The sequence below is a fragment of the Lathamus discolor genome, chromosome 13 (genome assembly GCF_037157495.1).
Source record: "Lathamus discolor isolate bLatDis1 chromosome 13, bLatDis1.hap1, whole genome shotgun sequence".
Classification (NCBI taxonomy): Eukaryota; Metazoa; Chordata; class Aves; order Psittaciformes; family Psittacidae; genus Lathamus; species Lathamus discolor.
In genome coordinates this window covers 4998572-5142750 of record NC_088896.1, presented here as the reverse complement: position 1 = coordinate 5142750, position 144179 = coordinate 4998572, and the positions used below count along the sequence as shown (strand labels likewise).

General features: G+C 46.9%; 1 long non-coding RNA gene across 1 annotated transcript; it reads right to left on the bottom strand.

Moving 5' to 3' along the window:
• Nucleotides 1-55850: 55850 nt before the first annotated feature.
• Nucleotides 55851-135219, bottom strand: LOC136021584 (uncharacterized). Its single transcript, XR_010615835.1, has 3 exons — nucleotides 135125-135219; nucleotides 134164-134220; nucleotides 55851-55868 (listed from the first exon to the last, which is right to left on the bottom strand). It is a non-coding gene; the product is annotated as an uncharacterized LOC136021584 (long non-coding RNA).
• Between the last annotated feature and the right edge of the window lie 8960 nt (nucleotides 135220-144179).

Below are 144179 nucleotides of genomic sequence, written 5' to 3'. Positions count from 1 at the left end.
TTGCAGTCAGATTTGTCAGAATTGACAGCAACTGTTGGAAATGTGATGGCTGCAGTGATTGAAAGCAGCTGATTCAGACCAATACAGGACAGCAACTCCTTGGTGAGGAACACCAGCTCCTACCTACTGGGAGGGATAGGACAAGCTGTTACCAGGTAGGTCTTCACCTTTTCTGCTCCTGTTCTTCTAAGTCTCCAGTTCAGCAGCCAGGTCCAGCTACAAACAAACCCAAATCACATACTTTCACAAATACAAGCAGACACTGAGATGATTTAAGCGTGTCCTTTGCAGTCACCTTCATGCAGAGCCAAGAAGATATTTAGGCACCTAATTTTGGAGAAACTAAAGTGGATGTCATCCCCATGGGAAGTTTCCTGCCTAATCCCTCCCTGGATCACATCCCACACCTCCCTGCTGCTTCTCCACTGCAAAATACAGTGGAAAATGCTAACAGGACTTCCGAATCCTATCACTTCCAACTTGGGTTACTCAAGGGCTCAGCTACTCAAATTCAGACAAAGGCAACGAGCTCTTCCCAACCAGCACAGGAGAGCAGCTCTGGATTAAGTGCTCCCATCTCCTGCTCCAGCCTCCCTGGATCATTCCCCCAGGGCTCCAGCCTAAAGGGAACTGGAAGCAGCTGCCCCGGGCTCCCTACGGATGATACTCCCTGCAGGAGTCCCAGTTAATTCGTATCAAGCCAGGAGATGGCACTCCACAACATGCAGAGTAACGCCTGGGCTTTGCATGCCCCCAAACCCTCCCTTTTGTGCCTGCCAAGCAATTCCTTCCACCCATCAGCATCTATGTGAGTGTAGCAGGCTGTACCAGGCCCCGGGGAGGTGATGCGGAGGTGATGCAGCCACCACCACAGTCCTGCTGCTGTAGAGCCCTACACCTGCAGCAGTCCTCAGTGGCTCCCAGCAGCTCTGGTTTGCAACCTCAGGGTCTCTTTAATGCAAACCCCCTTCTTTTTTATGGAATAGGCAAAAAAGTAATAATAACTGATCATAAAAAATCAAAACCGTTTACCTTTCAGGAGGCAACTCAGCGCAGGCTATTACAGGGTAATTCAGTACATCATAAAGTTTTCTATTAGAACAGAAAATAGGGCTGCTTGCATGAGCTGCCAATTGGAAATAAAAGAGTGGTGGGGTCGTGTTCATTAGCACCGCTTTTTCTATTAGCTTTGCTTTCCAACGGGGTGGGGAGAGGAGGGGGATTAAGATGCAGGTGACAGCAGATAAGACAGGAGAGACAGAGGGCAGCTCCTTATGGAGAGTCTCTTCTTGCACCCATTGCACTCACAGAGGAGAGCCCTGCAGGGTGATGATGGGCACAGGATGATCCCCAGCCCACAGCAGGGTGTCCAGCCTCCCAGGGTACACAACACCACAGCAACAGCAGAAGCAAGAGCAGCTGAGGTGAGTGGCAGCTCATTTGTGCTACCCAGGGACACAGCATATGTACTGCAAAGTAAATAAATACATACTGAAATAGGGCTAAAACCAGGCCAGGATGAGAGCAAGCTAACCTGTTACTGCAACAGACCACTTGTGAATAATGGCCCCAAGTGCTGGCATTCACATGCATTGCTCAGCACATTTCCCTTTGCTGTTGGCAATCTCTGACATTGATCCTGTGCCTATTCACTTCTCCAGTTACACCACAATATTGATGCAAAGCATCCAGTGAAGCCCAGTCTCCCACCAGCTGCGTTAGAATTGCCAGAAAGAACTTCCTGGACTCCTCTGTGCATGGCACACCAAAACCACATCACAGCAGTGAAGTGATATGACCAAGGCCACAGGGGAAAGCAGTGGCAGAGGCAGGAATGATGCCTGCACCCTTGAGATTGCCCTCCCTACGATATCCTGAGTTCTCCTGAAGCCATCATCCCTGAAGACGGTGGCACAAACTAAGGCTGAAGCACTTTGGTTCAGAAAAGCAGCAACAGAGCTGAAAGCAGCATAAATGATGTTTTTATTTCTGTGAAGGAGGACAAAAGCCTCATTCCTCTGCTTGGAGTTTCCTTTCACTGATGCTCACACTAATGGTGCGCTTCCCTGGGTGACTGCTTGGTGAGATGGAGGGATCTGCTCACCTCCACGCTGTGGTACAGCAATGGATCCCATCACATAAACCACAGACACCATAACTGGCCCACGGAGACCAGAGGGCATCAGCCTCCTCCATCCCCTGGTACCCAGTAAACTGGCACCTTGCAGGAGCATCCTGATGCTTGTGATTGCTTGGACATGAGAAACACACACAGGCACACACTGTTTCCAGCAAGCAAAGCACCATGAAAATAAGCAAGTTACATGGCAAGATTTTTGGCAGCTTCCTATCAGGATAACACGTAGATTCATTGACAAGGACTTCTGCTGCCCTACAGCTACACTACTCTGACCAAGATGTGAAAACCCACCCCACGCCAACAATCCACACAGCCCAAAGGCTGAAAAGCCCCAGATTCCCATCACATCTGCTCTCCCTTGCCTTTGCAACCCCCATTAGATGACCACAACAGCAATATACTGGGAAGCATCATGTAAAACTGCTCATCTTGCAGCCGGAGAGCTGGGCTGGCCATGCTCCTCCTGCACACACACATTACACAGAGCTCTGCAAGCTGAGAGCGGATCCGCTCCCAAACACCAGCTGGATGTGACACTCAGATGGGCTGATCTGCTGATACCGAAGCCAGAAAGGTCAGCACAGAGGTTGAGCACTGAGGTGAGTGCTTGATTAAACCGGGTGGGTGAGGGGCTTGAAGGGATCTGTTGGGGATGGAAGTGAAAGCTTTATGGAGTGCCGGTGGGTGCTCCTGACAGCGCTGGAGACAACACGGATTTGGCACTGGCTGCAGCAGCCTTCTTCCCTCACCATCTGATTTCCAAGCTCCAAGGGCCTTGAGGTGACTGATGAAACTTTGCTACGCAACATTCTTAGGTTTTATGTTCCATTATAACACAACGAGCCTCAAACCCTGTTCCACGCAAGGGGCTGTTCATATCTATTCTTTATATTATTCTAAGAGATGCTGCTCCCATCAATTCACCCCCACCTTCACAGATCTGACAGCTCATAACTGTTATTAACCAATAGCAGGTACTCCGTGATGCAACCTTCAGTCATAGCTGTCTTTTATGACCAGGACTCTTAAACCTTTTCTTTTCCTTCTATCTTGCTTCGATTTGGGCTTTTCTTATTAATTAAATGGCAAGTTTCAATAGCCCAAGATTGAATTATAAAGGTTGTTTAGAGCGAGCAGAATGATCAGAGCAAAGGGTGGAAGCTATATATGTAATATATACATATACTTAAGATATAGAACTATGCTTCCAAACGTTTGGAACAAATTAAATAGAGGATCAAATTAACTAGTGATTGAATTAAGTGGAAAGCATCTCATTACCTAAAAGACGGAAACATGTGTCATTTTAAAACAGCTAAAAATAAAGCAAGAATGGGTAGAAATGAAAAGCAGGAACCTTGCAAATGTCAGCCAAATCTGGGCTCTGTTGAGCCCTCCACATGTGAAGGCTGTAAATAAGGTGGGTTTTGCTGCATAGAGGGAGCTGCTGGGGAATGATGTGCTTGGAAAACAGATGTTGCAAAAGGGAGCAGCTACACATCACATCTCATACATCTGGGATCAAAGAAACATGTGCAGGGTGAAAAGAGGTCTCATCCATGGACCACAGTTTAGCAGGAAGGGTTGGGATGCCCAGGACATTGTCTTCTCCCACAGGCAGGCACCCTGAGCTTTGGATCTAGTACTTGGTTGAAAATGCAGAGTAACTCCACTTGCTCTGTCAGCTGGATGAACAGCTCACTGTCAGTCAACGACTGCTCAAGGCCCAGAGAGTTACTCAATCACATTGGATTTCAAGTATTTCACAAGGAGGAGCAGACCTCGTAATACAAATCTATCTTTTAAACCCAAGATGAAGACATCTTGTTGCTTTCCTAATTCAGCACCTTTATTCAAGGGCTCACTCTCCTGTTTTCCAGACATTTAATTTCCCTTGAAATAGATGTGAAAACCAGAGCGCGCGTTCACATCCAGCCTTGTGTGAAAGAACTGAGATCATTCCACGTGTTCCTCCCCTCCTGTGATATTGATGCTCATCTTCCTTCCTGCTCACCCGGACCTTACAAATCCCAGTCACTTCTCTTCCTGACACAACATTTCACTTAGTGATGCATCAGATGGCAATTGTACTGAGCTGCCACGGAGGGCAGGAAATCAGTTTTTCACTCCACTAAACTCCAGTCCTAAATTCAGGATGAGGAATAAGGGATAGCCCTTTCTTATCTAATGATGCATTTTTCCTTTTGTTTCTTTTACATATATCACATTTTGACAAACACACGTGGAACTTTTCCAAGATACATAACATTATCTTTGCAGAACCCTACGGCACCCCATGGCAACTCATTATTTTCCAATTAAATTTACTGTTCATTGGCAGTTGCTCTGCTTTCATTTTCTGCCATTTGTTTACTGAAGAACAAAATGCATAACACAAAGCCCCATAAAAGTCAGCCTAAGTTAATTAAATGTGAAACCAGGAAGCCCAACTTTGCCTCCAGAGCAACTTTATCATGAGATCTCCTTAAAAATGTCACTTTTTTGCAGGGATTTATTTCAGATGCATGCAAACGCTATTAATTAAATGTGTGGTCCCTTCACTTAGCAGTATTTTTTAACCACTGACTGGAGAAACACAAGTTCACAACATTCACAAAGCCAGATGAAGGAAGTATTTTTCAATACTTTTAGAGCCCTTAGATGTTTCTGAGTTATTCTGGATGAATGCAGGATACCCAAACACCACTTTGGAAGCGATGCACCATATTCTTCTCCTTTTCTTGTCAAGAAGACCTGATTTCATTCCTTGGTAAGGCCATGGGTTGATTGATTGCAAAGCTGCCGCGTCCATAGGTTTTATCAGCCACTTTACATACTAACAAACATACTGATTAGGGTCTACCACAAGCTGCACACTGCACATCACACAGAGCAAGAAATGACTGCACAATAGATGTCAAATCTTAATCAAGACACAAACCTTGGTTGATGATGTTCCTAGGCAATGTCAGAAACAATTTTTAAGTGCCAGTATTCCATATTTGCATGCCCCTCTCCATCTGAGCCAGGCAGCCCACACAAATCCCATGTTATAAGTACCTATTTCTCTGCATGGGTGATGTAGACCTTGGTGTCTTTCCACATGGATGTCTACACTTTAAATCATTGCAGCTGTTCAGGTGAAGTCCATCCTCACCATCTCTGAGTGAGGTGTCTAGCACAAACCCACCACCCAGACACCTATAACAACCATGGAAACACGCATTTCCATCCAACCCTAACCCTAGAGAGGTACGTAAATCAGGTGAGATGAACTTGGAAGTGCTAATTTCCCATCACTGTTCAAAGCAACAGCCTATGCAATTTCCTTAGGTAAGTCATCAAGTTTTAGGCTGAAAGCTGAAGGCAACTTATTCCAGTATCAGAGTAGAATTTGACATGTTAGAAACAGCTTCCCAGTGCTAAAAGATTCCCAGCTTGGAATCTGAAACTCCAGGTTTATTTCTAAAGCTATCAATTGTCCTGATAAGTAAAAGAGAAGAAAAACCTTTCCTGAGACACACAGATTAGAAACAACACGAATAAGGAACAGAGGACTACGAAACCGGACAAAAGTCTCCACTGAGGTACCCAAAAGCTGGTTTGAATAAAACTGAAGCCAAGCCTTCAGTATTTTGTTGGGACAAATCACTTCGAAAGGGAGATGCACTGACTGCACCTATAAAGGTTGTTACTGCAGGAATTACCCACCCAAACTCCAGCTCAATGGGAGGAAGGTTTGCTCTGGTTGGAGCAGCACACAGAGGTCTGGCCAGAGCACATCGCATAGTGCTTCATCTCTGCTACTGATCTCCTGGGAGGCAAAAAGTGGTGCCTGAGACAGCAGCACCTTGAGTCAGGTGCAAGTGAAAGGCAGTGCGATGGTGTTGAGGTGAGCTTTACATCTTGTGCAAGGTGAGAGAAGCACAGTGTCAGCAGCTAATAAGTTTATAACGGGGTTTCTTCCTCAAGCCAAATTCAGCCCAGATTTATAACTCCCCCCATACCACTCTGAACTTCCCGACACTCCTCCTGAAACATTTCACTAATGCTCAATTACTGTCATGTTCTCTTAAGGACCTGGAGGGGGGAGAAGGTCTCCATTTGGAGACCAGATGCCATTTCCATAGATACTCACAAACCGGTGCAATAAATAACCCATTCACCCTTCAGAAACAGGCTTTGAGGATATGATAAGTTTGAAGAAAGAAAAGAAAGTGAAACCTGTGACATGTTCTATGTGTAATGGAAACTAACCAGAAACTAAGACGTTAAATTGGTGACGGGGCACCTTTGCCTTGTAGCGGGGCCAGACTGTCTGTCTGACTTGGAGGCAATGAAAGCAGAGCTCCTACACAGCCTCAACACAGCACTGATGCTGCTCACACTGAAAGGCACCTCCATTGGGTTTGCATGGCAAGGTTTTGGTAGCTGTGGGGGGTACAGGGGTGGCTTCTGTGAGAAGCTGCCAGGAGCTTCCTCCATGTCTGATGGAGCCAATGCCAGACAGCTCCAAAATGGACTCGCTGCTGGCAAAGTCTGAGCCCATCAGCAACAGTGGCAGCACCTCTGGGATAACGTATTTAAGAAGAGGGGGGAAGTTACTGCGCTACAGCAACAGCAGCCAGAGAGAGGAATAAGAAGATGTGGAAGAAACAGCCCTGCAGACCCCAAGGCCAGTAAGGAAGGAGGTGAAGAGGTGCTCCAGACACGGGAGCAGAGATTCTCCTGCAGCTCATGGTACAGACCATGGTGAGAGGCAGGCTGTGCAGCCATGGAGATCCACAGTGGAGCAGCCTGCTCCTGAAGGACTGCACCCTGTGGAAAGGCCCCATGCTGGGGCATTTAAGAACTGCAGCCCATATGAAGGACTCACATTGGAGATGTCGACGGAGGACTGTCTCCTATGCAAGAGACCCTATGCTGGAGCAGAGGAATAGTGTGAGGAGTCCTCCCCTGAGGAGGAAGGAGCAGCAGAGACAACGTGCGATAAGCTGACCATAACCCCCATTCCCCAGATTTGATGGGGAGAGGAGGTAGAGAAATAGTGAGTGAAGTTGAGATCAGAAGGAAGGGAGGGGTGGGGAAAGGTGTTTGTAAGATTAGCTTTTATTCCTCATTATCCTACTCAGATTTAATTAGTAATCAAATAAATCAGTTTTTCCCAAGTCAAGTCTGTTCTGCCTGTGATGGTAACTGATGAGTCATCTTGCCCTGTCCTGTCTTCACCTAGAAGCATGTCACTATATGCAGAAGGTTAATGGTGAGAGCATGAGCCTGAGCCCACTCTCCAGGACACACCACCCACACAAGCAGGGACTCAGCACCCACCTAAGCTGAGCTCTGGAAATGGAGAAACCAAGTACTTCTTAGATCTACAAGCAGGTCTGACCTCTTGTTCATAAGGTCTGGGCAGACTGGACCTCAAGCATTGCAGCCCATTCCGACACCGGATGTCTTCAGTTCAGTATCCCTAACCAGAAGACACAGTTCACACATCCTACTGGGCTTAAACCCCACCTTTGAGCTAGGTCTCTGCCTTAAGATTTGTGAATCAACCGACAGCCCTCACGCATTCATTGGACAGACACTTCCACAGCACATTATCATCCAAAACCTTTCTGCTTTGATACTTGTAACAAGTGTCTGTTTGTACATATGGAAACCACATTATATATTCCAGATGGAAATTCATACTCTATTTCAGAGAACGAAACGAGAGCTATTTCGTACTAGATGCATAATTTGTTGTGTGAATATGAAATACGTGACTGCCTCACATGTTATGTTGTGAGCTAATCATAAAAAAATATAATGAAAAAGGTCCCATCTGTCTCTAAATCCTATCATCCAACTGTTCGCAGCTAACTCCAGCTCTGCCAGTGCCTGGTATACACAGAGCAAGGGGAGGGTTCTGTGCCAGGGAAATACTGGAAACCAGAAGAGCATGTACAGAGCTGCAGCTAAGGTTTCATCTGAGGCACTGAGAAAATGCCTTGGAGAGAATAGGGACCTTCTGACACCTCTTCAGCTGACTGCAGTCATCCCCCAACTCTTCATATTGTTCTTGACCTGCCTTTCTATCCAGGCTACCCTGTAATTATCTTCTTAACATCATTTCCCTGCAGTTCCCTCAAAAGCCTTAATGGGATCACTGGGAAAGATCCAGCCGTGCATTAGAAAGCGTGGGGGCAAAGTGCTGTCTGCAAAAGACAACGGGGATATCGCCACTCACATCTGGGAGGCTGAGACTGCAAAACAGAGAGGCTGATGGCTGCAGAAGCAGCTCTGCCATGGTCAGTAGATCTGTGGCAGGCAGCAGGAGGTGGGGCTGACATGCTCTGCCTCTTCTATCCCGATCTCTTCTCCTTGGGGATCCATCACCCCATCGCCTTTGTCCAACCTGGATTTTACCTGCACAGCATTTACACCATCTCTTTAGAAGGTCCCAAATTAAGTTACTTCAAGGCTCAACGCAGAGCCTACCACAGTCAATTAACGACTTAGGCACACTCTAGATCTGACCCTTTAGGACCTTTTTTAGTTACAAACCATGTCAATGTTTTAATCAAGGTTATGCACTAATGAATTAAAAATTACCCTGTAAGTGCCCTGGCCAACCAGACCACATGGACGTGTCCGACAGGATCCGTCTTCCATCACAGCAGTGCCTGACACCCAGGAGTTTTGCCATCTCTGTTGAAAGAAAGGCAAATTAACAATGAAGTTAATTTACACCAGTCTCAGCTCCCAGAGGTCTCTCCAAGCCCATTTGCATCATGATTCCTATGGAAAATCACCTGGAAATCTGCCTACATGGGGATGCATCCGCTTACTGCTGACAGCAAAAATGGTGTAAGAAAGCACCCAGACCAACACGTAACATGGAAAGGAAGGGGAAGGGGGTGGTGAAGGTGCAGAACTGGCCTGAGGTGTCACACACCTTTGGGAAGTGGATGAACATTGGTCTTGAGGTTTAGCTCAGTTTTGGAGATCCCCAGAGGCCAACCTGCTGTGTGCTCTCCAAGCCTCCCCCAGCTGCACCAGTGCTCAGGTAGAGCCATCTCACACCAGCAACAGGAGTGTTTGCTCGGGTGGGCTTTACTTCTGCTCTGTCACCTCTTCTCTTGACTTGGTTGGAAATCCCTCCAGGATCCTTTTTAACACAAGAGGCAGGGAGAGGGAAGGATCCCCTAGGTTAACACAAAGCATCAGATTCAAGAGCAGTTCTTTGTCTTTGGAGGCAAACACTGACTTTTACAAACAGCAGACAACATCCTGGGGATTTTAGGGGACTGCTGCAGTGTTTTCTAGCTGGACAGTGAACAGCCAGGTAACCACTGACACTGCCTCCACACAGGGTTTGAGGTTCTTCTCCTTCTCCCTGGGCACTGTAAGCCATGATCCTACTAGAGAAGCAAATAACTCATCGTAGCAGGGGTGCCTCATTTAGATTTATCACAAACCCTTGTGTTAGCCCAGGAAAACTGCTCCCAGGAGTCATCCAGTATACCAGAACTAACAAGACAGCCCCTTAGATGGAACGATGCTATCCAAATCCCCTTTACCTGCAGCCCAGGAACACGGAGACAGCCACAGCAGCTGCCCCACATTAACAGAGATCTGCAACTTCTAGCAAGAATCAGGCACAGAGCTGTTCCAAACCCCAGCTATGAAACTGATGAACTGAGAGGAGTATCACAAAGAGGGAAAACACGGCATCAGACCACAGCTATTTGATTGTGATTTATGCCCCATTCCACCCTGTCTTATCATAGCTTATCCCTCCAGGAGAAAAACACTACACAAACTGTATAGAAATGGCTTTTGGTCCTGGGTGCGCAGCTTTGCTGCCTCATACAACTGCAATGGGGCTGTGGACAGACCTGCCACACAAACCCAACATTTGTTCCATCAAACGTGTGTATACAACTGTTGGATGCACTGACAGCCCCTGCATTGCCACCCAGCACTGCCCACACTCAGAAGCTACAGAGCTTCACTACAGCCTTGAAAAGCATACAGTATAAACCAGGGCATCGATCCCTTGAGAGCATCGCTGCCTTGGCTGCACTGAGGTCTTCATCAGCAGCTATAAGCAGAAGACTGCAACACAGATGGGGGAAAGAGAAGGTGATACCTGGCACAGAGCTGACAAAACAGGTCATTTGGCCAGTTTTCAGAGCCAGACTTTGCACTGTTTTGTTTCACAGTGGTGTTTTTGTTTGCTTGTCTAAAAGCCAGTCATGGTTTAAAGAAAAATGGTTGAACACACAAGTCAGAAATAACCCTGCCCTTGAACACTGCCAGGGATGGGGCAGCCACAGCTTCTCTGGGCAGCCAGTGCCAGTGTCTTACCACCCTCACAGTACACACATATCTGTATTTCCCTCACCGATCCCCATCATGTGGGAGAGAGGCCAAATGTCCCTGCTTACAGCATCAATCTCAAGTGCTTTGAATGGTCCATGTGACAGAAAACCAGCCCTCTCCATTCAAGGAGCACAGACCCAGCCCTCTGCATTGTCATTAAAGTAACTAAAAAGGTGCAGAGCCCAGAGCAGCTCCTGCCTTCCAATGGTGAAATGACTGGTTTTGGGCTCAGGAACACAAGGGAAATCTGCCCAGTGGGTGAGGAGATCCAGGACACCATTCTTCAGTTTGTTTTTCCCATCAGTGTATAACGTTACCCAGCTCACACATGGCTGAACTAGAGCATCCCTTCCATCGAGGTTTAAGGTGAAGCATTCAAGCTAGAATGAATTTCCCCCTTGCACTGGTCAGCTGCTCCACTGGGTAATCACCATGCTGCTCCCCACTTGTCTTATTTCCAACCTAACTTCAACATCCATCCACTGGATCTTCTTATATATATGTTTCACATCAGAAATCTACTCTTGGTGCAGGGAATCACCTACCATGATCACATTGCCTCCAAACTTTCTCTTCAGCAAGAGGAGACCAAGATATAGACCAAGCTCATTGAGACTGCCTCTCATTCCAGAGCTTGGCTCAGCCCATTACAGCTGAGGCATCCTCCAACATGTATCCAAGGAGAGAACAAAAGCCACCATGCCCTTTGTAGGGTCATAAACTTTGTGCTTTGCCATTGAGCATTACCCACTGAAATTGCCCCAGATGCAAACTGACCTGCTAGAAACTGGGTGTTTCATAAGGAAGGAAACCACAGCTCCATTGCTCCTCAAAGGCTTCTACAAGCAGCCAGTGGTGAGCATTTCCTGATGTCAGTCATCCATCAGCTCACAAGTATCCGGCAATCTCTACTCAGTGCACTTTGGAGTCTGTTCTTTGCCATGGTGCTGTGCAACATCCGTGACAGTTGCGTGTGCTGTTTGACATGGTTTCACTCAAAGTGGCACCAGCCCATGGGGAAGACAACAGCTCTCCAAACAAATGGCTCTTTATTTCAGCACTTGCACGGGAGGTTTTCATCAACAGAAATCTCTCTGGGTACCACTGACAGCCAGAGCTTCCAGTCCAGGCATGCTGAGGTGAAAGTCCGAGGAATGCCATTCCTTCTCCGAGCTGATTCCTCGGCTGTCAAATCGCCATCCAAAGAAAACACATTAAAACCAATGCCCTTAGAAATGACAAGCTCTGAAAAAACACACTCTGCAAACAGAGATGGTCGATGCAAAGCTGTTCAGGAGGCAGCCCCCAGCTGCCTCTCACAACATTCACCCACGGTTTTTCCCAAATGAAATACGGCTCACCTTGCTGGAGCCAGCGGGCTGCTGCTGCTTGCTCAGGCAGCGTGGAACAGGATGCACCTCGTATTTGCTCAATCCAGAGAAAGGCAAATGTACCCATTGACTCATACAGTCACTGCAGAAAGCACATCCTGATGCAGGGGGGGTTCAATGTTTCCCTGTGGGCTATGCTGGTGGTCTCCCAAACCATGCCTTGCTGTCTCAGCAGCAGCTGTAGTTATAGAGCCCAAGGAAGCAGATAAACAAGGAGGTGAATGATGCTATGAGTCAGTTCAGGGCTTGTGATAACAAAGACAGAAAAGGGCTGCAGCCAGGCAAGGCAAGGGGGAACACTGTAGTTTCAGATTGAGTTTGACCAAGGCAACCCAGCAGGAACCTGCTGAGTTAGTCTTGATGCTGCGCACAGCTGAAGCAGAGAGCAGAGCTCCAGTAATGCCCCAGGGACCTCATCCAGCTCTGCTGACACCCCTGCAACTCCCCATGACAGCAGCACTGGTTCTGGCCTGAGCCCTCACTGAGCCCCAAACTTAAGGGGTTTATTGGTGGCTCTAAAAGGGAGTTTTGACGAGGGCCTGTAGGGACAGGACAAGGGGAATGGCTTTAACCTGCCCAAGGGGAGACTGAGATGAGCTCTTAGGCAGAAGCTCTTCCCTGTGAGGGTGCTGAGGCGCTGGCACAGGGTGCCCAGAGAAGCTGTGGCTGCCCCATCCCTGGCAGTGCTCAAGACCAGGTTGGACACAGGGGCTTGGAGCAAGCTGCTCCAGTGGAAGGGGTCCCTGCCCGTGGCAGGGGTTGGAGCTGGAAGAGCTTTAAGGTCCCTTCCAACCGAAACCAGTCTGGGGCTCTACGATTCTGCTGCTCAAAACACGGTGATACTGCGGAGACCTGAACCTTACACCTCAGGCTTCCTGCATACCATCCCCTGTACCCAAACCATCTCCCTCCTAACCTACAGCAAGCTTCCAGTTTAGTGCTGACCTTCATGACTCCAGGCTGCAAGCTACAGTGAACCACGGATCAGATCCACGACAGGAGCAGCAGGGATAATTACTGCTTTAAACGGAGAGGCTTCTCTTGCCATCAAAAGAAACTGTTAAGGGAAATGGTGGATTACCCACCACATGGTCTATTCAGGCCAAGAGCAGAAAAGACGTTTTAGCCAGAAATGAACTAGTGGGCTCAGTGGTGAGGTTAATGGACAACATTTTATAGTCTGCTATTCAGCAGGTCAGGCTAGATAAGGCTTTAGATGTTTCCAGGACTCTCATGTCCACACCTCTAAACAAATGGATGAGGGAATAATAAAGAGTCTCTTCCATAAGTTCTCAACTCGTAAGTTCAACTATGGGGAAGTTTGGGAAAGTTCATAAAACTTTAAGGAACCGCATTTACTTACTTGCATTTTCCCTTGTGTGTGACACGGAGGGAAGCCAGCACCGATCTCTATGTCCAACATCCTGTACCACGTTTCAGTTCTCTCTGGATGAGGTTTCCAGCACTGACCTTCCAGTCTCATTCATGCCACTGAAAACTGTCCATCAAGCGCATCCTCACTTGGGAGCAATGGCTTGAGCCCAGGCTGTCCTCAGACAGCCCAGGCTGTCCTCAGAGGTCCCAGCATGACCAAAGGAAACCCTGGCAGTGGAGACGGGTTATGCTGGTGTGAGGAAATAGCTGCTCCTTGAGCCAATGAAGTCCCCTGGGGGCCGTGCTCTGGGCAGGCAGCAGCAGCTCCATCGCCAGCAGCAGTTTCTCCAGCAGTAATAAAAAGTACATGAGGCTTGTGGAGGATCAGCATCTTCCAACACCACCCTCTGGGCACTGAGGGCTCCTGTTTCAGCAGCATTGCTCCAGTACCTATAAAGTAATTAGCAAAACAGCTCTTACCACTGTCCTCTAATGGAAGATGGCCTTATTAATTACATTATACTTAGCTTAGCATGCTCAGAGATAATTTAAACACTGTTAGCCCTTCTTCCAAAATAAGCAGCAAACTTGTATTTTGCAGACACTTAACACAAGATGCCGTGATGAAAACACACCTTGTGTTTGAATGTTTTCCATCATGCTTTAGACTACCTCAATCTCTAAATATTTCCTACAAGGATCAGCTCACCCACTCCTGAACTGCCTGTACCAGACAAAACTGATGGATTTTAGGATATCCATCAGAAACAGCAAAACAGATCTGGTTAAGAGGGTGGAATGAACCTGCTTAAACTTTAATGCAACATTGGTACTAATACATACCTGCATCCCCTTAAAAGCATCAAAAGCCTCAACAGGCTTACCATATTCCACAGTATGACCTCTCTTATCCCCACCCAAGGTCACTGGTACAACACTTGCTCTGTGGAGGAACCTCCTCTGCTGACTCATCAACTTATCTAAATGAATGTGGTTGTTAATATCAACTAATCTACATATTGTTCTTGATGCTAATGCCTTTCACTTATGAACCCCACTGTCACCCGACGCTTCTGCTGTATAACACAATACATTTACGCCCTAAACATGCAAGGAAGCCTGTTTAACACTTTACAATTCAGGCTGCACATTGCAGAGTACATCCACAGGCCCAGGCTCATCTCCTTTGACCTTAAATACATGCCAGAACATCATTCAGAAGAGTTGTCCCTATGGTTATTAGAGAAATGCAGAAGGACTGAACCACCTTCCAGAGGCATCTCTTTTTCTTGTTGAATTTTTAGGGACCCTGCAGTAACGATGGATGGGAACCATCCCATGGTAAACTACAACATGCTAAGAAAGAAGCCATAACTTCCCTAAGGTAGAAAAAATGGGCACATTTGGGAAGAGAAAAAAATGTTTCTACTTCGTGTTTAATTTTTTCCTTCCTAAGTACATTTGTTTCCAAAAATCATCACCATTTCATTTTTAAAGAGGGATTTAAATGGTTTCAGAGCACGCAGCCGAAGCAAAATGAATCAAGCTGAGGGTTTAGGGTCTCCTATCCATTTTGCTGAACAATCTTCCTCTTAGTGTGATCAGAAAGAAACTAAGCAACATTTTTTAGTTTAACAACCAAAAGTAAAACGAAAAAAAAAAAGAATCAATTATTCAGAGTTCGAGTTCTGAGCTGGTTTGCTTGAGATCATTTAAAGATATTAAGAAATACAGCGATGTGCACAGAATTAAAGGGAGCATCAAAATCTTAGATGCAAAATAAAGGCTTTCAAGCAAATCTCCATAAAAATCAGCGAGAACATTTGACAATTATTTATATTTCTAATAAAACAGGTGATTTTTCAAATCAACCGGAGATAAAAATCTTTCTCAAAAGTAATGAAAATGCAAATAGGCAGTACTAGATAAATTAGGCTGGGAAACTGCATGTGGACTGAAAATAGGTCATGTTGCACACAGGAAGAGGCAGGGAAAAGTGGAAAATTAAAGGCAAATTGAACTCAAGTTCTTATTTCTCAACAGCATCCTCTTAAAAAACCCACCCCTTACGTTTCCTTTCCAAACACTGAAGCAACAAGGAAAAGGGCACTGGGGTCTGACTTGCCTTTAATAATACACTGGGAGTTTTTCCTTCGGAGGGAAAAACATTTGGTAAGAGGAAAGACAAATAATCCCAACTAGATTAATAAATTTGTTAACAGAGGGCTGGAAAAGGGGGTCCCACCACGCAGGACACAGCCTCTGCTTTTATTTTAGCACCTTTTTAAAAAGAAGAAATGCATAAAATAATATTTGGAATACCACGGGGTGTCAGGGAAAACAGAGCCTACCCGGAGCTGCCAGGAGGAGCTGACGAATGAAGCACTGAAAAGGCAGAGATGCAATGGAAAGAAACCCCACTCCCCTCCTTTCATTCTTGTTTTCACTCCTGTCTCAGAGATCAGTTAATTTAATTAACCAAGCGGTGACTCCCAGTATTGTGAGGCTGATCCCGCTCTCGGTATCCCACAGGAGAAGGCTCTCAATGACATTTCAATGGTGTTGAAACCATGGTACGTTCATCCAAATCCTGCTTTCTGGCAGGGATGGGAACAAGTTCAAACCAGTTCAAACCAGTTCAAATCAACGTTTCAGGTAACCTGGAAAGTATTAGGGAGGGAAAAGCACAGGTCAAAAGTGGTCCTGGCTGTCTGATATGTTAGATACCCTAAAACGGGGTCCTTCGGGGAAGTGCATGCCAGAACCCTAAGCTATATGCACTGTCTCAGTGTGAACAGGGCACATTATTGCTCTGTACCCTGCAACTGTCAGAACTTCCCTTGAGTGCCTACAACGTTAAAACTTCACACTAACGATAAGGAGCTGGACTGTCCTCCAGCAGCAGATCACTCCTCAGAGAGGGCTTCTGCCCCCAAAGTGCATCCTGAAATAAGCAAAAGCAAGAGAAGAATCAAATCCTCCAAGCCCAAGGAAAAAGATTCAGCCCCTGACATGAAGCACTCTCTTTGAACCAGGCTTCAAGGGACAAAGTTACACGCTGGTCCCAGAATAGCTGATCCTGAAGGCTGGATCATCTTTGCCTTTATATTTCCTTTTCCCTAATCCTCTATTCATTTTGTACATTTGCCCATCTTGTGCTTGAAAACAAAAAAATCCCCAAACAACCAAAATGCAGAAACAATTCTTGCTAAAATTCTGTTCAGGATTATTGTGTAAATAATAATCCAGCTAAAAGAGGGATATCAATCTCCTTCAATAACTCACTCGCCAGATTTCTTCCCTTGCCTTTCAGACCTCAGCATCAGTAGTGTTTCATCTCCTACCCATCAATTGATACTTAAATAATGCATAACACTGTCTCATTAAATGCATGTTGAATATTTATTTGGAAGCTCATCACAAGTTGAAAGATAACCTTCATTTTCAATTCCCTTTGGGATAATCAGTTAATTGGGTATCAGCAGAAGCTCAGCCTCTTCAGTCTGCTGCTACTCAGCCTTAGAGTCCTGTCTAACAGTGGCTTCAACTAACACCAAGAGGCTCAGGTCCTCATGCTGCTTTGTCCACCCCGAGCTAATCCACAAGGTGGACATAAAAAGAAAGACGATAAAAGTGGTTGCAGTCACCCAATTCTTCTTCAGTCTCGTTTGTGCTTTGGATTTGGGCCAGACAGGCAGGAAAGAGCCAACCGCTTCCTTGAGATAACCGCTTAAACCAAGTCCTGGCAGCTGTGGCTTTCACATAAACTCAGGAGCTATATGGGACCTCCTGGCAGCAGTGCAGCAAAACCTCGGGCTTGCTTGTCCCTAATATGCTTTGTATTAAAGCATCTTCCAATAAATTCAGCGATACATACAGTGATACAGCCTGGACCATATCTGCCTCCGACTGGCAGAGCTGTTTCCTGTTCATCACTACCAGGTAGTTAATGAAGTCGGTTAACTAACCATGCCACAAAGGCAGAAACCAGCGCAACTTTAGCTGAAGAATCCTCTTTCCTCTTTTAAGAGCTCACTGGCTCCACTTCAGAAGGCTGCTCCAGGCCCCCAGCATGTAAGAGCTCAACACTGGAAGGCTGTTGGTAAATTGTCATTTATTCTGTGCTGCTGACTGTTTCCCTTATAAAGAAAAACAACTGCACCAATGAATTAGGGGGAGGGAGGTGTATTATATCAATCTGGTAATAAACCACAAAGGACTGGTCAGCCCAGGCCCACCTCGCTTCTCAGAGCACTACATTAAAGCCCACTGATGGCACAGGAGCCACCAAACCCTTCTGAAGATGGGCAGCTGCCAGTATCTGATGTGTTCTGCAGTACAAGACCTGACAAATCAGCGCATGGAAGACATTTACCCATGTCCAGAGCTTTGCAGCAGCCGCCAGAGACCTGACAAGAGCTGCATAGGGAGCAAACAGAAGCACTTGTCTCCCAGTGTCTCCCAGGCTTGTCAAATTCACTTTCAAGAGCAAACTTGGCCAAACAACGTTTATATGGCAAATGCCTACTGATTTCCATACACTCCATTATAATGTTGTTTCCCCTCCTTCTCCCATCACTGTTTACACTGAGAAGTGTTCCACCAGGACACAGCAAAGCATTCCACAGGATACAGGAATTGTGTTACTCAGCACAAACAGCTTCTACCTTTGGGAAGTATTTTCCATCACATCCCAGTTCTCCCTGAAAACCTGCATCAGTTTCAGCTGGATAATTCTTACCTGGGATCAGCAAAGAAATACAGAAAGAGGTCCAGAACCTCCTAATAAATGTAGCCTCAGATTTGCACCTGCTATGGTTTTCCTCCTGCATAGAAAGCAACAGCGTGCATGGAAATCCCAGCATGTGTTCCTCAGGCTTACCAAGTTGTAAAGCACAGCATAGATCTCCTAAGAATCTGAAGTGACAAACTGCTTTGTGATTTAAAACTATTTTGACAGCCAGGTCCTGTAAGAAAGATCTAATCTGTGGTGGTTTTGTCCAAATTAAGTCTAATAATGACAAACGAGAGGGTTTAAGCCCTTCTGGAATGAGACCCGAGCAGTGTGCATAGGGCAGCCAAGGACTCAGCCTACCCCAAAACTGAACCTCGTGGTACAACACATGGAGGAGAAAATCAACACACAGGGCAGCTGCCCACAGACACAGCCTGGGAGGAAAAAGGAGACATGAAACAGAGAAAAAGAGGCACTTTTAGAGCTAATATCTCCTTGCTTCAGGCAATACCTTAGGAGGTGAAGAACCACACGGACGGCTGATCTCTGTCCACAGGGAGCTGAGGCATCCACATTTAGGCAGAAGAGTCTGGCCCCGGTGAGTGAGAAAAGATCCTTTCAGCCCTCATCACTCCACTCTATTCCGCTCTCCACATTTCATTGCACAGCAGGATTCCCCCATCCCAAAGGAACAGGCAGTTTGTTTTGCCAATCCACATGTGCCCATCAAGACGGGCCTGCCCAGTGATGAGGTGAAGGGTCCACGTGTGTCTCGCTGCTGGAACCCAAACCAGAGTGGTTCACATGAAGGGAGAGGAGCTGCCTCCCTCCACACAGCAGCTCTTCCCTCCTCCTCCTCACCCCAAGGACACAGACATCCATTGATACGGATAAATCATGCCACGGAGCTAAAGGTCCCTTCTTGCCTCCCTTTTATTCATCCTTGCAAGGATGAATAAAGGCTCTCCCTGGAACCTTAAATATTTTCACAATCCATCATCTATACATTAACATCCGACACGTGTGGGTGACAGACCAACGATGCTTGTGCTGAGAAAGCTGACACTACATCTGGCTCTCTCCCATGAAAAAGCAAGGAGGAAACACATCTCCAAGGTGCACCCGATACCCAAATGAGGCTCCTCATTGCGTTCATCGGGTCTCTCCACCACATCCACTGCCAGGAAAGCACAAGTTCTTGGGGATTGTTTGGATTCAGACTGGAAAGGCTGCACACAGAGAAGTCCTCAGTTTTCCAGATGTTTTGGATTTTCTGTATATATGGAAAAAATAAAATGACTCTTTAATACTGAGAATAGGTAGAGATGTTGGATTTGGACTGTGAGTATGGGAACCAGCCAAACTGAAACGCATGGTGGATCTTTCACCGGGGTTTTACACGTGCAGAGAGAGAATAAAGAACTGTGGCAATTGTTGGGTTTGTGGGATATTGAATTCCTCCAACTAATTTTGCATGAAACTGGCTCTAGTTTTCATTTCCCCCTCCTTTTCTGTTTTGGTTTGGGTTTTTTCAAGTCTTCCCCATCTTCCCTTCCCTCTTGGAAAAAGGAGGAGAAATGAGAAATGAAAACCTCTCCCTTCCCCATACTTGAACGATTTTAAGCTACTCTCAATCCATAATCAACCTTTTCTCCAGGTAGACCCTGCATTGCCTTTGACATGTTTTAAAACCCTGATGCCTACAGTAAGGTTCCTATTTCCATACTTCCAGCACCAAAAGCGTGAACTGACTTTAAATAATGCTGAGCAGGCAGCAACTCCCAATAAATTTCACACCCCTGCAGAAGTCCTGTTGTCGGGATTGTTTTTATCCTTTCATTTGCAGGTTGCCTTCATTACTTCCTTCCCTTGGGTCAGGAAAAGGCTGCTCATGACATCTCCCATTTACCAGGTGCAGCGGTATAAATTCAGAGTAACTCCACTAAACTTGATGTGCTTAATGTAGATACTCTGGATTTGAGTTGCTGTAAATGAGATCAGAATTTGTCCCAGCCACAGGAGCCAGACAGAGGTCAAATGCTTTACATACATTACCTCTGCTTCAGCATGCTAATGATGTGCAGTTTTCAAATGCTTCTCCCCAGACTGGGTAGTTCCAGGAATGGCACTAAAAGCACTAAAAGGATACAGGGCAGACATCACCACAGGGGCAGGCATACAAGCAGCAAAGCCACCAGCCTGACTGCAGCAAATCTTGGTTTCGTGAGTTGAGAGAGGAAAATATGTGCAGTATCCAAAAGACATCAACAAACCCGCCCCTGCTGATGCTGCTGTCATAGACTCACAGAATGATTTGGCTTAGAAGGGTCCTTTAAAGGTTATCTCATCCAACCCCCTGCAATGAGCAGGGACACAGAGAATCAGAAAACCACAGAATGGTTTGTGTTGGAAGGGACCTCAGTGCTCCTCCAGCTCCAACCCCTGCCACAGGCAGGGACACCTTCCATTGGAGCAGCTTGCTCCAAGCCCCTGTGTCCAACCTGGCCTTGAGCACTGCCAGGGATGGGGCAGCCACAGCTTCTCTGGGCACCCTGTGCCAGCGCCTCAGCACCCTCACAGGGAAGAGCTTCTGCCTAAGAGCTCATCTCAGTCTCCCCTCTGGCAGGTTAAAGCCATTCCCCTTGTCCCGTCACTATGTGCTCTTATAAAAAGCCCCTCTCCAGATGACTTGCCAGCCCCTTTAGGCACTGGAGCTGCTCTACAGTCTTCCATTAAGAAGCCTTCTCTTCAGGCTGAACCAGCTCAGGTCTCTCAGCCTGGCTCCAGAGCAGACCTGCTCCAGCCCTCACAGCATCTCTGTGGCCTCCTCCAGACTTGCTCCAACAGCTCCAAGTACTTCTTACATTGGGGCCCCTAGAGCTGAACACAGTACAGCAGGTGGGGTCTCACATCTTCCATCAGACCAGGTTGCTCAGAGCCCTGTCCAACCTGACCTTTAATGTTTCCAGGGATGGGGCATCCAACACCCCTCTGGGCTATCCCACTTAACGCCTTCTCCCTGCCCAGAAAAATCACTGCCGGCCACTCCAGCAGTCAGAAGCCACACTGGCCATGAGCGCTTCCATCCCCCAGACAAGGAGCTAAGCATGGCGAGAGGTCTATGACCACAGACACCAGTGGGACACACTCGCTTCCCCAGGTCACTGCCATCCCAAGGCACTAGGATACAGCCCATTGAGCAGCCTTAAAATCACAACTGCTGCTCTGGCTTCTGCTTTGCTTAAAGTGGACAAATGCCTCGCCTCACTGCCAGTTCAGCCATCTCCTGCCATCTGTTCATGGTTTTACCTGTGCAGACCCAGCGTTTGAACACGGGCTGAAGCACATGTGGTTTTAAGCTGGATGTAAATTAGAAACATTTAGTGCGTCAAACCTATGATTAATGCAGAGACTTCCAACTGAAACGAACCAGAGTCCCACAGATCCGCTCTCCTTTCCTACTGCAAGACTTTGTGAGGGGAAAGAGCCTTTTTAAAGCAAAACAAGGTCAGAGGCTTGGCCAGTGTAGAGCAGCCTATTTATATTGGAGGTAACGAAGGTTATTTGCTCCGTCTTAAAATCTGGCCTGAAAACTGTAGACTATATTAAAAACAATATGAAAAATGTCACAATACTCCTTTGCTTTGCTTTCTTATTAACAAACATAGCCACAAGGCATGATTAAGGGTGCTCATCATTCCCATTGTAATTATGAAGTATTATATGGAATACTATTTTAAGTTTGCCTCTCGGTAATCCACTGGAGAAAATGTGATTTCAGTTCACTTCATTGTTATGTTTTTGGTGTCAGAACAATACAGAATGGCTTTGTTTTGACCAATGGAACAGACCCAGTTTTCACTGGGAGAAAAAAAAAAGGATTGTAATGACTGGAAAAAACAGAGCAAGGAACAATGAAGTATTTGGGAATTCATTGGGTCCAATATTAATTTCATGGTTTGCTTTCATTGCAAAAGCGAAGCCTGTTCAGAGATGGAAGTTGCCTCTCACCTCTGCTATTCCAGGACTTCCCCAAAGTGTGCACGAAGTTTCTTTAGGTCAGTTTTGGGACAGCTTTGCTTTGGCAGTGATTCGCAGCGCTCCACATCTCAGAGGTCCATACCAAATATGTTTTGAATTTTGCCCTCTATCTAGCTTATTACGGTCCTGATAAAGAGTCCCAAGATACTGCTGTCAGTGAACTATGGAGTGTTTCTCAGGAGCGGCATAAACATCCGATAGCACATCCTTTACCCAGGCTGTTCACCTCTTACCATTGAATGCTTGACAATATCCTGATAGGGTATCTGAACAAAATAGTGGGTGAGCATGAAATGAAAGGCAATCCGATCTGCATTTACACAAGGCAGCAACTGAAGTTCTGGCCTATTCTAATCATAAATTTCCTCAATAATCTTTCAAACTTGTGATTCGGATGCAATTGCCTCTGAACCTTTGCAATAAACCATCGAGTTTTAAAGCTGCTGAACACTTCTCACCCTCGCTTGTTTACACGACTTGGCCAAACTTTAACGATTTGAGATGAGATTTTACAGGTGAACAATCTGCCTCCAGCAATCTCCTCTCTTTAATTTAGATCTCAAATGGCCTGCCTCTTCCTGGGATGAGGACAGAGGCAAAAATAGCATTCTTCAGCTGAGTTAAACAGTTCAAGCAACCTTTTTTCCTTAGAAATTCCTCGCCGCCTTTCCCGCTTTGGAGCAGGCGTTTTCCTGGGGATGTCCCTGTGGTTGCCCTTGAGAAAATGTGGGCAATTTAGAAGCTTTTGTAAAGTCTGAGTCTGCACAAGCTCAGAAAAGCCTACGTTTGCAGAAACCTCAACCCATGCAGGGCACGTTCCAGCCCAGGGCACAGGAATGGAGTTGGCTTCTCCTCAGCTGCAGCTCCAGCAGAACAGGTCAGGGGGCTGCAGGAGGGTGGATGGGGTCTCCTGTTATGAACTCGCTGTTTCTCAGTAGAGAATAAAAAGGTCTTCGTATCCTGCTACCAAGGATGGCTGAGCAGGAAACATTAGAGAGGGTTTGGGGAATAGGCGCTACTCTCAATGGCACCAAGATACAGTAAGGGCAAAGTCAGTGCTGCACATCCCTGTTGGGACACGTGGAGGAAAGGTGTTTAAACCTTATGAATAAACCACATCAAACTAATCCTCGTTGCTGCTGCTAATGAGAAAAGCCAGAACAATGATCCCCATTGAACTGGAATGAGGATCTGCAGCAAGGAGCTTCCAGGCTCAGCAGACAGGAGCACCCCAACTCGGCACGTGCAGGCCTAGGTCTGTCCCATTTTGAGTGAGCCACTTGAATCATTTGGAGGGAGGATCAATAGCCCCAAGCCAGGCAAGGCCAGGCACTTCCCAAAAGTCAGCCCCATTGACTGCACAGGGAGCTTGGCACTAAAATAGTCAGTGCCTGGCTCAGAACACGCAGCTCAGCATAGCCAAGAAGAACAGACTGACCCATTAAATCTACAAACAGCGCTGCAAGAGCCTTTAGATTCTCTGAACCTTTGGCAACCTTGAGCAAGCACTCAATTCAGACTGGTTTCTAGAAGCTGGCAAGGTTGAGGGTCCTCTTTTCTGCTTTAAGCTGGCTTGTTTCGTCCAACTGTGCACACGCTTTAAAGAACTTCTCATGGTATCTCAGACTATGGCCACTAAAAATAAAGCAGGTAACAGGAGCTAATGGACTGCTAAACTGTTCCGAGTTTGCTTGTGAAGGTATTGAAGCATTTTATCTTTCTTCCTCTGCCTTCCTTCTGCTTTTTCCTTCCCCGGTTCTCTCTTTTCTGAACCCAAATCCCTTAATCTCAGTGCTGATAATTGTAATCATTCTAATATGCAGCCATCTGGGCAGCTCAGAAATGTCCATCATGGGCCAGTCCCTCTCATGGTGAGGAGGAATGAATATGAAAAGCATGTGGCCTCATCCAGGAGTTTAATTTAAAACAAATATGGAGTCAAGTGAGGATTAATCACATTTCCACTGAACAGGAAATCAAAAGAGGAAAACGATGATGGGAGGCAGCAGTTGGAAGAGCTGATAGAGATGGGCTGGATTCTCTCCAGACACTACTGTTCTGACCCACAACCAGAACAATGGTCAACACATCAGAGATGATTCCCTGCTTCAGCTGCTGGCTTTTGGCAAAATATCCAAGGATTGTAAGGGGTCAGCACAGAAACACATTGGCAAATGCCTCCTCATCCAGGGAGAACTGGCCCTCAAGAGGCAGGCTGACTGTGAAAGGCAGCAGTGAAAGCAGTGGTCGTGGTGCAGGAACTGCTTCCCAAATGCAGAATACACTTACTTTACAAGCAGCAGAGTGATGGTGGACCTTGGGGAGAGCTGATGGGCTCATTAGTGCTTGCAGTGGGGTAGAAGTCTTCGAGGGGGAAGTTGGGACAGGAATTAGAAGGTATTGATCACAATCTGAACCGGTACTGCTCTACACATCAGGTACACAGGACATTGGCTTTCCAGTCATGTACCCAATTAGAGGTTATAATTTTTAATGAAGTTCCTGAGCAGTTCTTGAAGGACCACAAATTTCCCTAACAAGACACATGGCTTATTACACAGGCCAGGATGCTTTCAACATAGCAGACATTTAGGGCTGCCTGCCTTTGCCAATCCTCACAGTGGTGGCTCTTAGTCCATCAAATATAGGATAAAATTAGAGAGGTTTGTCTATACATGTCCACAAATGAATCTGGTCCATGATATAGCTGACTGTCTTTCAGGTGAGTATACCGAGCCAGGAAAGCAGGCACCAGTGATCTCTCACAGTAGCCAAGATGAGGGGCAGGTTGCCATAAATCAGTGCCTCCCCTGGTAGGCTCTTCTGCATGCCTCCTGCCCACAGTGGTGGGGGTCTCTAGCCCCATGTGTCAAACCAAGAAGCAGGCCTGAGTACAAACAAATGCTCTAATCTGAAAAGCTAAAGCATAAGCAAACCTCCAGCCTACGATGAGAATAAGGTGACACACTCCAGGTACAAAGTGACCTGGTCTTCTCCCCATTCCTGATGGTTCTGATCCTCCAAGTCCCCATGCGCTGTGAAATCCCTTTGAAACATCAGAGAGAGATTGTGCATCACACTAAAAGAAATTCTTCTACACACCCAGCCCCCTCATAGGCTAACAAAAGGGTCCCTCTTTCTCTGCTGCACCCGTTTCACTACCCTTTGGCTCGACAGCTCAAGTACTTCATGGAAATCAAGCACGCATTCAATTCCCTCAAAAATCCAAATCGAGATGCTCACGTTTATTTCCGTCTATTTTCTTAAGCCCAAAGGGAAAAATAGGTTTATACACATAAATAAAAAAATAATAACCTGCCATTTAAATCCTGTTCAGGCAATTAGCTCAGTGCCTGGCTCTGCGCTAATGCTATCGCTGCCTTTGTTTGTTCCTATTTATACTGCTCTTTAAAGTTCATTAAAATCACTGCTGCTATCTCACACCGAACAACTGTTCAAAACATCAGTGTCACACAGTCGGGAAATTTATGCTTTGAAGTTCCCTCCTTTATTCATCTTTATCAGGCTTTTTTTCTCCCTCTTTTTCTTTCTTTTTCTATTTCTTTTTTCTTAATGACTAAACCAGTTTTATACCCTTTCGCAGTTATTCCAAAATCTGTTCCTCCTGACACAGAGCTGATACATCATTCCTCGCTCATAACCCCTTTTTCTCATTTTCATCATTTCTCTCCTCGCTTGCTTTGGCTCTCTGCTAAGTCCATCACAGCTTTGTTTTTATATCCTCATCGCTGCATTTTTATAGCCCAGTAAAACCTAGAAAGCTGCTTCAGAAAACACACATGCCAGTCCTTTGATGTTTGTGTTTGTGTGGCAGCTTGCTGGAATGTGTCAGCACTCGCACACAGAATCCCCACAAACCCAGACAAGGGGCAGGGACGATACAAGGGGAACCAGGGAACACTTTCCAATCCCAGCTGAGATAAACTGCCTTTCTACTCCAGTCCCACACACCAGTGAATCCCTACTGCTTATCCAGTGTGAGAAGCTCCATAGACAGGGGACGGAAGGACATAAAAGGGGACAGAAGAGGTGTCCCCTCAAGGGGATGACTGTGAAAATGCTTCTTGCCTTTGCGATGAGCTTGCTGCTCCCCCTGCATGCTGCTAAACAGCAGCAGGCAGCATCTACAGATAGGGAGCAGTGATGAAGGAAAACCAGTGCAGATCCTTCATTATGGCAGTCAGGCCCAGGAGCAGGTGGAGGATGCTCATAAAAGCAGGGATTTGGCTGAGGGCTGGCTGGAGAAGGACAAGAGGCAGCTTCCCTTATCTGTATCCTAAGGATTGCGTCTGACAGCTTAGCAGCAAAACACCTTTCTCATTCAGGACGCAATGTCCCTCTCCACCACGCCTGCAGCGAGCCACGGGACAGTATCTCCCATGGCATCTACAGTTTGTCTCCACTGCGGCCAAGGACAACATATTCACCTGCTATAAATCCATCCTAACAGAGCTTAGGGGAGCCCAGCCCAATGCTAAACCTTGCCTCAGCTTGGAGCAGGGTCCCCAGTGCCAGACCTGGGACAGAGAGGTGATGTCCCACATGCTTTTGTGTCTAAGCAGCCAACTCACAGGGTGAAAGAAGGAACAGCACTCAGAGGAGTGCCTGAGCTAGGGTCCAGAAATACACCCGTTTCTATGAACATTAAAGAGAGAACTGTTTTCAGACTAGTGCTGTACCTGCCAGGTAACGCTGCCTCGCTGGGTACCTGCACAAAGGCAGAGGACTGGGAGGACTGGTCCTGGACGTGTCCACCAGTAAAGTCCAAATCATTGACTACCACCTGCTCTCTTCTGCTGGGCTTCAATAGATTTTGGATTTGACACAGAGGCTTATAAAGCCCAAACTACCTGCATGATTGTCCAGAGACGGAGATGATTTTAGTTGAATACTCATTTCATTTTGAATAAAACAGTTAAAAACACTCGGCAAGCCAAATGCAGGTTAAATTCACTGTGTAATTTTGTACCTGAAAAACAAAGTGGTATTTCCTTCTTACCCAGAAGAACTGGAGAAACGTATATGCTGAGAATGAGCAGAAGACCTCTGCCAGAGCCAGAACTGCTTTTCAGCCTGCAGCAATTAACGAGTGCTGTAGACCATCACTTAATATGATACAAGGAGCACTGCCAAATCTCAGGATTATATCTGGAGCTTTACTCTCAAGTCCCCTGTGTCTGGAAACATGTGATTTTTAAGAAAATCTCTTCTTTAATTTCTTTAAATGCTCTTCGAAATTTTATGGTTGCAGAGGAAAGCTCGAACACATGAATAGTAAATGCTACCCACAGCAGAACAAAGAGCTCAGTATCAATGCCTGGGGTTTCTTCAACCACTTCTTCTAAGCTGTCCCTTGAATTGAAGTCCTGACTCCTGGTGTTTTGGCCACTAGCAGTTGGTGGGGCTTGATCTGTCATAGTAAATAATGGATGCGATGAGCCTTCCCTTAGTGGTCTTAAGAACAGTACTGGCTCCCAGACATGCAGGGTCAGTCAATGGGTGGGATGTGCTTGTACCAAGGTGTTAGCACTTGGTGGAGACACCACCCCATCTCTTCCAGGGAAAGCATTTTCCTCCACTAAAACATGAGTTACACTCACTATGAGGTTGCCTCCTTTGGCTTAGCTGAATGCAGCAGAGCTCAACAGTTGCCAGGTCCAGTTCACCTCTCAGCTCATCCACAAGTGAGAGTTTGAAGGGCAAACCTCCCTTTCTGGCAAGCCAAGGAAACCCTGCCCAGCACTGCATGGGCAGACACGTAACAGCGATGCCATGCTCAGCTCTCCCTATGGATCACCATCATCTTGCTCTTCTGATGACAGCTCAGGAGCAGTAGAGAAATCTAATTTCTCAGCATCAGATTTACAGCTGAAGTGGGGCTACCTGACAAGGGAAGGCAATGTGCTTATTCAAGCTGATCAAGAGCCTGAGAGCAATTTCTATGGAAAAAAGGTCTGCTTTACCAGACAGATACTGAAAGTGAACTCACAAATTGCTTAGGGCTTCAGATGAACAAAGCGCAAGAAGGATTTGATTTCCAGCTGCCTCCCCTTCCTTTTTTCCCCAAACCCGCACTGATCTCAACAGGGATGTGGTCCCTAAACAGTCCCTAAGCACCCATAAGGCTCTGCGTAGACCTCTGTGCCCCTCATTTTCACACAACAGGGAAAGCTGACAACATCCACCTATGGTTTAAATACCAGGGAACAGCAAATGGTCCAACACAATGCCTAATACAAACTCAATGATGCCTATTCCACCCTTACTGCAACACACCACTGCAGCAAGTGCAGCAGGTTGTGAACCACATCTCCAGGATGCAGCGCCCATCCGATCAGTGCTGGAGGCCAAGGGCATTCAGAAAACTCTTGTCGTGGTTTAAACCGATCCACACAGCTCATCCACTCACTCCCCCCCTTCTTGCCCTCCCCCTGCTCCTGGAGGGATGGAGAGGAGAATCGAAAAGAATGCAACTCCCACGGGTTGAGATAAGAACAGTTCAGTAACTAAGGTATAACACAAATCACTGCTGCTGCCACCAATAATAACAATGATAAAGGAAATAACAAGGGAAGAGAATATAACACCTCAACACCAGCCGACCAATAACTCGCCCCACTCCCCCCAGCCAAGCACCAACCGATACCTCGTCCAACCCTGCAGTCCCTCTAGCCCTTCCGGGTAACTTCCAGTTACATCCTGGGCATGACGTGCTGTGGTATGGAATACCTCCTTGGTCAGTTTGGGTCAGGTGTCCTGTCTCTGCTTTCTCCCGGCCTCCCCTCCTCCTTGGCAGAGCAGGAGACTCACAAAGTCCTTGGTCAGACCAAACATCTGAGCAGCAACTGAAAACATCGGCGTTATCAGCTCTCTTTCCAGGCCAAAAAATGAAAACATAGCACTGCACTAGCTACTAAGAAGGAGAAAAATGACTGCTGCTGCTGAACCCAGGACAACTCTACAGCACATGGTGTGATAAGCTCACAGCTTGCCCCAAGTAGAGCACACCAAGGGTTTAACATCCAAGTCCAGTAAATGCACTATCAATTTACACCAGTTTTACACTGCTGATTCGTCTGCCTTTCGAGATATTCTCATCTTGAACATGAGCTGGAAATAGGGGGTGGATGAGATTGAGTGTGTGAACGGGGCTTTACAGGGCCAAGTGAAGGGCCATGGGCAGGCACTGTCCCCTTATAACCATGCAGAGAAATTCTGGGTTGAAATGTCTAAACCAGGTCTGCCCTGCAATGGGACGGAAAGGTTTCTGCTCTGGTTATTGTCACCCTGGGTTGGGGTCCTCACTGTTTACCTCATTGGGTGGAAGCCCAAGGTTCAGATTCCTCAGCGGTGCAGGTGCTGATGGATGTGCAGAGAACTTCCAGACAGAGCTGGAATCCTGGCTCAGTGCAGCCCTGCTCTGATTTACTGAGCTGTGCAATAGGCAGGGATAGATCCCACCCCTCCCTCTGCTCACAGCCTTACCCTTGTGTCTCACCAGAGGCACTGCCTCCAAACTTACAGACAAACCTCAAACTGATAGCACTGCTTTTGAGGTCTCCAATTGGAAAACCCAATCCCAGCTCCCTGCCTCTTCCCACACTCCACTTACTGGTGCAGAGGGAGGTGGTTTCTCTGTCAGCTTCCACAACACAAATTGTCCCTTGGTGGACATTCATGGGCTCTTCCATGTCCTTCAAACTCTTGTGAAAGACTCCCCCAGCAGCACTGCTCTCATACCATACCATACCATACCATACCATACCATACCATACCATACCATACCATACCACACTCCAGGACACGGAGGGTTGCACCCAGTAGCAACACTACAGACAGGCTTTTGAGGCTGCCCCATCACCAGGTGAGACTCAGGCAGCCGAGCAGCTCGGGAGCCTTTGGGAAGGAGCCTGCACGTGAGCCAAGTGATGGAAAATGAGTAACCAGAGCTAACGCTGCGATAATATCCGAGCATAACCACGCACTGAGCTCCTACCATGTTGTTTATAAAGCCAGAGCAGGCAGCAGTCCAGATGGAGCCACACGGGAACAGCACAGGAATAAGCACACGAGGCCCCTTGCTTGCACAGACAGGACATAAAACAGAAACATGGAATGTATTCCATTCTATACTGGGCTGGACTGGCACTTCTCCTCCCTCCGCTCACTGGGTTAGCAGCCACTGACGATGCCCCCCAGCAGCTCCGGGGTTGGTTTCCAAGCAGTTGGTGCTGTTTGTAATTCCTCATACCTGCTGATCAACCCTGGACATCCTCAGCTGCTCCAGAGCAAGGGTCAGGTTGAGCCATGTGCCACAAGGCTGAGTCTTTCTTCACCTCGCTGCCTGCCTGTCATCCCTGCGCTGCTCGTGAAGGCAATGCAAAGACAACGATGGGGTTTGGATGCTCAGCTCCAGTGCTTCCTTTCTGTGGGAAGGAAAATCAGAGCATGTTGAATGCAAGCTCAGATGGCAAATCAGTGTCAGCTTACCCAGAGGACTTGCATGTTTCTACAGCCCTGCCTCGGGCAATTTTAAGGCCCCAACTGCTCGGCTTTGCAGCTTGAAAGACCTTCCAAAGTCACCTTTGCAATCTCATGACTGCTTCCCGAGGCCATACACTCCTTCTGCCCAGCAGTGACCCTGTTTGTTAAACAACAAAACCAGCAAGGTAGCATTCAGAAGCAACCCCACAAAACTAATAAACAACCTGGGAAGAAGGTAGGATGGGGGCAAAGGGGAAGGGATCACACAGTGGTGGTGGCAAAGAGACTTTCATTTCCAGCATGGAAAGGTTTCCTATGTACATAAGCAAACCCGGTGGTCATGCCTTTTTGGTCATGCTGATAACGATCTCCTTGGCTCCTGAGCCCTCTTTGAGTACCTTTTCCATATGAAGCTCATCCCACCTCATACTTGAGGCTGCTCCTCAGCCACGGACCCAAAGTGACAGAAATGAAGCGACCCGGCTGTGTGATTTCTGATAGCAAAACCCTGTGACACAGAGCCTGGATCTAGACATTTTATGGCAGTCTGCAGAAAAGAGCCTCCAAACGCTACTCCTAAAAGGAACATGAAGAACTGCGCTGCAACATTCTTCTCCTATTGTTTCCCCCTTTCCCTTTTTACACACCAAAGGGTGAATGACTTCAGCTGCAATGGAAAAAGGGAGAGAAGGACACCAGGAATTATTTACTTATTGCTGCTCCTTTTTTCATCGTGTTCCTTTAGGACATGTCCCTGGCTGGTTTCCCAAGCAAGAACTGGTTCATCCATCTCTATTTAAATTACTTCTGTACTGCACTGAATAATTGTGCCTCCGTTTTACTCCAGGGCTAAAGGTGAATGACTTAAAGGTGATTATCTTTTGTTAATAGCCTGCATTACTGAGCAAGATCTCGGAATTACCTTTGTAATCCTTCCCCACGCTTTAATGTTGCTATTATTATTAATATTGCTCTTTAAAACATACTCTTCTCCTGTCATGTGGAGGCAGCAACTGCTGCTTCTCAGGGAGAAGGTGTAAAAGCTGCCTGATAGTATCAAGCAGGAAGAATCAGGTGCATCACTCTGCTTTCGTCCTTAAAGGTGATGTGGCTTTGAGGCCAGCCATGAACAAGAGGCATTAAACTGCAGCCAGGCTTCCACAGTCAGTGTGAAGAGCACAGATTTAGGAGCATATTTAACATTTCTGTAGGATTTGTACAATACATCTTATCTTTTTACATAAACCCATTCCCACCTCGCTGTCCTACTGCAAGGCCTAAGGCTCAACAGGCTCTTGCACCATTAGCCTTTCTTTCCCCAGCTACAGACCAGCATACCATCCAAAACCCACGGATGCAAGTCCAACTTCAGGAGCTGCATCAGTGACTTCAGGTTCTTTTTCTCCTTGCCAGGATTTAGAGGAGCTCATTGACACTGCTCCAGGAAGCGCTTTAACCAAGCCAGCTCACACAGCGCTCCTCAAATACCCCATCAGGAAATCCCAGCGCACCATAAATAAGGGTATTAGGTTTATATTTCTCATGGCCCAGACTTTCAGCAGTTTCTGCTCTAACAAATCACGTTTGTCAAGCTTTCCCTGCATTGTCTGCTGAACACTGAGCACCAGCATTCTCTGATGGGTGTCTGCTGAGCACTCAAATGACGGGCTCTGGAGGGACTCTGCCCAGCATCACGGCTAGAGCTTCAATATACAGTATTTCACACATACTTGCGCACTGTGTGCTACTTCCAATGTCTTCTATCTGTTCTGCCTTCTCTTCCTTTATTGTTTGCTGCCTCCCATGCAGAGAAAACTAGTTGAAGGCTTCTAGAGAAGTGTGTAATTTGGTTCAAGCCAGGCTAGCATTGTCTAACATCATCAGCATTGCACTCAAGTATGTAATGTACAAACTCACCAGTGCATTGCACGGAAAAGGTAAATGTCTTGCTATTAAAGATAAAATGTTATGAACTTTTAGTGCTGTTATTATTAAGCAGTTAAACATACAGAAGAAATACCTTTCCCATACTGAACTTTAAGCTGTGAGATGCCTAAACACATGATTTATTTCCTTCACGTAAAATCCATACTAGAATACCGTGATTAAGCTCAAAACAACAGACATTCAAGGGTAAGGAAATAGCCACACCATCCCTGCAGTTAATCTCATAGCATTTTTCCTGCCACATTTGGTGCCAACTGCTGTCTGCGTAACCCTCAAAGTTGAACACAGCAGCTCCCACAAACCCCATCTCCTTTGCTAGAATCACTGCTAGATGACCTTGGTACTGAAGAGAATACTTCTGTTTTAACAAAGACATCCAAATAGCATGTCTGGGAGAAAAACAAGGCTGCATCTTCCCACTTGCATCAGACCTGGTGTGTACAGCTGGAATGCTACGATGGCAGAGAGACCTAAGCCAGGAACTGTCACCCACCAAACCCCACGGCAAGTTCCTCAGATCAAACCCTTTTCCATGCAGAACAGTCTAATCCAACTGAACCCTTCGGCTAGGATAGCTGGCTGTCCATGGACCCAAAACTGGAGGTAGGTGACAAAATGCAGGAGAGCCAGAAGATGCCGTATCTCCCTGCCCTCACGCTGCAATGCCATATAGGGGAGGATGGGTCTGATCCAGACCCACCATCCAGCGCAAGCAGAAACCTGCCACCTTATCGAGTTCAGGCTGGGATGTGAGACTGTCTGAGGCTACTGAAGTCACCTGGAAGTTCAGGTTCACTCCCGGCTCTGGGTTGGAAGCTAAACTAGAGAGCCATGCGTGTCCCCCAGCCCACTGTGGCTCTCCAGGGAATGGAAATCCACACTGCAGGCTGGAAGCACCTTCCTATGCCTGACAAGTTACACAGTCATTTGACAACTCGTGTCATTATGTACAGCTTTACACATAACCAGAACTTCCTATCCAGTTCTGCACAGCAAGGCCACGGCCACCAGCAAATAAATGCCCATGGCTGAAGCCTTATTTTGTGCAGAAATTCCACCCTGGGACCCCATACAGAATATTTAAGGTTAATCACTGCACTTGTCAGATGATTAAATCCACTCAGCATTTGGTCTCTCACTTTATCACAGATTAAAATCATCCAGGACTGCCCTGCCCATAGCACTTTGTCATTCAGCAGAGGCCAGCCTCAGGTGGATAAAGCCCTGGTATACATCTCAGGCCTGAAAATAACCAAAATAACCTTTTCAACGGCTTCCACTGCAAACCTTGCAATCCTGTGGCTGCAATCAGTGCAGAGCACTATCCAGGATGGTTGCTTAGCTGGTCCAAAAAGAGGTGACAAAGCCTGTTACACAAAGCCTCATTTCCCATAGAATGGTTTTGAAGTAGAGTTAAGCAAGTCAATGGAAATGGTCTGAGCGGCAAGAAGGAAGAAAAAGATATGACAAAAAGAAAGATGTAGATATGTCTGAGGAAAGAGTACTTGGCTTCCGAGAATAAAAAGCTTACGAGAGAGAAAAGCCCTTCCCCAAAGCAGAAATTTTCCAGTGCTCCCATAAAAATGAAAGCCATAAAGCAGGATTTCGATTCCAAAACATACACATTTCCAACTGAAAAGCTTTCAAACATAAATAGCTTTGTTCAGCCATGATGTTCTGGCTCTGAGTTACTGATAAAGCAGGGATGCTCCTGGAAAACGGCAGATACATTCCACAGAAATTTGTATTTAAACAAAACGCTTTATAAAAACCTTTTTTTCTTTGAATCAAAGAAAATATTTGGTAGGAAAGTTACAGCAGGCTTAGCTGTGGTCAGGACTCCTGAATGTGGCCAGGACTGACTTAACCGTGCCTCTGAATGACACGTCCTTTTGCTTCATCAGGACATCGCCCTGTACCAGAGCAGAGACAAGGAGGGTTTCACCCACAAAACAACCTAAATTTGATGCCTAAATACATTATTAGTGCCAGGAAACCTTCAAGAAGTTCCCTAACTCAGCTCAGCATCTGCACTTTGATAACTTGCCTAAAGCTGCAAGATCTGGAAAGCAAGACTGAGTAATCCCACAAAGCCAGGCCCTCGGGAAATATTGTGTGTGTCTTCCTCTGAAGGCTGTAGGAAACCCTCAAGACTAGCCTTTCCTCAAGGCATTTGGAAACCTCAGCTCCTCGTTGGATTGGAGAAGGGCAGAGGCAAGCGGAAATGAAAATCATCTGGGGATATGTTCACAAGGCTGCTTAAGACCTTGTGGAAGCCTCTGTCTGGATTTGGATGAAAGATGGAGACAAGGGCAGCTTCAGGGAACGGAGGAGATTAGAGGCAAAGAGGCTGCCTGCGTTGTAGCAGGAAACTGCAGCAGTGTGGAATCTCCAAATGGCTGAGGGAGGTGAAATCAGACCAGACACTGTCCCGCCACAGCTGAGATGGTCTGAAGTGGGCAAGGCTCTAACAGTACCCGAGTTTAGAGGTGGATGAAGAATAAGACCCAGCTCTATTTCTCAGTCTCACATCCAGTCTTGAGCCCTCAGCATCACGAACGTTTTCTTGTCCGCTTACTTTCAAACTGAACTGAGCACAATTATCTCTGAAAGAGGTGAAAAAGGAAATTTGAGGCTTTTTCCTCACTCAGATGGCTGCATGCATGCAAATTACATGTAAAGGAGGCCTGACTTACCCAATCAATCCAATCCCTGGCACCAGGAAGCCAAGAAGTCCACATGGTGTTTCCGAGGGCTCTGGCAACTCCTCTCTGTGATACTGATGGGTACCAACACCACCACCCCAAGCTTCCAGGGCCTCATGCTCGGCTGACCAGCACCCTGACGCCTGAAGATAACATGAACTATGGGCCAAAAGTGCAGACCCTTGGGTGACATGGTCTAGTGTGAGGTGTCCCTGCCCACGGCAGGGGGTTGGAACTGGATGATCCTCAGGTCCTTTCCGACCCAAACCACTCTATGATTCTATGCTTCAACTCAGTTGCTTGCTCACAGGCAGTCAGTGGTGAGAACAGCCCCAGACCTTGCCACACGCCTCCAAACACACATCCCCATTGCAGGAAGGACAGAGGACCAGCATCATTTCTCATGTCTCCCAATAATGATGGAAAGCAACAAGTTGCCCTCAGGCTGATAGACCATCATCTCCCATGGAATGAAGTCACTTTACATTGGGGCAGATCCAACTTTGCTCCTGCACAAGACAGCAAAGAAAAATACTAAAGCCTTGTTCATAAATCACTGTCAGCCTGTGACAAGGGTTATCCAAGCTACAGTGAGATTAATTGCTCAAGTCGTGATTCCTGCCCCGTTCCCTTCCCTGCCCGCTCCAGAAGTTGAGGATCTGGAAACCATAATCCAACAAACGTGGCTTTTCTTTCCCTTAACCTGATGGGATTTCAGAGGGATCAGCTGCAAAAACACTGCAAATCCATGTGCAACCTGTCAGAAAATCGGGAAAGGGCCGTGGGGCTCCCCAGGCAAACAAGTGCCTAATTATGCACTTGCAATGGGATCAGCAACTATCTGTTATGTGGCAGATGCCCCTCTCACATCGTTCCTGCTGCTTCCTTTTGCATATTCCTCTGTCTAGTCACCACGTGCAGCCTAAAACAGATCAGTGTGTAAAAAACTCAGTGCTCTGGAGCAGGACTGAGACTCATTGAGGCAGGAACTCACACTGAAAATGGAGAAAATAGTGGAACGAGATAACCCCACTGCAATAACTAGACTTTAAATTACTTAAAATACATCTTAACATTCCAAAAACACATCCAGTTGTTGCAATAAGGGCTGGTATTTCACCTGTGTTCAATACCACAGGCTCCTATTTACTGCTCTCCAGATGACAGGTAATAACCTGCACTGAACTGCATCTCTGACTGCCTTTAAACAATCAGTAAAGGACTAGAAAATGGATGCGACTCAAATCCATCTCAGTAAATGAGAGAGAATCCGATCAGGTTCAGTCTGAACAGAGGTTTCCACCAACTTTGGGTAGAAACTAAGGTGAGGACAAAAACCGAGGATTGTGCATCAGTGCTGCTACAAACATATCAACCTGTGCACAGTGCCACAGCCAAATGTCAGCTCCAGACCAGAGCTGCCTTGCACCAGCTTGGATCCCATCTGTAACCCACGCTGGCCTGGCTGCAGCCACTACAAAACGCTTACAGAGCATTTAAGGATGTAAAGTTTATTTAGCCTGTGAACTTTTCAGGACAGATGATGTCTCTTCGCTACCTGTATGCGCAGCATGAAGCACAACAGCTCCCTCCTCCTGCTTGGAAACATTACACAGGTGATGCCAAGCTTTCCCATTCTCATGTCATTGCTTTCCCTACGCTTCCAGCCTTTCCTCAGGCAGGAGGTGGCAGCAGGTCAGTGTGGCTCAGCACTTCCCTTGCTATTGACCTCTTCATCCACTGTGAACACAAAAACTCACCTCCTCCCACCTCCACACTTACTGGAGCCCCACTAACCTCACTCTGCAACCAGAGCCCCTTCTGCAGGCTGTCAGCTCAGCCTTTGCTGCTCTCAGGAGGAACTGTGCCAGCTCCATCAATCATCTGTTCTCCAAGGCTCCAGTTTTGCGCTCCAGCATCCTGTCTTCCACACCACTCCTGGGCTGCATCCAGGCCAGCCCCACACACATCTGACACTGTTTATTAAGCAGCACCATTTACAGAGCTGTAATGTGCTGGGCTGCACAGTATCTCTTTCCCTATCTAGATATAACTGTAGGAACAATCTAGATGAGACCATCTATAGAGGAAAATGACACTTCTTGCCCGCGCTGAGGGCCAAATGGCAGCATTGTACAGTGAGGTGCCACAAGGTCTGCCACTAGAAACATCTCATGCAACCAAAGGTCTGAAAAGCCCAGGTGCACACCAGCATGACTGGCTCCATCGCCCATATCTGCTGTGTTAGCATCATTCACTATCCTCCTAAAACAGAGGAGACAGCCACAAGTTCTCTCCATTCAGGAAGGAGAATTGAGCTCCTCCAAGGCCCCAGGTTTGTGAATGGCACTTCAGGGCTCCCCTGTATTTTCCACAGCATCAGGCAGGCAGAGAAACCACCGAACCCAACAGAAAACGTGATCCTCTCTGGGGAAAATCTCAACTTTTCGGCCAGAACGAGCAAACTGTGTCCCAGAGTGCTTTGAACTTAATGAGGCATGTTATTTTTAGCTTTTATAGATGAAAATGTCATTAAAAGCAAACATATTTCTGGTTTAAAAAAAGCCTTAATTCCCTGCAGTTTGGACTCGCTTGAAAGCCACCTCTACTTTCAACAGAAGATGATGGGTTATAATAGTAATAAAGTTAAACACATTGGGCACCTTTTCCCTTTCCACACAGGGCACGGCAGCGCTGCTTCTAAATAGATAACAATGTAATTTCCTTCCAGTTAAAAATCCATTTGTTACTACCATGTAACCGAGAACCTGGGCTTCTCCTGCCAAGAACGACCATCTGAAGGCTGGCTGAAGAGGCAGCACGTGGAAGCCTAACGCGAGGCAGATGGCTCTGTACCCAGTCAGGCACAATAACCATCAGTCAACTCCATACTCGTAAATGGAGCTCAACGCAAAGCTCTGTATGGGCAAGGAAGTTATTTCATTTTGGGGTTATTTTGATTTGTTCTAAGGGCTACTGGCACACAGGAGAAAAGGAGGAGGGGAACCTGAAATCAATCTTGCTAGAAAGCCTTCATTCCAATGAAAACAGTCATGGGCAAAGTAGTTTGAAGACAACGATCATCTGGTGCCTGGGTCTGAATTATAAGAGCACAAAGTTAGGCTCTGACTCCATCTCTGGGCATTCAGGCACTCTGCACCAGAAGCACTCCCAATTCGAAGATGCAGTTTTTAAGTGCCAGAAGAGGCTTCTTTTAATACAGGACCTAAAGCTGGATTTAGGAACCATTCTGGGAACCGTTTTGTGAACGTTTTTGCTCCATCTGATAATCTTCCACCACTGTTCAAGAAGTATCTGCTAAAGTAGCAATGTAATGACTTTATCCAGGTGGATTGTGCCACCTCCTTGCTCTCCCCAGCCCCTCGCACTGGTAAATGTGGCTCCTCAGAACTCACAATGTGAGGAATGCAGATTTTTCTTCAGCAAAAACACAGCCATCTCCCAGGTCAGGGCAATCTGACTCGGTTGTAACATTAACAAAGCCCCTCCCAGGCAGATGTGAAGAACGGGACATAATCAATATTCTTCCCTAGGTCTAATGTGCTGCTGCGCTGGCACTGATCCCAGAATCATTGAATCATATCATAGAACAGTTTGGGTTGGAAGGGACCTTAAAGCTCATCCAGTTACAACCCCCAGCTGTGGGTAGAGACACCTTCCACTAGAGCAGCTTGCTCCAAGCCCCAACCCATCCACTCAAGCAACATCCTTACAGTGTCTCCAAAGAGATGCACCTGGAGGAGGGTGAAAGGCTCGAACTCTGCTTTACAAACCTTTCACTACAGAGGCAAAACTTAGTGTGCCTAAACTCCACACTTCCTAAAGCTTCCAGATATCGCTTCCCCTCAGTCCCCATGTCACTTGGGGTCATAGAGGCATCATCCGGGGTTTGATTTACTGTAGGATTAAAACCATCACTGGGAAACATTTAAACCAAGCACACATTGCATTCACGGTACTTACAGGGAAGGCCCCACGATCTGTTTTCTTCTTGCACCCTTTCCTGAAGAGCAACCTGTAACCACATCTGTGCTAGCACCCTGGCAGCTGGAGGATACAGCAATAGCCAAAGGATAGGTGGGAAAAGAGAAAAGGACTTAGGAAAGAGACCCTGGGGTCTCGCAGCATCCTCTACCTGCACATGGGGCAGCAAGGACCACACTGCGGCAAGGAGGACACTTGGCCACCAGTCAACTAGTGACCAGAACAAGACTCTCAGTTTCTGGATCTTCAGGATCCAAACAGGATAAAACAAATGGGAGGGCTGGAAGGAGCAGAAATTCCAGAGCTGTGTATTAAATACAGCACCTGTACATACGTGTGCTTAGAGAGCACGGAAGGCCTCAGAATGCTTTGGCTTTCTTCTGCAAAGGACATCCAATGAAGTCTTGCTCAATAATAGTTCAGGAAAATACAATTCCTGACATGGGTGGGCTCCAAACCAGAGCTTTAATGCTACTGATGTTAATCTCTGCTTCTCTGGAGTAAGTCTTGATGGATTTATTCTAAGTACCATGTTAGATTCCCGAGCGGTGCCAACCAGCTTTTCATGGAGGCCAGTGGAGCTCTGCCAATCTACACTCACTCTGTATTTACAAGGATTTTTGATAGGTACAATTCAGAGATTTTGAGAGGTCTAGATTATAAAACAGCACTAAATCAGGGGGGTGGAAGAGGGGGCGACGGGCAGACAGATTTCAAGAGACCATTTATGAGCCTTTGCTTTAGAAGAACATGGGCCACAGCCAGAGCAAAACACACACATGGCCCCACAGCCTAATTCCAGGAAACCAGAGAGTGAAGCAATACCTGCTTCATCACTGTCGTAAGTAGATGAAAATCCAGTGAATGCTTTAAGATACAAACCGCTCTGATGATAAGAGTGAAACTGCCCTCAACTGCTACACTTTGGATTAGGCTTCTAAAAGTATTGAAGCGAGTAAGGAGCAAACAGGTTGTCAGTCCAAGCAGCTTTGTGACTGTAGTTTAGGTGGGCAACTATGAAAAATCCCTTCCTTCCCCAAAGTTACCACGCAGCCAGTTCAGGCAATGAAGAGCCCCACAGCACCCAGCCATGCCCCTGCGGTACCTTGAGTCCTTTAAGAGCCACCACCTCCACTGCAGTGAAGGGAGAGCCAGCCCTGCTCCTGGGCAGCCTTTTTTTGTCCATAAAAATAAGACATGGGAAATTTCACTCCCTAACTACCTTGCTAAATAGCATGTAATAGCTAGAAACAATTCAACACACTTTTCAGTCTGCATTAACTCACAAATCCTGTGTCTGAGCATCCCAGCACGTACCAAGCTTTACTCCAGAAGCGATATCAGCGTTTGCTCTATGTGTTTTTCCAGAACAGGGGGAGAATGAGACATTTAAAGGGTGGCATTCTTTGCAAAAGGGGGTCAACAGTAGGTCAACAACACAAGAAAATAGGTCATGTCATCTTAATTGGGAAACCATGAATTTGGGGCTGTCCCCATCCTGGTAACACAGCAAGGATCTTTGTTCCAAGCATTAGGCAAAAGCCAGCACCGTTAGCCAAAATAACTTCTCAAGCAGGCTCTCATTGAATAAATCTTTTACACTGAAGGGAACATTTTTCAGTACTCTGTTTTTTAACACCATTAACTTTAACTGTCAAGCCTGACAAGTATGGAAAACTGTTTTCTTACAAAAGTTAACATAAAAAACATTTTCCACTCAAAGGAGTTTTGCCCAGTACACATTAACTCTCCATTTTGCCATTTAACTCTAATTGCTATTTCTCTCCATTCCAAGTCCTTTTTCTTCTCCAAGATCTGGACTTTAAAGAGTCCAAGTAGATAGGCGTTAACGCTTGTTTATAGAAGTTCTGTAACATGGATGTGTTGTAATGAACTAATTATATTTAAGAGAAGGCTTTGGGAATACCCATGACCTGTTAAATCACGTTCATTCACATGCTCCTGTTCTTTTTCCCCACTGTTTCCCAGTGTCTAGATGAATTCCTGAAAATATTCCCGAGTCTAAAAACATTTGGGGACTTTCAGAGCCAGATCCATGACAAGAATTAACAGCCACGTGGGGTGGAAAGGGAAGAGGTCCACTGGGATAGGTGTTACCAATGGGGACAGGCTGGCTCAGCACATGTCTTATCAGGGCTCCATCTCTCCTGACTTCAAGTCTCAGGTGTCTCCTTAGTCAGTGGAAAGCATCAGTAAGTCCTGGTGACAGTGCGCGGTGACAAGGGACAGATCTATATTGCACAGGCTGATATTAACTACCCAGTGGGTGATCCATGGGAGTCCCCACTGCTCCCAGCACACTGCAGCAACGGGCTGGATTACCAAAGGATAAACCCTCAAGTGACATGTAACTTGATTTGAAATGTCCACATTGTGGGATTTGCGTTGATTTACCTCTGTATGCTTCCAAACCGAGTTAAGTGGTTGTACAAATGGTCCAGAGACTTCCCCTAAACCAGGCTCCCAGGAGATGCAGTGCTGAGAAGCACTGGTCTGCGTGGATGCGCTTCTTGCCTCTGAGGAGGTGAGGGGATCAATACGGAGCTATGTGAATTCATCTGTATCTGGAGCACTTTAATAAATAACAAGGTTTTCAGAAAATTCAGTGCCTGGTTCATTGGCTCTTCCGGAAAATCTCATCTAAGCTGGTAAGAAACAAATGGAACTCCTAATTCACTTCTAGACCAGCCTGTGTCTGTGAAACCACTTTGTGTGTTATACTGCAACACACAGGCAGCTGAGCTGGTAGCATACATAGAGCCAGTGGCTGCTGGATTAACTGATGGCAAAACCAGACGAGACTGCTGTGATTTTCACTCCTGACCCCCTGGATAACCCAAACCATAAGGACTTCCCAGAACTGATTCCTTCTAAAACTGGAGCAGATATTTTAGGAAAAGGAAAACATGTAAAACTTTCCAATGAAACAGAAAGCTTCGTGTTCCTTGGTGTGCTGTTGTGAGTGAGTAACTGCTCTCAATGCTGAAAATGCAGTTTATGTCTAGGCTGAGTTTGCCTACCTTTGGTATCTCTCCACTGGATTTTACTACATGTTTGTTTGCTAGACCAAAGTCAACCTTCTTGGTGTACTTGTGTTTCTCTCCCCATCACCTTCCTCTGTTAGAGGATGCAAACCATCTCCTTCAGGCTCCAGCGGGTAGATGTGCTTTCCCATCTGTAACAATTCTTAACACCTTTTTCTCATTTCTTTCCAACTCTTGCTATCAGCATCTTCCTTAAACTACCAAAAGTACAACTGGAAACTGCAGGAGGAGCACCTTCCTCCTCCTAAAGACAACACTTCCCCTCTTTGCCACTCTCCCATGTAGGGGTCTGTACTTGGCTGATGGCCCCATAGCTTCACACATCTTTTTCAGTTCCCAGGATAGAGGCCAGCTCTATATGGGCCCTATTAAAACACATTGCTTGTTTTCACCCATGTTCCTAATAGGATCTAAATCATTCTGCACTGATGATCTGTCTCTTATTTCAGTTATCTCTTCTTCAGATATTGACCTCATCACAAAGACAGATCTGTGATAACCACAGGACTCCATTAGAAGCATGTCTACCGACTGACAAATTCCGATTCAAAAGTGGAGACTACAGCAGTTCCTTATCCATTTCACAGGTGCCTAATTGGCTTCTACCACTCCAGTCTTGTACAAGAAGCTATTCAGAACCAAAGACAAAACTTCCACAGGACCACAGGGTGTTCCAGGTTGGAAAGGGCTTCAGGGGTTTACTTAATCCAACCTGCTCCTCAAAGCAGGTTCAGCTATGAGATGGGACCGGGATCCTGAGGCCTTTCCACAAGTTCATCACATCACTACTATTACATTTATCAACACAATTTGTAATATTCCTCAAAAATCTAATTAGACAAGAATCATACTCTATAAGCCCATGTTGATTGACACTACTTACATTAATCCCTTTAATTCTTTACTAATTACATGCCCTATCAGCAATTCCATTATTTTGTCTAGGATTAATGTCAGGCAGAAAAAAAAAATCTGGATTTCTATGAGCCGCCTTGTTTAGCCCTTAAAAAATAAAGGCACAAAACTAAACTTCTACACTGTTGTAACTTGCTGGTATTATCTCTAATTAAGAGCTCCTATACAATATTCTTACAATAGAAAAGGTGATTTATAAAGGATGTGATTGCACAGTTCTCCCTTTTCCCTGTAAGAGGCAGAAATACTTATTGGACTCTTCAAAACTCTGTCCAATATTACCAACAACACTATCATTTTCGTGTAGGGCTGATCTATTGCAAAGATAATTACATCACTCAAGAAAGAGAGCTGCATATCTGTGGGGATTTCATTTGGAAAGCCATATGTTGGAGCCTGGCGCTGCAAACAGTAAAAAATGTGCTTGGAATCCCTAAAATTATCCTTGAAAATATCCAGACACAAAAACAATCGCATCTAACAGAGAAGAAATTCTATATTAGGCCTCATTTTTACAGATCAAGGGGAACTGATGACAGGATGTAAAAATATAGTAGCAGCTTAGGTACAAGAGACTGATTTGATTACATTTGTTATGTGCAAATAGAATAAAGTCCAAACGAGTAATGTATCTACTTGATGATTTAAAATGCCAGTTTAACAAAGCTGAAAATAATTACTAAGCAAAACAATGGGGAGAAGGAATTTGAGCAGGAATCTCTGAATGATAATTGGGAATTGTTTGAGACCATTTTACTCCCTATGCAGAAGAACCACAATCCCATGGAATCAAAGAAGGTTGTGTTGGCTGAAAGCTGCTCTGGCTGGGAGGGCAAGTGAGAGCCAAATCATAAAGTAATAAATAAATGGGAAGTGCCTTCCCCATGGAAGACAAGAAACATTAATGGCAATGAATGTAGGTCAGCTGCAAGGAATTCCACAACATGGATAAGGGATGCCATGAACAGATGGGAGGAAAACAAAGATACTTTGGACAAAGGAGGAAAGGAAGGTTTTGTCTTCTGCATGCAGGAGGGTCAAAGATTCACATCAGTAAAGCAGCAAATACGCTGCAAGAGGCAACACAAGGGAAACCTTCCGCTGGCACGCTCCATTCTGCTGCTGCTGGATCAGAAAACCCCAGCAGCCCTCTCCTGTGCTGGAGTCAGCCCTGTGTGTGACACAGACGTTATCTGCATACACAAAAGGAGCAGCACGTTGCCACAGATGGGGTTGAAGACCATGAGTTCCCTCAGCTGGACACTCTCCATGGCATGGGGAAGGTAAGAGGCTGGCAGGAACAGAGGCAGATCTGAAGGAGGAATGAGCCATCACAGGATGCTCTTCCAGACAGGCCACCTGTGGTGGCTGCAGCACGCACTGGGTGCCTCTGTATTGTTAGCAGCAGGACACTGGGGTAAGGTTTGGCACCTTCTAGAGTTAAAAACCACTACTGCTGTCTTCAGTACCTTCCAGGTAACCTTGACCTACATCTGCACAAGTTCTGGGTAATAACACACAAGTCATTGCCAACCCAACCCATCTCCAGAAAAATAAAGGACCAAGAGCAAGTGCCATGGAGCCCAAGGCTTCGAAACAGCTGCACATAGAGCCAGCAAAGCCATTCCCAATCATTCCAGGCAGCAAACACTTCACAGCATGTGAGTCTTCCAAAGCCCCCCTGACCACCACGTCTGCCAGATTTCCCTTACCCAAACACCAGCGTACACAGCGACAAGAAGATCTCAATATCGAGTGTGTTGGATGGCAGGGAAGCAGCAAATACCTCTTTGAGATCAAAGGTAGTCATCAATGACAGGAGTCAGTCCTGGAGAGACCCCAAATGTCCAAAGGTCCAATACAAAACACTTAAGCACACATCCGCATGCAGTAAGTGTCCCCCAGCATCACATGTGGAGTCAGTCAGCTTCCAGCTGGGGAGGTCGGGAGAAAACTCTGCGGAGCAGGTTGTTCCACCACTGCTGCTCTGCAGTCACTTCTGCATTGACACTGGCTTAAGCAAGCACTAAAGTCTTGTCCAACAAAGGTACTATCAAACATAAACTGAGGAGCCATTGTCCTAGTAAGGCAAACCCACATGCTATGTTAACCTTCTGTCAGATGCTCCTCCAGAGCTAATGGTACTTCTGAGCACTACAATAAGCAGATGACACAAAACAAAGCAGTCACCAAGGCTGCTCAGGTTTGCATGACTGAGCCTAGAGAGGTCATGCAGAACTTCTCTGTATGTTCTCCATCCAACCCAGAATATGCAGGATGATCTGCTTTAACATGGTGAAGCAGGGGAGACCGAAACAGCTCTTACACAACAGCACATCAGCACCTCTCTACAGACACAGCAAATAAGATGCTCATGGGTGCAGAGATGCTCCTGTGGCAATGACTTCTTTGCAAAGCAAGGTTTTCAAGGGAAGGCCCTCAAGGGTTAAATTCCCTCCTTGTCTCCTCCTCTTCTCCACCCACCTCCCTCCTCCCTGCTCCAGCAAAGGATCCTTGTGAAGGAATCTGTATTCGATATGCACCAAGAGAGCTCTGGTCTGGGCTTTTTAATAAAGAGCAATTCCTTTGCATTCTCAGGTGTCCCTTCAAATCGAGCTCTGATATTTCTGCTGCATTATTACCATGGTCTGTAGATGTGTTCAGTCCCAGAAAAGCTATTTGCTCTGCAGGTATGCTTTGCCCCTGCAGTGCCAAACAGTTTCTCTCTGTTAAGAAAAGCCCTTATAGAGGAACTGGTACTTGGAGCCAATTAATGGACCTCTTCCACCTTCTGTCTTGCCAGTTTTTCTTGGCAACAGCATCCAATCCCTGGGGCTGGGATACCAGTCCTTACAACATGCCATTAAAACCTGAAACTGGGGGAAGAGCATGTATAACCTCGGCAGAAAGAAGGTGCCTGAAGCACTGCTGGCTTTACTGCATCCTAACCTGTGCTCCATTCCCAACGATGGTCTTCATGAGTCCGTTTCTCTGGTGCCACTGATTTAACTCCAGAGAGCTCAAGAGCTGTATGGCACAGAGATAAATTTAACTCTAAAGAGGAGCAAATGATTACAAGCAGGGGATGGGAAGTGAATACCAGGCTCCCAAAGGTGCAACTGCTCAGCAACACCTCGGGCCACCTCTAGGTAACCACTTAAAACTGAGGCTTTAACAGCCACCTGAGGTCTAGGCTGAGAAAGAGCTATTCTATACAGCCCAAAGTGAAGGTTGAGCTCTTCAGCTAAAATCCTCATAGATCTCATAGAATGAGAGCATTAAACTCCAAATTCCTGCCTTAGAATATCCCTTCTATTTCCCCAAGCAGACATTCGGAATGAAGGGGGGGAATTCAGGTCTAGATTAAGTTTAAATGCAGGGCTTGAAATTAAGGGATCATGTTTGGGTTCAGATTCACTGATTCTTATCTCTTCAGATACAACAGGCTGACCTCCTGCATCATCCAGGTCAGGCAACTGCAATTAAAAGAAACCCCCAAAAGTCTGTATCGAGCCCCTTAAGTTCTGTTTGAGCCACGGAGGATTTGTGAGGAAGACACGCATTCTTGATTTGAAGAGATCAAACCATGGCGAATCCATCACATAGCCCAGTAAACTGTTCCAGAGGTTAATTACTCTTTACTGTTAAGAATTTGTACCTTATTTCCAATTTGAATCTTTCTGGCTTCGGTTTCCAGCCATTGGACCTTGTCATGCCTTTGAGATCTCAATTAAAGAACGCTAAAGCAGCAGATACCATTTCCATCTGTCAGTGCTTAAACACAGAAATCTCAGTAGCTGGTTCTCATGAGGATTTGGCAGGCTCTGAACCACCAACAGTAACTTTTGTGTCTGTCTGCAGATCTGACTTGGAAGCCAAGTTAAAAGGATGAATGTAATTAGTTTCTAATAACTCCTGATTCACGAGAGAGCTGGGCAATAATCTGATTAGAAAAACTCTAATGAACCTCAGTTTCAACAGAATTCACCATTTCCTACAGTGCAGCGGTTCACTGGAAGAAGTCAGCCTCAAAGGATGTGGTGAAGGCTTCGGGGCACTCTGTGAGCTGAGCAGGCTCTGTCCCAAGGTGCATCCCAGAGCCCGGACCACAACAACGTTCACACCGTGCATCTTGCAGCAAGCGGCATTGCAAAACAGAACTGCAGCTCCACAACTAAACCAACCACCCTACTGTGACAGCAGTGGCAATGACCCTGACCACATCCCAAACAGCTCTGGAAATCAGACTGAATACGTCCCATAAGAGTGTTGGAGGGTTTTCCTCCTCCGACCTCCACTTCTCCCGTGGAGCAACTGGCAAAAACAATCTACATGTTCAATCCCCAAGTGCCATCACATCCCAGTCCTATGAGACAAGCACCACCCTTGGTAACTGTCCCATACCCATATCTGCCCAGATGAAGAAATGATGATGCTTCTACTAACAGGACTTTTTCCTCTCTCTAACAAGACACAAACAGCTTTTACACAACACAAATGGGTGTCAAAGCAGGCCTAGCCAAGACTCACGAATTCAGACTGCCTGAGTCTAAATGGATGAAGCAGTCAAAGACTGCTTCCGAATGAACTTTAGATGGATGGCTGGGAAAATGGGAACTCGTGATGGAACCAGACTTGCAATCTCATTTCTGGAGCTACTGCCACATCTCCTGCATGCAAGATGTTACTTCATTGCCACTCTGATACACTGCTCACGAGCCAGCTATTAGGATGAACTATGCTTGCTGCAGAAAGGCACTTGCCTGCTTGAGGCAATGGTGCCATATTCTGCCATTGAATTAATTTGCCATATGACAGGCAGACAGAGCACTCAAGTATGCCTGGAGCCAGCGAGTTTGGCTCACTTTCACAAGGGATATTTCCTCTATGAATGCAGCTTCCATTATGATCAGGGAAAAAAGGAACCAAGTTCATGTCCTAGACAAATATTTATTTGCTGGCCTATCAGCAAAGAGGGATTTTTATTGCTTCAGCTTGAGCTATTACTTCCCCATTACTTTTCCTATTTAGCCCAAAAGCACAAGTTACTATCACAAAGATACGACCTCACAGGTGAGACTGTACACAAGTCTTTAAAGCCAAGAGCATGCAGACTTGGATAAATACCACAAGTCTGTTCAATTCAGCTACAGACACATTTTGTCATGGTAAGTGTTCAGAAACTGAAAACAGGTTGCAAAGGTCTATTCTCTCCTATGAAACACTAAATGCTCACCTGAAGGGGGCTGATTCCCTCTCCTGATGTCTGCTCCTACAAAGCCAGGTGTTACAGGGAAGACAGAGATGGAGAAGCATTTTGGTGGATGATGCTCTTCATAAAGAGTCCTGATGCAAAACCAGAGACACCAATGAATGAGAAGATCTCAGAGGTCCTCCCTGCCTTTCCTCTGGCCACCAGAGAGTTGTTCCCAAACCTTCAGCTGCCCAAAGCAGCTTAACATGCCCTCGAGTGGGAAAACCCACCCTATGAAAGGCAGTTCCGTGAACCACAGGAACCCAAACGCTCCCCTTTCTCCTCTGGGATACCCCAGACCACCTTTGCTCACTGCATGCTGGTACCTCTCCCAAAGTCACATTTTCCAAGCCCATAGGCAAGAAATCACACAGCAGGAGGCCAGGCTCATTTCTCACATTCTTCAGGTCCTCTTTCCCCAAGATTCCTTTTACTGAGCCTGTTTTTGACCCCGTAACCTTGGCCAACTTAATCTTCCTATTATCAGGAGGAAATAGTGATAGTTTTTATTGAATCTACCTGTCTCAGATTTATTGTACCCAGATGGATGACTCTGGGCTGTGTTTTCTATTAAGAAGTATCTTTATTTTATCACATCAGTAAGAGAGGTATGCAGGTCCTGAAGGCTGCTCAGCCCCACCATCAGACACATAATATTTTTCTTTGCTAAAGAAAACTGCAGGAGTTACTAAGGCCCTAAATTAGCCAAACTCCCAAGTATAAATGTAGCTTAAAAATACATGCTTAATTCCGATTCAGATCATGGGAAATTACAGCTCAATTCCAGCCGGCACCTACGGGTTTTTATATATACATTTATAAATATATAATTACATGTTAGCTAAATGCACACACCTCAAAGCACGTGCCTGAATATACGACTGCATCACGGCTCAAACACCCTCCACACCACCCCTGCAGCAAAACACAGCAGCATTATTGGCAATACTATTAGCAGCAACCACGTCTTAACGAAATGCAGTTTTAATGCTAGGAAATGTGTTATCTAGCCTAATCAAAACACCAGCGGCTGCTAAACGACAAGACCTGCATTTGATCTCCCCGCTATACAGCAAACATGGGAACACAAGCTCATAAACAAGCGAGGAAACACGTCTAACCAACAACCCACAAGTTACTTTCAACAAGCTCACCGATGTCAGCACATGTAATCAAATTAGCCTGTCGGAGGCTGTGATTTTGGTATGATTATCTGCTCATTCCATGCTGTAAGCCGAGAGGGGTGGGCTTAGCAGCTCGCCAGGGGCTGCTGGCTGCTCGTCTGCCCACAAAAGTTGCTCCCAAAGCATCTAAAAATAACTTTATAGGCAAATCTTCTTCTGAAGGGAGAGGCAGGGCAAAACAAAGGAGCACAGACAGCTTAACCTCTTCACACCTGAATAGCCACGCTTGCAGCAAGGTGTCCCATATCCACATCAGCAGAACTGAATCCTTTGGCTCCTTTCCATCGAGGAGACAAGGCCTAAACCCTACCTATTCTTTTTCTTATTTCCTCCAAATTCGTATTTCTTTATCTCTTCTTTATCTCTTTAGTATCTGGCACACGACCATTGCCTCCATTCCACAAGGTGGATGCTTTCAATCAATGGGTTCTGCTACAACATACCTGCTAACTGAGAATAACCCTTATTCACACACAGAGATGACAGGCTGTCCTGTCTCTTCAAGCCCTGTGACTGACAGCAGCACAGCTTACATGCTTGCACAGATAACAGGAGCTGAGATTTACCCAGCAGCTTTCCTACATCCAGCCCTACTTCCACTGGCCCAGCAGCTGATTTCCACCTAACTCTGGTTTTACACAGAGGTCATGCTCATCCCAGTCCTTTTCAAAGGATGCAAGTCCTGGAGTAAGTGTGGGGAAACACGATGGTGTTCATTGTCACAGGGATATGACAAGTACATAATCATTTTTAGCAGTTATCTTGATGGAGCAAATCTATCAAAAGAGTGAAACAAGTTAAGTGGATGAAACACCAGCAAAATTTTATCCACTAAGCAATTTTATTAGGTTACAGACCAAAGGAGATTATTGATTCAAGGAACACAGTGTGAGTGACTAAATACTTACGAGCACCAAAGACCCACTGCAGTCAATTACTGCTTGCAGTCAGCAACCGGAGCTTCACATTAGGAAAGGATGTGTTGTTGTTCCAACATCAGTGATTTGGTGAAAAACTATGCTGTTGATGCTAAATATGAGCGAGCATACACAAGGGCTACAGACAAGTTGTTTAGAGGGAATATTTAAGCTTCTTAACAAAGTAATTATACTGCGAATGATAAGGAAGAAACACAGAAACTCAGATACAGGCTGCATGTAAATCTCGTTCTATGAGGTGACCTCATGGGTTTTAATACAAAATTCAAAAAAGACCAAGCCTACCCACCTCTTGGATAATCAGTCTTGGTTTTCATTATAAGTTCATCTCCATATTTAATCTGATGAACTTTGTCAGGCTCAAGGCAAGCAACAACATTAACAACTGGTACGGTTGAGTCTCCCCGAGACGGCAGATGGGCTGGTGGGTGACATCTACCAAAAGTACACAGGTAAAAACATAATTACAAGGAGCAGCAAAATGTCAGCTTCCAAAAAAGACAGGCAAACTCCTCTGGCAGCAGCAGAGAAGCCGTGCTCAAGGCAAACATACAGCTAAACCTCATTAATCATCCTAAACTTCCAAATGACTTCCTACTGCCAGCCAGACAAGATTAAGCCTTTTTTTCAAAGGCTTAATTTTTAGAGGTTGCTGAAAAGGAGATGAAGACACTCACACATCTTGTGCACCTCTTCTGTCTTTCATCCACAATGAAGACATATGCCAGGCCTACCTTGTATGAAACTGAAGAACAACCATGCTTGCAGTCTCCCGACACTCGCCCTTCATTGTGCTTCTGCTTGTAGACCAAGCTAAGCTCGTTTCCCCAAACAAAACACAGGATCTGTTGAGGGAGATGCAGAATGCTGCTGGCAGAGGGAGGCATTTTGCATGACCATTCCCCTTTCTCTGCAGCAATTCCCCCTTCCTGTAGAGCTCCTCCATGGACAGAATTACATGAGTTTTAAAGCTAGTTCTTATTGCAATAGCATCACCACTGTTTTCCAACAGAAACAAATACACATAAACACAAGTTCAAGCTGATTTAACAAATCCCGCATTCTCTGGTCCCATTGTTCCTGGCTAATGTCAGCCTTCACAAAGCAGAAGCTGCCTCCTCCCCATGGTGTGGGATCCACCAGGAGCTTTGGTTTCAAAGCGTGTGGTTTGTGGTCGTTTTAAGTCTTAAATGTTAAAAATGAACTGGGGAAGTAGGACAGCTGCTGTGGGCTGCCTCAAGGTGGTAGTTTGGAAGGGTTGATGGAATCCAGTACCCTGCCTCTTCCAGAAAACATCCCATTCCACAGTTATTATTTTAAAGTAAAAGGTTAGGATATAGCTCTAGTATTTGCTCATATAAGTTGTTTATCATCACCCTTTGTTTTATCCTGTTGGCTGATGCAAAGGATTAAAAGTATCAGCATGTGGAAACCATGAAGACAAACCCTCAATCATCCATTTTTACCTCAAGTGCATATCACCAGGCCTCAGTCTGAGAGCTCAGAGACCAAAACTGATGGACCCTCTACAACCTGAAGTGATGGCAACATCAAATGACATAAAAAAGGAGCCAGAAAACGACATTTTCTTCAGTAATTGACATCTGGATTATAAATACTGGGCTGTTTCGAGCCAGGGGTTGTGGTGTGTGTGCACATGTCCATGCAAAGGCAGTCTGTAAGAGCAGCTCAAGAGCTCAGACTGCCAAAGAGTCACTCAAACTGAGTTTGTCACAAACGCTGCTGCTACTACCAAGAAGGTCGCTCTCCCCAAGAACCTTCAAGATCAGTTCTGAGTCATAAAAGCTTTGTCCATATGTCCAGAACAGATCAAATTTGTATTGAAACCAAATGTTTAAGGAACTCCATAAACACTCTTCCCACAGGAGGTGTGTGATCATCAAGGAGACAACTTGCATAGTCCTTCATTAAGCTCCTAATGTGGCTGTTGGCCCCAACTGGTTTGATACTACCCCTTTTCATGAAAGCACAGCCTGACTTTGAGCAATGCGCACAACACATCCCATCATCACCAAAGCATTCCTCATCTGCATGGCGTTTCAGAAGTCTGCAACATGCCAAATCAATTGTCCATCTGTTGGCAATTTCACCACGTGTAGAGCACAGACTGCACTTGATTTTCTTCACTACATCACTCACCTACCAATATCCAAATTCCCTCTTCCCTCAAGACAAGTGTTTCATTTTATTGAAGACCAGCCCAACCTATCGATGCTTTGGTACCAATTGCACACAAGAAAATACGTGTAGGAATTTATACTTCCATTAATCAATACTTACTCGTAGATGAAACGAAGGAGAACCCTTCTGGGCACGTATGTTTAGCGTCAGTTCATGACTACAAGCTAAACATACCTCCCATGGCTTTGAAAACTTCAAACAAAGAGCTGCTGTTCACTTGGGATGTGCAGCCAGGGTCAGGCAAAGGCCAGGAGTTATCCCTATCTCAAGGTTACTTACACAGGAACGTAAACTCCAGGATCAAGTTTCAGTGTCTGCAGCAATTGCTCACTCAAAGTCAATCACCTCCAGTGGAGACCAAGTAAAAGCAGAGGCCTTTGGGTCTGCCTGGCTTCCAGGAGTGAGCTTTGCTGCTTTATCAGTCCTCTGTCTCCAGGGAGCCTCCTTAGATGCCAGGGCTTCTATTGCCAGCCCTGTGAACCACATTGGAAGCAACACAACTGTTACAATCTCTTGGTGCATTTTGAAGTGACTTCTAATTCAACAGGGCAGGATGAGTGAGGTGAGGTCAGGAAGAGAGGTGTGAGAGGGCCTGCGAAGGTCTGACTGCCTAAACACCAAACAGGCTGTGATTTCACCTTGTGCTGCATCTCTGCCCAAAGGTGCTGCAGGGACCCAGTTCAGAGGACTTCTCTGTGGTGGGCTGCCACCTCATTCCATTCCCCAAAGGCACAGTGGTGAAGGACAATGCTGTCTTGCAGAAGAACAGCCAGAAAAACCAAGAGCCCAAATTGTCCATGATTTTCACCTGTACTAAAAAGGCATGTACTAATAATAAAGTATATATATATATATTTAATATATGTAAATACTAAAGAGCCTAATAATCAAGAAAGACATAAACCACTGTCATGCCTTAAATCCATACACCCAATGAGGCAAATACTGAGACCAGCTTGTGAATACATTTTGCAAACACAAGGTTTCCGTCTCAGAAGCATCATTCCCTTTAAAGGGATTTCTTTTGAAGGATGGGCATGACTGCACTGCCCAGATTCGCAGTCTGAGCCTCTGATGGCCCATCAGTATCTTGAAGATGATGAAGCCTTTCCACTTAACACCCGAACTGCTCACTCCCCTCTCCAGATCAAAGCACACCTTTGGAAGAAGCCCCATTCCCCTCCTGCTGTGGACTTCTCTCAGCAGCACTAAGTCCTGATGATTTTCTAGCTTGTCCCACAGGGGAATTGCAAAGCTCAGGTCTGTATTATTTGCAAAGTGCTCTGAAACCGTTCCATGAAAGGTTCATATAAATGCAAAGTATTATTATTGCATCACTTCCCCTAGCTTTCACCCAGACTGTGGGGCTCTCCTCATATGCGCATGTCGGGGGAGAACTCTTTTCTCCCTTACTGAATTACTTTAACTTTCTTGCTTGAACAAATACCCATCGGCTTTCATGTGCTTGTAGGAACTGCCCAACAATATCCCTGCTGCTCCAGGCAGCCTGAAGCCCCCCCAGCTGCCTCCAAGCATCCTCCCGATGCTGGGCAGCAGAGGGTGTGAGCAGATGCGGCTAACACAGCGTTTGGTCCCACAGCAGAAGATAACAGCACCAAGCCCCTGTACCAAACACTCCAAAACACTTTGTGTCCCCAGTGTGAGTGGACCTACCCCAGCAAAGGCTGGAGGAGCCTTCACAGGGCAGGGATCAGCTGCTGCCTTCGCCTGCCCCATGTAATGCATCTCCCTTTTCTTCTTCCCTCTCCTTTTACAGTGGTAGGTGGGAAAACAGAAGAACAATCTCACATCGACATCAGAAGCCATCAATCACCCCCTAAAGCCAGCTGAACAAAACAGAGGAAGAGAGGGAGAAAAGGGTCGGGGGGGGGGGAAGGGGTGCCTTGGGTATGGAAATGCCTGTCCTGGTGAACTACACTGTAAATTAGACTGAGACGAGGGAGTTTGGAACCAGCAGGGTCCCCAAAGCTCACTTCATATCAACTCCAGAGTCATTACAGTAATGTAGTTTTAAATATGATTTACAGGACGCTTTATCGGAGAGCATCAAGTGGATGGAGTAAAATGAAGAGCTGGGCTGGCATGAGTGATGTGCTGTGGGGATCCTGCTGCCTTCCTGCTGCAGGATGCAAAGCTGGGTGGGAAAGAAGGAAAGCAAAGCACTGAAGAGACTGCAGAGCTTGAAGGTGAGCAGCCGCCCCTTGGGGTGGGGAATGCCTCTCCAAGTACCCCATTGCCTTTGCAAATCAGAGCAGTGGGGATTTAGGCACATGCTTCCCATCACCAAAAGCAATTTGAATGTTTAGAAACCTGCACCCCATGGAATTCAAATGGCCTGGACCCCACATACAGCCTAAGCTCAGGGGACAAAGTTCCAAACCTCTGTTGGGGTGCATGAGCCTGACCCATCTCTGCATAGGGATGCAATTGCCCCTGTGGATCTGGGCTCTCTGAAGAAAACAGCCTCTCCCCAGGACAAGTCCTACTAAACACATTAAAAACTCTATGAGGATGAATCTCAGGTGGTTCAAATGGAGAAGATGAAGCCCAGGGGGACCCTTTGATCGTGTTTGATTTCAAAGCCTCCTTTAAAGTGAGATGGGCAGAACTGCGCTTATCAGGTGGGAGGAGAAATCCCCTCCCAGCTGCCAAAACTGCTCCTTCCATCAGCATTAGTGGAGATTTTTGCATGGAGAGAAAACAAGCTGCTCCATACAACATGAGTCCAGCCAATTGTGACACAGGGATCATCAGCAGAGCAGAGTGGAGTGAGGGATCCAGACCACTGCTCCCCAAAGTGATGGGACAATGACATTGGTTCCTGAAGGACAAGCAAATGGATCCAACTGCAGAGAGAGAGGTTCTACAGAGCACTTAAGCACACACTTGAGTTTCAACATGTCGGGAACTGTCCCCTTACCAGCAAAGCTCTTAGGCCTGGAAAGCAAAGGAGACTCTGGCAAGGGACTGGAAGTAAGCATGGCTTGGTGAACAGGGCCGTGATGGTGTCATTCCAGTAATTTTCATCTTCTTGGACTTCTGCTTTTAATGGCTCCTTTTTAATTAAAATGTCCTTCCAGAAAGAAAATAAATACTTGCTCAGCTTAATGTTCTGTTTCTAATCCTGGTCGATTAGAGAATAACTGAATAAAGCAAACACAACTGCACAGTAACAATCGCCTATAGCATCATCAGGTGATTCTGACAACATATTTCAAATGACTAACACTCATTGCAGCTCTATTCATCATCATCTTCAGTGTCAAGACACTTCAAGAGGCAAGTGAGCTTTTAATGAGCCCTCAGACCGAAACAGGAAAGGAAAAATACATCCAGTGCACACTACTTTAATGATCACCTAATTCATTTTATTGTATCTGCTGTTATGATTTATGAATTAGGTAGAAAGATCAGGGACATTAGAAAAACAATCATGTACACAATATCCAATATAAGACAAATGTGCATTTATATATTGAATATATATACCTGGATTTCATACATAACATTGCATCTTCACACGGGCGTTCGTTTCCCCTTATAAATCCATGATGTTCTCACTGCACCAGTCGCTATGTAATTATGGATTTGTCATATTGATTTAAGCTCCTACAGCCCTGGGGTCCGCCTGCTCGCCTTTGTGTTCCACCCCAACACAAAGGGAACAGCTCAGGAAGGTGGGTCCTTGGCCCCGAGGTACTAATGAGTTGTTCCTTTCCGTCTCTGCCTCCCTCCCTCGCTGACCCCACTCACACCCCTGAGCTGGAATGATTTCCATCTGTCAGCTGCACAGGGGACAAGAGGTGCTGGATGCCTCTCAAGTGCGAGTGACCCCTCTAACCCGCTCCGTGTAAGCACTTACAACTTGCTCTCACTCTATATCCACCCTGCAGTCATAACCCATGAGTAAAGGGGAACAATTTCCTTTCCATAGCAATGATACCTTTGCGAAGGTGCATATTCTCTGCCCATCGCAGGGTTTAAGAACTGACTGGTGATTTCCTTCTGGAGACCCTGGAGCTGCAGTGCTACACTGCATGAGGCTCCTTTGTACCACTTCAGCTCAGGAATCCATCACAAGGAATAAAACAAAGAGGCAAAGCCTTAGCTTGATGTGCATTTGAAGTAAAACCTTCCCTATTTATGGAAATGAAATAGGCAGAAGCTTCATGGAGATGCTGGAATACAGAGGATGGATGTGTTGTGCTATACCTTGTGGTTGCACTGGGCAGGAGTGGGATGGAAGGGCAAGGAGCAGCCCCTGCCCTGTGAGTAGGGGCACACCAGATGAAAAGACTTTCTCCCTTCCCACTAAGCACTATAATTTCCCCCAAATTCAGCCTAGCTCCTTCATAAATGCAATTCCGCTCTTCTTACAAGGAAGAACCTGCCCACCACTATGCTTAGGTGAATCTTCAGGCCTGAAAGTCCACTGCAAAGTGCTTTGTATGGGTCATTTTTACCTCTGTCCTGCTGGGGTACTTTGCAATGAGACAGATGGAGAGGTTTCCCACTGCTATCCACTACTTCTCTTTACGAGGTGCTTTTTCACAGCTCTCTTATTCCTTACTGCAAATATTCTCCTCCAGCTGAACGCAGTAAAAGATCAATAAACATCGGAACTTTGCTGAGGGTGCAGAAATCAAACACCACCTGAAACAGCCCTGAAATAATAGGTACAGCCAGCAGTACCGACCCAGATACATCAGCTGGATGGAGGAAACAGTGTGTGCCACTTGGAACATGAACCCCGGGCAAGCAGCAAGGCCAATCAGCAGAATTGTTCAAAGTTATCGGTGATCATGGTATTGCTCTCAGGTGAAAAAGGAAAGATAAACTGATGCGTGGAAACCAGCCAGTGCAAGGAAAGGAATCTGTTCAAGGGAAAGGGCACGTGAAGCATTGTAACTATCACAGCATCCCTCTGATGGTCAAGTGTGGCACGGTGTAATTCAACACACGTGAAGTAAATGATAGGAGCAGAACTAATGCCACCGTCAGCTGGTTCCTGAGATGGAAGAGGCGCCCATGAGGAAATTAAAAACATCCTTCATGCCACTGGAATGAAAAGTTTCAGATATTGACTGTGCATTTCATAGGCTGCTCAAAGCACCCAGCGCATCCCTCTCTGCCATCAGCTAAAGGAACTCAGTGCATGTCCCCAAATCGACTGTGATTTGCTTGCTGTAAACAGAACCCATCACCGTGAGCAGCGGCAATGAACAAGTGTTTCTGCACTGGGTAGAAGTGACACACACATCCTGCCACCAAGCCTCTGCAGCATGTACATCCAATTTATCCTACAACAACCCTGGCTAGAGTGGAAGGAGCTGGGAATTGCAGTGACAGACACCTATTAACCTACATCATACATGGCAATGACAGACATAGCTCATTGCTGCATCCCCCAGAAATAGAATCATAGAATAGAATCACAGAATAGTCAGGGTTGGAAAGGACCTTAAGATCATCCAGTTCCAACCCCCTGCCATGGGCAGGGACACCTCACGCTAGACCATGTCACCCAAGGCTCCGTCCAACCTGGCCTTGAACACTGCCAGGGATGGAGCACTTACAACCTCCCTGGGCAACCCATTCCAGTGCCTCACCACCCTCACAGTAAAGAACTTCCTCCTTAGATCCAATCTAAACTTCCCCTGTTTCAGTTTTAACCCGTTACCCCTTGTCCTGTCACTACCGTCCCTGATGAAGAGTCCCTCCTCAGCATCCCTATAGCTCCCCTTCACATACTGGAAGGCTAACCAGAGTTAGTGTCAGAATTGGTGAAAAAGAGTGTGCATGTGGATGCAAGCTGTCAGTATAATAAAGAAACCGATGACTCTGATTATATGGGACCACAAACACCAAAGAGGCAGTTCCCAAAAATCCCAGAGATCTCTAGGAATAGCTTCCTTGGCCATGGCCTCCCTGCTGGAAGAGTGGAAGAACAGTAGAGTCGCAAAATATTTAAGGGTTTGATGAAAAGCTTAATTTTTCCCAAAGCAATTTATGGATATGAATCATGGGGAAAGAATGCTGCTGACAGGGAGAAAAAAAACGAAGCCTCACTGATGTGGTACTGACATATCTTTCAGATTGAAAGGAAGACGAATGCTGATGCTAGAAATATTAGTGGAGAACAAGCAGACTCTGCTGTCAGAGATCGATAGATACAGACTTATGTACTTTGGTCACATCAGATGAAAGTAATTATGGAAGGGAAGGTGGAAGATCACTGTGGAAGGAAAGGAGCAGTGAGGAGATGGAGAGGGCAGCACTATGGGGTGGGCTGTGGACCACTTGGAGCTGGTGAGAGCTCACAGCGGCTGCTTCACACTAATGCCACGGGAAGAGGAAGGACTGACCAGGCCATGTAGGAAGCCCAAAAGAGAGTCATCAAGAGTCTTCACCCAGGGCACAAGCAGAGCAGCAACAACACCCCCAGTCATCCTCCAGCAGCTGAAGAGAAAACACTAGGCCAAGTCTTAATCTGAAACAGGACTGATAGAGGGAGCAAGTCTGATGTGCATGTATGTGTCTATATATATATGCTTGTATGTGCGTGCAGAACCACCTGAGATGCACGACCAGTTTGTGGGTAAGTGGGTGCCACACAGCACCCGAAGGTCTCAGTGCTGTGAACAAAAGCCACCTCCTTTCCTTCCCCATCCCTTCCCTGCAGGCTGGCCTCAGAGCACTGCCTACAGGCCTCTTCACCTTCATTTGAAACCATCCCTGCTTTCTTTCCTCCTCCAGCATCATCTGCGGCCATAGGGACACAACGGCCCCTGCCCCTGCACAGGGCTGCGCTGGGAAAGCTGCAGTGGGGCTATCACAAAACGATGCCTGCGTAAAAGGCAGCAGCTCCTCATAAATTGCCAGAGATGAAATCTCTGACACAAGCTCTTAAAACTGTGATTTAAAAGCATGGTCAAAAGCAGAAGTGGCAGAGATAGGAACCTAATTCATCTGAGCCAGCTGCCACTTCCAGGAGTTGCTGCTTGGAAAGGAAAAGGAGCCCATGAACCCAATCAGCATTCCCAGATCCCTGCCACTTCAAGACCCCTGCTAGGACCAGCATTCTGGGAATTGCCTAAAATCCACCCTCTTTGGCAGCTCCAAAGCACCAAAATTTGTTGACAAGAATCCAAATCCATTTCATGACAAAGGAAAATAAGAAGCAGTTTGACAGACTGAGAGTGTCTGGAAGAGGAACACGGCACAGACTCCTCAACCTGGTCCCAGAGCGGATGTATCTGAAGCAGAGGGTGACTTCTGGACCCCTTGTGATGTGCCCGTGGGAAGCTGAGGATAACTGGTAAGAGACTGTATCTGAAGCACATTTTTACACCAGACCAGACAAGTCTGAAGCAGCTGACCGTAAAACTCAGGCAGTTAAGGTCTATTTTGCTCTTTCCTAATACTCAGAATCAGCTCTGCAAGCACCAAGAATAGCTCTAACCACTGATGGTCTCTCAAAGGTACGCAGCTGAGCTTTCACATTCTTCTGCACCAAACCCAAACAGTACAGCCTCTGGGCTGCTGTTCTGCTCTGCAGCCTGCTGTGCCTCTGAAAAGCACCCTAAACCAATGCTCAAAATCTAATCAAACTGGACACAATGCCTCAGATTTCACTGGGATTCATTCTGACTTCCTCTGGCTCGAGTGTGTGCAAACAATACCAGTCCCTTAAGTGAAGGAAATCATTCAAGGTAGGACTGATTCCTCTCGCAAGCCAGCAGGTCAGGGAGAGGATGCCTCTTTCCTTTGGGCCTTTGATCTCTGCTGCTTGACCTTGCTTTTGGCAACCTTGGGAGGTCAAGGGGATTGTTTTGGGAGCCTTGCAGCCTACTGATTGCTTTACACAGGGAAGGACATGGGCATTGTCATGGTAATGACAGAGCCCAGAAGGCCTGTGAGGGGTCCCACCCCTCCAAGCCATGCACCATAGAGGGCATGGCTGGCTTCTTCAGAGGCCAGCAATCTGCCAATCAGTTCCACCCCATGGAAAGTAAGGTGAAGATGAGGAGACCTCAGCACCTGTATTGTAATCTGCAGCTGTATTGAAATGTTCCTGGCAGAGCTGAAATGGTGATGGTTAATTTACTTGAACTAATGTGTCACAAAACTCCCCATCTGCATTGAGCATCCTAATGAACCTGGGGATGGACGGAGGGACCTCCAGCGCTGTGATCCTGTTCCTTGCTGTATTTTAAAACAAGCAGTTCCTTAAAGAAGGTTAAGGAAGCAATAATAAAGAATTTTTAGTGTGTGTGTACATGATCATTCCATACTGATGCACTTCAGCTTTAATAATATTGTATTAAATTTTATTGTAACCTTGCTGACATTTACTGCGAGGGAAAGTGCGTGAGCTTAACAGCCTGATAAAATACAGCCCAGTAATGTACCTATAAAGCATAATATTTCTATACCAATGATGAGCTACTGCAATTGCATCCAATTTAGTGGCTTATTATTAATGAGCACAATCACCTTCCCAGTTGCAGGCTCCGAAATGCAGCACACTATATTGGTGCCATTTCACATTTTACAAGGCAGCTGTTCCACTTTTGCTCAGTGGTACAATGAACTGACAGTGGAAACTCTCCTCCCATCATGAATGAGCTGTAAAATGCAGCTGAGGATGAAGAGGTAAGTCCTTGTGCACATCCACGTGGCTTGAGTATGTGTAAAGGAGGGAAGTTACGTCTAAGAGCTGAGATCAGGCCCATCGAAGCTGACTTGCCTCCCTCAGCTCCTGAAGATAGCCTTTCCCTAAGAGATAGCACAGTTTTGATAGAAGAGGCAATTATTGGAGACCTTTTATGGCCTAAAATGGCCCCAAAAGGCCCCAAAAAATCGATTCTCCTTACAACCTGTGCAAGCATCCACAGGCTGCTCCAAAAGCCACCTTTGTAGCCCAGCTTTCCAAGAGGCTTTCAAGAATCCTACCCAGTACCCCAATTGCATCATTAGGCATCTAAATAGCTGGGTGAATCTGAGCTCAGTGGTGTGCTTGGCAAAAGCTCATGGGGTACCAAGCACTGGACTTCGGTGGCATTTAAGCACCTCCTTACACAAAAGCACATCTGAAAGTCCCTGCAGCCACAAGCACTTAGTCCTGGAAGCCCTTAAGTCCCTCCAGGGACCTCTCTGTGGCCTGTTTGTTTCCTAACAGAAGTTCTCTGACTTTCCCAGCCTATTCTGGTGAGCTGAAGACCTGCTGGGATCAAGAGACCTGGCAAAGAAGCAGCTAAACTGTCTGTATCATCCCAAAACAGGTCTCCTAAACTGCCCTCTGGATCATTCCTAAAGGCACCAAGGACAAGATTATGCTTGGAGTAAGAACAGCATCTCTCATTAAAGAAGGACAAGGCTACAAATACCAGCAACAGGCTCAGTTGCCAGCTCCAATAACCGTAACCTGTCTTTTCCCTCACCCTTCCTCAACACTGTCAAAGCTTAGCTCAGCACGATGCTTTCACTGTCACAGCTGCAGATTAGCATCATCCAAATACAAAACCCTGGTGTTTCTGGAAGGGCTTCTCTCAAACATGCAGAAGGGGAATGCATCCACACTTGAGAACACCTCCGAGCTTCGTGAGCATGGATTCCACACCTCCTTCAGCTGCACTGAGAGGAGGCACAACAAAAAGACAACAAGGCAAGACCCTACAAGATGTAAGGGGCATGAACCAGAGTTCAGGGTGTCTGAGGACCTCTACCCCATGACAGAAACCCAGCACAGTGAAGCCCTCAAGAGCAGATGGGGATTTTCGGAGCTGTCAAGGTGACACAGCCTCAAAGCGATGGGTGCTGTTCAGCAGGATGAGACAAACACAGCTGGTACCTGCAGGAGATTAATGCAAAGAGGCATCTTGGCTGCAAAACAGGGGAAGATTTGGAGACACTGTGTATGTGGGGTAAAGAAAATAAGTAGTTCATTTTCTTAGCGCATTAAGCTGTAATGGCTGTCAAGGGGGATTACTGACATTGTTATGCCAGTGTCAGCACATGTTGTACAACAGCTATATTTTGAATTTCCATACTTGCTTAATTTAATGTTCGGATAATCTGGCAAATGAAACAGGAGCCTCAAAGACTCTTTTCTTCCCCCCCACCCCTTCCCTTTAAAAAGAAATCATTCTATTAAGAATGTTAAATTCGTGGGAGCAAGCGCTGGCGTACATGGAGGGCACATACTAATCTCATTTATGCTGAGATTTGCTTTCTGTTAAGCAACAGAAAAACAGCTAATCAAGCATAATTCAATCATACATCATCTGCAGATGCAGGGAGTCAGAAGATCGGCATGAAGCTTTGCCTATTTACATGAACTGATGATCTAGGCCAGGTGCATTTAATTGCACACGGGGTGTGGGTGCACACCTAAGGAACTCCTCTGGTGGCTCCTCCCCAGCTTTGGGCTAACTGAGATCTGGGACAGCTTCCAGCACACAACTGAGCAGCCTCCATGCTCCTCTCCATTGTCTGTGGCAGGCAAGACAGCCACTTCCCTGGGTACAGAGCACTGGTCCAGCTGCCACCATCCCCACTGCCCAGCACTGCCAGAGGCACAGCCCATTGCTTAAGGATAAAGTTTAGATCACAGAATCCCAGACTGGTTTGTGTTGGAAGGGACCTTAAAGCTCCTCCAGTTCCAACCCCTGCCACAGGCAGGGACCCCTTCCACTGGAGCAGCTTGCTCCAAGCCCCTGTGTTCAACCTGGCCTTGAGCACTGCCAGGGATGGGGCAGCCACAGCTTCTCTGGGCGCCCTGTGCCAGCGCCTCAGCACCCTCACAGGGAAGAGCTTCTGCCTAAGAGCTCATCTCAATCTCCCCTCTGGCAGGTTAAAGTCTTTCCCCCCTGTGCTGTCAACTACATCAGCTGGTGACACTGCCATGCCCTCAGCATCACACCACAAAGCATTTCCAGACATCCTTAGAATAACCTCAGTGCTCCTCACAGAAAACCACTGATGGAAAATCACAGCCTGCTCAGACACTGCACTGCCGTGGCTGGATCACTGTGGTCTTCCCTGTTCCTACGCTCACAGCCACCACACGGCTGGAGACCAGGAGGAGAACTGATCCATTTATTCTTGACATGGGTCATGTCATAAGCTAAAAGGCTCCCTGTGTTAACAGCCCACACAGCAACCCTGCAAACAGAGCACCACATTTAGCTCCCACACGCCCGGTAGCTGCTATCTTAGACTCACAGAATCAATCAGGTTGGAAAAGACCTTTAAAATCATTAAATCCAACCATTACTCCAAGACTGCCAAGACCACCACTAAACCACAGCACTGAAGGCCTCATCTATTGACATGGTACCACGCAGACCAGTCCCAGCTCTGCTGCAGCTGATGGTGAAGATAGCATTTCACACTGGTGACAAGTCTTGCATTGCGTTACATTGTCAAAGGTGTCCGGAGGAGAACAGCTTCCTTTTGTGGAGGATTTCAATGCTCCTTTTCTTCGTTTCATTCAGATTCAGGCCAAAATTTAAGATGTTTGAAATTCCCCACGTCACAGAATAGAGCCATGGCCAAGGAAGAGCTGCTGGGGGCTGGAGCCATGGTCTCTATGGGCTCCTTATCAGAGACACCAAGCAAAGAACCAACAAAAAGGCTCCTCCAAACTCCTGAAATCAAACCTCCAAACTCCTGAAATCAAACCCACCCTTACTAAACAGACACTTTGCCAAATTCTATGCTCTAAATATTTTGCCAGTCTTATTGTGCAACTTCATTGATCACAATCATACAAGAGGGTAAAACCCTCACGTTTCAGACTAACTTAAAAGAACCCAGGTACCACCTCTTGCCAGTGCTTCCTCTGGCTAATATCTGATAAAAGAAAATAAGCCATTTGGGGAAGTTGGAGGATTTGAGGTGTAAAAGTTAGCACTAATAATAGACAGACTAGCAGAGAGATAGCACTATGCATGAAGATGCACAGACAGACACATAGATGCATGCACCAAGAAGCATATGAACAGGAGAGAGGCCAAGAGACATCTCTCTTTGTTCTCCATCCCCTGTTTTGTTGTTAAGGCTCTATGCTAATTTCCATGGAATTACTACGGCACATTTGTAACCACACATGAAATGCAGACAGCTCTCTCCAATCGCTGCTGTCTTGGGCTATTAAGTATAATACTTAGCTCAGCCAGATGCCGCCAGAAGTTTGCCAAGCCCATAAAACAAGCTCAATCACACAGTTTCGCATACGAGACTATGAAGAGTTTACATATCTGCTTGTGTATTTGTTTCCTTCCATCTGGCACATTCCCTCCCCAGACTGAGAGCTGAAGCCCAAGGGAGGAAGCTTTTGCATTCAGTCACCTCCCAGCAACACCCTCCTGAAGCAGGATTGCCATCAGTCTCCCTTAGCTGAAGCACATGCTGCTTCTAACAGCACTGAAGATGAGAGAAGATGCTGTTGCTCTTGACGGCACACAAGGGAAAACAGGACCCTTGCTGCCTGCAAACCTCAAGGATGGCTGGTTCCAGCACACTGTGGAAGCAGCTCTGCATGATTTCATAGTGCTAAACCCCAGCATCCAGCACATTTCAAGCTTTTCTCTCCCCTGAAGGCTGCTCTGCAGAGGAAGGATAACACCATGTGCTCCAGACCCACAGATACACATGCACTCACACAGCCTTCCAGACCTGAGCACCTCAGTAAGACGCCTTATGGGGTAGAGCCATCACACGTGCGGAGCTTGAGGCTGAGGATGTCAGAAAGGCATCACTGCATGTGCTCTTCTGTCTGCATTTGCTTTGAGGCCCAGGACATCTTCACTCTGTGCTGTTGCTTTTTACATTGAACTGAACCTGAGAGCTTGCATGGTCAGCTATCCCACATCAAAGCAGGGCAGAAACAGGAAGGCAAAGGACACCACATTACTAAAGTTCTTCAACTACAGCCCTAGAGTGTGTTTAATCACGTCTTAATGCAGAAGGTGTTGCAAAGATCAGAAGCCTGGAAAATCACAGGAGGCATGCAAGAACAGCTACACCAGCCAGAAGGGGTGATGACCAGGGCACGATCTAGCCCATGTACCAGCTCCAGTAACAGCCACCAGCAGCACAGAGAGTGAGAAACCCACAGGAGAGAGCTGTGAAATAATCATCCTCTCAAGGAAAAAGGTCCTTAGCACCCCAATGCCTTCACCTATCGCTTGTTCTGATGTTCACCACCCCCTAGCACCAAGCACAGCGATGCTTGTTACCTGCACAGCTCCAATCCAGATTGTGTTTTGTCTCACCCATAGGAAGTTTTAGCTGGTCCCACAAACATTTAATGAAAGCATTTTACAATTCAACCCCCTACAAGTGGTACCAGCCCCTGCTGCAGCCACACGTGCTTTAGCTTGGCACTTGGGGTGTGTGCACTGAAGTGCCCCTGCACCTCATGTCCTGTACAGGGTCCTGGGGGAGGATGTTGTCTATTCCCTGCACACTGGACCCTGCTTGGTAACCACAAAAGGCACCTCAGGTGATACCACAGTAGAAATAATAAAGACATCAGTCTAGCAACAGCAGATACAAACAACACAAACAGAGGTTTAAAGTTAATGCAGCCCTAAAGAAGACTATAACTTGGTCTCAGCCGGAGAGCTTCCCCTCCACTGCCCATGGCCATGCGGCCAAACCAGAAGAACAAACCTCTTGCACATGGGCAGCACACAGGTCACTCTCCACTGCTTTCCCTAACTCCAACCCAGTTGCTTCCCCTTGCTCCCATCCCATACAAGGGACAGAGTGGAGCACACAGTAGCACATCCCTTGCCGCAGCTGCGAGCAGTGGCTCCTCATCCCATTGTGCAGAGGAGCATCATGGATGGAGCTGGCTGGGACCCAGTGCACACGTGTTCCCCTTGAACTAAACAGAGATTTGGTTGCTAGGTCTCAAGTTTACCCACAAGGCTGTAAGTCAGAGATGCTTGGCCCTGCCCAGAACACATGTTTGTGGGATATACAAACTGCTTGAAATAGAGGCCACAGAGGACCCATTAGGAATTCAATATTAGCTTTGTAAAATTGCTAATAATTAGCTACAGCTCTTTTCTCCATCCCAGCAGCTGGTGACATGAAAGTGATTAAGTTTCTAATGAATAGATTAGGGTTACTGAATATATTAAATAACAAGGGGTTTAATCAACTGTTTATTGATTCCAGCAAGACAGTTCTGACAGCAAAAAAAACCACTGGGTAGCAGTGGAATTTATTTATAGGCCAGTGTTCTACATCTGAAATAATTAAAAATAGATTATTTTTCACCAAATCTAGACCTTTCTTCTTTTTGAGGCAGCTCAATATGGATTAAATTAACTGCAAATAATAAATTAAAGGAGAACTGAAAGCTAAATTCAGGGCGCAGAGGTGCTCGCAGCTTGGCAGTCAATCTCTGGTCTCAGTTTTGTTGCAAAAAATCTCCTGCTTAAGACAGGAGAGACAAAGGTTGGAAATCTTGGCCAAGAGGCTTCTGAGGCACCATCCCTGTTTTCCAGCCTCATGGGAAGGATCCATAAGGACCCCATCCCAAAATACATTTGGGGATGGATCGCCCCACAGCCATGAGGGAGAGCTCCACCATTCCCTGCTCCAGAAGTATCTCCCCATCACTCCACCCATTAACTAGCGTCTAGACGCATTTTCTCCCCTGCTATCCCTCTCCTTTCTCAGGTCACTGAGTGCCACCAGGCAAGTGATCTTACAGAGAATCCTTCATCCCCTAAGGAATTCCTATGGAGACCAGCAACAGCCTGGCGCACTGAGCCCCCTTTCTGGATTAAGACAACAGTCAGGTTATAACCAACAGACCCATGGAAACAATATAACCCATGGAAAACCAGAGCTTTTCCGCTTGGCTGCATCCCTCACCCTCACTAAGTGTCAGGGGTTATGTGCAAAGCAAAGGACCAGCCAAGGAGCTATTGTCACAGCTGGGAAGACCTCTCCAACCAGCAACAGCTTCACCCTAAGAAGCTGCGAACCTGCCTGTGACATCTCCTAGCCCAGCCCTTGTAAACAAGGCTAGCAAGCAACTTCTCTCTGCTCACCCATCTCTGAGGCTGGCCAGGAGACAAGCAGCACATTTCACATTCTATTTAAGCAGTTTCCATTCCTGCCAGGTTCGAAGAACCCTGACTGCATCCCTCTATGCAACAGGATCCAGGATGTTCTGCGGTTTTAATTATCCACAGTGGAAACCAGCCGGAGGAAAAAGAAGCAATGTTTAGGAGCACTAACTTTTTCCATGGCTCCAAAGGGCTGAACAACTTTCTGCAGTATATATAGCTACCTGGGGGTCTATTATTTTATTAAGGGATATTTGAAGTGCTCCATGACATAAGCAGATCCATAACATATATATATATACATATACAGTGCATATGCATACGGAGCCATTTATAGAGCAAATCTTTCTAGCCCTGATAGTTTATAATGTAGAGGACCTTTAGTCTGGCACTGAACCAAAGCCAAAAGCTGCATGTGCTCTTTAAATCACTGTAATGCAGAGAAGACATTTTTCCTTAGAGCCCCAGCAGAAGCAGGGTTCCATGGAAGGTTATGCTCTCAAAATGGCACTGGTTTGAAGCTGCTGCATGGGTTTGGAGCAGGAGAAGCGGTGGCCTTAAGAAAGGTCTTGGTGTGCAAAGAGCTCAAAAAAAGGCCATGATAAACCCGATTATTGTGTTTGTCCATGGTGGGCTATAGGGTTTCCACTGCTGTGCACATGATGTGGGTTGGCATACAGGGACAGAGCATGCGGAAAGGAGTTGGATCCGTGTGACTTTCGCAACCAACACAACCATGCCATGTGGATGCTGCAATGCCCTCCTGCCTGTTGTGCGCATGTCCAGTGCACAATTACCTACTAGACTTTCCCTGCACTAACAGCACAGCTTTAAGGTTAGACACCAAGGCATGATCTGTAATATTAGTATTTATATGATATCAACACTGCAATGACATATTTATACTCTGTAGCATGACAAGTAACCATGTATTTAGCCCTAGACAGTTAGGTGCAAAGATCATCTGCATTCCAAAGCCCAAACACAACTGGATTGGTGTTCTCCTCTTTTTCATCCTGCTGTGCCTCCGTATCTTCTCTCTTAAACACAGGAAGGGTGATACAAGCAAACATGAGCCATGCCCCAGTTCATGTCTTTGCTCACTTCAGTCTGTATTCACCTCTTAAAGACACCTCTCTTACTGTGGTTGAATTCAAGGCAAAGTCCCTCTGCAGGAAAGCTCAACAGCAGCAAGAGCTTTCTGCCTCTATGCATGCAAGACTTTAACGCAGTTTGAACCATGCCCTTCAGACCAGGAGACCTGGGGATGAAACAGCTCACTCTTTTGCCCCAGCCCCAGCCAGCTGCCACTCAAACACTCGCACCTTGTAAGCATCAAAGGCAGCTTTTAGTTTGATTTTCCAGACAATTAACACTGACCCCGGGATGATGGAGATACCCCATGGAGACATGATGGGGTCTGACATACAGGAGTTCACAGCCACACAACCAACTGGAATCAGATCTTTAAAGCTGTTTGCCTTTTCCACCATCCAAGCAGGAAGGTGACTCAGCTCCATGTTTACATGTTTTCCCTGACTTACTTTATACAACTTCCACGTTAACTGCAGTTCACTGTGTGTGTTGGGGATTTTCCCTAGCATCCAGGCACAAAACCAGCACTTTCTGTCCACTGGGACAGAGGTACATTCTAATTGACTAATTCAGCAAAGCCTTTGGGCTTTTATGGCACTAAAAGGTGCAGGGGACTACCCCTTCCTGGCTTGGATGCTTTGGGGGGAAGGAGGTAAATCTCAGTCCTGCCAACAGGGACTTCTGGGGGGCTCCAGGGACATCTCTGGCCTGTATTTGGACCTCAGATACACCCAGGACAGGGAAAGCTGAAGAGGAGATTTAGAGCATGCTTTCCACAGCACAACCAGAGCACCCAAACTGAACTACAGTTATCATTTCAGTGTGGAGAGCAGGAAAACTTCAACAGAAAGTAGGACAAAGCCCAGAGGGGGGACAGCATTTCCCCATGTACCAGGACTGCTGCGGGAAACAAGTCCCAGCTGGCATCAGCAGCCTGGTGAAATTAACGAAGGTGCCTTCAAGACATCCTCTTCTATCACAGAATCAGCCTTTTTTCCCCTCTCTCTCAATCCCAGAGGCAAACCAGCTGAAAGGCACCACAGCGAAAGCACTAACAGCAGCAGTATTTCTCTCGAGCTCCCCTCCCAAGCCCTGAAAGTGGGTCTTTTCTATGACAAAATTAAGAATGCTTCCTTACAGTCACTATCCCTATTGCTTGCACTTCCCACGGTGTGTAGAAAGTGTCACGGATAAAGAAACACGCATCTTCCTAGTCTTTAAATACATTTTTAACTTGTTCCTAACTGAACTGGCCAGAGGAAAGCCAGGCTTGCAGGCATAATTCAACACGTGAGGTAAGTTAGAATCATAGAATGGCTTGGGTTGGAAAGGACCTTAAGATCATCCAGTTCCAAACCCCTGCCATGGGCAGGGACACCTCACACTAGACCGTGTCGCCCAAGGCTCTGTCCAACCTGGCCTTCAATTGTCTAAGCACAGGAACAGAGGCAGAACATCTAACGGGGAAGGGGAATGTGGTCAAACACAGTGAAAAGGGAGCCTGGGCTCTCACAGAATCATTACAGAATCACAGAACCATCTGGGTTGGGAGGGACCTTGTAGATATCACCCAGTCCAACCCCCTCTCCTGTGCTTGCATCCCAAAGTCAGCAGTCCCGTCTCCTCCAAGCCTCACAAGACCAGATAACAAGACCCATGATATTATCAAGAGGCACGTGTCAACCCAAAGTGTGCCAGTCACCTCCTGCCTTTGCACGATGCGTGGGGTGAGTCTTTGCCCTTGAGTCATGCTCATCACCCTAAAGCACCCCGCACGCACCCTGCTCGCTCAGCACTGGTTTGACAGCAGCATGGGGCGATGAGGAAAGCCACATGGCCCTAGGCACTCCGCTTACCAGCTCCTGCAGAAACCCCCTCTGCCCCTTATTACCATCTGCAAACACACACTCTGAGCTTAGTTCACCTTACGCTAGAGGGGCTGGTATCCAGAATGTGCTGGCAGAAGCAGGCAGCTTCTTGAGCTCAGCAGCCACCTGCAAGAGCCTTGTTTCCAAGAGGTGGCTGGAAAACCAGCAGCGTGGAGCACCAGGGGTGCTTTGTGGAGACCACACACCCGAGTCTGGAAAGAATCCCCAGCGTGTTCCAGCAAGACCCAGCCATGCTGGCAGCTGACTGCACCTTCCTGTTAAGCCTCTTAACTGTTAGGTATATGGGGACTGTATCATGGTGTGGGTCCTGACATGAGGGCACATGAGCTATGGATTCAGTCTCTGAGGTTGCAGGGTCACTCCTAGAATGCACTGAGCATCCAGTCGAGCTCAGCAGGACTAGGTTAGATGTCATAGGTGCACCACAGGAATCATCATGAAAACCCTCTCCAAGTCATTAGCCCCTCTTCCTTTCCTTCACCACTCCCATTTGATGAGTCCCTGGAAAGAGCAAGGTCAAAGATGAAGAAAGCAGTAAATACTTCCAAGGAGACACTGCAGAGAGGTTGCATGGCAGAAAGACCACTAAGACCAAATCCATCCCGGGCGTTTTCACCATCTGGAGCAGAACTCACTCCAATATGCTCCTTGGGGGGATTACCCCATCACCTCCAAGCTCCATTTACAATTTATAATGCTGAAACTATGGGAAAATATAGTGCCAAAGCTCCTCAGAGAAGGCAAACATCACTGGGCTGCCCTAGGATAACCTCCCACTTGGCTTCTTCCTCCCTCCTGTGCAGCAACTGCAAGGTACCAGACATGCATCCACAGGCACATCCCACCATGGATCCAGCCGGGTGCCCCTCCTTGCTCCAAGAAGATGCAATTGCACAGAGCCAAGGACGGGCGCTCGAGGCTGCCCTTATCACACTTCATCTGCACGAATTCCAGAGAGCCTCTGGGAACTGGAGATTTGCCGGCATTTCCCAGCTCACATTTCCTACTGGAAATCCCTCCAGCTGGGGAGATGCTGTAATAGGTACCATTTAACCAGCTAATGAAATCCATATGTAATTGTCAGAAAGATAATTGACACATTAGGACCCAGAGATTTGCATTTGGCCTTTTGCAGTTGACATCTCATGGCATGGCAGCAGCAGGGATGGCAAACGGGTAGAACTGAGCAGCGGTGCAGCAGCGGCATCTTTTCCCCCCAGATTAAAAAGGCTACCTGCCCAAAAGGCTGGTTTAAGGTGGTACCAAGGAGGCCACTCATTTCTTGCCCCCTAATGATATTACACTGGTTTGTGCCTTCATTTCTGGAAGATTTCCACTAGGAAAAGGCTTGCAAGGAGCACTCTACCAACACACCGTACTCCAGTAGCAACCTTTTCCCATCAACCATTTCTTTGTATCCTTTAGCCAGATAATAGCCCACGGAAGGACATGCCTTCAGCTCCTACCATAACTTAGTGCAAGAGCCTTTGATGAGAGAACTTGACAAAAGCTTTTTGGAAGCCCAAGTACACTCTGCAGCTCACGGTGGAAAATGGCCAAAAATGTAAATTCTGTGCAATCATTGAAGTATATTTTCCACAGGTTGAACACGAATGTCCCTTGGTAAAGGGGAAGCCAAACCTACCACATGGATCTTTACATCCAAAGCTCCTGGTTCAGGCCAAGGTATGACTTTAAAGGAGATCCTTTGATTTTCTGTAGCAGCTTCACAATGTGTGAATGTGAATCCAGACAACCACAGCACTTTTGGGCTCAGATGCCATCTGGAAATCATTACAAAGCACAGACTCGCTCATGGGATTTCATGCACTTCCCGCCCGACATCAGAACAGCCTGTTCTTCATTGTTCAGCTGCTTCTGTTCCTTGACATATCAACTATAGACAGGAGAGACAGAGCAAGTGTCTCCATGCTGTGAGCTGCCTTTTTCTTCCTGCCCTTTTAAATCACTCCTTTGTCCTCAGTTTCCAGTACAGTCATTCTCCCCATTGGCATCTCACAAGGACCATTCCTCCTGCTGGCACAGGACGATGCTCCACACCGGAGCATGCACAGGGACAGTTTGCAAAGCTCTTGGCTGAAGCCTGAAACCAGCTATGCTCTTTTAAACATATTTTGCTAAGCACAGAACAACATGGGAATAGCAGAGAATATGAACTTCTTTCCTTTTCTCACTAATTTCACAAGCTAAACAGGATCCATAGCTTTCCTGAGCTACCTCAGGGACCTCTGCAGTGTCTCATATGTTCATTTTTCACCTCCTTTCTGTCTGCATTTTATGCATTCTTCCTCCAAAATTTGGAGCTCACTCTTCCCTCTCTTCCCTGCCTTGAGGGAGATTTTTACAGGCATTGAGAGGCTACAAATAAAACACAAAGAGCCCAGTTCTTCATCGCTACATAGTTTTCGCAGGTACTTCCACTGCTGAAAAGCAAAATAAAACGTCACTAAGAACCTTTCTGATTTATATTCACTCTCTGCTAACTAAAGGACATTGAAAAAATGCTACTCTGCTGCATATTCTGCCTGCTTCTCCTGATTTGATCATACATCTGGAAGGTGGAGAACAAACAGGTAATACATGTTCAAACAGCTTTGATAACTATCAGGAGACCTCCCAGTCCTGCACTGAAGAAGGAAAGTCTGACAAAGCAGGAACATCTGGATATAGCCTGAGCAGTTTGGGCATATTTACTGAACAAGCTTATTTACCATCTAATAGTTTCCAAGCAGTTTCACATCCTTAATGTGTCAAGAGCAAAGGCAGAGCACTCAATGTGTTTAATGACGGACTTAAAGCCCCACTATGCGGAGTCACGCAACAGTATGAGAAATAGCACTGCTGCTCTCAAACAATACCCCCAAAGAACCTTCTGCATAGGGATGGATGGGCAAGAAGCTTCAAAAGGGAAACAGCAAATGCCCAGAAAGCTGAGGGCCAATGAAGGGAAGCCAAATTATGGTTTGAAGAACTCAGCATTATTCAATTAAACTCAGGATGATGTTTTCATGATGGAGAGTCTGACGTCGTAGACAATAGTGTAAGCAACTGCTTAGCCCCATACGCCATGTCGCTGGCACCTAACTTGAGGCCAAGATGGGCTGATGAAGTGAGTGAATATAGAACCATAGAATAGTTTGGGTTGGAAAGGACTTTAAGATCATCCAGTTCCAACCCCCTGCCATGGGCAGGGAGGCCTCACACTATGCCATGTCACCCAAGGCTCTGTCCAACCTGGCCTTGAACACTGCCAGGGATGAAGCATTCATCACCTCTCTGGGCACCCTGTGCCAGTGCCTCACCACCCTCACAGTAAGGAACTTCTTCCTTGTATCTAACCTGAACTTCCCCTGTTTCAGAGGGATAGAGGGATGGATGGATGGATGGATGGATGGATGGATGGATGGATGGATGGATGGAGCTGCTGCTCCCAAAGCAAATGCCAAAAACTTGTAAAATCAGCAACACTTGAACATTATTTCATTGACAACAAATGCGTCGCAAAGGAAGGAGACAAAAAAAACCTCCAAAGCATTGTTTTTACTGCCTCCTGAACGTCGGCTGGCATACTCTGCCTTGGGATAATGTACCCTAATTATACACCCAGCGCTCCAAACACACTCCTCAAGTCTGCCACATGTGGCATTTCCAGTTGCTGTAATAACAACAGCCAGGCAAGAAGCACAGCACAAGCACACCTCTGACCTGCAAGTGACCCTCTGATTAGTGGATGCACCAGGTTAACGCATGGAGCGCTTCACACAGGGAAGTGTGTTAGCAGCATGAACTCCAACCCCAGTAAACTGGGAAATCTATGCCAGGAGGTGTTTACACATTCATTAGAGGCGTTGGCAAAACAAAATACAACAGAAAAGCCTTTTCCCATTAATCTTATGCTCAGAATGAGAGGTCTCTGTTTCCTGCACGCAACAATTATTGCAGAGGTTGAATCGTAACTACAGAATTAGGGGCTGTATTTGGAAACTGCAGGCAATTAGCCCCTGGTTGGCTCTAGATGCTTTGCCAGGGCTTGTCTACCATCACTACAGAGTCACAAATCCCTTGTTTTACCCTTTGCATGGTAGTCAAATGGTTCTGGATGCTGGAAGCATTTGGACGTGGGTTCAGAGGGCACAAGGATGCCACACTTCGGCAGCGCTATGCTCTCCATGGGAGCAAGCAGAGCTGTGCTGCTTGCCACAGGGCTGGCTGGAGCATCCCCTGGATCCAGGAGGCTGTTTCCACCCTCTCCCCTCCTCTCCTCCCAGAGATAAAGATATATATCCAGAGATAATAATATATACCATTATACCAGAAAAGGAGTGCATCCAACTTCTCCCCAGTGCTGATGGGTGCAACTAGGACATAGGGTCAACCCCAGTCAAACATCTATATCCCAAGCCACCAAACCAGCAGCTTCAATGTAAACAGGGTCAGATTTCCCTGTTTGCCTGTTGGGTGTTCATATCAGCACAGAAGGGCGAGGTTGTTGCTGTCTCCAGTTAGATATATGAAAGCAGCTCCCAGCTCTATAGTTGTAGTGGCAAATCAATAGTAGGGTTATTACTACAAACTGCTGATCCCAGTCTCCATCACACAATGACACCGGCATGTCCCAAAATGTGCTCAATCCTCAGTTAAACCTCCCGAGGCACGATCTAGACATGACAAGAAATATAACAGGTGAAAATTGCAGGGAAACTGATGGGAGCACAGGAATCACAAGGCAGGACCCAGGGCTGTGCAATCACAGCAGTGCACACGGGTGATGGATGGAGCACGAGTAGTTGGTTATTAAAAAAATGGAAGCAGCTATTTTTGTCAAAAGAGTAATTTTGGTGGGAAAGCCCCCTTTTTTTTTTTTTTTTTTTGACAGAACACCAAAAATCTGGAAGCTATTTTTATGTTTTCTTTTTAAAGAAGAATAATCTAAACACTTCCAGCTCAATCTGAACAACCCCAGCAGGTTCTAATGATCTCCCATTTGGGAAAAGGAGTGTCAGCTCTGTTGACAAAACTGGTCATATTTAAGTTCTGCTAATATTTTTACCATTAAAATGGGACGTTTCTTGGGCAGCCCATCCTACCAGAGCCACCTCAGTGCTGCTGGAGTGGCACAGCCCAGCTGGGACTAGTGCCACATGTCCCCTTCTGGAGGTACCAGCTAAAACCTGCACTCTCCAACACTCCTGCAGCAATGATGCAGAGAACCAGAGAGGAGGGTTTCACATCCCATCTCACTCAGGAATTCTCTCTTCTCTGGACAACACCAACTTCTAAGGGCAGAGACAAAAACGAGTCTGATTTTCCTGGCAAACTGATGGGCTCTATCCAATAAGCTGATCTCTGTTGCTGCCCAAAGTAAGGAAAGACTTCCCATATTCACCTTGTGCTTTAAGGGAGGTGAAGAACAAGTGGAGCACAGCAGGTGCTTTTCAGCTACGTTTGGGAGCACAGATTTCCTTTGATCCTTCGTCCAAGCTGGGATTTTCAGCAGAGCTGCTCCAAGTTATTTGTGGTGAATACAATTCCCCTCCAGCTAACGCCTGTATGGGAAGCAGCCCCCCACACAGGCCCACTCCTGGAGGGAACGGTCCATGAGGGAGTTTCCACATCATCCCCAGCCCAGCTAAGCAATGTGAAAAGCCAAAATACAAGCAATGGTGAGGATTTGTTTAGCAGCAAGGAAAGCAACGAGTAGCCAGAGACTGAGAAAAGAGAAATCAGAGCAGGGCAGAAGGAGGGGGGACTGCCAGCACAGGGGGGATGGAGATGCTCCACTGCAGTTTGCTGCACTCATAGTGTTATCATAAAATGGTCTGGGTTGGAAAGGACCTTAGGATCATCCAGTTCCAGCCCCCTGCCGTGGGCAGGGATGCCTCACACCAGACCATGTCACCCAAGGCTCTGTCCAACCTGGCCTTGAACTCTCCCAGGGATGGAAGCTGCTCTGAGGTCTCCACTCAGCCTTCTCTTCTCCAGGCTGAACAGCCCCAGCGTTCTCAGCCTGCCTCCATTCAGGCGGTGCTCCAGCCCCTGAGCATCCTCATGGCCTCCTCTGGACTTGCTCCAGCAGCTCCATGTCCTAATGTTGAGGACACCAGAACTGCACACAGTGCTGCAAGTGGGGTCTCACCAGAGCAATGTTGAACAAGCATAAGGCAGAAGGACGAGTTTCCCTGCAGAGGCTGGAGTTCAGCTGCCAATAACTGTGGCTTTTGCACTCCACTCCAGCCTGGCAGGCACAAAGCAGCCTCTAAAGCAACAACAACAAAAGAAACAGAGCTTTCCCCCCCTCTATTGGAAGATGAGGGGATTTCTGCTCTAATCCCTAAACAAACACCTTTAATGCCATTAAAGACTCGCTGGCATTACTGAAACATGTCATTCTCATGCTGCTGCATGCAGGGCACAGGCTGCATTTCAGAGAGCTGAGCTCCTGTGATTGTGCTGCACTCCCAACCTGCCTGCGTGGAAAACACAACTCCTTGGTCACCATTCACTAGGAACAGGAGGAAAGCGATCACTTGACTTCAGGGAAATGGATTGTTGGGAAGATTTTATTGGCTCAATATCTAGAATTACTTTCAAAGAACCAATGCAAATCTCAAACCAAACCAGTTCTCTCTCCTTCCTCTTCTTGCTCTACAGTCTTTGTGTCCTTTAGCCTAATTTGCCTCTACACTTTTTACCTACACTTAGAAGAGCTCAAAGCACCATCTCTTCCCTTGCAGAGCCATGGGGTAATGGAATCAAAGGGAAAAGCAGGATGCTCTTCACCTCTAATACAGAATACTTTCTCTCATCTTAACACTGAAGAAGAACCCCCAAAAGAGCCCCAATCCATCTACGAAGTTTCATGAACCAACGGAAACTCAATTGAGCAGATGTCAGTATTTTCTGTCAACCTAAACCAGTTTGTTCCTTCTCTTTCCTCTTTTTTTTTTTCCCCATAAGCAGGCAGATTAACCCAGGGTTTTACTGCAGATTACTGATAATTCCAAAACAACACAGGATTTGTATGGAAAAAGTCATTGCAAAAGCTGCCAGCATTTAATTCTGTAACACTATAGAAGTCAAATTATCCCTTAGAATGATCCCTTTCTCATTAAGGGCTATTTGGAAACTGGATTTCTCAAGACTTCCATTTCCCAGACATTCCTGACCAGCTCTTTTCTGGGTTACGTGGACAGGGATGATTCTGTGGTGAGGAACTCACATCACCGCTGTGATGAGTTAGACAGGGCTGATGGCCCAGCTCCAGCCTGTTCTCAAGAGCCTGCTACCACCTGACTGCTGCTCTGTGGCCTTAGGGCAAGATGAGTGCTGCAGATGCTCATCCTTTGCCCATCACTGTGGTAGGTCTTTTGCAGGCTCCAGGTGAACCAGATAATATTTACAGTGATAAATACGTGCAAAATAAAACCCAGCCCAGTTTTAGAAAGGATCTGAAATCACATTTTCCTAGGCTTAATGCAATGCTTCTGCACAAAGGGCATCTCCCACCCCAACTCTCCCCTTTACACCTTTCTCTGAAGCACAGGGAAGCACTAAGACATGGGTATAGATCCTCTTGGACAATTCCTGTCTTCCCACAAAGCCTTAAGGAGAAAGAGCACAGTGCAACCAGCCCTCCATGAAGACTCATCTCATACCCTCCTGCTGCTACAGTCCCTCTTCCACACAGGATACCACCTCTGGCTGCTCAGCAGCCACTCTCCCCTCCCAGATTTCCGCAGTATAAACAGCACATCCTTCCTGGTCAGACTTGCTTCAACTGGGACCTGTTATGGAGCAGTTAATTCCCAAAGCAGCTTTGCTGGTGGACTTAGGGGAGAGGGTGGACAAACAGCTGGAAAAAGAACCACTGCAGCAAGCACAGCTTCAGCATGAGGACAAGTCCCCAGTCTTACAAACACCCCTGGTTTAGGGCATAGACACTTTCTTAAGGAAATCAGGCAGATTCTGACTCCATCTTCTCACCCAGCAGCTGTTTTCTGCCCTGCCTCAGGCTCCCAGTGATGAAGACACCATCACCTTGCTGTCCTCAGCTCCTCCAACCGCAGCAGCTTCAAGCACACAGCAAAACAATACACCCAACTCCAACACCGAGCCTACAGCATCGTTGCAGCGTTCCTGCCATTGACTTGAGCAAACTAAAGCTGCAACCAAGCCTTTAAAAGAGAAAGGAATTGGCTTTGTAGGACTATAATGATGATGAGGAGTTTAAATGTAACCACAAATATAAAACTTTAAAACTCTCATAAACAGATTTGAAAGGGAGCCAGAGGAACTGGTGCAAATGTGAGCTACTCCAGTACAAAGCAATAACAAAGACTCGAGTAGAAACCTGGGCAAGAAAGAGAATCAGCAAAGAGTTTTCCTCTTGTGCGTGTGCAGGAATTAGCTTGAAAATAGGATATTTTATAAGCAGGGAAAGATTGGGGTTGGGGGGGGTTATGCTACTTCATTTTCTGCACTCCTGGTTAATTGGGGAGCACAGCCAGAACCCAAGCACATGCGAAATGCAGATGTGTCAACCCAAAGAGGTTCTTCAGATGGCCCCGAGCCCGGTAAACATTTAACCAAAAAAGCCCACCTAATTTTAACAGGCTAAAGTCTGGAGAAGTGATTAACTACAGAAAGGGCAGTGTATTGCTTTGTACCTGGGGAATGCTGGAGCAAAGCAAAAGGCTCTCAGGCCCTAATTAAGAACCTGCCTTTTCACTCGACGGAAAGCCGGAGCACCGTGAACCGGAGGAAGCTGGTGCTGTTCCAACAGCGCTCATAAAGCTGTCAATAAGTTGAGAAAGTGGCCTTGACGGTGTGAAAAGCCATCTCCAAGAGAAAAGAAAAGAATGCTTTGCTGTTCAAGAAGGCCTAGCAAATCATCCAGGATCGTATAAATGGCAAATTTAACAGCAAATTAGTGGTATTTATGAAATCTAGACAGCCAGCTAGGGAAGACAAGAGTAGGTAATGATGAAGTTGGATTCAGAAGATTTTAGGCGGTTTGGTTTGGTGTTTTTTTTCACCCTGGGCCTTTCTATTGTTGCTCATGACAACAGGGGATTGGGCAGCATGATGTTCATTTGGAGACCTCACAGCAGTCTTCCAGTATCTGAAGGGGGCCTACGGGGATGCTGGAGGGGGACTCTTTATCAGGGGCTGCAGTGATAGGACAAGGGGTGATGAGTTCCAACTGAAACAGGGGAAGTTCAGGTTAGAGATAAGGCATAAGTTCTTTACTCTGAGGGTGCTGAGGCGCTAGCACAGGGTGCCCAGAGAAGCTGTGGCTGCCCCATCGCTGGCAGTGCTCAAGGCCAGCTTGGATGAGGCTTGGAGCAACCTGCTCCAGTGGAAGGTGTCTCTGCCCTTGGCAGGGGGTTGGAACTGGATGAGCTTTAAGGTCCCTTCCAAAACAAACTATTCTATGATTCTATGAACACGATGCCAACAGCAAACACACCAGGCATGGCACAGTGCAAGCGAACATGGAGACATTACTGTCCAAGGGATCCCACCACAGTGACCATCAGGATATGGTTTTGCTGGGGTTTCTTCAGCTCCACAGTGCAGTACAGACCTGGTTTCCAGATGTAGCTCCTGCAGCTGTGAGAAAAGTCCATCACCTTATCTTTACAGACTCCAGAGCTTCCAGAGGACTGAAATGGCTACTTCTCTTCATAAAATTAATGGCGTGCTTTTTACAGGCTCCAGCTACAGCTGGGAGCCTGATTCGGCTTAGAAGGGACTGTTAATACAATTACCAGGCTGGTTTTACACTGTAAATTCTCACTTGTTTTCTTTGCACTGTTTAGGAGTTTCTCGTTTAGCCATGCCCTGGAAATCAGGTTGTTACCGCAGCTGTACCGAAGGTTACGCTGGCACATGCTTTATAGAAACCATATTTTCAAGGTTTATAATAGCAATGAAAGTTTTCCCTTCTTGCCGAAACTTGGCATTGACACTGCAGCAGAGCACCAAAGAACTGGAAAACCTGGAAGAAAACACACACACATCCCATGTAGCTTTCAGGCCCAGAGTCTTTAGAGGACAGACTGGGTTTGTAAAGCAGGGAGTGAGGCATTTCTACAGCATCTGCAGCATGGCATGAGTGACCCTCCCAAGCTCCAAAGGGACTTTAATCTCTCGTCCTCCACTGGGAAATGGTACTATATTAACTTCATTGCACGCTGATAAGCCTCCTGATGCAAATACAGTTTATAAATAGTTATTATTAGGTGTTTTCTACCAGTGGAGTTATCTCTTTGCAGGGAAAATAAGCTGTACCAGTGTAAGTCCTCACACTATTACAATTACACCAACACCATTCTGAATGTGCAGTTATTAAGAAAAAGAAAAATTATCCCAGTTTCATCCAGGGTGACCGTATTAATACCAGCCAGACTTGAGCAAATGAGCAATGATGGGGGGAAGAGGAAGCACAGCTCAATTTAAGCAGATTTATTTACCACAAGAAAAGCAATCAGGAAACAATTTTCCCTTCCCAGAGGAGTTTGAGATTCCCACGCAGAATCAAATGAAAAGTTAAGTCTCAGAAATCATCAGGTGCTGAAAGACAGGAAAGAGAGGGGAAACGTCACTGCATCCATAAAAAACTGGGATGATGTTTCGTTTCCATCTTCATGTGGTTGGTTTGTCTTTAGGCAAGATGCAACTTTCAGCCAAAACCAGGTTCTTTAAGATCTGTTTCAGAACATGAAGACTCAGTTCATTTTGGAAACAAAACAAGAAGAGAAAAGTCCTTGCAAGGGTAAACCCTGGTTAAATGCTTAGGAAACTGGGAATGGACAGATCCTGCAAGGGAGCAAGGCTGACATGGAGCCCCAGAGAGATGTGTGCCATTACAAATGCACGTTCATAGATGACCTGGAAAGGGCATGAGCAGTGAGGTGGGAAGGTTTGCTGACAATACTAATTTCCAGAGCATCATGATGACCTACAAAACAATTTTATGATACAGTGACAGGTAATTAAATGGCAGATAAAATTCAATGCAGGCAAATGTAAAAGGGACTCACCCAGGAGAAAAATAGAGTCTTAACTTCCTATGCAAAATGATGGGCTCCTGTATAACGTGGTGGTGAAGAACAGCTTCAGTGCTGGCTTTGAGGAGCCACTACTGAGCAAGGCATCAGAAAATGAGACCTGAGGCCTCCGGATGGCAACAAGCAACAGCCATCTCTGATCCTTCCCTTGCTGTCTTTTCCATCAATATTTTCTTCCTTAGTCTGATTTTCCTTCTCATTTACCTCAATCAATCTCTTCCTTCCAAACCAAAGCAATTCCATAGGGATTCATCCTAATAGTTGCTCAGAATGCTAAACAAATTAACCATCACCTTCCACTTCCTTTGCTTTGAGCAGATTGGAACAATAGCTCCTTTTTGTAGCCCATCTTTATCCCTGACATTGCCAACCCAGTCAAAGGGAAACCCAGCCAGTCTCGCAGGGAATCAGAATGGACCACAAAAACCCCTTGCCATGGTATGTTTCAGATCAAGGCCCCTGCGACGAGGGTATGCTGCCACTGTGTGTCCACTGATGCATTTATAAGCCTGGAATTTAAACTAGCCTTTGACAGCAGTGACAGAGAATGGGGAACAAGGTGGGTATGATCCCTAAGACTTACAAAGGACATTCTTTTCCTGTAGATTGAAATTCTACAGTAGAACTAGTTGAAAGGGGATTGGGACCTTTCCATCTCTTTCAGGGGGTTTTACCCCTTAGATATGAATAAGGAGTGGCTGGTTTGCACAGACAGTTCCAAGATGGAAAAGAATGCCTTTGTAGGTCATGCTTGAGGCTGGACAGTGGGTTGTGTTGCAACAGCAGCAATAGGACCTCTGATCATTCACTGACCAAACTTTTCCTGTCCAAAACCTGGCCATCAGTCTGAGTTTCAATCTGCCCAAAGATCCTTCTCCAATGCATTCTCCATTTGGCTGTTCTGGCTTCTTGCACTGCAATAAGTTTAGCCCTGGGCCAAGTTCTAATATCATTCACATCTCATCACCCCGGTGACGTTCATTCAGGCATCCTGTTAGCCACATCTGTCGACTCTTTTGTGATAAGCCTATTTTTGATCATTGCAGTTACCCTTTATCCACAGCCAAGAAAACGCCTCCAGCGAGCAAGTCTGGTCCATGGAGGTTGGCGGGGGGGGGGGGAGAGGTTGTGTAGTATCTGGTAAGACAGTTTAGGGCTGGAAGAGACCACAATGGCACTACAGAACTCATTTGCAAAGTGCCAGAGTGACCACCCTGGATGTAATTATGAGTATCATAGCTTGTTTTTAGAGGAGAAAGACATCTCATCTCTGAAACGTTCCAACACTGACAAGTATCTGTGCTACCTCCCCATCACCACTGGCAAGAGCCCCAGGTACCTGCAGCCTAGATGAACAGAAGACATTGAAGATGCATTGGTGTAATACCAGAAGCAGCAGTAGATATCACAGAATCATAGAATGGTTTGGGTTGGAAAGGACCTTAAGATCATCCAGTTCCAACCCCCCTGTGGGGAGCAGAGTACAAGCCAGTCTCATACATTCACATCATTCTCCCTGCTCCTCGCAGGTTCAGAGCTCCTGAAGGACATTCCTCTGCAGATCCGAATGCAGATCTCCCAGGGCTGCTGATTCTCTCCCAGGAATAGATTCCTGACCTGACCATATGGCAGAGACCACCATGTGAAATAAAATATGACTTTTGAAGTTCTGGCTTTATGATCTATGAAATCATCCAGACCTCTTGGGTAAATTAATTCTGGATAGGAAGCTGACCTCTTCGCTTTTAACACATCAGTGAAGCCTTAAGGTTTTTCATTAAGCTTAAATAACATCTAAAAAGCTCTGTTTTGTAGTCTTTCTTAAAAATCCCAAGGAGATCAAGCCTTGTGGTAAATTCTGCTTCAATTATCAACTGGAGATACAAGTTCAATAAGCGTAATATCTTAACTGCAGAATGCCAGAGGCAAGTAGTGTTATTCACAGAACTCTTTTGTAATGGTATTTCACTGTGGTGCCTCTTAAATGCTATGCAACTTACGTTGCCTCTTAAATACTCTTAGAGATTGATTTAATAGCTCCAATTGATTTCAATCATCAAGCAAGTGAGGAACTAACAGCCTAGGCCTGCCTAGAGAAAAGCCCCAGATTTTACTCCCCAGAGTCCTCTTCTAACAATCACCAAAGCCCAACCTGGCATCACACGACTCAGGGCCACAAACAGACCCACAAGTGAACCAATAACGTGGAGAGGAAGGACAAGGGTATAAGCTGGATGCTGAAGCAGTCATGCAAAGAAGAATGCCTTCAGTCAAAAGGAAAAGCGATGTTTCAGTCCCATCACTTCTTATAGGCAGTGTTCCAGAAGTTGAGAAACTGGAATAACAAAGAAGCATGCGACCTAACTGCAGAACTGACTAATGCAACAAGTTCTTGGAGCTACAGACTCAGCAGGAATCAGGACAATATTGATATTAATAGCAAAAAACTCAATCACATAAGAGCACTTGAGTAGCTACCAAACCCTGCTGTAACCTAGCCTTGATTTCTCAGGAAGCACGAGGCACAATCCAGGCACAAGACACAGAACTGGATCAGCCTGTGTACAATCTCTACAGTGAGAAGTTTACTGACAGGCAAGACCAAGAAGAGCATTCCGTGGTCAAGAGACAGAATGTCCAAACACATTCTCCACACCAATACCTAGCACCTCTCCCCCATCTCCAGAAAACGGGTAACATCACTTGGAGAGGAAATACCCAACTGCTGCCAGTCATAACCCAGCACATCTGTGTTCCAAACACATGTGGTTAAATACCACATGGGTATAATCATAACTTCCCTGAAGCCAATGCCAATCTGCCACTGCCCAGCAGTGAACTGAGCTGTACTTCATCATGGCTGGATTAAGGTAGGTGTTGCCCTACATTCCTCAAGCATTTTGCAATTCAAACCCTTTGCCATGAGCAGAAAGTCTCCTATTGACTTCCCTTGTGCCTGAATCAGCCTCTACATCTCCACCTCTGATGAGGGACAAATCCTTCCTACTTGAGCCGCTTGGTTCACATTAACTATAAAAGCCACATAAGCCTACAAAGGAGTGATTCATAAGGGAAGGCAGAGAAGGAGGAATAGCAGTTCTCATGCAGCTAAGTCTTTATTAGGAGACAGGAGGTGAGGAGGTCTCGGGATTGCCTGGAACATACCCAGCCCTTGCAGGATCTATATATCTTCCAGTATGATGTAACCAAACACACCCATATGCCAGCTGGTTTGTGTAAAGTCTTTCCTATTGCCCTCAAGCCATTCCACCAGCCCCTGGTATCACACTTTCCCAGCTTGCTGAGCTCACTTCCCTTTGTAAGAAGGGGTTTTGATGAAGTGAAGCAATGGTAACCACATGGGCTCATTCACCCTCACCCAAGTCATCTGCTCCAGCAGGCTTGTGCTCAGGAGATGCAGGATTTCACACACCGGATCCTAAGGACCCAGAAAAAACAGCACACAGCCAGGATGGAGTGCACCTTGCTGCCTGCATCATGGACTCATAAAACAGTGAGGGATGGAAAGGACCTTAAGATCACCTAGTTCCAACCCCTGCCATGTTCCATTTTTATTTCCTCCCCAGAAAAGATCTTCCTGGTCAATTTTCCTTCTGTTTTCATTTGTTGACTCAGCTGCACTCCCAGCCTGAGGCGATGGATCTGGCATGGCAGGACCCTCAATCCTGCAGTTCAGCTGCTGGTAACAGCTGGGATCACTGTGGGGCTGAGGGTCTTTAGTATATAAGTTCTGGTTTAAGCAGAGAAGAAATAACATCTCCCTCTACTGCAGGCCAAAACCATCTCAACCATGTAACATTGCCATGTTTGGGATTTCCACTTTTCCTCCACCCATCTGGCCCTTCAGGCAAAGAAGCTCTTCCCTGTGAGGGTGCTGAGGCGCTGGCACAGGGTGCCCAAAGAAGCTGTGGCTGCCCCATCCCTGGCAGTGTTCAAGGTTGGACAGGGCTTGGAGCAAGCTGCTCCAGTGGAAGGTGTCCCTGCCCATGGCAGGGGGTTGGAGCTAGATGAGCTTTAAGGTCCCTTCCAACCCAAACCATTCTATGAAAGGGGACGCAAGAAGGAGATGTCTGGTAGCCGAACTAGAACCAGTAATGCAGAACTGAGGATCAGTTACTAGCATTGAAGAACTATTTGTTATTAGTTAACAGTCTGCTGCCATCTGCCTAATCAATGACATATGCCAGACATTACCCTCACTATACCTTATTGTCACCTTCTGTATTGAGACATATCCTCCCCACAGTAAAACTTGGCTGATATTTGACCAGAGGTGTAGTGTCAAGATATTCTCAGTACAGCTCTTAATTGCAAACGATTCCCATCCTGATGCATTGAGTATTAACTATATTTCTAAGTTGCTTGCAATATCCTGGGCATTTTCAAGGGCTGGACCACTAGTCTAGGTTATATTCAAAGACATTGTCATGGCCTTAATTTTAGGACTGCAAATTCCAGACTTATTTTCTATACCAAGATGTTCCTGCTGGTCACCTCACAAAGGAGCCACTGGAGCCATAACTGTGCTCCATAACCAAAATGCTAGGCTGAAAACAAGGGCACACATTCTGAAAGGTAACTGAAATCCCCTCACTGAGTGTCTTCTCAGGGCCTGATGAGATCCTTTGACACCCAACAGAAACTTTGGCAAATGACGTTTTCCAATGTGTTCACCATTAACATATGGCTGGTGTAACTCCCCCTAAGTCACTTCTCTTCAGACACCTTCCACCATGGGCAAGAGCTCTGCAGGTGGGATATACACGATCTATGGGTACTCATTTAGTGGTTGGATAATACTAATGGTTAGATAATAATAGTGGTAAGAGTAATTATTTAGTGGTTCATATCCTCAGTAGATTTCCGTCAGGTAAATTAGTAGCTCTACTACTAGTTATGTATTAGCACAGCCAGTGAGCTTCTGCTGGCCAAGGTGGGGATGCAATAGCCTTCTTAAAATAGGCTCATTCTCGCTCTCCCTAGTTGCAGTCTTCCATTTTCCTGCACTTTTTCCTCCAGTTTTATAACATTTCATGTCAACAGTTTCCCTCTCGAGCCCTCAAATGATCATTTCAACAGTTGCACTCTGTTTTCCCTTGCTTGCCTTCAGCTGACAAACTTTCTCACAGCTCAGAAACCATTTTCTCAGCAAAACTGAGCCAAGGTCACACAGCTGTGCTGCACCAAACCAGGTCTTGGGTCTGGGACTGCGGAGCTCCTGGGCTGTGGGTTACGTTGGGTCATCCTGGCAACCCAGGGATCCTTTTTCCGGCTTACAAGGATCTCTGCTGACTCTCAATGAAATCTTCCATTGTCATTTGAACACTCGATTCTAAGCACGAGCAGCCAGGACAAAGCCCCAAGGGCCAGGCCAAGGCAAGGCTAAATCACACCACAGCATATGCGTGTCCTCTAGCACACGAACCTGCCAAAGACCCAGCCACCAGACCTGCAAGCGCTGCATGGGATGGGTTACATCAGCATACGCCGTGTCCCACCACTGCTGCTCCCCATCACTAGTGAGACATTACCAAAAGGAAACATAATCATTGTTTCCTTGAGGCTTTAATGTGTTGAGTGGGGAAGGATGTGTTGCTGCCATTGATCAACAGCAAGCGCTGAACATCCATGAGGTCAGCAGCTGCTGCCTGAAAGCATTTCTTTCAAGGAAACAGGCATAAAGAAAAGAGGGGCTGAGCTTTCACAGGGCTCTGTCCTTCAAAACACCAGCTGGGAACTCACCCCAGGAGTGCTATACTGAGTCTCACTGCACCACAAAGGCCATAATTGCATCTGCATAGGAAATGACTTCTCTAGTTGAGGGCTAAGCGATACCCACCCCAAAACAGGATGGGCCTGAGCCAGGAACAAGCATCATTTTCACATCTAGCCGAGTGGAAAGATCTAGACAGATGATGGGGAGAGTGGATTTCTGGGAAAATACTGATGGAAGTGAAATGAGTTTGGAAAACTCTAATCCTTCCTGTCAGAAAGGAACTTTAGCCAAAAATATGTTGACCCTTTCCACAAAGAAATTTGCTTTCGCAATAGCAAGCTGACATGTCTCAGCAAAATTTGAGTTCCACACAACCAGCTTTCTAGTGAGAAGTAGTTTTAAAGGACAGTTCTCAATCAGCCCTACCCAACAGAACATACTAATAGGAAGACAGGAGCAGTGACAGGATGAAACAAACTTTCCTCCTCTTCATAAGCAGCACAAAATAAACTCCACCACCATTTCTCACTTTATCCCCCGGGTTAATCAAACAACTGCAAGTAGCAGCCAATGTGCCTTCAATCTTCATCATCTGTGAACTAGCCCATGAGGTTTTGTGAGCCAGTCCATGACTTCATTACTCAAAGCTGCGTACGCCAGAGCTGGAATGAACCACTTTGATCCAATGGACCACTCACTCAGCATGTTTGCTCTTCATTACCCATGCGTGAGACTGCTCCTACAAGTCACACAATATCATTTCTACTGCCTCAAGCTTTCTAAAAACACAAGGGAGGAAACAATCCTTCTGTTCATGCAGAAGTATTCTTGTCATGGTGACAGTGAGAAATTTATCTAAAGACAACTAAAGGAACATCCAAAGGGCTCAGGATATCCAATGCAGAATATCAAGGTGGACTCCAACACTACCGCACTAACAAGTGCAGTTCTGATTACCATCAACAACAGGTTGATATGCAAGACACTTCACCATTAGACAATACATTTAACCAAATGAGTAGTTTTTATTTCCCTGCTGCAACCCAAAGAGCATCCTTTGGTTCATCCCATTGCAAGGATTTCTGCAGTTCCCAGCACACATACTTCCACCTTGAAGCATTCAGGATTGGAAACTTGCCATTCAAATGTCACTCCTAGGGTCTTACAGCAGAGCTGGAAGGAAGCTGAGCCCAAAACTGGGCTAACTCATGGCAACAATGAGTTACTTCAGATGAAACCAGCAGTCAATACTTGACAAAGCAACCTTCTCAAAGAAAAGTCAGTTTCTAATACACCTGCTCCAGAAGAGAGTGTCAAGATTTAAACAGGCACCAGATCTGCATAATACCCTTAAGATAAGCAGCACAAAACCCTGCAAAGCATGAAGGATTAATTTCGTGTCTCATCCATTGCTGTATTCCAGAAGAGGCTATTCATCATTGTGCCAATACTTCAGAGATTTCACTGAAAGCTCCAACAGCTCTAGATTATCAAGGAATTATATATTTTTCCCCACTGAATAATCATTCCCAAAAGCCTGCTGGAAGGAAGAAAAAGAATCCCATTTTCATCATGTAGGCTAATGACACTGCAAGAGATGACATTCACTCTTAATGACTACCCAGTCAAAGACATTGAAGCCTCTCTTTTTGACCAGTTGAATGGATCTGTTCATTACCACTTAATTTCCAGCTCTATTTAGATACACACTCAACATCTTAATGACAGATCTTCATCAATGCCGTGGCTACATAGGACTGCTATCAAAAAAGAAAAGATTCCAAGGGTTATTCCATTATCACTATAATAGAAAATATTCCAAAGGTTATTCCACTATCGCTGTACTAAGAGATTCCTCCTGATTCACGGACCATAAGAATGGCTATTCCCATTACATTCAGCCTCCCATTCATAGGTCCTATCCACACTGCTGACAGTACACATACAACTTGTGCATCTGAGACCCCGCATCAACACAGCCCCATCCTGGCGCACACACATTAGTGACCTGAATGCAGGTCTCTGAAACTCACTACTGCCCTCCTTGGCACTTGAGCTGCCTTGTCAGGGACAGGAACATGTCCAGCCATTGCCAATAGATTTAACCGAAGCATGACTACACTTTGTTCCTCAGTACAACACCGGTGGAATCTGGGAATGTCAACAGCAACACAAAGCTTATGGACAAGAGGGATATTAAGACAGGTAGAAGCTTGTAGTCCAGTGGTCTGAGGGCTTTACGCACTTGGCAGAGCAACAACTAAGAGTAGAACCAAAACTGATCCAAACCTGACAGGGATGCCAGCACAGCCTGAGGATGCCAGAGGAGAGGATTTTCTTGGGAGACTTCTGGAATTTTCTGCTTCTGGACCAATTTAAAACAGCACAAGATCATTATGATATATTCTGATGACAGTGGGCCATGGCACTCATAATTTTGCTTTGGCCTGAAACTTGAATTACAGACTACACAGTGGGAAGATGAAACTACACTTGCAAGGTTTTCCTAAAGACTCTTCAGGGAGATAAGAGCGTTGTTGTCCCATCTGCACTCTTTCACCCATCCCATCTTTATAGACCCTTCACCTGGCAAATTACATATGTTTTTAGAACATGTTCTTAGGAATTTGAGTACAGGATGTCAAAATGAGAAGATCCACACTGCCTGTCAGACAGTGCATTCACTGTGTTCCAGGGAGAATAAACCACAGACATTTCAGAAAGCCTTAGAAAAGAGGGAAAATTCAAGAGGACATTGATCCATATGGATTAAGTATTTCACACTGTGAAAGTTTCTGAGCATCTTGTAACCTTTCACGCATCAAAACCTAGGAGATAGGGAAGAACTTTTATCCCCCCTGTGCTGATGGGGGAACTAAGAGATGAAGAGCATGGGCTCAACACAAGCAGTGAATGCTAACTTCATAAACTCTCGATGGATACCTTCACACTGGGCAAGGCTTCCTCTCTTGAAGCTGTACTGAAACTTAATGAGTACTAAATCTGTCATTGCCTCAGTGTCTGAGCTGGTTCATGCTGACTAAGCTGCCACTCCCACCCATTCAACACTGCACATTGCACAAGGTTTCCAACTCTGACAACACTGTGCTTCCTACTGCTGTACTATCCAAGCAAGGACTCGGCTCCCATGTGTTTGGTACTGTACATTCATGTAACAAAAGTAAGGCTGTTCTTACAATTAGGGAAGCAATGAAAAGTTTAAGCTGGAAGGGACCCCCGAAGGTATCCAGTGCAAGCCCAAGCCAATCTGTCTCCAAAGCCAGACCAGATTGCTCAGAGCCCTGCCCAGACAAGTACTGAAAACATTCAGAAAACAGAGATTTCACAGCCTCCAAGATCCTGCCACGTGCTGCATCCCCCTTCTTGAGCTGGATTTGCTACTGAGCTTTGCTGTGATGTTTCAGACCACGAGTGGCCAACATCTTCCCTCTGCCATGGCAGGCAAACACAGCCTTCCTCCCATCCACAGCATCCCTCTGACTGCAAACCTCCTGGGTGCCCTTACCCTTGGGAGCAGCTCTCCTTCCCATCAGCACTATCAACTCTCCCATTTTACTCACCAGGACCAGCGGGACAAGAGAGGTGATTCTGTGCCTCTACTCTGCTCTAGTGAGACCCCACTGGAGCACAGTGCCCAGCTCTGGGGTCCTCAAATACAGGAATAACACAGACCTGATGGTGCAGAGGAGGGACACAAATTATCAGAGGGATGGATGATCTTTGCTACGAAGAAAAACTGAAAGAGATGGGGTTGTTCAGCCTGAAGAAGGGAGGGCTTCAGAGAGACCTTATTGCAGCCTTTAAGGACTTAAAGGAGGCTTAAAACAAAGATGGGGAGACAATGCGATAGGACGAGGGGTAACAGCTTCAAACTCAAAGAGGGGAGATTCAGACTAGATATAAGGAAGACATTCTTTACAGTGAGGGTGGTGCCCCAAGAGGTGGTAGATGTCCTGTCCCTGGAATATGAGGTTGGACATGGCTTGGAGCAACCTGGTCTAGTGGAGGGTGCCCCTGCTCACTGCAAGGCGATTGGACTGGATGAGCTTCAAACATCCCTTCCAACCCAAACCGTTCTATGATTCTGCGATTTGGCCTCATGGTGGGAAAAAGGGATGATGCCCACAGGGAAGGGAGCTAAGAACTGGCTGGGGCCAGCCAACATCCTTCACGTATCCCACTCCTTCCCTGCATCCCAGAGGCCCTCAGGAAGGCTAATGGCTGGGAATGGGCTCCAGGCCAGGTGAATGGTCCTGGCAGGCCAGATGCAGGTCATGAGCCAGACACTGGGCAGCCCAGCTTGAGACTATTAAACTGCAGAACCTCATCTCTGTTTATGGCCCAGCCCAGGCTCACACGCAAGTCCTGTATCCCGAGCTCCTGACCCTAAACATAGGCAGCCAGTTTCCAAAACCTGAACCCAAGCCCAGAGCAGAATTTTCCAGCTCTGGCCACCTTATTTCCCTGGTTCTTTTGCATTTCTGATGTCAATATCATTTTAGCTAATAATACGTTTCAAGTCAATTCACTGCCTGGCCTTCATGCACATACAGAGTCTGACAGGCAAAGAAAGAAAAGGAATATATATTTGATAGATTTAAAAGCTGTTTCCATTTGGATTTCCTTTTAATGGAAACATTCTGTTGGTCTTTGGTTTTGTGGAAGTTGGGGGGTGCTGGAGTTTTTAAATACCACATATTTCAGGGGCCAAATTTGACTTCATGGGGTCCTGTCAATCCCTTGAAATCCTGCCTCGAGAATCTGCAAGTAAAACCTGATTCGAAACAACAGGACAGACACTAAAGTGGAGAGGGGAGATTGCTGGAATGGCCTCCAGCTTATTGTCTGGCTTTGTGCTAATTCTGCATGATCTCTGTATAAGCATCCTTTTCAAATGCAAAGTGAAGCAAAAGAAGATAAAGAAGCTTCACATGCAGATGTTATGTGTTTCATCAATAACCCAGGATTAGCGGCCATCCAGGACTCCAGAACAGCACTACCTGAACTAGAAAGTTCAAACCATGAGCACATGGTGACCAAAGCAACGCAGGACACATAACCCAGCCCTGATGGGCGAGTGAAGAATATTTCCATGCACCGCTTTGCACACACACTTCAGCACCTCGAAGCAAATCTATAACAACAGAGTAGCCCACCCATTGTGGCAGCAGCAACACAGCAAAGCCACTGGTGAGAAACAATCCCTAAGGACTAGAATAACAATTCTGTTGTCCTAGAATATCAATTCTGTTGTCCAAGGGCTTGTAGAACATCGGTAATGGTGGAGAAATGGGTCTGCAGACAGAGAAAACTGCTGGATTAATTCCTCTGCAAGCATTTACCACCACTCATGTTATACCCATGTTATTACAAGTATTCGGGCACAGAGCACAGTGCCAGAGAAGCTGTTTTCCCTTGACCTTGCCCCTGCTTTGAACAACCAAGCAGGAGCTTTGCTGCTCCAGAAGACAGCAGAGCCAGAACCCCACAGTGACAATCTGCCACACAGAAACACTCAAGTAGCTCTCCTTCCATGCAGCTACACACACGCTACTCACCCACATAGCCTCCACGTTAGCTGCACATCAGACAGACAGGCAGACATTACCAGCAACAAGCTTCCCAGGAGCCAGATGCAAGCAAAGAGACCACCAAATTCTACCATATGGGAAGATTTCCAACCCTGCCCCATGCTCGGTGTTATTCTTTGATTATACTGACATCTAAAGGTCATCAAATTAACTGTGTTAGACTTCCTGGCATGGTTCTTTCTGCTGCTCTTTCCCTTATCTGAGCTCATCTCTAAAAATCAATGAACATGTGCTACATTGTGAAATGAAATAGAGAGCTGGTGATATATTGCACATCTTTTATTTAAAAACTGAACCAGAGAAAGAAAATTAAGAGGTCTGCTAGTACAAATGCATCTGAAGGATCACAAAGGTAACAACACGCGGTCTATCATACCTCAAAGTTGTGGACATAACCCTAGGTTTATCTCTGTGTTACACACCATGGGCTTCTAAGAAGGCTCTCCAGGTACACAGCAATACAAGGAAGAATGAATCGGGCTCATAAATCATAACTTTCAGCAGTAAATCTTTCTATTATAACAACACCCGCAGTGTGGGCTCACCTAGCCAGTTAGACCAGGCTACTTCTAGAGGTCCAAAGCTCATATCTGTACACATCAGACCTTCAGGAGCCATGCCAGTTTACACATTTCCACAAAGCTTGTGGAGGTGAGGGGCTGAGCGGTGGGTCCCATCCTGGTGGGAAAAGAGGTGCCTTCATAAGCATGATGGATACATGGATACAGCCAATGGCACAAATTGCAGTCTTAACAGCTGAACCTCCCTCCATGTCACGGGAGTAAAACATACATGATGTTCTTCACTGTGAGGGTGGTGAGGCACTGACACAGATTGCTCAGAGAAGTGGTAAATGCTCCATCCCTGGCAGTGTTCAAGGCCAGGTTGGACAGAGCCTTGGGCAACACGGTCTAGTGTGAGGCACCCCTGCCCATAGCAGGGGGCTGGAACTAAATGAATTTAATGTCCTTTCTGACCCAAACCAGTCTGTGATTAGCCAGGCTTTATGCACATCCACCACTTGGTATCACCCCTCTGACAGCTCAGAGCAGCAGCAGCCCAAACACAGAGAGCTGAGCTGGACCAGCACAGTGCCCGTGATGGGTACAAAGCAGCTCCATAGCCAATTGGAGCCACATCAACTCATACTGGGGGGGGCAGCTCTCCATAGAGGGAGTTAAGTGGATAAAGTCACAGTCAAAAGCAACCAACCTGAAAGTGAAAGGCAGGCAAATCACCAAGGACACTTCAAAAGGAAAGGAAGGACTCCAAACTTATTCACATATAATGTCTCCAAAGGGGGACATCCAACTGAAACAAGCCATTCACTCAGCCTTCACCCCCCTGCTGTCTACCAAAGGAAAACAACCTCCAAGTCTCCCCTCTACAGCCAAAGCAGAGGCAGGAGCTCAAAGCCCTGCAGATGGGGAGCCCACAAGGGGTTGAACCTCTGGTGGTGTTACTTATAACTCTGCACATGTGGACACAAGGAAGCCAGCATCCTCCTGAAGCCAGCCCATACAGAGGATGAGCGCCCAGCCCTAGAAGGGTAAACACCAGCTCTGGAGCCCCCACCAGCCAGGCTGCTGTAAGCAAACCAGCACTGGATTATCCACTAATCAGATTAGGATAAATTGCTTTGAACTGACATGCAGGAGGGAAAGGTCCGCAACAACTCCCTGGGGCAGAGCCTGGGGCTTTGAGTAAACCCAACTGCTGCGGCTTCACACCCAAAGCACCAAGTATCTGCCTTCTATTATCTGTAATTTTATTGCCTTAATCGTGGAATAAACAACTGTATTTGGGGGCTGAGGAAGGGGAGTGATTAGGGTTAACCAGGTGGAGCAAGAGATGCTGCTCTCTCATGGACAAAACACAGCATGGCTGGGGAAATGGCAGGATCACAGAATGGTTTGGGCTGGAAGGGACCTCAAAGCTCATCCAGCTCCAACCCCTGCCACGGGCAGGGACCCCTTCACAGAATCACACAGAATCACAGAATCCCAAGGGTTGGAAGGGACCTCAAAAGATCATCTAGTCCAACCCCCCTGCAAGAGCAGGGTAACCTACAGTACATCACACAGGAACTTGTCCAGGCGGGCCTTGAATATCTCCAGTGTAGGAGACTCCACAACCCCCCTGGGCAGCCTGTTCCAGTGCTCTGTCACTCTTACAGTAAAGAAGTTCTTCCTGATGTTAACGTGGAACTTCCTATGCTCCAGTTTACACCCATTGCCCCTTGTCCTATCACTGGATATCACTGAAAAAAGCCTAGCTCCATCATCCTGACACCTACCCTTCACATATTTGTAAACATTGATGAGGTCACCCCTCAGTCTCCTCTTCTCCAAGCTAAAGAGACCCAGCTCCCTCGGCCTCTCCTCATAAGGGAGATGTTCCACTCCCTTAATCATCTTTGTGGCTCTGCGCTGGACTCCTTCAAGCAATTCCCTGTCCTTCTTGAACTGAGGGGCCCAGAACTGGACACAATATTCCAAGCAGCATGCTCCAAGCCCCTGTGTCCAACCTGGCCTTGAGCACTGCCAGGGATGGGGCAGCCACAGCTTCTCTGGCCACCCTGTGCCAGCGCCTCAGCACCCTCACAGGGAAGAACTTGTGCCTAGTGTCTAACATGGGTTTAAAACCAGAAGGTGAGGGGTCCAAGGAGAGCCAGGCTGAGCAGTGGTGAGGATGCCCTTGGACCTTGGGTGTTGGAGCAGGCAGAGGAAGACAGGGTCAGCGGTGCATGTGATGGCACCTTGCGTATGGTCAGTAACATCCAGCAAGGAGAGCAGACATCAGAGCCTGCAAAGCCAAGCAGAGATGCCCAAAGGACTGCACATCTTGCTCTCTGAACAGCTGCCTCAGCCCCCTGGAACTCTGCTTCACATACACGCACGTTATTTGAGAGCAAACCCAGCCAAGCCTGGTTTCCTACAGATCTGGTTTTCCCTGTATATTCTCTGATGTTTGTTTTCCTTCTGCTTTGTTTCCTTAGGGGACGAAACAAAAGGAACAGCAGATGAAAGCAGAGAACACAGCTGCATGGTCCCTGGTTACACTCGAAACCAGCAACAAGCCTGGAGAATTAAAGTCTCAATGCTGCAAGAATGGAGCTGGGTATTGTAATTCCACAGGTACATCCATCGCAAACTCCAAGCCCGGATCACAGGGGCTGCCACAGGACATACCTGTTGCTCTCCCAAACCATCACCAAACTGATTAAGCAAGCAAGTGATAAGCAAAACCAACACATCCTCTCATGAGACCCCCCCTGCAGCCGTGATCCAGCGCTGGGGCAGCAGCACAAGAGGGACGTGGAGCTGCTGGAGCGAGGCCAGAGGAGACCACGGAGCTGCCGCGAGGGCTGGAGCAGCTCTGCCCTGGAGCCAGGCTGAGAGAGCTGGGCTGGGGCAGCCTGGACAAGAGAAGGCTCCTGAAGGGGAGACCTGAGAGCAGCTCCAGTGCCTAAAGGGGCTGCAGGGAACCTGAAGAGGGGCTTGGGACAAGGGCCTGTAGGGACAGGCCAAGGGGAATGGCTTTAACCTGCCAGAGGGGAGACTGAGCTGAGCTCTTAGGCAGAAGCTCTTCCCTGGGAGGGTGCTGAGGCGCTGGCACAGGGTGCCCAGAGAAGCTGTGGATGCCCCATCCCTGGCAGTGCTCAAGGCCAGGTTGGACACAGGGGCTTGGAGCAAGCTGCTCCAGTGGAAGGGGTCCCTGCCCGTGGCAGGGGTTGGAGCTGGATGAGCTTCGAGGTCCCTTCCAACCCAAACCATTATGGGATTCTATGATTTATATATGCCAATCCTGCAGAGAGCGTACCCTCCACAAAACAGAGGTTCAATCCCGAATCGGTTCAGTCACTGCTAATCAGGCAATACATACAGCGAGGATGACTGGGACTTTCGCCTGAGTAACACCTCCAGGATTGGGCTCCCGCTGTTTTACTTCCCTGGCCGACTGATGTCATTGGCACGCTAAAACAAGGCCTTGAGTTGTGTTCCTTGCCCTGACCCCCCTTCTCAGAATTAGAAGGTTTATTTGTTCTGAGATAAAGTCTGGTAACACATTAAAGATGCCCCCATTTTCCCTCTTAGATCAGCTTGACATCTGGTTCAGAAGCGTTATGAAACACTCCCTGAACCTGCTGTGGAACTGGATATGATGGTATTTCACCAAGACGTGGTTCGAGCGAACTTTCACCTCCAAGTGTAAGTTTGGAGTGTTGAAAGTGAAAACAGACCATTCAGAGCCTTTCACTGGGACAGACCTTTCAATGACACTGGATGTAGGGAAATAACTGCAGATGGTGGTGGTGTGGGGGGGATATCACCTGCAACGCAACCTCACCCCAAGCCAGCGCTCCGTTGTTGTAAGATCGTATCATTGCGCTGCTCCATGCTAACACGTTCAGGCTGCAGACTTGAGCAAGGTCACTGCAGAGGAAACCCACACACAACAACAGGGTTTTGTTCATGAGGCTAGAATGGGGCGTGGAAAAGAAGAAAAGAAAGCCTATCCAAATGGTTTTGCTGCAGATAAAACAGCCTTCGATGAAAGGGATGGCTTTTTAACCATGTCCATTTACATGAAATGTTCCGGTTTCCAACAGAGAAACAAAAGCAGCAGAAATGGGATGTTCAGGGAAAATGAACAAACAATTGGAAAACTTGGTATATAATTAATCAGAGAAGGAGAATGCTTGTCATCTTTGTCGACTTTTCTGACATGCAACAACCCAACAATTTCTATGTTCCCATCAAAAATAGCTTGCTCTCAGCCCCGGGTTGATGCAAGATTTCCACCTCTTGCTCTGCAGAAAGGAATCTGGGAAGTGTGTTTTCTCCACATCTATGCGTTGTAACAGAATGAAAACCAAACAGGTCTGAGCTCTGCAACCTGCTGCGTTCGCAGACTTTATAGCACTGAGAAGAAATCCTCCTGTAACTACAAGCCAAACCCTCCTCCCCCAAGGTAAGGAAGCAACTTGACATGGGAAAATCAACATGGGAGGAAAATCAGAACCAGGCCATCTCCTGAGCCTTGCTCCTGCCACATGTGCACTTACAAATCCTATTGTCATAACCCAAAATGATTGAAGCCACCTGCTTTCCAGGTGCAAACCTTGACACACAGGCACTTCTGAACGATGCTGCTGAATCCCTGTGGAGCTCCCCATCCCAGGACATGGCACACGCTATTGGGGCCGAGCAGCCTCCCCTCCCAAGACAGAAGAGCAGATAAGCCAGAGGTCATCTGAGCTGTGTCACCAGCAAGGACCCGGCTACATGGAGAGCAAGAGGATGCTGGGGACATTTTGGTAACAACATGGAGAAAGAGCAGAGAACGCTTGTAGTCCACAGTGAGTGCAAAATAGAGGGTACCGTGAGGCTTGTCCGTAATCAAAGCTGCTGCATGAGAACTCTACCTTGGACCGAGATGCAAAGGGTTCATTCAAACCCTTGCTCCCATAACCACTAAATCATCTTTAAGATTTTTTTCATAAAGAACCTAACTAGTAATACCCCCCAAAAAAAGAAACTCTTAAAAATGTTTTACAACCTGTTAACAGCTAAAGAAACAGCCCAAAACAATGTCTCCCCAAATGCAGATGACTGTGCTTTTAATTAAGATTCACAGCTCTTTTTTTATTGAGGGCTATTGAACTATAATGAGTTCATTCATCCACTGGAGTCACCTCAACCTGTGCTGCCTCCCTCATCAAACCTCGCTGGGATTAACAATGACACCAGCCAACCTTCAGCACCTCCCACTGCACAGCATCATGCAGCCCCATAGTGATGAGGGGTGAAGCCAAGGATGGCCCCATACAAGCCAGTGCTGGAGCTAAAGGGCATCAGGAACATGTTGTGACTTCAGCATCATCCCTAAGTTTGAGCCTCTGGGAAACCTTGCTCTGCATGGAAGTGTGAGAAATACCAGACTGCCCCCAAAGGGGTACCAAATCCTCCAATAGGCCCCATCAGCATCCTTGGAATGAGCAGGCACCCAGGGCACATCCCTTGGGGACAGCAGCACACATAAAAACATGGAAAAGCTGAACAAGTGCTGAACTCACCTTCAGCAGGGAGCCACTAAATGCCTCTTGCTATTGCTTTATTAGTGGGGGAGTTCAATAGCCACAGGAGGAGACAGCGGGACAAAGGCACCTCCCCAGCACTGCATCAGCCCTCACTCCAGTGCCTCAGCTCATCCACACCAACACCCTGCCCCTCTGAAGCCTTCCAGGGTTCTCTGGGAGATAAAACCAACACCTTTCAGAGGAGCTCAGAAGCAGAGAGAGACAATTACTGACGTGGTACAGATGCTAAACAAGAATATGGAGAACTAAAGTGTTAATGTGGGGCTCCTAAAGTGAGCATGGTCTCAGGTCCTCTGAACACCGTCTGTAAACTCAGCCTATCAGTCACTAAGCTCCTCAATCCCTCCGAGCCCTTTCCAGGACTAAACCAACATGATGAAGCTGAGGCACATTGACCTCTGCAGTCATGTGTCACTGGCTTTATAGGGATGGGTATCTATTTCTTAATGTAGTGCAGTTGCTGCCATATGGCCTAATGATACAAGGCAAGCAATAGCTCTGCAAGAGTGTTTGCAGGCAGGAATGCTTGTCTGTGTTCTTCAGCTACGTCAGGTGGGCAAATACAGCCCTACCTGTGCCTCCAGCCCGAGTTTGGCCTGACAAGTAAGTTAGGAGTCATCTTCTTGCTTACCTTCTTCTCTATCTTCTCCCTGTAGTGGCTGGAAAGCATCTTTGTACGTGGTGGTGTTCATGCAGAAGGAAAGAGTTTCACAATAAAAGAAAGATACTGCATTTCTGCAGCCAAAAACCCAATGGATGAAGTGTCCTGACAAGCCTTGAAAAACTGGCATTTACAGGAGCACATTTCACAGTCAGCATCCCGATTAAGACTGAAAGCTTCTAGAGTTTAAACACACGAGCAATAGAGCCTGACTTAAAGCCTCCTATGCAGGGCTGTAATAGAGGCAAAAACTCCCCTAAGCTCAGGTGAGAGCGGGGTCTGCAGTACCGAACTGAGAGCTGCATCTCCGTATCACAGCAACAGTCAATCTGGTGGCACCCTACTCCTCCATCTCCAGTATTCACCAAGGCTGAGTGTTTGAAGGAAGCTAAAAAGGTTCCCAAAATGCCACCCATGCACCAGCAATCTGCACATCTCTCAACTTCAGTCAAACCAGAGCAAAAGATACAAGGGATACACAAAACATGGGCAAATCCTGAGGGACAGAGCTGCTTGTAGGACAATGGGAGCCTGTGTCATCACAGCCAAGTCGGTGAGCCCTTTTCCTCAGAAAAGCCAGCAGGATTATATTGCACTTTATCAGAACTAAATTGCTTAGACAGGAGAAAGGAAAAGAGACACAGTGCCTGAGCCTCCTGCAGGTGTGATTTGTGCCTAGGACGCCAAGCAAGAGGCACATGGGTTGCTGTGTTATGTAGCCAAGGCAAACAAGACACAGCAAGGTCCAATTCTGGCCCCCTCAGGATCCATAAACTAGCCTTTGGGAGCTGTGGGGGGCATGTTAGTCCTAATTGCGTCTTGTTTAACTTGGCTCTTCAAACAGCAAAGCTTTTGCTGTCTTGGCTGGAGTCACCAATCTCACACCTTGGTGGGACTTACCTCTTTTCTTGGATTGGCAATTAAAATAAATCCCTAATGTTGATCCATGTTAAATGTTTTTGATCAAAACCCACTTATTTTTACAAGAAATAGTTAGGATGACGTGCTGAGAGCCTCTGCCTAATGCATCAGGGAGAGGCACACACTACTCACACAAAGGGGAAGATCTCCCCTTCCTTACTCCTTGAAAGTTCCATTGATCGCCACCACCTTTCCCTGGATTTTCCCCTCCTAACTAGCAGCAGAACAAAGACTTACACCCAGCAGAGGTGATATACACCACTCTGCAAACACAGGTAAAAATCCCAATAGCTTCATTCCTCACTACAGCCACCAATACACAAAGTGAGCCAAGGAGAGCCCTCTGAGGAAGAAGCACCCAGCACCCACATTGTGACTTCCCTGACCTGCAAGAAGCGAACAACTGGTATTTTCCATGCAGGAATAGCGTCGAAACATTAGGAACAGCGCCCATTTTTTGCATGGTCCCACACTGGAGAGGATAAGACCCACAGAAGGACTCCTTTACATTTGCTTGCCACCAACCATGTCAACAAGGCCAAAGACGATGAAGTCTCAAGACCAGATGGTCTCCACAGCAGCCTGGAAGCTCTGTGAAAGCATGCGAAGCTCCTGGCACTGGATATCTTCCAGATCAGCCTTTCCCTCTGCTTTCAATCCACATTTCTTATTTTGGCCCAGTGGGGAACACAACTGTGTTTGCTCATGCAGAACCGGCCCGAGCTTGAGAAACGCAGGATGAGGTGTGATACTGTCGAGCTTCCAAAAAGCCTGAGGGATTTGTTAGTTTGGAACAGAGATGAAGACAACTGAGGGGGAGAAGACAAACCAGGAGTTCAGTCCTTCCTCCCACAAGCTTCCCATTAAAACCATGACATGCAAAGAGGAGTTCACTCCATGGCAGCCTCTGGGCTGGGGCAAGGATGGCTCTTGCTGGTCACCTCCAGGTCTGCTCGCTCTAGAAACCACTGGGGTGTCACTGCCCTGCCTGATGGGCTGGCTGCAATGCGCACAAGCAGAAGGGGATCTCTTTCAGCATGGCACATCACCTACACTTTAGCCTACTATTGACAAGGTTAAAGCTGATTTGTTGGCCTTGAGGTCTACTTCTCTTCTCCCAGCTGTGCAACCCTATTCCTATGGCATCTGCAGGCTACCCAACCAAATCACATCCCTCCTGCTCAGGATAGCTCCTTCACCCATCCCTCTCCTCTTTCTGCCTGAGCCAACCCTTCCAGCCTTCCACAATTTACCTTTGCAATCATCCCTAACTCCTGCCTGGTTTAGATGTCAGGAACCGGGGATAAATGCTCCCTTTCATTCCTATAGCAAAAGAAACCATCACCTGCTTGGGTTGTGGCGTGCTGCATGCAGAGGCAGTTCAAAAATCACACTATTTTTCCCTAAAATAAGAAAGAACCAAAACCCAAACCCCACCAGCTCAGTGCATTGCAGGTTCTTATCTGATCTGCTCAAAACTTTCTCAGCCCTGCCAACTCCCCAGCATCCTCCTTTGGTGCATGTGTCTTAGATTATCATTCACAAGGGAGTTCACTGCTTTCTTCCAGTTTCCACCTCCTTTTCTTACTTCTGTTCTGTATTCCCAACACCTTTTGATCAGTTAATACACTGAACACAAGAAATGGCAACCGGATAAATCAGCAGCATCCCTTGTCCAGTTACCCAACCACCCCCCACCCCCCTGATTCTAACCACATCCAGATGCTTCAATGGAAGTTGCAAGGAAGTCCATTGGGGATAGTTATAAAATTTAAAACACACCCAATTCCACTCCCCCTGTTATCAAGTTGTAATATTTCCCCTTTTAGCATCAAATACATATGTATTTGCAATACATAGCCCTCATCTCAGTATAGCAGGGAAGAAGCGGAGGTGGACATTCACACTATGTCCAGACCAGACATGACACAAAGCTAGGGCCAAAACACAAGAAAATCTGCAGCATGAGAGACTGCAGGACCTTGTCCACACAGAATAACCCCATTCCTAGTCTTTTCCATTATCCAGGTTTCTCTGGACCTGCTCCACTGGGATTTTTTCTTTTTGAAAGCTGGCAAGCACATGGGATTCCCAAATCACACATCCACCATGTACCATGACATTAGTGTTTCCCTGTCACTGCCGGTGACACAGCCTGCAAGCTGCATTGCTTATGGTGTCGGTTTCTTGAAGACATCTGTGATTGATTTACAGACAGTTCCTTCTCTTCTGGCATTGACAGCCTGTGAGCCTCCAATTCACAGCAAATATTCCTGACCTTAATCCATAAATTCATCGCCCTGCGCCTACATGTCAAACCATTCCTATTGCTCCACCTCTCCAACCCTTCTCCTCTGGTGATGCCTCCCCGCAGCACGCTCCTCCTCTCCACAACAACTTCCCTAATGGAGATATTCCATAAGATCAGGCATCAAACTCCACCTCGCCACATCTTTTGTCCTGACAGCTCTCCAATCAACAAAAGCTGTCACATGTCTTTCAAGCAGTTTAAATCAGCTTTAAAATCTTGCCTTAATCCCTATTTTCTATGGCTAAACTGATCATGTGGCACAGTAACAAATACTTGGACAACCATGGATAAGATACCTGCTTTTTTCTAGCTAGAGGAAAGACAGAGTAGCTTACAGAGCTGTCATGTTTAACTAATCCAAGGCACCTAAATTGAAGCAGCATCCCATCCCACTTCCCCATCTTTAGCAATCTTTTCTCCAGGATTCATTGCGAAGCTTTTCCTGCTATTCAGGTCAAACCCAAAGGTCTGTTAGTTACCCATTACCACTAAGTCTTTTGTTACAGGCACTATAAAAACACAATTAAAGCTGGATTATGGCACACTTATGCGGAACAGTATCTTAATCCACAAATGGCCCTGTGGAAGCCACATTCGGAGTCAAACCCTAACTGGTGCAAATAAGAAAGCTGGAATTGAGCCCAGAGGAGATTAATACAACAGAACCTCACTAATTCACACTGAAGGCGAGGAAACCACATGGAATATTTCAGCCTGAAAGGAGTAAGAGAAGTACAAATAAATGCATCACAAAAGCCTCTCCTTTTCAATTTCAAGTAGCTATCTCAGAGCAAACATCCTGGTGCAACGGAATGAGAAGAGCATGCTATATATAGCTAATGAAATCTTGCTAACATTAGCTATGGCTACAGCATCTGTTACTAAATCTTGGCTGAGGAGTGTAGATAGACCACCAGGTTTCGAGAGAGCTTATAAGAAAAGCAATTTATTGAAGCAAAGCTTTGTCAGCTTTTATTATACGTAACTACAACACTAAATTGAGGCTTCATATTTACTGCTGTGTCATCTCAGCAGGCAATTATTACCAGTGCCTGAGGCCAGATCCTCAGGTGATGTAAAAGCCTGGCGCACCAGTGATTTCACTGACTCTCTTTATTCCTCTTTGGGAAGTTTTCAACCAGCACAAAGGAAATCATGCCCAAGGCACAGCCACGGGGCTCAGACCTGCCCCCATGAACCCCAGCTGCATCCAGGGGATGGCTTGTGAGAGGAGATTTTCACCTTAGAAGCACTTTGGCATTTTCCATGCCCTGAGCATCAACCCCAGAGACCTGGTCCGCACAAGCCCCACACACTGCCCATGATCTAAAGGCAAAGCAGTGCAGCTGCAGCAGAAAATAGCCTGCAGCAGGGCTTGAACTCTCTCCTCAAACTGTGACAGCTTTCCTTGAGCTGTAGCTCCTCCAGGCCTGGTACACAGGGAAAACAGAGAACGGGTGATGGTGTTTCCAATGGGGATCTGCTGCTTCAGTGCTACTGTCACACCCTGCTGAGGACCTCACTCAAATATTAACCTTGGCCTCTGCTCAAGACTAAACCCCTGCCCACCCCAGGCAGGTTCAGCCATTCACACCATGTCTGGGTTTGTTTCCCATGGGAGCTGAAGGTGGTTTTCCCCCAAGGAGAACCTCTGCCAGCTCTGCACACAGCAGGCTCTGCCCTGATTTGACATCCAAGCACCCAGACACCCTCACTGCACGCCTGCACCCCCTGCACATCTGTAAACGTCCTCTTTCTATGGCATGAGAGGGGAAGGAAGAGGAAAGTCAGGTGGGACAAAACAGAAGTCCCAAAGGGTGGAGGGTTTCTTGTCTCTCTAATGGGTAGCAAGCGCCTTTGAGCAAGGTATTATCTTCAGAGGGATTGGATTACTGTGCATCACCCCTTCTCCTTCCTCATCAAGGCAGGGGGGAACAGCAGTGTAGATCCCTGGCAGAGCTCTGGAAGTGTTTGGCCTGCAAAGAGGTCACAGGGCCAGCAGGAGGGAGCTTGCCTTGACATCACTGAGTTGCTGCCTCTGGGCTTAGCAGGCTCCCGCAGCCTTCCAGATGGTGGGAATGCTGACACCCTCCTGCTGCTTAAACCCACCACAATGAGCCATTGGGGCTGCACAGTGGAGGAAAGCAGCATCCTGGCTCCCGTGGCAGGGGCAAGGTCTATAGTGGCAGCACTGCAGAGGGAAGAGATGGACGGGATGGGGCTGGTCCTGCACATGGGGCTTTGGGAGCTCTGCAGCTCCTGGGCACAGGAGTCACATAGCGGTGCTGGTTAGGCAGTCCTGATGGGAATCATATTGCACAATACAGCACTGCTACTGCCAGCACCCCCAGCAGCATCCATGCACAGCCCCAGCCTGCTCTGGTGGATGCCCAGCTCAATACAGCCTCATGCTCCCCCATGCAGGAACATTAATACCAGTGGTATCCAGTGATCCTCAACCCCTGCTCAGCTTCGCAGTCCTCAAAGGCCCCCAGCAATTATATTTCTGCCACAATAAAGACCTCAGACAAAGCTGCCACCAACATAAGCAAAAATGCCCAGGGTCTGGGAGCTAAGCACAGATCAGACCAAAACCAATCTGCAAATAACTTTCATATAACAAATCTCCCCCAGATAAAACCCTAAAGCCAGTGATCTACCCTGTCGCTGTAGGGTTTCAACAGCCATGGTTGGAAGTCGGGTACAGCCCTATTCCAAGTCCCTCACTACTGGAGCAAATCCACACCAAGAGATGAACCCAGGAGAGCAGCCGAAGCGCAGGGAGGAGCACTGCAGCACCAGGACAGACATCCCAAGACACAGTGCTCTGAGTCTGGATCCTTTTGGGGACAGAGAGGGATAGGGCATAAGATGATGTGGAACAGAGCTGGAGACTTGGGGACTTAGAACTCCAGGCTATCCCAGCGCAACCAGCCAGTGCTCCCACCACAAATGGACTATCCTTGTGCACCTAAGAGCATCAGCTCAAATGGAGCGCAGCATTCATTTCTGAGGCTGATTCTTGCCTTGCAAAGCCTTATACAAGAGGAGCAAGGAAGACAAGGCCACAGGTAGGTTGTTGCATCCACTCAGGCACTAAGCCAGCTGTGGCATTCACTTAAATGCAGGAGAGGCACAGCAAAATATGTCGTCCCTGACAATACCTTGTAGGCACCTAACTATCTTTCATCATCATGGGGCTGAGCAATAGCAGTCAATAACTTCCTGACACCTCAGAATATCCATCTGCACTTTGCTTTCGAGCAACTTAAGACAATTCCTACCCCACAGGACCCCGTCCATTTCTTGTGCCAGTTTTCTCCCTCCAATTTCACACTTAATTAAGTCCCTGGATCAAGTCTCAGGATGGATTGCTCACCAGCACAGCAGCCAGAACTGATGTCCTAGCTAACTGCTAGGGCCTGAGCAAGGAATAAAACAGGAAAGCCGGGAGTGATAACAACAGAGAGGGAGAGAGAACAGGGAAAGCTGCTTTTATTTCAGGGTTAAAACCTTAATCTACTAAAATGGTATCACGTGAGAGGGAAAGGGTCTCACATCCATGTGATACTACTCACCCAGGCTTGGTTTAGAAGCTGTAATATCATTCCAAGAGAAAATTATATCAACAAATAACTTTTCTTCAGAGACAACGAAAAGGAAATGGGACTCAGAGAGGAGACAGCACAGGATGGAAAAGGAGGGCTGAACAGTGCTCATTTGTGGAAGAGACACGCTGAGCCTCTGATGAGGACCAGTGCAGAACCAGACATCAGTAACAGGAGAGCCTACAAGGGCTCAGTGTGATGAAGTGCTCAAAAGCTCGGGTGTTTCCTCTGAACTTAATCCAAACTCCTTGATTTAGGCTGAACAGGGCAGCAAACCCCAGGAGCTAAACCCTTCTCAGGAGATGTCTGCAAGTTCCTGTTCTCCTTGGAAGTATCACCAAAAGGCTTACTTTTATTGCTGCTATTTGGCATTTCAATTTCCAGCATGGTCAAACCCAGGAAGCCCAAAAGCAATGAAAGAGTAGAGCTAACAACATTTCTTAATAACAGCATCAGAAAAGGCTGAATTCTGGTTCACACTGATGGTGTTTCATGTCTGCCTTATTCTGGACTCACACAAGTGGGTCTTCATAGTAAGAAAAAGATTACATCCTCTCTTTGGAGCTATTCAGCCAAGTAAGAAGGCATCTTCCAACACACCTCAAAGATGCTAGTAGCTTGTTGATGGATAAGGAAACAAGAAAGGACTGCACGGGTTTGTAAAGTCCTTTGCTGGCTGTGTATACAACTTGTATGTGTGCACTACCTGTCTGGGACAGCTTAACATCAGGCTGTCCTTTACCTTCAATGTAACTGGAACTAAAGCATTACAGAAGGTGACTGAAGTTCCTCCACTAACAACTCTCAAACCCCTTTCAGCATTTATTTCCTCAGCTCCCTCTATCATGGTAGATAACGTAGATGGGATAACACATGCTAAGTGCTGCAAGCACTCATCACCACCATTCCACATCACCTGCTTTTTCATCCTTAGTGATTCTGTTTTCTTCACCTATTGACATGTCACAACAGTGACTTCAGAATCCTTTGGTATCAAAGGTTTGACGCATGGCCAGAGCACATTCCTGGCCTCAAAGTAACGCTATAGATTCTGGTACCAGACACTTGTCCAGAAAAGTGGGAAAGTCTTCTTCATTGCAAGTAATGAGGTGGATTTAAGTTACCCACCTCCCTTAGGGCTAGAAAGAGGCTTTCAGTTTGGTATGTCTGAATTAACAAGCAGAGAAAGAGAGGATGGATTAGAAACTGCGATAAAATCTGGCCCTTCAAACAGGTTTTGCTATCAAACCTCTGCAGTGGTATCTTTTCTGTCTGTTCCTATTGTTATCTGTCCATCCTCAGCCATACAGAGAGGTGGTATCTCAGCATACATGAAGCATTAAGCCATGACCTTCTCAGTGTGGCTGCCACAAGCTACACCTTCCCTCCCAGAACTCACTGCTACCCAAGCACAGCAGATCTCCAATACAAAACTGCTGTGAGGTGTTGACAGCAAAGCACCTTCCAAACCCTAAAATTCACAGTACCTGGAAGGGCTGGAAAAGAACATGAAAACTACCCCATAATTACCTCAGGAATTAAAGGTCTGTTTTCTTGCTTTCGAAGCAAATGCAGTGACAAAGAACATTTAGCACCCAAAGCAACGCTGACCAGAATCCACTGGTTCAATGCAAACAGGCATTTGTCTTTTTTGAAACTGGGGAAGCTTAGAAATACACAAACCAACCCCCAGACCTGTCCCCAGACTGGGAAGGTTCCTTGCAGTTCCCATGTGAAGACAACCGGTAGGAGTCCCCAGCACTGATTACACCCAGAGGATGATTCTAGCAAACCCCATCGCAGTTATTATCAGGAGAAATGCTCTGATCCAGCAGCACGAGTTACTTACACAGCAGCTGAACAACTCCACATGAACTGCACACAGCCCCTGTGTGAACACCACAGCGTTTTGACTGGAAACTGTGGATAAACCCAGGACGTCACTCACCACAAAGCCACTACAAATCTTTGCAAGAAGCCTGAGTCTGGCCTCATATCACTGCTCCATCGGGGGCAAAGAGGCATTGATTAGTGCCCCACAGGCCAGATCCCCTGAAGCTACAGCAAGAATCTGATGCTGCGTGAGATTTCTCTGCAATATACTGCACTTTAACTGCACTCCCATACACAGGGAGCTGTGTGCTTATTGCTTTATTTGCTTGCCTGTTTCTAGAGGAAGGGGGAAGCTTCTCTGCAAGCCACCGCCTTTCTCCTGACATTTGGCTTTTGTAAAAGCAATTTTGGATTGAGCCTCACACAATAATTCTCACCGTTAACGCTTTACTCCTTTGTCTCCTTGGACACATTGGCAAATTCGCTTCAAGCTAAAGCATGGATTTAGCAGGGTATGAAGGGAGCAGTTAGCGCAGCGAGACAGCTGGAGATGGAAACATGTGGTTGTGCCACAGGTTTTAATTGTTTCTGCTGTCAGAAAACAACCTCAATACAGTAGCTCATAATATTTCCTGCATAAAATCATCATCATAAAATCCCTGCCACTGGCAACTCAAATCCCAAATTCTGTATTAGACTGAAAGTAAGCATCCATAGGATTTTGCCTTGTCCCACCTGCCTGCATGGAAAGCTTCCGCTCAGGCACTTTGTTCTTTGTTAGCACCAAGAATTCACACCTCATATCAAGCTGCCTTCAGAAAAGAAACATTTCTAAGATCCCAAATAAGCTTATTTTGTTTTTAGACTGTAACATTTGGCACTGCCACAGCAATTCTAGCCAGAAGATAAGAGCATCTCCTTCGCACTCTACAGAGCGTGTCACATTTTCAGTGTGAATTACTGCAAGGACTCCTGCCTGCATCCTTGGGCACGTACCCCTCTCTCTTCAGGATGAACCTGAATTTAAGGACATGCAAATAAGACTTTCCACATTTTTGGAAAAATCTGGACCCAACGCAGGCACCTAACTATTGCTCCAGCTGTGGAAGAGATGGGCTTGAATCCCCTCTGGTTGGGAACTGGATGGAACAGACCTCTCGTAGCTCTGCAGATGCTGGCTATGAAGGGAACAGGCTGCAGCAGCATTGGAGAATAACAGGGGTGAATCGACAGGGAGGCTGAACAAGTGATGAGCACCAATCTCCAAAAGGCAGATAGGCTGGGAACCATACACAGGACCCATCCAACAGGGCTCAATCCCAGGGGACCAGAGGGTTGGACGGAGCCTTGGGTGACATGGTCTAGTGTGAGGTATCCCTGCCCATGGCAGGGGGTTGGAACTGGATGATCTTAGGGTCCTTTCCAACCCAAACCACTCTGTGATTCTATGATTCATTGTCTTACACAGGCTCATTCCAACCCCAGGCCATGCAGGAGGCTATTGCAAAGCTAGGAGAGCATCAAAACCATCAACATACAATGGTGCAAACCTGCCCTAACACAAGCAAAGCTCAGGCTGGAAGAGAGAGCTGAGCCGCAGGACCCTGGGGAGCTATTGCCATTCAGTGTACTTGAACAGGCAGAAATGTGCTGAACTTAAACCCAAGTGGAAGATTATAGGGGTCACACAGGGTATATTATTCCAGTAGGTATTTTGAGAACTGAAAATCTGAGCAGAGCAAAGTATACAAACAAGAATCAATCACAGCCACAAATCCAAGCATCTGAACTTAGAACCAGCTTTTTTGTGTGTGTGGTCATAAATCAAGTAGGGAGAAGTAAAATCTTTGAAGATTTTCACAGAAAATACTATTATGAGTTCAAAGAACATAATAACAGAGCAAACTTCATGGCTAGAATTGAACTTTCTGAACATATGCTGACGCAAAGGGTGGGAGCAATCTTCCAGTTCTGATTTTATCCAGCCAGCCATTTGACTGAACTGGTGTAGGGGAATATAGAAGGTGGCCTGTGAGTCCAGAGGAATAAAAAACCATGGAAAGGTTGGAAGAAGGCCTCTCCTTAGCACAGGCTGGGAAACAGCCACATCCTTCAGCTTTGCAGCTAAAGAAGGATCTCACGCTAAGTCTAATGGGCATTTACATCGGTGCTGTCCTCCCTCTCCACACATCTGCTCCTGTTGCTCTGTATGTTTGAATGCAAGAAAGAGAGGACAGTGACACACTCTGCAAGAGTCACAGGAGTGGGTGACCAACGTCCAGACAGCATCAGTGTCATGGGAGGTCCCTGGGGGGCAGGTGAGTACACAAGACTCCCAGCACCGCAAAGGGAGATGCTCATCCATCATGATACCTATAACTCTACAGTGTCAAATGCTCTCGTTTCTGGTGAGGCTCTTCTCCACTGAGAATCCCCTTCCCTGCTGATGGCAATGAAGCTAACAGGGAAATCTATCCCACATTTCAAAATACATTCACTTGGGTCAAGTTTCTTTCCTCAGCAGGAGGAGAGAGCATCCAGCATCCTGGGGGTTGTTCCAACACCTTGAGAGAAGCTATTCAACCACTGCAATTTTCACGCTAATGGACTTCTTTTGCCTCAAAAATGTTAATGTATTTAAAAGGTCACTTATTTAAAGAAAATATTCTTCATTCAAGGTTTCAGAGTGCCTTTGACACTGGATGACATCATGTTCCCCCTGACATCTGAGTCACAAAATGCTCAGAGCAGGATTTCCAAGGCTTCCCTTTATTTTCTGTTCCCATGCATTGTGCTCCCACTGCGCTCAATAGGATTATTGCCACAGGCTTCAACAGGAGAAGGGCTGGCAAATGCTGAACACATTTGAAGGCCCTAACCTCAAAGTCAATATTTTCCAGTCAAGAAAATAGCACTTTGGTTATCAATTAATATGTCAAACAAGAGGCCCATTATGAACAAAGCAGGCTGGTAAATGATCCCAAAAGGAAAAAGAAAGGAATACTATAGGGTTCCCTACAGCCTATGGCAGTTCACTGGGATGAATTTGAGCTGGTTTAAGGTGCCTGTTAAGTGAATCAAGAGTTAAAGCAGTAAAGAAGGATGAAAAGGATGCCATAAGGCTGTCGTAGTCTCCTGCATGTACACCAAAGCAGGATCAATTCTGCCTATGTCTTTCCTGCTAGATGCTTCCCAAGCAACTATTAAACAACCATTAAACACCTTCATTTGTTCTATGCCTCTTCCAAACTGTTCTCCAGAGCTTTGCTACCTTAAGGCTGGACACTCCTAACACCTCTCAATTACAGCCCCTCCTGTAATGCAAACCTAGGGTGACACAATGAAGTCCTCCTGATCCTCTTTACAACGCTTTTGCACTCATGAAGTCTCTTCTCCCTGTCTCCTTTTGGTCTTCTCATCTCTAAGTTAAAACACCAGAATTTCTTCTCTTTTATAGGTCACATTTTCCCAGGCCTTTCTAAGCACTCACCTGCAGACTCTTTGAGAACACCAAGCCATTCCTAAATCCCTATTAACTCTTGCTTGAAACCACATTCCAGTGTTCAGAGCCTTCAAACTCCTTAAACCAGCATTTCCCTTGAATTTCATGGTTCAGCCCAATCCTTGAGCTAAAATCACAGAACCCCAGACTGGTTTGGGTTGGAAGGGACCTTAAAGCTCATCCAGTTCCAACACCCTACCACGGGCAAGGACACCTTCCACTAGAGCAGCTTGCTCCAAGCCCCATCCAACCTGGGTGGGATGAGGCAGCCACAGCTTCTCTGGACAACCCATGCCAGCACCTCAGCATCCCATTGGCAGTAATCTCACTATTTTCTCTTTCAGTTTTGGCTACAACTAGGACATCTTCTCTTAAGAACATCTTCTCTTTGACCTGTTTAAGAACATCTTCTCTTTGTACTCTTCAAAAGAAGATGGGTCCATCTAGAGCAGGACCTGCAGTTTCACAAGTCCATCTACAACAGCAAGGACATTTCTGATGCAGTTTGGATGTTTCACATGATCACATAAAACCTTTTGGTCAGCACAAAACCAGCCAGGCCTGGATGCACACAGTGACAGCAGGATCAGTGCTCCTGCAGCTTAAAGCTCAGCACTGTATGCTGGTATTTAAATGGAAGATTCTTTCAGAGTAGCATTAAGGTTCAGGACTTATAATGGAAAAGCTCTAATCCTTTCCAGTAGGGGCCAATGGTGCATGTAAGAGTATTAAACTTGGTATACATTAAAATCCTAAACATTTCCAAGTTACAAGCAGACATAGATTGCTATCAAAGCCTGCAAGTCAAATATGCTTACTTGAATGAGCTCAAAACCCAGCGTCTGATTCCAGAACTCCTCTCCATACATAGTGAGCTCCAGATCTGCACTGAAGATATTAAATAGCAGCCTCAATCCTTATCTTTAGCCCATCTGAAGATCAAAGAGAACTGGAAACAAAAGCATTCCTAGGCATTGAAGTGATACATTTGCAATGAGTTCCTCCTATTATTCCACACACAGTTGGGATTTTGGGGGGGAAGGAAGGCGGTTTTGGCAGCCAGTTAAGCAGTGAGGATGGAAACACATTTTAATACTAATTTCCTTCCCTCATCTCCCACTTTCTGCTCATCGAAATCACTGAATAGATCCATGAAATTACAGGAGCTACAAATCCTTTATCCACAGTTTGCAGTTGTTGACATGCAAGGCCCTTAATATGGAAATAAACTGGGCTGGGCATTTTTTGGTGTTGTGAAAGCAGCACAAAGTGTTATTGCTCAGCACATACACAGCAACAGCGCAGCCTGTGGGATGGTCCAAATCCTTCATTCCTGCAGCCAGGGCAGCTTCCAGAAGCACCCCTTCCAGTCTAACCCTGAGCAAGAGGGAAGGGGCCGCTCCTCAGCTGTAGGCAAGACAGTGACATGGCTGAGAAGTAAATTCAACCTCAAATCATCTGCCATTTGGGAAATGATGTCCCTTGATCATGAATTAGTGTCAAGGCAGCTGAAGAGGGATGAAGCCAGGAATGAATGAGCAAAAGAGAACATAGAAGAGGGAGACAGAGAAACAAGGGGATACTCCAGAGGCTTATGAGAAGCATGCCAGTGAAGAGCCTGTGCACACAGCCATCTCCTTCTCAAAGCCTGTGTTTGCCGAAAACATAAAGAGACCCTGATCCCGAGAAATGTTCCTGTCTGCTGGCTCCTAGAGATAAGGAAGTGATATTTCACAGTCTGACACTAATCATATTTGGGTATATTAAGTAAGGACGATCCAGGAGCTTTCTCTGCAGTACACATATTCCAAGTTCAAAGCGAGAGCCTAAAAAATCCTCTTAACTCAGAAACACGAGACAAAGAGGGAAGAGAGAAAAGAAAGGGAGGGAGGTGCTTGGAGGGGGGAAAAGAGTCATTATCTTGGTATTGCTCTCCCTACCCAGCCCCGACAGTGATGTCTGCTGCAGACAGGGGAGACGTTCCCTTCTTTCCCCCCCACCCATGAAAGAGAACAGGAGACTTGCTAATGCAATATTCCACGGCTGTGATTTACACATCCCAGACTTCACTCCCTCTAAAGGTACAACAGCCACTATGGAGCCAGCTCCTGGGGTGAAATCAGTGGAATTATCCTCATGGGAGACCGGGCCCTACAGCAGGAAATTGCTCACCTGGCTCTGCTGCTCCAGCTAGCAGAGGTCACTGTCTGCCTCTCTGGCCTTGGCTCCTCATTCCAGTCTGCTGCCCAAGGCAAAAACACAACCTTCACTGCAGCTTGAAGCCGGTGGCCTCCTTTACAGGGACCTAAAGGCCAAAGCACAGCTGAAGGCAGACGGGGATGGAGAGCCAGACAAAAACATGTCCCAGTGTGGACCAGCACAGCACATCCCATGGCCAACCCATCCTCAGCTTCTCCCCCCCGGGGCTTCTTCACTCCATTGCAGCTTTGGCACCTACTAACAAGTAAACACCTCTAACAGCTCCAGTCAGCACAGGAAAGCTTTACCAAATGTAGCCCTCTCTGAAATAACAGTCCTTTGTAAGCTCAGCCCCTGCATCTCTCAGTGACAGCCCAAGTGCTTGGCTCAACTAGATCCCATCTGCAGGGCTCAGCAAGCGATGGGCCAGGGCAGACAAAGAAGGCAGAAGTTTCAGCAAACAGTATATTAAGAAGTGAATCAGTTTGGAGCAGAGCCAGGGAGGTCACTACGCAGAATCTCAACATTATCCAGAATGAATGCTCCAACTCCCTTTTCGCCAAATTGTATTTTCAGTTGGAGACTAAACTACTTTAAATGAAGAGGACGGAATAACCCCCATATGAACTTCATTTGTTCCACCAGTGACAATTCCCACAGATTGCATCTTGCATTCTGCAGTGCAAGCAAACATAGACCCCAGCCTGCTGCTTACAGCATGAGGTGAAACTGCCACAGGAAAAAGACGTGCCACGAGTCTTCCCCACACCTCCCAAGCTCTTCTGAACACCTCAGACTAAGCTCCACAGACTGATCCAACTGTGGAATAACTCTGGGAAAGTTGGAACTGCTCAAAGAACCCATTCGTTTCACTGAGATTAAGCAGCTACAATCGACTGGTTTAGGAGCACCACAGTTGGTGCTGGTCCTGCTCGCTAGGGGTAGACTGCAACCTCCACCCCACTCCTAAAGGAAAACTAACTTGGACCTTAGGAGCTATACATCAGGATTTCACATATTCCCCGGTCAAGTCTAGGCTAATCCAGCAACACAACATCCTCCCCGGAGCCCACACTGCTCATTCCCATAAATCTGGGTGTGTAGCAAAGCACTCTGAAAGGTATGACCTAAATGTTCTTCCCAATGGGAAAACTCCCCCCTACGCCAAGCTTATTACATTGCACAGTGCCACTCACATGCTGACCGCACTCATTCGACAGGTCAGCATTCCCCACATCAGCTCCTCCCATTCCAAAGATCCTGGGAACTGGAATTTTTCAGGTTAGGGATGATTTTGGTTTTATGGTTTTACTTCCCAGACAAAATGCCTTATGCCTTACAACACTGAAACGAAATCACCATCTAGCATCCTATTCCTCTACAGAAGACATGCCCTCGGCTGGCTACTGCACCACCAGTTTCACATAGCCACACACCAGAAGGCCACAAGGAGCCCAGTGGTCTAATCCCACATGGAAAAGACTATTCCTGTTTCCTTCTGTTTAAAAGCCTACAACCTGAACTTCACTTCCTAGCAAGATAAGGCTGCTCACAGCCATCCCTGTGATAACACCCTGGGATACATCCCTGCTCCTTTTTCGTTCCCTGTTCATGCAGCAAACACTCCAGCGCTGTGCCCTACAGTGAGCTCTGAGCACCTTCTGAGCTCCTTTACAGTTCTGCTCATCAACTACAAAATCGGTTGTACTGAAACCCAACCTCTTACAGCTCCATGGAATGCAAGGAATGAGATTAAAAGGGATTAAGTGCTTCTTGCAAGCTATGAGGCTTGATAGCTCAGCCAGGCATCGCCTTAACATGTCCTCGGCTTTGTTTGAGTAGTTACTAACCCCCAGCTCTTCTGAGTACGAAGGTTTGTAGGGATGAGCCATATGCCATGCAATCAGGATTTCATTTCTGCTCATTGTTCACACAATATGGAATGCTCTTTTGGATGTTTGCAGGTTGATGACATTTTCCTGTATCGTCAAGCAAGACTGCAGGTTTAGTGTGAACAGCCTGGAGGGGGGAAGAAAGCCTTAGATCCGACTGGAACGGATGCTGCATCCAAACTTCCCTCCAGTTTAAGCAGGAAAGAGTTTCAGAATTAGGTTATCCATTACTACAACACAGATCCAGGCAAAGACCATTCACAAGGTCCAGATGCCCTCAGAAATGGAACACAGGCTTTTGGTTCGTACTTTCTAGGCATTTCAGATTGAGTGTTCATCTGCACTGCAACAGGATCCATGTGGTTAATAAATATAACCAGTTGTACCAAATAAAATGCATGTATTTTATGAGATGTCAGGGGAACAGCTCTTTTCCAGGGGGCTGTTCCAATGACTCTTACTTGAGCAGAGACTTGAGGACTCCACAGCCCTGCCACACCACCAAGGTATCTGCATGACAGACTGCCCCATACCAGTGACAAATGGGGGAAGCATATATAGACACACGAGCCTTGAGTGCAGCTGATCCCAGCACTGCTCCCTCAACTTATCTTCATCCTATTCTACACGTTTAGCTGGGATGGATACCTCCGCCTCCAGCCTGGGGATGCAGCATTATCCCACCTCACTGCTGGAAAACCTTTTCATGGACACGAGGTATGCTCCGGGATCCAAAAACCAGAAATGTTACTTTTAAAAGCAATATTCCCAGTGGCAGAACCAGAGACACCAGCAGCCTTGGCCACCTCAAGCACTGCAGAATACCTGTGCACTCACAAGCACCCCACGTCCCACCTTCTCGTGTTATCTCCACCACGGCAAAGCACCAAATCCAGCCAAAGCATCCTTCCCTTGCATTCAGCAGAAGAATGCTGGAAAGGCACAACCCCTGCACTGGATGGATTGACACAATCAGAGGTAATTCAATTCATGTTTAATCTGCAGCTAATGACTGCAGGTTCCCTCCAGCTCTCAGTCCCCTTCCCATTTCTCACTGCTAAATTGCTCCAGTTTGCAGTCGAAGCTCTTCACAGTAGATTAGTTAACATTATGTTTTTATTAAAGCTGAAGTTAATATCCTTATTCTCTAAAGGAGACCACTGGGGTTGCTGGAATTGGTTCCCCCCCACCTCCCCCTTCAGTTTTTACCTAAGAGCCTTCTCCACTGGGTTAGGAACACAGAGTCTGCAGCCCCCAGCTGAAAGCTTTAGGGAGCCCCAAACACTTACCTCCGAAATGCTTATTTACATTGGAATACAAAAATCACTCTGCTGGATCAGAGCAGGGTTTGTCTGCCCAGTATCCTGCCTCTGACGGTGGCCAGCTGCTCCAGAGCAGGGCTGCTTACGGCTTGCTGTCAAAGCTTTACCAATAGATACGCTTTCTTCACTACATCACATTATCCACAAGAAAGCAGCCTGCTGCCTACAGAAAGTGTTGGCTTTGCAATGAAAAAAACCAAGGTCTCCAACCTGAATGATCTGGGGTTTGGGCATAACGCTTTCCATTTCCTGATCAAAGAGGGCTGCTTCTGGGTGAAGAGTCCCAGTCTGGGGCGGGGGGGGGGGGAAGATGTTCCATGAAATGCTGTTCATATTCCTCAGTATTCGCCACATTCAAAAACCCTCTCTACAAAAATCTCCTTAGCTCTGAGCTGAAGAAATCCTCAAGAACTGTCAGGCAGAAAATTATTGCACAAGTTTCTCCACAGAAGCTTCTCCTAAACCCCGCAAAGGCAATGGCTGCAATGCAATGAAGAAACACGTTTTCTGTGCATTACCGACCTTTGCTAAACTGGCTCGGAGTCATTCAAAGGGGTCACGGGATGCAGTGGAGTGCTGCTGGCCAGGTGCTGTTGGATACCTGACAGAGGAGGTAGCAGCTTTGCCCCAGGCCTTGCCCTAGACAAGCAGTTCTGAACTAGCCTGTGAATAACAAGGGCTGTAGTTACTGAGCCCCCACAGGCAGCTCCTGATGCTCATTCACAGCCAAAACTCTGCTTCTTCCATGCCACTTTGAAGCCTTTCCCCTGGCTCCTTTCATGCTTTCCTTCCCCATCTCTGCTCATGGCAGGACTCATGCTCCCAAGTCCCATATTACACCCCTATTCCACAGACCAGTACTGCAAACCATCAAGAAGTGTAGCTCAAATCAACAAACGGCTGTTTTGAAGCCATTCTATGGAGGATTTCCATCCCTATGCCAAGAACTCCTCAAGAGCTTCCCGCTTCCCTCTCTCCTCTTCACACACCGCTTTTGGGATACCAGAATAGGAATCACACTGTGCCAGATATCTGGTGTCCTTCACACTGATGTAAATCACAAAAATACTCCTATAGCATCAGCTACCGCTCTGATGTGAGCCCCAAATCAACACATGGCATGCCTAGTCATCCCTCACGGCTGCTCCTCCTGCTGCTGGAGCTCCTTCACCCTTGGTTGAATGTTACACAGCTCAATGCACTGCCTCTGACTACAGGCACATGGATTTAACCCCCAGCCCATCCCTGGCAAGCAGGAGGGGTGTCAGGACCATCTTTATGTCCTAGGACACCACACAGGGAAATGTATTCATGAACAGTCGGAGCCCATCAAGGAGAAGCAGCAATCGGCAACACAGCTAGCAAAAAAGGAGAGAAGAGAGCAGAGCCATTATCACCCGGGGAGATTTAGGAGACAGCTCCAAATCCCACTGGGATCGTATATTCAAGTTCATCTCTTCAATCAGGAGAGCTAGAAATTGCCTTTTAAAAAAAAAATTAATGCTGAACTGTCAAATAAGCGTGAGATGAGGCTTGAAGAAACAGCCTCATTTCTCTGGGCTGTCTGTGCAAGGCACTGATGCTGCTGCATCACACCAGGACACTTGTGAGCATCCTTCCTGCAGAGCCCTAGGGCTAACGCAGGGTGTGCAGCCAGCAGAGCTCGCCAAAAGGTGGGGGGAAACCTCTCTCTAGAATGGATTCTGATAGAGGAAATAGTGTTTTTTCAACCCGAATGTTCATTTTCACAGAACTTCTTGAAATTTAATCAAAACACAGGGGAGGAATGGATCAGTTCTATGAACTCTTAAGGGGTTGTTGGTTTGTTTCCTCTCATCCAATACTCAAACTCTGAGAGATGCTGCAACCTGAAAAATACCTGTTCACCAGTGAAAACGGCACTAACTGCACAGAAAAGAGTATGTCAGGGGTTGGAACTGGATGATCTTAAGGTCCTTTCCAACACAAACCATTCTATGACTCTATGGTGACAAGGTCTTAGATCCCTTCCCATTCTCCACCACCACAGGTAGCAGGGCCAGGAGGGCTCCTCTTTGCAGTCCAGGCTGGCTGCAGCTTCGACTTGCTCTCACCATCCAGAGCTGAGTCACAGACTAAGTCCCAGGCTCTGGGAGGACCACAAGGAACCAGTGAGTTACGCAGCACCTCTGCCTCTGAGCCCACATCAGATGCGCATCCCAGCACCAGCCACAGCCAGGCTCTGCCTCGCTCCACCCTGCCACTCCTGTGCACCATGGGTTTTAATTAACCTTGGAACAGCAAAGGGTCTTCTTTTTCTTATTCCCCTTTTTGCCAAACACGGTCATATTTTACAGGGCTGGTGACAAGCTAATTAACTTAATTCTTCTGACACCTCTCTGGGATGAGGGTAGGGTTGGCTGGCGCTGCAATGCAGTGTTGGGCTAATTAAAAAATAATTACTACTTCACCAAGGACAAGAACAAGAAGTTAATTAAAAGAATGAGGTGTAGCCTTAATGAAACTCATCAGATTGTATTCGTTCCGATGTCCCACAGCCAAATTCCCTCCATTAGAACATAAATCCACGCTGGCTCCTTCCTCACAAGTGTTTGCGAACAGCATCCCCTCTCCCCCTTCCCTGACAGCAATGATATCAATTGTTTCATGAACAAGAGAGCGAACTTAGACTGAGATTTCACACACCCTCAGGAGCTGAAGGGTAAGATACGGATCTCCAAATACTACCCTGGGATGATTTGCAGTGCCTCAAAAGCCATGCGCTGCGTGGGGGCTATACCATTTGTTCTTACTGTGGACAATGCGGGAGCAGAGTGGTCCTGCGGCCAGACAGGGCACACCTCCTCCCAAACAGCATCCTGAAACACCGGGAGAAGGATGCAGAATAGGAGATCTCCTTGGGAAAAGGAGGTTTTACCTGAATAAAACTGACCCCGGTCCAGATTCAGAGCTCTTGCTACATCATCAAACACGCTGGTACAGTAACCAAGCAAGCATTAGCTAGGGATGAAATCCTGCTCAGGAGCAGCTTGGTGTTTCAGGTTGACTTAAGCCCTTTCACAAGTTCAGGTCAAATGCCTCTAACGCTTCCATCAAGGGAAAAACCTGAAATTAGATTTCAGATGGTAATTCACTTCCCAACGAGCAGCAGGTGCCCCACAGTTGAACTATGCCACGTTTTCCAGAGGCAACTTCATTCTTATGAACACAGTTTTTAAACCAGAGTATTGAGACAGGAGCTAAATTAAAATGTCCCTGGAAAGAATATTTACTGGTTTTGATAAGGGTAAAAACCACTGGGGGTCAGACCAACACAAAGAGGATACCCCCATATCTTGGTGCCATCATTAACACCAAAATAAACTCTGCAAATCACAAACCACATCCTCATTTATACTGGAAGGCACTGTTCCAACAATACGTGCCTCATCATCTCCCTTCTGGCATGTAAACCGCAGAGGCTTCCCCAGCACCCACCCAAATCCTGCTGGCTTCAGCAAAAGGTCCAAGGGATGCTCAGATGTCTCAGCACTTGATTCATCCCATTGGGGGATGACTGCTCACTGGTGGGAAGCTGGGTCTGTGTGGATGATCCCAAGCACCAGCTAGATGCAGGGAAGCAGCAGTTGCCTGCACCATACACAGAGCTTTCTCCAGGATGGATCCAGGAGTCCCCAATAAGAGAACGGACAAGGCAAAGACACAACTAGACTGGCCACGCTACTTAATGATGAACTAGAAGGACCTTCAAACCACATACACTTAACAGACCAGCATTAGAGGCGTTGGAGTGGAATGGTGACAGCTCTCACTGAGAACCAGGGGAGAAACTTCATCTGCTGGTGGGATCTGTTATTGAGCACTCTGAACTGCTGGAAGTCCCACAGGAAGAAACAACAGGGTGAAGGGAAGAGGTGGGGGAATGGAGGGGTCCTTACTGGTATCTTCCTGCACACCGAGCTCTAGGGCTCCAGAAGACACAAGCTGCCCTTATCCAGCCTATGCTTCTTTCAGGGTCCAGCAAATGCTCAGCCCACAGCAGAGAGTAGGTGCACCTCTCCCTGGAGCCCACCAGGCATCTCCACCACTTCCAAACATCAAACATTATCATACATTCAAGCACTGTAACAAATGGGCAAGTTTTCAGTGGGTGCAGCAAATCATCAAAGGAGAAAGAACCTGCTCAGAAACACAAAAAGGGACCACACCAGCGAAGGAAAGGAATGATGGGCATAAAGCTGAGAGCCAAAGAGACCAGGCTGCTGCGCATCACCATCCTACTGCAAACACAAAAGGGCTCCCTGCTAACAACCACCACACTCCTCACAGATCAGCTCAGGAATTAGGGATAACAGGTAATGTATTGTACTCTACTGTGACATATGGGAAATGGAGACTTTTAAAGTGCTAGCTCCATCTTCCACTGCCTGGCAGGGAGCAAACACGCCAATCCCTAACAGCATTCTCTGGAGACAGCAGGGAGCTGATCTTCAGTGAAAGAGAGAGAAGGGAAACAGAGAAGTGATACATACATGGGAAGTCAGTATGATAAAGCATGCTTTACAACCCTGCCTTCATATTATCCAGTGTTAACGTATGAAAGAGTGAAGTTCACATTGCTACTCATTAAACCCTTCCGAGCAGCATCCGCATTGCCTCTCTGCTGGCAGCAATGGGAAAAGGAACTTCAGTGTAGGGCTGTTCTGCTCGGGTTATCTTAGGGGCTCACTGGCATGGTGGAGAAGCTCACGCTGCATTCATGGGTCTTGTATTTGCATGTGGCCAACACAAACCTCAGAGACCAGGAAGAATATTTTGCCTGATGCTTAAAGAAGGTGCTCCAGGGCGTCACCTCCTTCACAGCAGACATAGCAGGCAGGGCGCCCTTGCACTTGTCATGCATTCCTTCTCTCCTTCCTCCTCCTTTGGTATCTTCCCAAATCCCTACTTCAAGGGGGTGTGGGCAAAGGAAATGTAGTTCAATGGGGCCCTCTCTTGGCCTAATATGGTAATTTAGCTCTGCAAAACTCATCAACACAAGGATTTTTAGGAATTAATTCAAGATCAGTTCCATATCTTGGACTTGCTTGGGATCAAAACGGTTGCTAATGTTGCTGTTATTACTGCTTATGCTTTCTAACTTGGAACCATGTAAGGTTAACATCAATCGATTTATTACTACAAGGTGACCCACTCAGTGGATGAGGGAAGAGCCATGTATGTTGTCTATCCAGACTTCAGTAATGCCTTTGTCACCATTTCCCACAGCATTCTCCTGGAATGATTGCTCATGTCTTGGATGGGTGTACACTTCACTGGGCTAAACCCGGCTGGATGGCCAGGCACAGCCAGTGGTGGTGAACGGAGTTAAAAGCTCAGGCTCAAGGGCCATGGGAGGTTTAGAGTGGATCTGCAAGAACAGGTTTTCCCCAAAAGGGTTGTCAACCACTTCCCTGGGCAGCCTGTTCTGATGCTCAAGTCACCAGTCCTGGAGGTATTCAAAAGACACACAGACATGGTGTTCAGGGACAGGATTTCACGGTGCGCTTTGCAACCTTGGGTTCACGGTTGGACTCAGCCTTAAAGGTCTTTTCCAACATAAACCATTTCATGGTCTGCAAGGCCCGCATGCACAGCTTCACCCTCCTGTTGTCTTTGGTGTGAAATTAAGAACTGCTCAAGCCTACGAATTCAAGAGATCAAAACCCAGCCCATTTGTGGTCATGGCTTCAGCTGAGGAATAGGAAACTCAAGTACACACCTCAGTGCAGCTAAAGAAAGGAGTATTTTGGTACACTTCAAATGGGGTGATGATGCAAGAAGTCAGCCAAACCACCCTGGAAATGCTCAGTGATGGTGATGGGGGGAAGGCTGCAGAACTTTCAGTCTGCTTCAGCACTGGGTGGGAAAATTCCCCGTTAAAGCAGAAACACAGTACCTGCAGTCATCAGGGGAGAGGAAAACCAGCCGGGAACGCAAGGAGAGGAAATTGACTCGTGTCAATCAAGTGTCTTCCTTCCTTGACTTCCCTGCTTAAATATGAATTCCTTTATTACTTAATTCGGGTTCAGTGCAACTTGTAAAATCCCCCAGCAGCCCTGGCTCCATGACCTGGCTTGTACCGTCCCATTGGGATTGGGGACACTACCAAGAAAAGTCAGTTCATAGAAGGCAAAGAAAGCATCAGTTGGAAATCAAACCCTTCATCCTAAAAAGGAGCAAAGCAATTCAACATCTGAACACCAGAGTCTAAGCATCAGTGCTACATGAAGAGACTTCTGTCCCGTTTTACTCCACGACAGTACTAAGGGGAAAGCTGCTGTTGCTTTCAACAAGGTTGCTGTTCAGTCAACAAGTCCTCTGCCCATCTGCTGCAGCAGATCCCACATGGATCATCTCTCCATTCTATCCTTTCTGGCCATCAGCATCTATTTCAGAAGGCCTGTACTACACACCTTCCTAATCCCAATCAACCGGTGGTTGCTTCGTGCTCTGAAGAACAAGAGGTTTTGCCATTTATAACTGCTCAAGCTGGGAATACTTTTATTACCCATCCAGATGTGCAAACTACTGAACCAGCACTCAGCCTGCCCATTAGCTGTGCAATCACCTTAATACCAGACAGGGTCAAAGTAAGCAGAGCTTTAAGGGGTTAATCCCAATGCACTATCAAGGTAAATACAAGGGATTAAAATAAGGGAGTCAACTGAAATTATACTATAAATAAAAATAATAATCCTCAAATAAGCTGCTGCCAAAGAGGCAGAGCTTCTGCATCCAATTTGTATCCCATTCAGACAAGTGATGTTACAAAGCTGTGTCCATATATTATACAATTACAGGAATGTGGCTTTCATTACGTGATTAAAGCACTCCTTGTTATGACACAGCCCATACTGCCCACAGATGTCGGGGCAGCACATACCACAGTGGGTGCCACGTTGCTGCTGCTAATGGAGGCCACGGCAGGTCAGCAGGAAGCGCCTGCAGCCCCCGTCGTGGTGCTGATGGGGCTTAGCTTACACAAGGAGCAGGACTCCTGCAAGACCCTTCCTCCCCAGCACTGCCAAAGCATTCTCCTCCTTATCGGCAGCAGCAAACCAAACATAAACCAGATGGTCAAGCGGGTAATCCCAGCAAGGAGAACACACTCATGTAGGATGTGAAGGAGAAGGAGCTTGTATCACATAGGCTCAGCAGTTGTATCCATGTCTTCAGGAAATACCCTGTGCTCTGCAAACACATCACTCCTCTCCCAGACACTGGCCAAAGTCAGGGGTAACTACAGCAAAACCTGCAGGAATTGGTGGTTTTGTTCACATTTACTGAGAGGGACTCTTCTTGTGACAGGACAAGGGGTGATGGGTTTAAACTTAAATGGGGGACATTTAGGTTGGTGGGGGATATAGGTCTATAAGGAAGAAGTTCTTTACTGTGAGGATGGCAAGGCACTGGAATGGGTTGCCCAAAGAACTGGTAAATGCTCCATCCTTGGCAGTGTTCAAAGCTGGGCTGGACAGAGCCTTGGGCGACATGCTCTAGTGTGAGGCGTCCCTGCCCATGGTAGGGGGGTGGAACTGGATGATCTTAAGGTCCTTTCCAACCCAAACCATTCTATGGTTGAAGCTTCAGTAGTAAAAACAGACTCAAACTCTGGAGCCCTAGCTCAAATACTGACTTTTTCTTCAAAGAAAACTGTTTGGACCAAAAGCAGTCAAAAGTGAAATCCAAACCGCCCCAAAACTGTTCTCATGTCAGTATGCTGCAAGTTACTGTTCACTTCTCCTCAGAAACTCTTACTTGGTAGGTCTTAAAAATACATAAAATACTAGAAGGATTAAAGTCTGGTTTATAGGTACCATGACAGGGGGAACAGTCATTTCTATATTGTTTAGATGGTTCAGATACAACGTACGTTTTATTGCTATTTTTAATAGGCATTATGAGTGAAAATGGATTTTTAAGCAGGATTTTCCATACAAGTAAAAAGCCATTTTTCAGCAGCCTGAAAGGTTGTTTGGTTTCTCTCCCCACACACATCAAAACACTAATTGGGTATTATAGATGAAGGCGAGGTTCAAACCTGAGCTGAGCAGAGGTTGGGGTTATACAAACTTGGAGACAGTTGGCGATATCAGAACAGTGCCACGAAACTCCAGGAAAGTTCATGCAATGGGAGCCATTTGGAGTCCTTCAACAGCAAGAAGCGGCAAAGGACATGCTCGGGTTTATACATATTCTAGATGGAGACCTAGCAGATGCCATAACCTGAAGCCACAGCCATGCACTAACAGCCTGTCGTGGTTTAAACCAATCCACACAGGTCGTCCACTCACTCCCCCCCCCCCGACCCTCCCCACTCCCAGAGGGATGGGGAGGAGAATCAGGAGAATGTAACTCCCAGGGGTTGAGATAAGAACAGCCCAGTAACTAAGGTATAACACAAACCACTGCTGCTACCACCAATGATAATATTGATAAGAGAAAATAACAAGAGAATACGATACCACCGCCAAACGAGTTCGACCCCCCCGAAGACAGAGAGCCTGCCCTTCCGGGTAACTCCCAGTTACCTCTCCGGGCATGACGTGCTGTGCTATGGAATACCTCTTTGGCTAGCTTGGGTCAGGTGTCCTGTCTCTGCTTCCTCCTGGCCTCCCTCGTCCCCAGCAGAGCATGAGACTCACAGAGTCCTTGGCCAGAATAAACATTACTTAGCTACAATTAAAAACAATCGGTGTTATCAGCTCTCTGCCCAGGCTGGAAGTCAAAACACAGAGCTTGCACCAGCTACTAAGAAGGAGCAAAACGGCTCCTGGTAAACCCAGGACACAGCCTTACCTCTGAATATCATATCCGATTCTACCCATAGCCATCTCTTCTCACCCCAGCACGCTTTAGGTTTTCCAACCCTCTCTATCTCTTCCTCACTTATAGTGCATTTACATCTCCATGGCCCACACTATTCCTTCCCCAGCCCTTCAATTCCCCTCTCTACAGGGCTTTCTCCCTGCTACTCTACACCCCAAAGGCATCCCTGTGGGCTCCCAGTAAATGCCAAGTTCTCCAAAGTGAAGAGAAGTTTTTAAGCAACCAGAAGAGCCGATTTACAAGTCATCATCTCCCTCCGTTGTCATCTATCCCTCCCAGCTGCTCCAGCAAACAGCCCTTGTTGGTTGTGCTTTATCTTCGTGGTGCTCATTTAGCAGCCACATTCAGTATCTCTCCCCAAAATTACTCTCATTTCATTTCCCATGGGAATCTGTTGACTGTTTGCAGGAGTTCCAAACAGCAGCACTTCCACATAGCTCATGAGCACTTCATAACATATCTGTTGGGCACTGATGGGAAAGTTGCATCCGAACCCTTAACTCCACAGCTCCAGGAAGTTCAGCTCACACAAAGAATCCACTTGTTAAAATCTGCCCTAAGGAGAGGGATTGGAGGAAAGGATCAGGATTCACATTGCCAAAATGCCCCACATGTCAACTGCCAGCCTAAGCTAATCCAAAATCAAACAGAGCTCATTCTATTTCTAATACAACCTCCTGATGGGTTCCCTCCATTGGGCCACAAGACAGCCCCAGTTCCTCACCACAGCACTGGGCCCGGATCCAGCTCAGGTTTCCAATTCCCATTGAAATACCTGCATGATCCTGAGCTTTGTTATTTTAGCTTAAGCTGCACAGATTGTACAATCAGCTGTGCAAGACCCTTTTCCAAATCCTATTCACCAGCACCTGAAACTGGCTCTCGATCAAAACACAACCCAAGCCCACTTACTTTTACACTGCCTTCCTCAGCAGACAGCCAACACTCCCCTCTTCAAAAGCCATTTAATCCTTCTCCAATTCTAAGCTTAACCCAACATTTCTTCACTTAAAAGAATTAAACACATAGAAGACTCGTACTAACTGAATAAGGCTGTGCCTACCTCAAAACTGTTCAGGCACCCAGCCTTGAACACAAGCTTAAGACAAGCCTGGCAATGCTATCATGGAAATTCCTCTGTTGAGACACACCTGCAGGATACAGGCTGAAAGGAAAGGGAATTTATTCATTTGTCCTAACAGTTCTCTCCAAGCCAACAAGCAAAGAGCATTCTGTTAGGATAGATTAGGTGGTACTGTGGCTGAAAAGAATAAACTCAGTACTTCATTCCCACACGACTGCTTTTATAACATATATGTATTTTCTCAAATAAGGACAGATATCTACAGACAACATTGTCTAGAGAGGGGAAGAAATAGGTTAGCACACAACAACGTATGCTAAACAACAACTATGTGCCTTGAAAGCACATGTGAGCATAAAGAGTTCTGCACTAATCTAGACACAGGAGAGAACTGAGGATGCGAGAGGAGGCAGGGTGTGTACAGTAGTATTTCATTCACCATTCAGTCCATCCAGGGCATTTACAGGCACACATCATTTGACAAGCTCCCTGCCAGAGCTCTTAATCCAAGGGCTCACTGACCAGCCAATTCCCCCAGTTGGGATTGCCCAGCCAGACACCTGAAAGGGGCCCAAAGCTCCAAGAGCTCAGTGCTTTGCAATAAACAGCCCCCTCTGAAATGTGTTGAATGAGGCATCAAAGCTGAAGCACACAACAGCACTCATTGCTTGTGAAAATCTAAGCTGTGGTGCCTGCAAACACTTAAGCACATGTATAACAGAGTCCTCCTGTTGGCTCTGTGGTTGGCCTTGCTTGCATATGCTGGGAAGTTGCTGCAAATGTACATGCTTGGGATGGATGAGTGCTATCGATAACAATAATATTGAGATCATACATAGCCTGTGGCATGCTGGAGAGAGATAATTATAAAGGAAGGTGAGTCAGGAGGCAATAAGCACCTCCCTCTTTCAGAAAGAGTAAATTTCACCCTGAAAATACAGCATAGTGAAAAACAGAGGAAGTAAATGAGTCCTGAATGAATTACATATATATATATACATATATATACACATGCAGAAGACCTGCAGTCATTATGTGCAGCTCTGGAGAAATCACATCACTGCCCAGTGGTGAAAATACACACCCTAAAGGCAAATACTGTGAAACCCAAGCAAGAGTAGCACTAAGTCTTAAGATGCACCATGTATACACCCTGCCCTGCTGCAATACCCTGTCTGCACCATTTCAGCTGAAGCAGAGAGGGAACAGGCAGATTCAGACACAGTTCTTGGCCAACAGCATGAATGATTCTAATGCTGGTGAGCCCATCACACAGATCACAGAAATCATCCTCCTTTCACTTCAAATTCCTACAGTTATGAAACAGCTTAAAAGCAGAATGATGCATAGCAAAGGTGAATGCCATCTCCCATTTGATTTTTCTCATTATACAAAAAAGGTCCTTTTAGAGGAACTAAGGCATGATGCATCTAAAACAGCACCTTTGAAACCAAATTTGCCATCATCACCAGATGCACAACCAGGGCTGGAACAGGTATTAACACAAAAACACCAGGGGAAAAGTCCTTAGAACATCCTCTCGTGAGCAGAACAGATGGACCAGACACAAGAAGGATATTTCCCACCTTGCAAAACCTTCATGAGAAAGAATTGTCTTGTTTGTGGCCATTTTTACTGCCTCCTTGTAATAAACAGGAGGAAAGCTCCCAACTGCCACTAAAGCCAACAGATTTGCCCCAAAATACAAAAGACGGTGCATAAGAAACAGAGCATCAGCCCTGGGCAACAGCCACTGGATCACTTCGCCTCCCTCCCAGACTTAAAGCCCTCACAGTAAGATGAAATCATCCGGAGGCGGATACATCCCCCCATAGCTAAGACCTTAGAAAGATGCTACAGCAGAAATGTCCACCCTCATAAGCAGAAAAAGGTCACTAGGATTCCTTGTGCCTTATTCAGGCACTTACCTTCAGACAACTAAGGCTTTCTCCAACCAGATCAAGAGCAAACCTTAATACATCTTAGCAAGGAGTGAACAGCCTTCCACAGAGTCCTGTGCCTCTGCACTAAAAAGGAAGCCTGCAAACCAGGCAGCAATTTCTACATGGCTAAGATCAGGTGCACTGAAGTCCTTCCAAAATGATTAAAGTTACCAAAATCAAGTGTTCTCTGCAGACATGTTACTGCAAACATGCCTCCACAACAACTCTTTCTGGTCTTTGCTCTGCAGCATCTGGTTCTGGCCACTGCGAGCAGCAAGTGCTAGACTCTGTGGAAATCAGATTTGACCAAGCATGGGAATTCCTATGTACCAATAAGCTATCCTTTGATTTGGGGCATATTTCAGATTAAAGTTCCAAGGAGCTACAAGGGGAGAGGGAATTCTCCCTTTCAGTCCCGAGAGCTGCACTGATTTATTGTTTCTGGCACCATACAGTGCATTGTTTGGTTGAGATTGGCTGTTAAAATCCATACTTATGAAACGCAATATTCCTCTGGAAATGTCCCATTCTGATTCTTTTTTAAAATGGTATTTTTATTCAGAGGAAAGGGGCAGGAATGGTGGAATTAGCCTAGTAATGGTGTTCTAAACCATTTCAGCAGGGACACTCAGGTAGACAAATATTTTACTTCCATTTGAATACTTATTTAACCAAAGCCAAGCTGAGATCCTTGTGAGAATTCTGCAGGATAATTAAGGAGAGATGGCTGTACCTTTGCCTAATAATTTAAAGGCAAATACGCCGAAGGACTGGAGAGCACGGCTCATTCTTCAGTGTCCTCTCACATTAGCACTGCTCAATAGCTAAATGAGGGATCATCTGAACTCCAGTCAGAGGTTGATGGCCACTGGCTCACAAGAGACCTTGGCACATTACACAGGCATGGGGCCATCAAAAAGTAACTGTAGAGGTTGGCAGAATGGTGCAAAACCAGAGTTTTCCAGCGCTGTGTGCCATACCTGCATCCTGGCTCATCACCTGCAAATCATGCTCATCGCTAAGTTATTCATAACTCCCTGATTTCATTCCCAGAGACCAGATCTTCCGCTCACGCTGATGGGTGTCACTTCACTGCAGTTAAAAGAGGGGAATCAAACCGGCCACAGGTGAGATCCAGTCCTCTGCTTGCCAACAGCAACCGCTCTCTGGGAAATCCAGGCAGGACTTTGCAGTGTGAATAAAAGGCAATTTTTAGGAATTGGACACATTTCCCTTTGGAAAGATTGACCCCGTTTCCCAGAGGCCTCCATCCTCACACTGTGATGGAGCAATCACAGCTGGAAATCACTTGAGCTAAGGACAAGCAGAGAGCAGCAGCAGCCTGCTCTAAACGCGAGCTTGCTTTTGCTTCTCCAACACTACAGCCTCTACCAAAGTACTTTCAGAAGGCAGAGAAATGTCCCCCCACTCTGCGAACAGCGCTGAGAACAGGTCGCTATGCCCCGAGCTGTGGGCAGCAGCGCTGCGCTCCCCTGCAGCCCTGGGGCTGGTGACAGCTCGGAGCCCAGGGACACTGCCACCAGGCTTCAGACAGAGCAAGCGTGAGCCTCTTCTGACACCTAGTGCCCAGAGTGCTCAGAGCCTGCGACAGGGCAGCACCAGCCTCCAACGCATCAGGCTGGGAGCATCCCCCGTCCCTTGCGCAGCATCCTGCCAGCCACAGGCACCAGTGACACAGGCAAACCACCTCACCTTACTTTGCTGTGCTTCAGGTTTGCAGGAGGGTCAACCCAAACAAGTGCTTCAGGCCACTCAGAACAGCACCCATAGAGCATCTGGTTAAACATGACAAGGCCACAGAAGTGAGCTTTGATTTTAGCAGGATCCAGGAATGCACCTTTTCCTTATCACTCTTACAGGATTCTCCGGGTATACTTAATGGAAATGTTCCTGGAATCACATTACTATGAAAAAGTGTGATCCCAGAAACATTTGCATGAGACAATAGTCTGTAGCTCTGCAGCATCCAAATCCAGATGTTTCTGGTGAGAAAGAAATAGATGACCTGAGAATTAAACCCAGGCCCCTTGGCTCCCCTCCAGATGCTCTACCAGCTGCTCACACCAAGTCCCCTCTGGTCAATTACTTTACTTGATGCTTCTAATCAACAATATTATATATGTGATGCTATAAACTTTTGTATTTAATATTAGCTCATAACTCAGCATCCAAAACCAGATGTTTTTGGTGAGAAAGAAATTGATGACTTATCAGAGGACTGAACCCAGGCCCCCTGGCTCCCTTCCAGGCAGTCTACCAGCTGAGCTGCAAAGCTAACCAGTTACCTCCCGCTCCCCCCACACCGCTGCTACTCATGAAAGGAAAGGATCCCACATCTCCCAATGCAGTGTGCAGGAATATGTGAAAGATGGTTTTATAAACACTTGTAAAACAGCATAACGCAACGTTGCTTTGAGTCAGAGAACACACTTCTTCCCAGAGAAGGGCTGTGCAGACAAGCTCCTTGCTTTCTGAAGAGCTGAAGGCTCACATACGACTGCATGCAGAAGCAGCATAATAGATGACTAATTTACACCTGAACTTCTCCAGCTTCCCCATGCTCTGTTGGAGATGATTATGAGATGCTCTCTGCAAAGCTGCCTTCAGGACAGCTCACAGGGTTATACAATGGAGCACAATGCATATGTTAAAGGAGTTAAAACTGTTTTCTGCAGGGCTGAAAGGTGGAATGCAGTCATTTCTGATTTATGGATCTTTTATGTTCCAACCACACAAAATAGTCAAGTGCTTTACTTCAAACCTGTAGTAGATGCATTGAGTTCACTGCAACTACTCCCATGTCTGAAGTTAAGCACATTATTTAGGTGCAGTACTGTACAAAGCTTTACCTGTGGAACCCAGAGCAGGGCAAAGTACTGTCCTGCTATTGCTTAACTACTCAGGATGCTGTATTACAGAATCACATATTTATTTAGTAAAGGACAGAGCATCAGTTATATTTGTAGGGTTTTGTTCTTAAATTATAGCTGTGGAAGATATGATGAAAAGCAAGTCTCATGAAAACCCAAAGCCCCCCTGTCTTAAAGAGCTTTATTTAGGATTAGCAACAACATCCGCTACAGAGAGCATCGAGATCTACAAATATTTGCCCACAGTTGTCAGAAACAACTGTTAAAATATTATTGCGACTGAAAGGAATCTGAAAGTCAAACCTGCATGCTAAGAAAACCCATTAGGGACTGTTTTCCAGAGGGGCAATTCCAGCTTCTCTAACCAAGGAAGACAGTTTGCCTTTTCCAGAGAGAAAGTACCTTTCAGGAAAAGAAAACACGACTGCAAACATACAGGAAACTGGCAGAGAATTCAGTTCTTGTTAGTTAATTTGACTCTATTTTAAGACCAAGGACTTGCCTTAATTATAACAATGTTGTGATTTTGCAGACTTCAGTAAGATGCAGTGTTCATTTGCCGGGGCATCTCACCAAATTAAAGGATGCAAAAGTTGGGATAGATCTTACAGCTGCTGTAAAAACAAATCGCATCCTCAGTGAAACACATTGCTAAATTTGGCTCTGCTCTACTCTGAAGATTCAGCATCCTCTTGCCAACGTTTTCACTGTAATCAAAGCAGCTGAAATCAAAGCTCAAATAAAACACTCTGACTAAACTGCAGTGGCATAAATAACTTCCCATTCAAGAACAGATACCTGAAACAGTACAATGCCACCAAGACATCTTTCACCAAAGAATCTCACATCTCTCCGGTCAAATTACTTCCCCAGATAGCTTCAAGCTATTTGGGAGGATATGTTATACCAAGGCTGTTTAGCGTGAAGAGTAGGAAAAGGGAATCTGCATGGTGGGAGGTGGCAAAGAAAAGGAGAAACAAAGACAGAAAAAACAGGCTCAGGGAGATTAAAGGGCCAGAAGGGTGGAGACAGACACAGGGGCAGGACCAGCACGTCAAGGGGAAGTCCAGGGCGACCGCATCAGCCTTTAAACACTTGGTCCTCATTTAGAGGTCTGAGTGCTACAATACCCATCACCTGTGATAACTGGGACTTACATAAGTGCAAGAAGCTCTCTGGGGCCCCTGAAATACCCAAGCACATCTATGTGAGGAGCAACCAAAGGGATGAATTGTAAGTGCTGTTTTCCACTGAGTGCTCCCATCTTTCCTCTCATTCAGCTGGCACAGCAGCATGCCATGCAGCAGGACTCAGGCACCATCTTTCCTCTCCACCCACATACCAAAAGGCAAGACAAGGGGTGAGAACCTGCATCCTGCAACAGCCCAAAGACATGCAAACCAACATGACCCGGTATCACCCAGACCATGCTGCTGCCTTCCAAGCCCAAAAGAAATAATCCAAAGCCAGATGGCAAGAAACACTGCTCTTCCTTGAGATCAAGGTGTGTGCAGGAAGGGCTAAGTGCAAACCAGAAACAAGCAAAGTCATCAATAAGCTGAGAGAGAATGGTGTTTCTTATTTCCTCATTAGGTGACTGCATTTTCAATACCAACACAGCCTGTCTTTAATTAATCACAATTGCATCGAGCCCGAACTTGCAACTCAGAGATCCACACTGCCCCACACCCCTTTCACAAGCCTACCTTGACTCCCAGCTCATCCAGGGCTTCAGAGTGCACATTCCAGGTCTTGAACCAGATCTGAAAGCAAAATGAGCGCGTTTGATTTTTAGAAACTGAACCTTTCCAAGGGTTTGAGCAGTTTTTGCATAATAAACTGATACAAAACACTTCTCTCAACACTATAACTCATTTTCACAGATAGATTTTAGAGCATTGACACATACTTCCCTTAGAGCCTCCTCTCCTCCTCCCAGTCTGTTGTCTGAGGATACAATACGGACCAAGCCATCAACTGTGCTTGTGGCTCCATATATTTTGTTTTAATCATTCACAGCCAGGACACTGTCCAAGAAAGAGCAGCTGGAAGCACAGCTGCAAAGCTCTCACTAATGTGACACCACATAATCACACTTGAGAGCAGAACAGTTCTTCGGAGGAGGAAATCACTTCAGGAGATGGACTGCAATGGAGCAGGGCTCCACCAGCCTCCTGGGAGGGCTTTTGTGCTTGGTACCAACATGCAAACCCCTTTACCCAGACGAATGCACTGAAGTGACAGGGGTATTTCCACCACCACATAACCAGAACACCGGTACAAAGCTGCAAGGCAGGCAGCAGGTCTTCAAAGGGCACATCTGCTGCCAGCCCAAGTGGAGTTAGTGCAGAGCTGCCAAAGATTTACCTAGAATTAAGCTGGCCAAGGAAATCCCTTTGTGTAGGAGCCACTGACACACAAAACCAGGACAGTTCCTTTCACCCAGACCCATGCCCAAGACTTGCGACCTGCAAACCTCACCGCTTCCTTGAGTCCGCAAGGAAAACACAGTTTTCTTGAGGAAAACTATGCCTGCACATGGCTTACACAGGTGTAGTTATCCAGAGTCTCTGTATTTACTTTCAACCAGCCCCTAAGGGACAGAAAGGACAACCAAGAAACCCAGGCTCTTTGCATCCTTTAGGAAGAAACGGAGGACAGCAGTACCTGGGTCTCAGACCAGCGTTTAGCTGGAATTTCACCATGGAAAGAGCCACGGGCAGACCGAGTCGGGACAAACAAAGGGATCCCCCCATCCCTACCTGCTGTTTTGGGAAGAGGGAAGAACCATTCCCGCCCCTTCCTTTAAAAGCACTGATTGACGTGCTGGTCAAGCTGCCCCTTAACCCCTTCCTGGCTGGTCGGGAGCCCTGGCAGCACACTTTGGGATGCTCCCAAGGGCAGGTAAAGGCAGATCCTCCATACTGCGCTCTTTGGGATACGGTCCTGGCTGGTATAGCCCGAGTTCAGAGGTGCTGTGTGCTGCAAGTTGAGGGATTTGAGCTGAATTCTCCCCACAGCTGAAGCTGTCTGTGGTTTTATATGAGCCATCCTTAATGTGGGAGAGGGAGGATTTTAAAGAGTGGATGTCTGAGGACCCCTCCCAGCCTAACATTTCATACAGTATCTGTAAAAAATGAAGGAAACTGCAGAACAAGGACCCAGGGACAAAGTTAGGGCCCAGGCAGGCGGCTTTAGTTCATAGCATTACACACATATGGAGCAACCGGAATAACCCCTGGAGTACCTGAACATCAGTCAGTGCGTGACACCCCACGCTGTGAGGGCATAACAAGTGGTACCTGTTGGGTGCAGCAGAGCCAGAGGGTGACAGCATCCCTGAGCATGAGAAGGACAGAGCCCAGGGCATGTGACAAGGGGACAAACCAGCACTAAACCGGTCCCTAAATCCTACATTGCTGAGGCAGGCAATAGACTCCCCAGGGAATCAGCACCCCAGCTGCAGAGCTTTCTGCAGCACCTCCCTTGGAGAAGGGAGACACAGGGGCACCCTATGGAGGCAAATGGAAAACACACGTTTCATGTTGGAAGGATATCGCTTATCCCTCTATGGCTCTTCTAAGTGGTTTTGAGGTGCCTGAATAGGATGCTCGTAGGACAGTCTGTCTGTTGCTCCCTCCATGTGAGATGAGCCCAGGTTGCACTAAGAGCACCTGGAATTCTACCGGGACACTGGCAGGACAAGGAGGTGCAGTTGCAATCAGCTCATTTACCTAATCCACAGTCTCAGCCATGCTGCAGCTTAATACCTGACAACAAGAACAGAAGACAGCAGATTAATTACAACAAGATAAGAGGGATGTGCTTCAGTTCACTGTTTCCCAAATGAAAAGAGCAAACACTGCTAGGATTACTGGCTTGGCTTATCAGGAGAACAAGGGAAAACAAGGTAAAAGTTAACCTAAGTGGGAATAAAAGCCTCCTCTGTCAGCCTGTCCTGAGGACCATATGTGGTATAGAATGGAGGGGGACAGGGAGAAGAGGACGATGTGCAGTGCAAGCCCTGAAGACGGTTTCAGCCCTGTTATCCCCAGTGCTTCTGGCTAGCACCATTCCCACAAGACTGTGGCCTCTTTTCCTGCTTCCGCAGTGAAATAGGACTTGATTTTAAAGTTATTCCACATTCCAACAGGGATGATGCAGCCTTTCTCAGCAAAGGTTTCTGTATCGCCAGGTGAAGTATCTGTAAGCAAAGAGACAAGATGCCTATGAGATACCATTTCTTTTCCATTACTGCTTCTTTCAACATGGGGTGAGAAGCTGAACTAGAGACAGAAAGGGCAGAGCAAAGCACGGGCCTGTGGAGGAGCAGAAGGAAGAACACTGAAGCCTCTACAACAAGCAGACTAAAGCATCTTTCTCCATGATCCTTTATCTCAGCACATTGCTCAAAGGTACCAGAGCGCAAACCTCAATTCATGGGCACGGCAAATGTGCACAACAGGGCTGTCTCTGTGGCCAGAGGGGGAAACAGAGCCTGGCTGCAGGCAGAGCCCTGTGCTCAGTGTCCCTTGCCAGCCTGTGCATCAGTGAGACAGCTCCCTGTGCTCTGCCACCACCGTTCCTTTCAATTTGTTTAAAAGCACATTTCTTTCTTGGAAGCTTCTGAACATCAGATGGAACTAATTAAAACCAGGAGGGCTCAGGGGAGCCGGGGGGGAAGAGGGAGACATGCAATTTGGTTTCCACTTCAAAGTGGTTTAGCGAAATAAAAGCACTCAGGCACTCTAACGCAAGTGCATGCCCATGGGGAGAGGAGAGAAGGGGATACTGAGTGCTCTCAAGTGGCCACTTTCCCCCCGACTTTTGCTCACCAGGCTCAAGCAAGCGGTGTTTGGATGCTGTGCCAGCTGGTTACTGAGGGCATCAGAAGCTAATTGCAGCGATTCCTCCTGTGCCCTTGCATTCATCTTGCAGAGCGGGTGGCACTGCATGGGGAAGAGATGGCAGCCGTGCCATTAGGGGCACTGCTCACACCATCCTGCCCGTGTCCATAGTGTCAGACAAGACAGAGCTGCCTCTGTGGGGTTTCTGGGCACTGACCCCTTCAGGGTGACTCGAGTCCCCCCACCCCTGATACTCCTCATGGGTGCCCTGAATCCACCACACCCAGCTCCAGGGCCACCAGTGCTATGAGGAGGTTGGTGCCAGGGAGCCACAGTGCCCATGATCCTTTACCTCTCTAGACAGGCGTTTTAAACCCTAGTCTAAACCCCACGTTAAAGCAGGGGCTTGCACCAGACCAGGCTGGCCAGCAGCTGTGGGGCTGCATGATCACCATCCACAGCTGACAAGGACTGATGGCGGCTATTCCCACCCCATGCCACATCTGAGCTCCCTCCTCTCTCTTATTTGTTCACTCCTTGTGAGCATCCCAGCCTGTGTGATGGTTTATACAGCAGGAGCACTTGGATCCACAGCTCATGTGGCACAGGTCTGCAGGGACCAGTTCAACCAGTGACCTGGGGTGGGATGCTGACTCTGACTACAGTCCCTTGAGCCAGCCAATGTCCTGTCCTCCTGCACCCACTTTTGTTTGTCCTCCCCTCATTTGTGTGGTGAGGGAATGGAAGGGGAAGGAATCAATAAAAGTTAATTCCAAAAATAAATAAGGAATGAATTGGCAGCTTTGCAAGTGGCAACCGATAAAGTGCCCCGTGATGGCCCCATAACACATCTCTCCACACACCATTTATCACCAAGCCAGGATGTCTTAGCATCATGCTTCATTTACTCAATATTAAAAGACATAAACCCTGCCTTGCAAACTTGGGAAGAAGGGTTTCTCTTACAAGCTTTTAGTGCATCTGATGCCTGTGCTTGGGATGAGCCATTGGGATGGGGCACTGAGGGGTTTAGGCTCCCTAATGGCACCTGATGTTTGGTTGCAAAGCCTGAGGAGCTCTGGAGACCTGACCACCTCGTGCCTGGGTGACTGGGAAAGAGCCATTAGACTCGCTGCTGCATCTGATGCCCTCAGCAGCCTCCAGCTGCTGCAGCCCCCTTGGATGCACTTGCCTGCGGCTCCGGCTTGCTGAGGCTGAAGCACTGCAGCCGCTGCTGGGTGAAGGGAAGCTTTCTCCATCCCCTGTCTGCCACAGAGAGCTATTGTGAGCAACCAATTACAGCCCTGTCGGAGCCTCCTTGGCTGCAGCACAAGAAGTGAGGATGCTGGCCCTTGAGTAAAGCTGACTGCGTTTTATTCAGTTGCTTTTCTTTATAAGAGTTCGTAATGCACTGCCCAAGACATAGTACAAGCTCTGTATAAGACATGAATAACATCCACTCATGTGACTGTTTGTACAACCGAGGGCATTACAGGTCAGGCTGAGAAGTGTTGTAAGAATGATGCAAGGACCCCAGCCTAGACAAGCAGGGAGCATGGTGAAGTAAGATAAAGAGGCATTCACAGGGCTGTGTGGGGTCCAGTACATAGTAGCTGAAGGCCCAATAGGTCACAATTCCAATGCATGCTTTTGGGGCAACCCATGGGGAAAGGTGGCTTTTTTCCGGCTGCACATAATGTCATTATCAAACTCACCTTTGAGAGTGAGACCCCCATCAGCCCTGCAGAGACAATGAGGGTGACTCATGGAGAAGAAGCCAAAAGGAATAACATGAGACACATGGCAGGGAAAACAGCTGGACCATCTCCGAAAGCCTGGCTGCCACATCTTGTGCTTTGATGTCCCTGTCCCTGCTCTATCCCCTCACATTCACCGCCTCACTGTGCACCTTCACATCCTCAATGCAGTGACTGGGTTCTTGGCTCCCCAGGTACTCAGCTGCTCCTAATTCACCTCCTTGGCATCAAGCACCCTAAAGAGAAAAAGCCACTGAAGACAAATCTGAGGGTGGGTTTATTCCAGCTGTTGACAAAAAGTCCACATCAGGTGGCAGTTGTTTTGCTTGTAACTCAATGAGGAGAGGAGGAAGAAGCAGCTCTCCCCTTTCTCTGCTGACACTTTCCAGTGCACACACTTTGGAGGTAGCATTTCAGCAAATGAAAAGCCCAACAGCAATACTCACAGTGCAGCACAGGGGCTGTTTTCCTTTAGTTCTCATCCCTGGGACCCAGTGCTGCTGGCTGGCAATTGTACAGACCTGCACTCCTCACTTCTTTCCTCCCTAGCTCAGTCCATCAGGTCCTGCTGCTACCCTGCACATCCACCCTGACTCTCTGCATCCAGTCCCCTGCTTTCCCTTCCCTCAGCATTTCTACACACAGCAGTGTTGTTCTGGTAACCCAATCCACCCCAGCAAAAACAGCTTGGCTTTGGGGGGGTGCGGGTCTTCTCCTTAATTTATGTAGGGTCACCCTTATAATTGTAGCCCTCTTTTTATCCCTTCCTCCATATAAATCATGTATATGACATCTTAGCGGAACGCCAACAAATTGAGCATGATGTTCTTATCACCAGCTTAATAATTTAATTCAAAAGGGCTTTGCATCACTGCACACCGAGATCAAGAGGAAGTAACATAAGGCCATTGCTGTGCGGCAGAGCTCCTCCAAGCTGGGCCAGCATGTCACACAGCTCTGCATTCCTGGGCTCTTTGTCTTTCCTTTAAAGGTTTAGTTGCACTCTGGGAAGAGCCGGTGCCCCAGCAGAAGCTGTTCAGCCAAGAAGTGGAGCTAATGGGCTCTGCAGTGCTGAATGCTGTTGAAATGCCCATGAAAGTCAAGAAAATGGCATTTTAAAGCAATACCAGAGAGAGAACAGCCTTTGCACACAGTGCCCAGGCTTTGCCGTGCAGGTATGGAAGGTGATGAGCAGAGCAGGAGGGAAGAATCAGATTGCGTCTGAGTCTTTCTGTCTCACACTGGGCGATACGTATTCAACCCAGAGTGATGCTTTACCTCCCGTTTGCAGGCACAGGGCTGAGAGATGGTCACAAGAAAACCAAACCAAACGGCAGGAGGTTTGTTTTCAGGAGATGAAATCTGCCCATCTTTGATCTCTTCCTGTGCTCACCATTTCTGGTCAGAGACTGAGGAAAAAGAACAAAGCTAAACCAGGAGGGGTTTTGGAACAGAGACAGGCAGAGCCATGTGTGGAGGCACACACAGAGCTGCACGGTGCAGTCGTATCAGCACACCCCATCTCACACATGGCAGTGTGTGTATCTGCAGGTGTTTGCCCTGGTGCCAAACACCCTGCAAGCCCCAGCTACCTCCCTGGCCAGGTCTGTGCCAGCTCCCAGTCTACCGGCAGTCCCACACCACAGGCTTCCAGCTGAACAAGCGAGGCTCAAGCTATCAGTGCTGACAGGCACTGAAACAGGCACGAGAGCAGCTCAGCAGCAGCCAAAAGGGCATGATAAAGAGATACGGCTCTCCCAGCATAGCTGCAGTTAGGAGCGGATAGCATGTGTGTCTGTGCATGCTCCAAGGGATGCTCCATGTGCCCTGCTTCCCTTAAGCATCGTTGCTGGAGGTGAAGTGACCTACAGATGGAAATGAGATGGATTTGATTGATCACTTGGTGGGAGCTGGGCTATGAAAGTAGAAGCCCCACCAGCATGGCTGTCAGCAAAGCCGGATCTGGGCATCTGCTGGGTAAAATGGTCCAATCAATAAAATAAGATCAGTTTTTAAACGGCCCTCCTAGCACTGAAAGCACATCAAGAGCTCACAGAAAGCTGCAAGCTCTCCAGCTTACAGCCTTCACCAAACCCAGGTGCCTTCTATCCCCTACCTAACTGCAGCACATGGAGCCAAAGCCTTCCACCCTACAGCCCGGAGTCACTGGGGTGATTTTCCAGCCTGCCCTGAAGGCACACATGCTCTCATGTGTCTCCATGTCTCCTGCAGGAGCTGTGAGCAGGCAGGGAAGAGAGCCCATCTCACATCCAAGCATTCACAGTTTACATTTCTTGAGCCACTCGGCCTCCTGGGCAGCAGCACGTCACCCACAGTGTGTGGGCCTGGAGGGCTGCTCTGCTGTGATGTGCAGACCACTGATGGTCCATGAACGTCAGCTGGTCCACAGAACAAATGTAATTACAAAGCCACATACTTCCACTTCTGTGCAATGGAAAAGGAGGGTCTGCTCCTCGTTACTTTCTGTGCCCCATTAAAGTGTTTGCAGTTATAAAGAGTACACTATGATTTAATAGAACAATGGAAACATACTTACCTAAGTGTTATGTACTCGAGCATCCCCTTTCCAGCCCATCATTAGGGTTAGAAAGTAGATTTCCTCTCTTTATTACAAAAGGGCTACGTGATCCTTTAAAAAGTTGAGGAATTCTGGGGCTCTGCCTGGAGCAAAGACATCAGTGAAAGAAGGGTAAAGATGTGCCAGGGGTCATGTTAACAATTTCATCACATAACTATTTCAGAGCCATTTGTTCTAAAAGCAGTTTGAGGAATACAGTCGGGCTTCCATCCAAAGGAGAGCTCTGCTGCAATCAGAAGGAGATGTCACCCCACATAGGTCCAGTTCCTCTGCACCCATGCTGGGCTGGAGTTAGCTTGGACATCCTCTGTCTGCCCATCGCACTACACTTTGATCAACTGCAGCCAGTCACTGTTCCACCTTTATTCTTTCTTTTCCTTATCATCTAAGCTACACCTCTCCTTCCACACATTCCTACAGCTACACAAAGTGATCCTCCAGCAAGTTCCCTCTGTACATGCAAACTAACCCATGCCAGGACACAGGCCTGAACACGAACTTGCAATCTATAGAGTTTGATTGTTTATGACATTCCAGACCACAGGTTTTGACCCGTGCCAACCAGCACCCTCCCAAACCATGCCTAGGCACATATGCCAGGAACTGTTTCCAGGGAGCCTATAAGGATGCTGAGGAGGGACTCTTCATCCGGGACTGTAGTGACAGGACAAGGGGTAATGGGTTAAAACTCAAACAGGGGAAGTTTAGATTGGATCTAAGGAGGAAATTCTTTCCTGTTAGGGTGGTGAGGCACTGGAATGGGTTGCCCAGGGAGGCTGTGAGTGCTCCATCCCCGGCAGTGTCCAAGGCCAGGTTGGACAGAGCCTTGGGTGCCCTGGTTTAGTGTGAGGTGTCCCTGCCCATGGCAGGGGGGTTGGAACTGGATGATCTTAAGGTCCTTTCCAACCCAAACCATTCTATGATTCTATTGGGAGCGCAGATACAGCCACCGAGCCCCTGGAGTTGAAGAGCCCTAAAATCATGGAGCTCAGAGTCCACTGTGCATTTTGGCTCTCTGGCAGCCCTCAGACAGGTTGTGCAATGCAAAATAGAAGGGGATCGAGGCCAGCACCTTCCTGGGTGGCTGCAGGAACTTGCTCTCAGCCTTGGAGCTGCGGATGCACTTGAGTCCTGCCATTCCCCAGGCGTAACCACACACCTTGCCCATGTGTTACTGCTGACATGTACCCATGCTACGTGGCAAGCAGAGAGTGGCATGCATTACAAACGAGGTGGAAAAGAAACCAGAACCCACCGCTGGATTCTTGTAGCCCTCTGCTAATTAGGTGAGACATGGTAAGACGAACCCCTGCTATCAGCCAAGCCAAGGGAATGTAAATATTTGCAGGTCTAGGTCACCAGATCCATTATTTACTGCTCTGTCAGATGACTTAAGGCTTGACAGAAGACTTGAGGTTTTGGGGGGGGTTTTGTTGCTTTTTGCTCTGAGCGTCCCTTGATTTCTTGCCAGTTAGGTAACTGGAAAAAGGGAGGGCTGCCTTCAATATCCCGCACATGCGAAACAATGATGCTACTGTGAACTTTGCCCATTAATTCCAGTTTACTGGGTGACACAAGGTGTTGGGTGCTATGAGCCAGAAAGGAACACGAGGCAGCGCTCTCAGCCTCCTGTCCTGCCTTGTTTCCAGAGAGGGAAAAATACAGCCATAGCACCAAGGACATCTGCTACAAAACCAGGCAGATCCCACCCAAAACTTGGCCCTAGAAGCCACAAATTCTCTTTTTCTCTGTTTCAGGAGAAACCTTCAGTTTGTACATTTACACTGGACCCTATCCACAGGATCCCGTTCCCAATTCCTTTGCCAGAAAGCAGGGAAGGGAATGTTTTTGTATTTGAAGGGAATATTTCACATTCAAGGGGAAAAGCTGTATCCATCTTCCCGTATTCCCCAGCCCAGGTTTCAAAGCTGGCTGGCTGTTCAGCATCACGCTGCCAGGGTGGTATCTTTTCACATGTACTGATCAGATGCAAGCATTTCAAAGGTTTATTTTCCCTCTTCCCGGTAATCTGGTTTTGCCCATCGAAGAGGATTGCATCCATCATGGGGCTGGTATTTTCCACTGAGCAGCTCCTATTCCCCCACCACTGCCCACAGCTTCAGGCTTTTCAAAACTGTAAAGGAATTGCTTGAAGTCTTTGCTGTTCCTCTCTGCTTCAGCCCATCTCTGGGGACATAATGTCCAAATCAGGGCTGGACCAGGAAGAAACAACTCTGTAGCTAATGTATCACAGAGGTGAAGCCATATACCTGGTACGCAGCTTCTATAGACCCAGCAGCTCTGTGCCATCATCCAGCTTGGCCTGGGAGACCATGGGGAAAGAAATGCAGTGAAGGGCTCCCTCCTTTAGGGCAAGCTCTAAGAACATCGACTAGTTCCCGTTTGCACTGGGAATGTCTTTACTTTTCTCTCAGAACACAAAAATGAGCATTGCAGCTTCTGATGGGGATGGGGGGACAGACGTTTCCTGCAAAACTTTGGTTTCCAGACACATGTTT